The 144,179-nt window shown below is 42.1% G+C and overlaps 1 long non-coding RNA gene across 1 annotated transcript; it reads right to left on the minus strand.

Annotated features, from left to right (window-relative positions):
- Positions 1-139,402: 139,402 nt before the first annotated feature.
- LOC115207112 (uncharacterized) lies at positions 139,403-140,547 on the minus strand. Its single transcript, XR_003880915.1, has 2 exons — positions 140,324-140,547; positions 139,403-139,995 (listed from the first exon to the last, which is right to left on the minus strand). It is a non-coding gene; the product is annotated as an uncharacterized LOC115207112 (long non-coding RNA).
- Between the last annotated feature and the right edge of the window lie 3,632 nt (positions 140,548-144,179).

Here is a 144,179-nt window from a genome sequence, read left to right on the forward strand (position 1 = left end):
GCCGCAACTGAAAAGGGAAGAGAGGCTTGGGTCTGGATGGGCAACACGTAGGGGCTACACTGCGGATCAGCTGGCATTGGCCCCCACTTTGGTGACAGTGCCTCGACAATGGCCTAATCAGCAAATGACATGATGATCCAGCTTACAGTGGCAGTCTGACAAAGAGGCTGTGTTCCAGTCACTCCTACACAACACTGGGGCTCATCCTTCCCTTGCGTGTGTTTCCTTGTGTTTGTGTGTGTCCCCGTCTGTGCAAGCTTAACATTCAGCCCTAGAGTGTACATAACGCACATGCTTTTGCTCAATTTCTTGTAATTTCTCTGAATGAACTGGAGAATGCTGTTTGAATTGAAGGTAATTTACCCAAATTGTTCCTTCCTGACCACACAAACAGGCTGGGATGTTGACTTCTTTGTCAACACATCTTGGATAACGTAACTCAAGCTACTTTATCTAGGTTTTAAAAAATAACGACAATCAAGAGCTATTATTACTTTTAAGTTGTCTTTGAGTTGTCACAATTTAATGTCTTCGATGCTCAAATTCACAATAACATGAAAGAAAAAAGTTGCTGTTTTCAGGGTTTTGTGCAATTATAGTGTCCAAGTCTATGTAGCTAATTAACATCCAAGCTGAAAGCTAAGGAAGATATTTGTTGAATATGGGTGGCAGGTAGCCTAGTGGATAGAGCGTTGGGCCTGTAACCAAAAGGTTGCTGGTTTGAATCACCGAGCTGATAAGGTAATAATCTGACTTTCTGCTGCTGAACAAGGCAGTTAACCCACTGTTTCCTGGTAGGCTGTCATTATATAAAATTATAACAGTGCCTCCTTGCTGTGCTTTCCCCTAATTACAAAGCATACCATTAGTTAGAGAATTCCCATTAGCTCCCATCAGTAATCCAAATGGATGCACTAAAAGACATAGTCCATTAAACTGCAACTGCACTTCTTCTCAGTAAAATCTGGCTTGGATGTTACTGGGCAATGCGTAGGGGCTACAGTAACAGGGGCTCAGTAACATCTACTCCCCTGCCTTAGGGTACAGCCCGGAGGAGCTATAGGAGGATGTGCTCATTGTAATGGCTGGAATGGAATAAATGGAACAAAGTCCATATGTTTGGATGTTTTTGATACCATTCCAAATATTCCATTCCAGTATTCACAATGAGCCTGTCCTCCTATAGCTCCTCCCACCAGCTTCCGATGGTACTGTACAGCCTCACTGAGACCCATGAACACGCATGAAATCATATATGACGTACTGTTTTTGTCCATCAAAAGCACAACTCGAGTCAACTATTTTCAGACGAGTTGCATCCATCAAAAGGCAGACGATTTTTATTTTTTATTTTTGTCTGACAATCAATTCCATTTTCATTCATGGGGCAATGGATAATGACTACCATTGAAAGAGCATTTGCTCCATCCAAAGTTGTATGACACAAAATACCCAATGTGACCATAGCCTTTAGTGTTCAAACAAACATGGTCACCGTCTTTGTCACATCATATCGCCGCACACAGTCCATTAAACTGAAACTACGCCTCTTAGTAACTCCTACTCCCACTGCCTTACTAGTGTTCGCACAAACATAGCAGCTGACTTCATAATCGTATCATCTCAGTGAAGCTGCCTCGCCTAGAGTGGCTGCCGGAGTGGCAAACACCAATCTCACCTGTAATTAGAGGCGAGCCAAATTGCACCGGAGATTATGACTGATGCATGAAAAAGAGGTGTAGGCAAAGGTCTCCGATATGAACTATTTGACTTGGTTTGCCAGATAAGGAACATGCAATTTTCTGCCCCTGATCGAATGTTTGAGTGCTCAACTCTGTGTAAATAACCTAGAGCTGAATAGAAGCGGCTGCCCTGGAATAGCTGCAGCCAGATTCTCCTTAATGAATGTGCGGCCATGGTTCTGCCTGGTTAATTATTCAGGAATGACCGGCGACGCTAAGTCAAAAGGGTTCAGACCACAAGTGATACCAGCTGGACAATTTTGCAATTTTGCAATTATGTACGATGTGTGTGTTTTCTCTATTACAGTATGTGTCATCATTGTGTTGTGTGTATTTGAAGAGATATAGACTGTGAGAAGGAGGATGGAATGCTGAAGGTAAAGGTTCATTTTGGATGACTTTGCGGTGTTGACAGCTGCTGAAATGTTGCAGCCAAGGCTCCAGACTGTGGCTGCATCCCAAATGTCACCTGTGCTTCCCAAATGGCACTCTATTCCATATTTAGTGCCTTACTTTTCACCAGGGCGTATAAGGCTCTGGTCAAAAGTAGTGCACTAAATACCATTTGGACTCAGCCTTTGGTCTGACAGGTGAAGATGGTGTGTAGGTAGGTTAAAGGGGAGAACTCGCAGCAAAAACCGGTTACCTCCCAGGAGAAATGGACACTCTTTGGAGAGAGGTTTCTGCACAGCAGCCAAAACTGGGGGTTTAAGGGTTGATTTTGATGTGTTGTTTCTAAAGTCAAGTAAGTCATGATTTATATTTTGATTGACAGCTCATTTGAACCATACTAGTGAATAGTCACATATTGCCAAATGTGTTAATGAAGTAGGCCTAGTTGAAATGTATTAGTATGTCTTCCCCATACTATTCTGTATTGTCATTGAAAAGTCCCACATTAGGTATGCTAATGGGAGAATCCCCAGCTAACAAGGAATGTTCCCCTAACATTCCCTAAAGGTTCTCCTTTGGCTATTTGGAAAAACATATGTTAGCTGGGTCTGCTCTGACCTTTAACTCTAAAACAAAAACGACTTAGTGCATGTGATTTGTATCTGTTTAAGCCGTTCCATGGAATTTGTATTCATTTTCATCCTGACTTTGGGACTATAACAGCAACAGTAAAAGTTTTACATGACAAAAGGTCAGTATGGCTCTGTTCTTTTTTTGGGGCTCCTGTAGTTCTTATGCAGAAGGGAGAATAGGTGATGTATCACCCTCTCTAAAGGGTAAGAACAACTCTGTGATCTGAACATTAAAATGAGAACACTGGAACTTCAGATATTAGTAAAATACACACTAAAAAAAGCAGTTAGCACTTGTTTTGGTCAGTATACTACCAGTAATCGTGAGCCTCACTAAAGATTACTGCTCTCTTGCCTTTCCTGCTGAAGGTGCACCATAGAACAAGAGATCTTGTAAATCAGGTGGTGCTCAATCTCCGCTCCGTGGCAGCTAGATTCAACATTTTGCTAACAATGGGCCCGGCTAAATGGGCCTTGTCCAGTTAACATCTTCGGTCCCTTGTTTTATAGATTCTGCAATCATGTCCGTCTCCTCTAATGGCTGAGGCTTGGTAAAACATGTTGCTTTGTTGAACACAATCGAACAGGCAAGAGAACTCTAAAGACTAAATATATATATATATCCTCCATGTACAGTGCATCGCTCTGTTTCCCACAGCAAGGGGCCCGTTGCCTTCAGTCGATGAGGTTCGAGCCTTCAGTCGATGAGGTTCGAACCTTAGACATTCAGACCGTTCTCCTCAAGCAAGAAAAACAGATACCTTTCATATCACGAGATCCTAAGACACAGACCATAAAGGCTTGTCAGATGCAATTGGAACATATCTTGATGACGCTCTTTGTCTTTTACTTTGTGGCTTTGTGTGCTTAGACAGAGAAGAGAACGCGCGTCTTTTTTCTGGCTATGGCTAGGATAACAGAGTGCATTCTGCTTTATAGCAGGCTATGATTACAAGTTCTAAGCAAATCAGGCAGCTAATTTTGATATTAATTTCTCTAACTGCTGTTTCTGTTGAAACTAATGTGAAAATGGAGCAAAAAGGGAATGCACTCCTGGCTTTCCATGCGATTACGGTAATATAGAAATATAGTGCCGCGATATCTATTTATGTGTCCATGATACAATTGTGTTATGCCAAATGTTTACAGAATTTCTTCACTTCTACTATCTAACCATTGTCTTCTGTGATCTCATCTAATTTCTTAATGTAATAATATGCCACATATATAGCTCTTCAGCAAAAGAAAACCTTTTGGTCTTTTTTAAAATTAACATAATTGCTAACAAACAAAACCAAAACATTTTCACAGTGCTTGTGTTAATCTGTTACTGTCCCTCGTTGCAAATTCTCTTGTGACATGACTCATAAACGCCAATGTCATTTCCTAATTCCTTGGCCAATATCTCTGTCTGATCTGTCTTCACTTCTGCTAGGCAATTAGCATTTAGTGTTAGCACTTCAGTCTCCCCTGGTCCGTCGCCAAAACAAAGACGTTTCTGCCGAGTTGTTTTGCTGAGTTCTTTGAAGAAGGAAAGAGAGGAAGGCTCTACACCACTCTCTCACTTGAGTATCTTACCTAGTTATTTTCTGATAATCAAATTTTGCTCTTTTGTAGCTTTGGCAACTATGTGTGTGTTTTCTATACCTGTTCGCTCCTCTTCTTGTAGGCTTACAGACGCTCCTCACCCCTTGGCTGCAACCCTTCTAATTTAGTGTACCCTGTGCGCACAACTCATGTGGAATTCCGGGTCTTTGACAGAGTTTAGAACTGTCGATCTGTGGTCAAGAACGCAGAGTTCACGTCAGCCTATGCAGCCCTTCCGTCCCTTGACTTTTTGGCCCTGGCAGAGACATGGATCACCCCAGAGAACACTGCTACTCCAGCTGCTCTCTTTTTCATCTGACTACGTTTTCTCTCATAGTCCAAGAGCATCTGGTTGTCGTGGTGATGGCACAGGGCTACTCATTTCTCCAAACTGGAGATTTTCTATTTTCTCCCTCTCTCACCTGTCCATCTCCTCATTTGAATTCCATGCTGTCACTGTCACTTGTCCACTCAAGCTTAACATTATTGTCATCTATTGCCCACCAGGTGCCCTTGGAGTTCCTCAATGAGCTTGACACATTGATGAGCTCATTTCCTGAAGACAGCTCATCGCTTTTCGTACTTGGGGACTTCAACCTCCCGACATCTGCCTTCTAGTCATTTCTTTCCAACTCTCTCTTTCCCCTCCTTGCCTCTTGACCTCACCCTTTCCCAATCACCTCCAACTCACAAGGCAGGCAATTACGCTTGACCTCATCTTTACTAGAGGCTGCTCGCCTACTAATCTCACTGCAACCCCCCTTCAGGTCTCTGATCACTACTTTGTTTCCTTTTCTGTCTCCCTTTCCTCCAACCCTAGCCACTCAGCCCCTACCTAGATGGTCATGCGCCGCCACAATTTTCACTCTCTCTCTCTCCCACTACTCGCTCCTCTTCTATCCTATCATCTCTCCCTTCTGCTAAATCCTTCTCCCTTCTATCTCCTGATTTTGCCTCTTTGACCCTACTCTCCTCCCTTTCCGCATCCTATGACTCACACTGTCTCCTTTCCTCCCGGCTAGCTCGACCTTCCCCTACTGCTCCGTGGCTGAGTGACTCAATGCCAGCTTACAGAACAGGGCTGCGGGCAGCTGAGCGAAAATGGAGTAAACTAAACTTCCGGAGGACCTATAATACTTTCACTCCCTCCACTCAACCTTCTATTCCGCTGTATCCGCTTCTAAAGCCACTTTCTATCACTCTAAATTTCAAGCTTCTAACCATAGGAAACTCTTTTCCACTGTCTCCTCCCACCTTACTCCTCCCACTCCTCCGCCCTCTCTGCCGTCGACACTGTCAACCACTTTGAAAAGACGGTTGATGACATCCTCATTCACTCAGCCTTTTAAGTCCACTGGTCCCACTCACACATAACTGCCCTACGCTTTGACCTCTTTCTCCCCTCTCTCTCCAAATGAAATCCTGCGACTAGTGAGGTCTGGCTGCCCGACAACTTGCCTACCCCCATCCCCTCCACCTTTCTCCAGATCATCTTTGGAGACCTTCTCCCATTCCTCACTTCCCTCATCAACTCATCCCTGACCGCTGGCTGCGTCCCCTGACTTAAAAATGGCCCGAGTCGCTCTCCTCCTCAAACTAATACTCGACTCATCTGACATCAAAAACTACAGACCTGTATCCCTTCTTTTTTATCCCAAAACACTTGAGCGTGCTGTCTCTAATCAACGCTCTCGTTATTCTCTCTCAGAACAATCTTCTTGAACCTAACCAGTCAGGCTTCAAGATGGGTCATTCAACCGAGACTGCTCTTTTCTTTGTCACGGAGTCTCTCCACATTGCCAAAGCTGTCTCTCTCCTCTGTTTTCATCCTCCTAGATCTATCCGCTGCATTCAACACCATGAACCATCAGATACTCCACTCCACCCTCTCAGGGCTGGTCGTCTCAGGCTCTGCACACTCTTGGATTGCATCCTACCTGGCCAGCCGCTCCTACTAGGTGACGTGGAGAGGATCTGTGTCTGCACCACGTACTCCCACTACCAGTGTCCACCATTGCTCAGTGCTAGGCCATCTCCTCATCTCTCTGGTTGTGTCTACACTTGACACTTAAATATGACTTCTGCTATCAGAATACGAAGTTTGCATTGAAAAGACGGGTCTGGAAGCACAAACTCACTTTGTGGTCTGATTGTGTTCAGATCTGTCTGACCACTTCAGGAGCTGGTCAGGGATGTATTGTGTGCGGATTTCTCCTCAGTCTGGATGCAGTCAGGCTACCGAAAGCGCATACAGTGGGTGACATCATCAGCAGTCCCACACGGCTCCAGGAAACTGTTGTTTTGGGACCGAGAGGCACCTTTTCATTATAACGTTGGAGGAAATACATTATATATACAAATACGTGGACACAACTTTAAATTAGTGGATTTGGCTATTTCAGCCAGACCCGTTGCTGAAAGGTGAATAAAATTGAGTACATAGCCATGCAATCTCGATAGACAAACATTGGCATTTGAATGGCCTTAATGAAGAGGTCAGTGACCTTCAAAGTGGCACCGTCAGATGATGCCACCTTTCTAACAAGTCAGTTTGTCAAATTTCTGCTCTGCTAGAGCTGCCCCGGTCAACTGTAAGTGCTGTTATTGTGAATTATAAAATGGGTGGGTCTAATTCTGAATGCTGATTGGTTAAAACTGCATTCCAGACAGTGTCTATTCCACAAGTTACCCACGGCTAAATCTATGACATTAAAATGCCTATTTACACTGTTCTATCTGACTGTGCAATCCACAGCCCAGCCAGGAAATGTATAAACTTGATCTCCACTATAATAAGCATCTGGACATTATCTCACGTTTCCTTTAGACTAGAGATTTGTATAAACCTTTCGGTCTGTCTTTACGACATTTGCAATATTGTTTCAATATTCAAATTCAATCTACAGCTGTCCCATTGTAATGAACGTGTCGGGAGTCGGGATGAGACAGAAAGGCAGGCAGCGTTTCTCAGCCAGTCAAAATCTTGAATCAGCTGGTATCATTTTTATGGATACATACAAAAAAGATTAAACGAAACGAAGTGCAGCTAGTTTGCAGTCTTTCCAGCTTCAGTTTGAAGTTATTGTGTTAGCTGTGTTGTTGGCTAGTTCCTTTGTACAACAGTGTCCTGATGAGAGAACACATGTTCTACGTCAGGCGAAATTGCGCCTCATTAGGTCATTGTTATGGATGTATCCTAATAAATGTCACTAGAAAACAGCTTAAACAAATGTAAATGCAGCTACTTTGTTGTTATTCTGGCTGTACTGTTTGACATGACTGTAAGTTAGCCGTAGTTGGCTGGCTAGCAAGCAAGGGATAAGAATGTTGCCAACCAGTATGGCAATGGAACATTTAGAACGAATGACTGGTTCGCATACAAACAGAACAAAAAGATTGAACGACTGGGTCGCGTCTCTGGCAACCGAACCGATAGAACGAATGACCAGCCGGCTTCGGTAGCTACCCTAGATTTGTGTTGGGACTATATCTTGTGGAAGGATGAAATAGTATGAATAAATTAATAAAAATAAGGTTTTTGATGAAAATATGTCAATCATTATTTGAATATGTTGGTAACCCGTTGAATAAAAGTGATCATTTGGAGGATATATTGGCATGGTTTGCCGGCCTTCAACTTCGTCCCGGGACTAACAACATCTGTGCCAATATATACTCCAAACGCCAGCTTCTCAGGCATTATCACTTAAGTGGAAACATCTAGGAGCAACAACGGCTCAACCATGAAGGGGTAGGCCACACAAGCTCCCATAACGGGACCGCCGAGTGCTGAAGCGCGTAGCACGTAAAATTGTCTGTCCTCGTTAGCAAAACACTCACTACCGAGTTCCAAACTTGCTTCTGGAAGCAACGTCAGCACAAGAACTGCTCGTCGGGAGCTTCATGAAATGGGTTTCCATGACCGACAGCCGCACACAAGCCTAAAATCACCATGCAAAATGGCAATCATCGGCTGGAGTGGTGTAAAGTTCACTGCCATGGGACTCTGGTGCAGTGGAAACCCGTTCTCTGGAGTGATGAACCATGCTTCACCATCAGGCAGTCCGACGGACGAATCTGGGTTTGGTGGATGCTAGCAGAACGCTACCTACCCCAGTGCATAGTGCCAACTGTAAAGTTTGGTGACGAGGAATAACGGTCTGGGGCTGTTTTTCATGGTTCGGGCAAGGCCCCTTAGTTCCAGGGAAGGGAAATCTTAACGCTACAGCATACCATGACATTCTATACGATTCTGTGCTGTTTGGGGTAGGCCCTTTCCTGTTTCAGTATGACAGTGCCCCCGTGTACAAAGAAAGGTTCATACAGAAAGGGTTTGTTGAAATTGGTGTGGAAGAACTTGACTTACTTTTGGTCATGTAGTGTGTGGGGAACATGTTGCTGGCTTAGTAACTGCTAGCCAGGTAGCTAATATTTAGAATTACATAATTTTTCTGGCTAGAGTTATGCTACCTTTTTCCAATCCCTTTAGCTTTGCTTGATATCTTGCTGGCTGGCTACAGAGGTTAGCTGGCTATTTATCTACAGTAGTACTGTAAATACTATCAACAGTAGTATCTACAGTACCTACAGCTACTGCCATTAGTTGTTGTTGTGTTATTATCATATTTTGCGTATTACACCATTTGTAGAATGCATACTGGCATTTGAATATAGTGGGAGAACTGACACAATGTGGACATGGTGGACATATTTAAATGTACAGTTGAAGTCGGAAGTTTACATACACTTAGTTTGGAGTCATTAAAACTCGTTTTTCAACCACTCCACAAATTTCTTGTTGAACAAACTATAGTTTTGGCAAGTCGGTTAGGACATCTACTTTGTGCATACATTTTTCCAACAATTGTTTACAGACAGATTATTTCACGGACCATTCACTCTATCACAATTCCAGTGGGTCAGAAGTTTACATACACTAAGTTGACTGTGCTTAAACAGCTTGGAAAATTAAAGAAAATGACTTTAGAAGCTTCTGGTAGGCTAAATGTCATTATTTGAGTCAATTGGAAGTGTACCTGTGGAAGTATTTCAAGACCTACCTTCTAACTCACTGCCTTTTTGCTTGACATCATGGGAAAATCAAAAGAAATCAGCCAAGAAAACAAAAAAATGTAGACCTCCACAAGTCTGGTACATCCTTGGGAGCAATTTCCAAACGCTTGAAGGTACCACGTTCATCTGTACAAACAATAGTACACAAGTATAAACACCATGGGACCACGCAGTCGTCATACCGCTCAGGAAGGAGACGCGTTCTGTCTCCTAGAGATGAACATACTTTGGTGCGAAAAGTGAAAATCAATCCCAGAACAACAGCAAAGGACCTTGTGAAGCTGCTGGAGGAAACAGGTACAAAAGTATCTATATCCACAGTAAAACAAGTCCTATATCGACATAACTTGAAAGGCCGCTCAGCAAGGAAGAAGCCACTGCTCCAAAACCACCCTCAAAAAGCCAGACTACGGTTTGCAACTGCACATGGGGACAAAGATCGTACTTTCTGGAGAAATGTCCTCTGGTCTGATGAAACAAAAATAGAACTGTTTGGCAATAATGACCATCGTTATGTTAGGAGGAAAAAGGGGGAGGCTTTCAAGCCGAAGAACCATATCCCAACCGTGAATCACGTGGTGGCAGCATCATGTTGTGGGGGTGCTTTGCTGCAGGAGGGACTGGTGCACTTCACAAAATAGATGGCATCATGAGGTAGGACAATTATGTGGATATATTGAAGCAATATATATGCTTTGCTGCAGGAGGGACTGGTGCACTTCACAAAATAGATGGCATCATGAGGTAGGACAATTATGTGGATATATTGAAGCAACATCTCAAGACATCAGTCAGGAAGTTAAAGCTTGGTCGCAAATGGTTATTCCAAATGGACAATGACCCCAAGCATGCTTCCAAAGTTGTGGCAAAATGGCTTAAGGATAACAAAGTCAAGGTGTTGGAGTAGCCATCACAAAGCCCTGACCTCAATCCCATAGAACATTTGTGGGCAGAACTGAAAAAGTGTGTGCGAGCAAGGAGGCCTAAAAACCTGACTCAGTTACACGAGCTCTGTCAGAGGAATGGGCCAAAATTCACCCAATTTATTGTGGGACGCTTGTGGAAGGCTACCCGAAACGTTTGACCCAATGCTGCTTTGCTGCAGGAGGGACTGGTGCACTTCACAAAATAGATGGCATCATGAGGTAGGACAATTATGTGGATATATTGAAGCAACATCTCAAGACATCAGTCAGGAAGTTAAAGCTTGGTCGCAAATGGGTATTCCAAATGGACAATGACCCCAAGCATGCTTCCAAAGTTGTGGCAAAATGGCTTAAGGATAACAAAGTCAAGGTGTTGGAGTAGCCATCACAAAGCCCTGACCTCAATCCCATAGAACATTTGTGGGCAGAACTGAAAAAGTGTGTGCGAGCAAGGAGGCCTACAAACCTGACTCAGTTACACGAGCTCTGTCAGAGGAATGGGCCAAAATTCACCCAATTTATTGTGGGACGCTTGTGGAAGGCTACCCGAAACGTTTGACCCAAGTTAAACAATTTAAAGGCAATGCTACCGAATACTAATTAAGTGAATGTAAACTTATGACCCACTGGAAATGTGATGAAAGAAACAAAAGCTGAAATAAATCATTCTCTCTACTATTATTATGACATTTCACATTCTTAAAATAAAGTGGTGATCCTAACTAACCTTAGACAGGGAATTTTTATTAGGATTCAATGTCAGGAATTGTGAAAAACTGAGTTTAAATGTATTTGGCTAAGGTGTATGTAAACTTCCGTGGACAACACCCTGTCGTTCTCTACAAACATCAAAGAAGTGACTCACTCCTGCAGGTTCATGCTCTATAACATCCGTAAAGTACGACCCTATACTCTTAGAAAAAAGGTGCTATCTAGAACCTAAAAAGGTTATTTGGCTGTCCCCATAGGATAACCATTTGATAACCACCCTTTCTGGTTACAAGTAGGGCCATTTTGGGATCCATGTAGAACCCTATCCCCAGAGGGTTCTTCCTGGAACCAAAATGAGTTTTACCTGGAACCAAAAAGGGTTATCCTTTTTTATGTACCTCGCACAGGAAGCGTAGGTACTAATCATCTCCCTTCTGGACTACTGCAACTCGCTCTTGGCTGGGCTCCCCACTTGTGTCATCAAACCCCTGCAATCTTTCCAGAATGCCACAGCCCGCCTGGTTTTTATCCTTCCCAAGTTCTCCCATGTCACCCCTCTCCTCCACACACTCCACTACAACACCATGGTGCTTGCCTACAGAGCAGCAAGAGGAACTGCCCCTCCCTACCTTCAGGCTATGCTGAATCCCTACACCCCAACCCGAGCACTCTGTTCTGCCACCTCTGGTCTCTTGGTCCTCCCACCACTAGGGGAGGGCAGCTCCTGCTCAGCCCAAGCTCTTCTCTGTCCTGGCACCCCAATGGTGGAACCAGCTTCCCCCTGAAGCTAGGACAGCAGAGTCCCTGCCCATCTTCTGAAAGCACCTGAAAACCTTAACTTTTCAAAGAGTATCTTAAATAATCCCCCTCCTCACCTTGAATAATAATATAAAAAATAATTCCTGAACCAACACTTTCACTTGACCCCCCCCTTCTAGATCTGACTTTGCTGACAGCTACCTTATTGAGAAAAGGTGTACTTACTATGCCTGTGATATGTGATTGTCCCACCGAACTATCTTAAGATGAATGAACTAACTGTAAGTCACTCTGGATAAGAGTGTCTGCTAAATTACTAAAATGTAAAATGATCTGCATCCCAGTCTCAGCTCCCTTCTCCCTTTGCTGCAACAATTTAGTTTCTCTTTCTCACTCACTCAGCCCTTTACAAGGCAAAACAGAGAGCCACTTGAGAGCTTGCGCTTATCAGGTCAAATTAGAAAGAGAGTGCCACGTAATGGAGAGAAGAAGCTGGGAGAAAAGTGAGGGAGTGAGGCCATATTAGACGCCACTGGGTTTTCGGAGACATTTAGAGGCAGTGAACAAGGGTAATGATGTTGATGAAGAAGTGGCAGTCTTTTGGGGAAAGTTTACTCCGAGTGCCGAGGTATCTCGAGAACATTGACTTAATATCAGACCCTGTGACAGTGATCGAAAAGTAAGTGAAACTGAATTGGAACTCTGAGAGCAACCCGACAGGCAGTTCTCTCGGGATACCTAAAACAAACGCAGGTTAGTGTTTTTCGTCATGAATTCTGTTCTGGATGCAGCTCTGCAAAGTGCTCACTAGCTGGCACAGCCACAAAGTCATCAAAACCTAACCCTAACCTTAACCCTAACCACACTACTAACGTTAACCCTAAATGTTAACATTAAATGAAGACCTTTTCTTTAAATAATATACCCAATTTTGACTTTGCAGCTTGCCTATCTAAGGGGAAATCGCTCAGTTCTGCCTCCAGGACAAGACTCATGACAATAAATGTCAACCTACTAAAAAAGCATCTAAAAGAAAGTTGAAATATGAGTGCTAGGGGCTCTGGGCTTCCAGGCCTGTTCTTTGGGACACGTTGGCTGCATGTTTCGGGGAGGGAGTTTATTCAGATTGACCACTGGTCAATAAAACTATTTTTGCTTCAGGGCCACGGGGTCACTGCTCGAATAAGAAATCAATAACATCGATAAGAGGAGCATTAAGACTGGCAAGCAGGATTTAACAGTCTCATATTTGCCATTGTCATTCTTCCATTTCTCTCTAGCTGTTTTGTGAGGCATTTTCTATTTCTAAAGTTCCCTGGGACAATTATTCTGCAAGCATATCTCAGATACAAGACTGGCTTTCAATAGCAAACAATGGTGGATTCTCAAAGGTTATTCATTCTGGCTGTCTTTGAGAACTTGAATCATAGTTCTAATCATTCACTATTGTCAGAAATACTGGAGTTCTCAGTTTCCTAGCTTCACTGAGGAAGGGAATATTAAATATCAAATGATGTTCAAGCCCTTTCTCATTGGATATAAAAAGGTTTTGTTTTGCTCAAAAGCTGTAGCACAATGTTTTGTTTAGGTGTTGCTTTTTATATCTGTGGAATTTGTGAGACTCCAATACTCAGCAACACAGAACTGTGCTAATTTTTTCTAGCTTTTATATTCTATAAAAGCATTATCGGTCAGACACTCGTGTCGTACACAATTTGTACACAACAACTGTATTGTAAAGTAGGAAGGGGATTAGCAGGGCAGTGGTTCAAAGCCTTTGAATGACTGTTGACCTTGCTAAAAGGGTGTATTGCCAATTACTCTTTAATGCAAAATTATTTCTTTAGATTATACTGAGCTGAGGCCTCACAGACAATGTCTAAAAGGAAGGGAAGTAGACTTCCAGAGCAAGAACAAAATAAGTTGTGGCTTGTATCTTCAAAAACACTCAAACCAAAAGTCCAAAACACAGAAATGCCTTTTGTTCCGTTCCCTAGTGAAATGACAATCTGGACAGGATTTATTTTTCAGGCGACACCAACAATCAAATGAATCATCATGGGCAGAGAAAAAGCAGCAAGAGATTGACTAGTGCTAATGTCCTCTCTGTAAAAGGCTCTTGTCCTCCCTAATTTATCAAAATGACTTTTAAACACATTGAAATTCAGAGGAAGACGCTTAAATGCTGTGAGATCTAGTGGAATAAATGGTGCAATTATGCACATGTGATTTTTGAAGGATTATCTTTGCCGCTTTCCCATAAGGCAGCCTAAACTAACGTTTTAAGTGTTCTGACAATAATAGCTTTGTAAAGGCATGCCGCTGCAGAAGCCATCTTGTCTTATCGTGACAGCAGCGGAGCAGTACACAGTTAGGAACATTTCCTCTCATGATGCAAGGTTAATCTGGTGGGTATAAATGAATGTGGCACCCTATTCACACCGCAATTTAGCAATGTACACCACCATGTCTATATCCAATTTGCACAGCTGTTTAACTTTAGTGATCAAATTCAGCATTTCCAATTTGTCACAAAAACATGAAACAAAGGGGTATTTGGTTGGTTTCTGGTTTCAATTGTACTTAAAGGGATTAGGGTTTAATTGCAAAATCATGTAGCCTTGTTGATAGCTTAATTGTTGAGTACCTTTTGTGATCATACAGTACAAATCCGCAATTACCAAAGGGCTCACACAAAAGAGTTAGCCTACATTTGATTGTTCTAATTTGAAATTGCAGGAGATGCATGCTGAACTCTCTTCACCCTCCACAATCCTTTGCTTTTCTCTGTTGGCCAGTGTTTGAGAAGTCGTGGGCAGACAATTCAGAGAACTCAGTACAAACCATACTATAGGACTGGCCCAGCACCTCTACACTATTATCACATTACCATCACATATCCTGTTATTGATTTGTCCAACCTTTTTATATTCTACTTGGCCAGGGGATACATTAATAAAACATGAATTATTCAATATATGACTTCTACCATAGTTCAAGCTGAAAAAAGTGGTTATCAAAAAACATACTTCTACGCAGGTGTAACTTCCGACCCATTATAGTTATCGAAATCAATCTAGTAAAATATGTCCAACACATTTGATAGACAGTCAATTAAGTATTTTTTCTAATATCACGTTGTCTTGTATTCATCACATGAACAACTTTTTTGTCTCAAAATGGAATCTGCAGTAGGGGAACAGTGCTACTTTCTGCCCCACGGCCGTTATTATTGTTTTTGTTGATGAAGTGGAGGTGAGGAGCGTCGCCCAATGTGAGAAAAAAAATTGCAGTACATATTCTGCTGTTATACTGCACGTGCAATAATGTCTGAAGGAGAAAAACGTGTTTGTTGTTTGCAGTAACTTCTTTGATGTTGTAATATCGCAAACAGTTTCACCATTAAGAATTCCAGCTTTAAGATGTCTAAAAACAGCACAACAGAGTGTGTCTGGCACAGCAAATTGAAAGAAGAGGCACGTTGAGTCGTTGCCAGCCGGAGACACGCAACCCAGTTCTCTAATGATTCACCAAGTGAATCATTGGACTCTCAATGATGTGTCCACTGGATGTTGCCCTTTGAAAATGTTAATTACCTGGGAGACATTGTTAGCCTCTAACTTTCACACAACCTTTGCCTCTTCGTCATTTCGCATCTTTGACGCCATTTCTCCGAAAAATTGAGGTTGGATAAATGTACAGATGTCACATGTCGATAGAGCATGTAAGTGATCTGTCTAGAGCAGGGATCATCAACTAGATTCAGTAGATTTTTTTGGAGGGGCCATAACATAATTGAAAATAATTTGTAGACTGCAAATTGACTGCAAGAATTCCAAGCACATATAATACTTTACTAAGTATTGACTAAGTATGTGAAGCCTAAAATGGCGCCGGAAGAAATGGCAGCAGTTTTACGGGCGCCCAACCAATTGTGCTGCTATGTTTGTTTTTGCGTTATTTGTAACTTATTTTGTACATAATGTTTCTGCAACCATATCTTATGCCAAAAAAGAGCTTCTGGATATCAGGACAGCGATCACTCACCTCGGACTAGACAAAGATTTTTTCTTCAACATGCAGGACGCACAGGATATACTGCGAACACCCGACAAGGCCAACATCCGTTATTTGCAAGAGGAAGAGACGCAGGTACAGAGGACACAGAGTGGGGTGCCTCATAAGGATCCGCAGAAGGCGAGTGGGAAAGCTGCCGTTACCGTCAATAGTCCTCGCCAACGTGCAATCATTGGACAATAAATTAGACGAGGTACGATCATGAATATCTCAAAGGGACATCAAAAACTGTAATATCTTATGTTTCACGGAATTGTGGCTGAATGAGGTCATGGATATTCAGCTAGCGGGATACATGCTGCACCGGCAAGACAGAACAGCACACTCTGGTAAGACGAGGGGGGGGGGGGGGGTCTGTGCATATTTGTAAACAACAGCTGGTGCACGAAATCGAAGGAAGTCTCTAGATTCTGCTCGCCTGAAGTAGAGTATCTTGTGATAAAATGCAGACCACACTATTTGCCTTTTTCAGCTATACCTTTCGTGGCTGTTTATTTACCAGCACAGACAGATACTGGCACTAAGACCGCACTCAGTCAGCTGTATAAGGAAATAAGCAAACAGGAAACCGCTCACCCAGAGGCAGCGCTCCCAGTGGTCATTCTCATCAACGGGGCTGTAGCGGAGCAGGTTGAGAGCTTCAAGTTCTAGAATGGTCCAAACACACCAAGACAGTCCTGAAGAGGGCACGACAAAGCCTATTCTCCCTCAGGAAACTAAAAAGATTTGGCATGGGTCCTCAGATCCTCAAAAGGTTCTACAGCTGCACCATCAAGAGCATCCTGACTGGTTGCATCACCGCCTGGTACGGCAATTGCTCGGCCTCCAACCGCAAGGCACTACAGAGGGTAGTGCGTATGGCCCAGTACATCACTGGGGCTAAGCTGCCTGCCATCCAGGACCTCTATACCAGGCGGTGTCAGAGGAAGGCCCTAAAGATTGTCAAAGACCCCAGCCACCCCAGTCATAGACTGTTCTCTCTACTACCACATGGCAAGCGGTACCGGAGTGCCAAGTCTAGGGCAAAAAGGCTTCTTAACAGTTTTTACCCCCAAGCCATAAGACTCCTGAACAGATAATCAAATGGCTACTATTTGCATTGTGTGCCCCCCCAACCCCCTTTTACACTGCTGCTCCTCTCTGTTTATCATATATGCATAGTCACTTTAACTATACATTCATGTACATACTACCTCAATTAGAGGTCGACCGATTATGATTTTTTTCGATGCCGATACCGATTATTGGAGGACCAAAAACCCTGATGCCGATAAAAAAAAAAATATATATTTATTTATTTGTAATAATGACAATTACAACAATACTGAATGAACACTTTTATTTTAACTTAATATAATACATCAATCAAATCAATTTAGCCTGAAATAAATAATGAAACATGTTCAATTTGGTTTAAATAATGCAAAAACAAAGTGTTGGAGAAGAAAGTAAAAGTGCAATATGTGCCCTGTAAAAAAGCTAACGTTTAAGTTCCTTGCTCAGAACATATGAAAGCTGGTGGTTCCTTTTAACATGAATCTTCAATATTCCCAGGTAAGAAGTTGTCACGTCCTGACCAGCAGATGGAGCTATTGTTTTAGTGTTGGGGTCAGGACGTGGCAGTTTTTGTGTATGTGAATGTTTGATTGTTGATTTGAGACTTCCAATTGAAGGCAGGTGTGTTGAGTTGCCTTTGATTGGAAGTCCTATATAGGTGTGTGTGTTTTTCTTTGGGGTTGTGGGTGGTTGTTTTTTGCACTGCGTTTATAGCCTGCAGAACTGTCACTGTTGTCACCCTTTTGTGTTGTTAAGTGGATGCTTTACTCCTTATTTTTAATTAAAGATGATTATTCACATACCTGCTGCGCCTTGGTTCATTTCAGAAGACAGCCATTACAGAACCACCCACCAAAGGACCAAGCAGCAGAAGAGGAGGAAGCCACGGGAGAAGAAAATGGAGGAATGTACCTGGCAAGACGAGAGACAATTCTGGGAGGACAAGTTAAGGGAGCTAAGGGAACCCGAGAGGCAGCCCCAAGATTTTTTTTGGGGGGGGGCACACGGGTAGTTTGGCCAGGCCAGGGAAAAGCCGTAAGCCAGCTACCCGTGACTACAGGGAGGTGCGTATGAGGTGGAGGGCGCCATGTTACGCTGTGGTACGCACCATCTCGCCTATACGGACGCACCGCCCAGTTCGCCCAGTACCAGTGCCCCGCAGGTGCCAGGGCAAGGGGAGCATCGAGCCGGAAGGGGTGATGCCAACCCTGCACTCAAGACCGCCAGTGCGCCCTTTCGGTCCGGTGTTTCCCGCTAGACGCACTAGCATGGAGGTGCGTGTCTCCAGGCTGGCACGTCCAATACCAGCCCCACGCATCAGGAGTCTAGTGCGTCAGCCCAGCCTCGCCAGTCAACAGTCACCAGAGCTGCCCGCCAGTCAACAGTCACCAGAGCTGCCCGCCAGTCAACAGTCACCAGAGCTGCCCGCCAGTCAACAGTCACCAGACTGCCCTGAACTGCCAGAGTGGCCAGACTGCCCTGAACTGCCAGAGTGGCCAGACTGCCCTGAACTGCCAGAGTGACCAGACTGCCCTGAACTGCCAGAGTGGCCAGACTGCCCTGAACTGCCAGAGTGGCCAGACTGCCCTGAACTGCCAGAGTGGCCAGACTGCCCTGAACTGCCAGAGTGGCCAGACTGCCCTGTTCTGCCAGAGTGGCCAGACTGCCCTGTTCTGCCAGAGTGGCCAGACTGCCCTGTTCTGCCAGAGTGGCCAGACTGCCCGGTTCTGCCAGAGGTGCCCGCCTGCTCGGATCTGCCAGGGTGCCCTGCCTGCCCTCCGGCCCAGCCCGAGTGGCCCTCCTGCCCTCCGGCCCAGCCCGAGTGGCCCTCCTGCCCTCCGGCCCAGCCCGAGTGGCCCTCCTGCCCTCCGGCCCAGCCCGAGTGGCCCTCCTGCCCTCCGGCTCCGGCCCAGCCCGAGTGGCCCTCCTGCCCTCCGGCTCCGGCCCAGCCCGAGTGGCCCTCCGGTCCTCCAGCCCATCCCGAGTGGCCCTCCTGCCCTCCGGCCCAGCCCGAGTGGCCCTCCTGTCCTCCGGCCCAGCCCGAGTGGCCCTCCTGTCCTCCGGCCCAGCCCGAGTGGCCCTCCTGTCCTCCGGCCCAGCACGAGTGGTCCGTCTGCCAGGGTCAGCCCAAGTGGCCCATCTGCCCGGCGCAGCTAGCAGCGCCACCGAAGTGGGCTACGCCGAAGGTGGAGCAAGGTCCACGCCCTGCACCTGAGCCACCTCCAGGATAGGTGGGTTGGGGAGGGAGGGTGTAGCACAGTGCCGTCGGTGACGGCAGCCACCCTCCCTTCCCTCCCTTATTGTTTTAGGGTTATTGTTTATGGGTTTTGTGTTGGGGTTTTTTGTTGGTAGGTGCATTCCGGGGTCTGCCCCTTGAGGGGGGGGTACTGTCACGTCCTGACCAGCAGATGGAGCTATTGTTTTAGTGTTGGGGTCAGGACGTGGCAGTTTTTGTGTATGTGAATGTTTGATTGTTGATTTGGGACTTCCAATTGAAGGCAGGTGTGTTGCGTTGCCTTTGATTGGAAGTCCTATATAGGTGTGTGTGTTTTTCTTTGGGGTTGTGGGTGGTTGTTTTTTGCACTGCGTTTATAGCCTGCAGAACTGTCACTGTTGTCACCCTTTTGTGTTGTTAAGTGGATGCTTTACTCCTTATATTTAATTAAAGATGAGTTATTATAGGAATTATAGGACTATTTCTCTCTATACCATTTGTATTTCATATACCTTTGACTATTGGATGTTCTTATAGGCACTTTAGTATTGTCAGTGTAACAGTATAGCTTCCGTCCCTCTCCTCGCCCCTACCTGGGCTCGAACCAGGAACACATCAAAAACAGCCACCCTCGAAACATCGTTACCCATCGCTCCACAAAAGCCGCGGCCCTTGCAGAGCAAGGAAAAAAACTACTCCAAGTCTCAGAGCGAGTGACGTTTGAAACACTATTAGCGCGCACCCTGCTAACTAGCTAGCCATTTCACATCGTTTACAAAGAGCTGAAGAGCTGCTGGCAAACGCACGAAAGTGCTGTTTGAATGAATGCTTACGAGCCTGCTACTGCCTAGCGCCCGCTCAGTCAGACTGCTCTATCAAATATCAAATCATAGACTTAATTATAACATAATAACACACAGAAATACGAGCCTTAGGTCATTAATATGGTCAAATCCGGAAACTATCATTTCGAAAATAAAACGTTTATTCTTTCAGTGAAATACGGAACCGTTCCGTATTTTATCTAACCGGTGGCATACATAAGTCTAAATATTCCTGTTACATTGCACAACATTCAATGTTATGTCATAATTACGTAAAATTCTGGCAAATTAGTTCGCAACGAGCCAGGCAGCCCAAACTGTTTCATATACCCTGACTCTGCGTACAATGAACGCAAGAGAAGTGACACAATTTCCCTAGTTTAATATTGCCTGCTAATATGAATTTCTTTTAACTAAATATGCAGGTTTAAAAAAATATACTTCTGTGTATTGATTTTAAGAAAGGCATTGATGTTTATGGTTAGGTGCTTTTTTCGCAAATGCGCTTTTGTTAAATCATCCCCCGTTTGGCGAAGTAGGCGGTCTTTGTTAGGAAGAAATAGTCTTCACAGTTCGCAACGAGCCAGGCGGCCCAAACTGCTGCATATACACTGACTCTGTTGTACAGAACACAAGAGAAGTGACACAATTTCCCTAGTTAAAATAAATTAATGCTAGCAGGCAATATTAACTAAATATGCAGGTTTAAAAATATATACTTGTGTATTGATTTTAAGAAAGGCGCTATTTTTGCGAATGCGCTTGTTAAATCACCCGTTTGGCGAAGTAGGCTATGATTCAATGATAAATTAACAGGCACCGCATCGATTATATGCAACGCAGGACAAGCTAGATAAACTAGTAATATCATCAACCATGTGTAGTTAACTAGTGATTATGTTAAGATTGATTGTTTTTTATAAGATAAGTTTAATGCTAGCTAGCACCTTACCTTGGCTCCTTGCTGCACTCGCATAACAGGTAGTCAGCCTGCCACGCAGTCTCCTCGTGGAGTGCAATGTAATCGGCCATGATCGGTGTCCAAAAATGCCGATCACCGATTGTTATGAAAACTTGAAATCGGCCCTAATTAATCAGCCATTCTGATTAATCGGTCGACCTCTAAACTCAATTGGCCCGACCAACCAGTGCCCCCACACATTGGCTAACCGGGCTATCTGCAGTGTGTCCCGCCACCCACCACCCGCGAACCCCTCTTTTACGCTACTGCTAGTCTCTGTTACTCATAAATGCATCGTCACTTTAACCATATCTACATGTACATACTACCTCAATCAGCCCAACTAACCGGTGCCTGAATATAGCCTCGCTACTGTTATAGCCTCGCTACTGTTATTTTTCACTGTATTTTTACTGTTGCTTTTATTTCTATGCTTACCTATTGTTCACCTAATACCTTTTTTGCACTGTTGGTTAGAACCTATAAGTAAGCATTTCACTGTAAGGTCTACCTACACCTGTTGTATTCGGCGCACGTGACAAATGAACTTTGATTTGATTTTAAAACGTAATAATTTCAAACCTTGCTTACATTTTGTATACGACCCCGTGTCTCTCCATTGGGCGTGGGAATATTTGGGAACAAATGTCCTAAATGAAAATCAATTGGAGCTGATTTCCTTGTGATTGTAGTCTTATGTCCAACAATGAATAAAAACTAAAACAATTGATATACACTAACGTTCAAAAATGTGGGGTCACTAAAAGGTCTCAATGTCAACAGTGAAGAGGCGACTCTGGGATGCTGGCCTTCTAGGCAGAGTTCCTCTGTCCAGTGTCTGTGTTCTGCATGTACTATTTAATGAAGCTGCCAGTTGAGGACTTGTGAGGCGTCTGTTTCTCAAACTAGACACTAATGTACTTGTCTTCTTGCTCAGTTGTGCACCGGAGCCTCCCACTCCTCCTTCTATTCTGGTTAGAGCCAGTTTGCGCTGTTCTGTGAAGGGAGCAGTACACAGCGTTCTACGAGATCTTCAGTTTCTTGGAAATAGGCATAGAATAGCCTTCATTTGTCAGAACAAGAATAGACTGACTAGTTTCAGAAGAAAGTTCTTTGTTTCTAGCCATTTTGAGCCTGTAATCGAACCCACAAATGCTGCTACTCCAGATACTAAACTAGTCTAAAGAAGGCCAGTTATATTGTATATTTAATCAGCACAACAGTTTTCAGCTGTGCTAACATAATTGCAAAAGGGTTTTCTAACAATCAATTAGCATTTTAAAATTATAAACTGGATTAGCTAACACAACGTGCCAATGGAACACAGGAGTGATGGTTGCTGATAACGGGCCTCTGTACGCCTATGTAGATATTCCATAAAAAATTTGCCGTTTCCAGCTACAATAGTCATTTACAACATTAACAATGTCTACTCTGTATATTTAATCAATTTGATGTTATGTTAATGGCCAAAAAATGTGATTTTCTTTCAAAAACAAGAACATTTCTAAGTGGTCCCAAACTTTTGAACGGTAGTGTATATTTTTGTTCAGAAAATAATACCACCAGGGCCGCCAGTTGGGGAACCTTGGTCTAGAGCAGTGGTTCCCAAACTTTTTATAGTCCCGTACCCCTTCAAACATTCAACCTCCAGCTGCGTGCCCCCTTTAGCACCAGGGTCAGCGCACTCAAAGGTTGTTTTTGCCATCATTGTAAGCCTGCCACACACACACACACACACACACACACACACACACACACACACACACACACACACACACACACACACACACACACACACACACACACACTATACAATACATTTATTAAACATGAGAATGAGTGTGAAGTGACAACCCGGCTCGTGGGAAGTGACAAATAGCTCTTATAGTACCAGGGCACAAATAATAATATAATAATAATCAATATTTTTTGTCTTTACTTAGCCATCTTACATATAAAACTTTATTTGTTCATCGAAAATTGTGAATAACTCACCACAGGTTAATGAGAAGGGTGTGCTTGAAAGGATGCACATAACTCTGCAATGTTGGGTTCTATTGGAGAGAGTCTCAGTCTTAAATCATTTTCCACACACAATCTGTGCCTGTGTTTAGTTTTTAAGTTAGTGAGGGCCAAGAACCTACTCTCACATGGGTATGTGGTTGCAAAGGACATCAGTATCTTAACAGCGCGATTTGCCAAGACAGGATACTCTCAGCGCAGCCCAATCCAGAAATCTGGCAGTGGCTTCAGAGTAAATTACATTTTCACAGAACCGCTTGTTGCAATTTTGATGAAGCTCTCTTGTTCAGATATCGGTAAGTGTACTGGAGGCAGGGCATGAAATGGATAACGAATACAGTTGCTTGTGTCATTCGTTTCGGGAAAGTACCTGCGTAATTGCGCACCCAACTCACTCAGGTGCTTTGCCATATCACATTTGACATTGTCCGTAAACTTGAGTTAATTTGCACACAAAAAAATCCTACAATGATGAAAAGACCTGTGTGTTGTCCTTGTTAATGCAGACAGAGAAGAGCTCTGTCTGGGCAGTATTTCCCGGTCGGATAAAAAACGTACCCGATTTAATCTGGTTACTACTCCTGCCCAGTACCTAGAATATGGATAAAATTATTGGCTTTGGGTAGAAAACACCCTAAAGTTTCTAAAACTGTTTGAATGGTGTCTGTGAGTATAACAGAACTCATATGGCAGGAAGTGACCTGTCTGACAAGTTCTTGTTCATCTTGGCTCTTTTTATTGAAGACTGAGGATCTTTGCTGTAACGTGACACTTCCTACGGCTCCCATAGGCTCTCAGAACCCGGGAAAAAGCTGAATGATATCGAGGCAGGCCCAGGCTGAAACACACTAGCGCGTTTGGCAAGTGCTCTATCAGAGGGCCATTAGAATGAGGCTCGTGCATGAGGGGATAGCATGCTTTTACTTTCACTCTCTTTGTAATGAAAAACGATTTGCCGGTCGGAATATTATCGCTTTTTTACGAGAAAAATGGCATAAAAATTGATTTTAAACAGCGGTTGACATGCTTCGAAGTACGGTAAAAAATGTTGTCACGAAATGCGCCGTGCTCGTAACACTTATTTACCCTTTCGGATAGTGTCTTGAACGCACAAACAAAACGCCGCTATTTGGATATAACAATGGATTATTTCGGACCAAACCAACATTTGTTATTGAAGTAGAAGTCCTGGGAGTGCATTCTGACGAAGACAGCAAAGGTAATAACATTTTTCTTATCGTAAATCGGAGTTTGGTGAAGGCTAAACTTGCTGGGTGTCTAAATAGCTAGCCCTGTGATGCCGGGCTATCTACTGAGAATATTGCAAAATATTCACCGAAAAGCTATTTTAAAATCGGACATATCGAGTGCATAGAGGAGTTCTGTATCTATAATTCTTAAAATAATTGTTATGTTTTTTGTGAACGTTTATCGTGAGTAATGTAGTAAATTCACCGGAAGTTTGCGGGGGGTATGCTAGTTCTGAACGTCACATGCTAATGTAAAAAAGCTGGTTTTGATATAAATATGAACTTGATTGAACAAAACATGCATGCATTGTATAACATAATGTCCTAGGGTTGTCATCTGATGAAGATCATCAAAGGTTAGTGCTGCATTTAGCTGTGGTTTTGTTTTTTGTGACATTATATGCTAGCTTGAAAAATGGGTGTCTGATTATTTCTGGCTGGGTACTCTGCTGACATAATCTAATGTTTTGCTTTCGCTGTAAAGCCTTTTTGAAATCGGACAGTGTGGTTAGATAAAGGAGAGTCTTGTCTTTAAAATGGTGTAAAATAGTCATATTGTTGAAAAATGGAAGTTTTCGGATTTTAGAGGAGTTTGTATTTCGTGCCACGCCCATCATTGGATATTGGAGCAGGTGTTCCGCTAGCAGAACGTCTAGATGTAAGATTAATGTGATTGGAGGTTAATTATTTGTCTAGGCTACCTGTATATGACATTGTGTTGTTATTTCACTGAACACTAGATGGTTTAATTTTATTTTTGCCAGTGAAACGAGGCTACTCGGGTGAGAAAAAAACCTCACCCAAATGTATAGCCCTGTTGGAAAATATAAATGGACTGTTTGAAATTGTGAAGGATTTTTTTTTTTAATAACTCACATTAAGGAGAAAAAAGGAAAATATGTCCAAAGAAACTCAACCCTACAATTGTCTCCCCATGTCTCCACAGTCTACCGTCAACCCACGTCAGAGCGTAAGAGTCCTTTGTTACAAGAAAATAAGTTTTGATTGAAATGTAAATATGTGTTCAGCTTTTTGCTTCAGCCTATTCCGAGATAAATATATTGTGTGCCATTTGTTTGCTGCATGATTCCACAACATCTACATTTAAAAAATGTAATTCAGTGGCTAATCATTAAACCATCGCTCAAACAAGTTATGCTCTTCGCAGAAATTGATTGAGTCCTTTATGAAGCCTTGTGATGAAAGTAAGAAATGGAAGTGGTCCCCATCTCACAACTTAATCCCAGGTCCAAAAATCAGGTACATTAACATTGCTTAAATAATTGACAGCCCTGTAAAATGGAAAAGTGCTTTGGCACTTGACCTTTTCCTGAGGAAATCATCATCACCTGCATCTAAGATTTGATAAACATTATTTTTCCCAGTGAAATCTCTAGAGAATATAAATCTTAAAGTGTCTATGTGCACTAGCCACGCATGACTACCTTTTGCATAAACCACTTCACAATGTGCAAAATCTCCTCGCTCTGATCACGGCCCAATGACCGCAAAGCTGCATTACAATCTAATCACTGCCCTTCACTCCAGCCTAAATACCTTAAATGGGCCGAAAGAGAATGATCACACATACTTTTCAAACACCAATGAGATTCCACTGCAGTTTCAATTGCATTATCAATATGCCATTATATGAGAAAATGAATTTCAGGATGGCGGTATAAAAAGGCTCTAAACATGCCATCTAAGACCAAACTAAATGAAAATAAGCCACTAAGACCATCCTACTGGCAAATTCCACAGCAGCAATATTGTTTGCTGTCGGTCTCATTACTGTGGTCGGTCATTAGCAGGGGGAAAGAATACATAGAAGATGAGGAATCATCATTGTTATGACAACTTCCAGCGTAAGGTAGCGGAGTAAGGCAAGAAACCCCCAACACCCCCACCTCATCCCTCACCCCCCACCGGATCACCTGGGTCATGAGAGGGGGTCGCATCACACTTACTGGGCCCTGTTTGATTTTGGCAGATCAGGTGACAGTGTTCTCTACAAGCACAAGTTGAACCATGAATAATGGGTCTGCCAATGGCCCGGACCCCCGTGGGACCCACAGCCCTCACTGTGACTGGAATTATCAATGCCCCATTAACAGCCATTGATTCATTGCGCCGCCATCCCCAACAGGAAATGGGATTAGTTCATTAGAGGTTGGTCGCGTACAAATATAGAAACATCACTTACCAAATGTTTTTTTTATTATTTTTTTTTACGTTTCTATTCTGGGTGTTTTGGGGTGGAAAGAGATGTTTGGTAAAAGAGAATATTTAATATAAACCAGGTGGTTCAAGCCTTGAAAGCTGATTGGCTGAAAGCCGTGCTATTTCATACCGTATACCATGGGTACGACAAAAACATGACTATTTACTGGTCTAATTATGTTGGTAACCAGTTTATAATATCAATAAGGCACCTCAGGGGTTTATGGTATGGCCAATATACCACATCTAAGGGCTATATCGAGGCACTCCGCATTGTGTTGTGCGTAAGAACAGCCCTTAGCCATAGTTTATTGGCCATACACCAAACCTCCTCGGGCCTTAATGCTTAATTATAGTATAGTGGATTGCAGGCCCCAAATGCCTGCCTGCAATGTCTGTGCTGAGGTTATAAATACAGTTTTACATTGAATAACAAGACAAACCTCTTGATTTCATCTGCCTTCATAGAGTACCACAGATATGACAATTATTATTGATACATATTTAGTTTTGTAGCTTTTTTACTTTTACAAGTACCAGGCCTATGTCCTTTGAAATAATCTAGAACATATGATTGGTTTCAGGCAACATTAATTCTCTCTATCCAATTTGACAAACCACTTGATTCAACTAGTCTCTTGGTTTCACCAGTCCAAAGTGTACATGAATATATTATCTTTATTGAAGACACATTGACCTTGTTAATTGTACCTGCCCCACTCTGTTCTATGGAGTTAGGGTTGCAATATTCCTGTAACTTTTCCCAAATTCCCAGGTTTTACAGAAATCCTGGTCGGAGGATTCCTGATTTCCTGATTATTCCCTCTTGATTCCGGGAATCTTCTTATCAAATAATGTTATAAATTGTACATGTGATAAGGCCACACAGAGGGCCATTGATAATTGCAGATACCTGTGATAATCTGAAGTACCCAAAAGGACCACTAAATGTCTTGTGATAAATGACATAACATCCTTGAAAGGTAACACATTGCTGGTAGTTTACTGGTAAGCTTAGACATTTTTCAGTCATATACCCTCCCTTCACCACCCTAGTAATACCACTATGAAAGGGGGCATGAATTTACAACTAGAGCATTCAATGTGCTTGTTATCCATTATCATCACTTTTGACGTCATGGTACTTTTTCATTCTCAGAGACTGCATGTGATTATTCTGTTAAATACCGTAAATGCTCAGGTATTTATTTATTAGCTTCAGAAGGTTACCAAGTGGGCAAATATGGTACGAATGTTGTCAAACTGGTTGTAATGACATCATATTGACATCTTAGCAACCAGTTTTGCCCTGCTAGATACGAGTGACATTTTAGAAAAATTTTTAAGCTGCACAACAATAACCTGACATTAAACTGATTTAGATTTTTCTTATGATTCATCTTGCAATATATTGTGATTTTAAAACATGCTTTCAGCTGTTAAAAAAAAGGAACAGGCATCACCATTACATTATATTAAGCCTCCTGCTGTACAGTTTAATAATACAATAATAAAATCTATCTTTAAGGGTAAAGCTGCCGGGCAACATTTTACATATACAGTACCAGTCAAAAGTTTGTACACTTATTTTTACTATTTTCTACATTGTAGAATAATAGTGGAGACATCAAAACTATGAACTAACACATATGGATTCATGTAGTAACCAAAAAAAGTGTGATTCTTCAAAGTATCCACCCTTTGCCTTGATGACAGCTTTGCACACTCTTGGCATTCTCTCAACCAGCTTCATGAGGTAGTCACCTGGAATGCATTGCAATTAACAGGTGTGCCTTGTTTAAAAGTAATTTGTGGAATTTATTTCCTTCTTAATCCGTTTGAGCCAATCAGTTGTATTGTGACAAGGCAGGGGTGGTATACAGAAGATGGCCTTATTTGGTAAAAGACCAAGTCCATATTATGGCAAGAACAGCTCAAATAAGCAAAGAGAAACGACAGTCCATCATTACTTTAAGACATGAAGGTCAGTCAATCCGGAAAATTGGGATGAGTTGGACAGCAGGGTGAAGGAAAAGCACCCAACAAGTGTCAGCATATGTGGAAACTCCTTCAAGACTGTTGGAAAAGCATTCCAGGTGAAGCTGGTTGAGAGAATGCCAAGAGTGTGCAAAGCTTACATCAAGGCAAAGGGTGGCTACTTTTAAGTAGTTTTGATGTCTTCACTATTCTATAATGTAGAAAACATATTTTTTTAAAGAATAACTTGAATGAGTAGGTGTGTCCAAACTTTTGACTGGTACTGTAATTTTAGCCTAGCTCATTGGTACTCACTGAGCGGATCGAGCCCTTAATTTGCGGCTGACGGTGATTTTTCTATTTTCCATTCATAATACATAACAATGATACAATTTCAATTCCATGTGTTTAATGCAGGACAATTTCAATTCCATGTTTTAATGCAGGCCTGAATCACTTCATTGAATACATCTATTGTTCCCTGGACGGCCAATAGATGGCAGTATAGCGCAACTGTTGAACAGAAAGGCCGAAATAGAACGTTTGCCGAAATAGAATGCAACTGCACAGCTACAGCGACCGATACATATCAGTTTGATACTAGCTAATTTTGCAGTCTGGTCGACATGGATCGATTTATTGTAAAAAAGAAACATAAATCTATTGACAATGAAAATTAGGGGGGAGAGCTGGAGAACAACATGACAGCTATGAACTAACAACCACCAGAGAACCAGGAAAATCAGGAAGATGGCACCGGGGAAATGCGTAGCTAATGTGACTCCGGTGGCTAAGAGAAGGATACGGTCAATTCAAGAAGAACACAGAAAGTTCGAAGAGAAATGGACAGACAAGTATTTGTCTGTCCATGTACTGCATGATGGGACTAGCTCATTTTGTCTTATTTCCCAGAAGGCAGTCAGTTGCTTTAAGCGAGCAAATTTAGAGTGACATTTCCAGTCCCACCATGCCCACTTTGACAAAACATATCTGCCCCAAACAACCTCAGAAACAACAAAATAGGGCAACTCAAAGGACAACAACAAATGATGGACAGATCTAGCACTGTAGCAGAGAAAACGACAGAGGCAACATGAGATTGCTTGGATACTTCACATGCGGAGATTGTCAAAGAAAGTGTTTTGGCCTCAGCCAAAATATTGTATGCTGATTTCAAAAACAAGGAAGCTATTTTAAAGCAAATGAAGGGACTGCAACTCTCAGACTCGACCATAACAAGACACATAGAAGACATCGGTGAGGACATCGGTATGCTGATTTCAAAAACAAGGAAGCTATTTTAAAGCAAATGAAGGGACTGCAACTCTCAGACTCGACCATATCAAGACACATAGAAGACATCGGCGAGGACATCGGTATGTAACTGACTGCTGACATATCCGTGGCACCGTGTTTGAGTGTTGCGCTTGACGAAAGCACTGATGTAAGTGACATTGCCCAATTATGTGTTTGCGTTCGCTTCCATCAAAATGAGTCGTTCAGAGAGGAACTTTTATGTTTACTGCCCCTTCAGGGACAAAAACGAGGAGAGGGAAAGCCCTTGTTAAATTTTTTGCTGATACTAATATTGACTGGTCAAATCTGGCATCTGTGTGCACTGACGGAGCCCCAAACATGCGAGGGAAGGAGAAGGGACTCATTGGCCTGAAAGAGAGAATGTATTCCCAAATTTGTTACGTTTCATTGTATCATTCATCCGGAAGCACTTGTGGCTAAACTCAAAGACGGTGACTTACAGAATGTGATGCAGCAAGTTGAGCGCGTGGTGAACATTATTTTTGCTTGGGCACTGAATCACCGGCAATTCTGCAAGTTGCTGGAGGAATACCTGATAGAATACGGCGACTTGATATTCCACAATGAGGTGAGACGGCTGTCTCGTGGCTGAGTTTTGGAAAGATTTCTCTCTCTCCTCCCTCAAATCCGTGAATTTGTTGCAAGCAAGGGGAAAGAGGAGCCAGAGCTATATGATCCACAGTGGATATTAAAGCTGGCTTTTTTAACTGACATCACCTGGCCCACCTGAACACAGTGAATCTCCAGCTACAAGGGAAAGCTAAAACTCTGGGCAAAATGCTGCGCGTGGTCACAGCATTTCAAAATAAAATCACCATACTGTTCATACCTGACCGTTTGTTAATTTCCCAAAACTCAGTCACCACATCCAACCCAGACATACTGCAACATTTTAGCTACGATGCATTTGTGCGTGTGTTGGAACAGTTGAAGTTTGAGTCAAGATTCAAGGATATCATGGAGTACAAGGAGTTTTTCAACTTCATTAAGAACCCCTTTCATGTGCCAGTGTCATCTCTGACCCCAGTCATCACAGCCCTCTGTCCTGACCGTGCTGGAATAGAGAGTGAGATAGTGGAGCTGCAGGCAAATGACACATGGCAAGGTAAACTAAGATCAGGTGTTACCCATTTCTGGACATTTCTGACACAGTGTGGCTAAAGGTGACATCTTTTTTTGTCGGCACTTATTCATGTGAAGCTACATTTTCAACAATGAACATTGTGAAACGAAAACAGAGAAACAGACTAACCAATGCACACCTGGATTGCCTCACAAGGATAGCAATAACAGACTATACATTTAGAATGAATTCAGTCAAGGAGCAGAAGGGATACTACTGTGGTAACCCTTAATATGGGTCTTATACATGTGATGTAGCCTATTTGATGTGTATGTATATATTTGTGATGTGCTGTAAATCAAATAAATTGCATGTGATTTATTGCTCTGAATTTGCTCTCAATTGATAATTGATAATATTGAAAGAAAAAGTACAACAAATTAAAGATCTGTACGGCCCTCTGAATTATTTTTTCAACCCAAAGTTGAACACTTTTTCAACCCAAGGCCTAGCTGAACACTTCTGGTTGTTACTATGAAATACATGCATTTCAAAACAGTCATTGAAGTGAAATACATATTAATATCTTTAACAATATATTTGCAAGGGACCACAGTACAACCTCAGTTAAAATAATTAAATCAATGACAATTTTGGAAATTGCCAACAAAAATACTGCCCAGACAGCAATATAATACATTAAGGTTAGTAGAGCATCTATTCCGCTACTGACACGCTATTGAAACAAACTTTTATCTCTCATTTTCTTGATCCTGAAATTAAATGTTATATTGATTAGACTTACACTGCCTAAAAAATACTACATACCATGCACTCTCGGCTTTGGTATGGTTATTGGAGGGTAAACCTCTCCCTCCTGCTCCATCTCACTTCTCACCACCTGCCATCCCCTGCCATTTTGAAACATGACCATAAGAGACCTGAAACATCAATCGCCATTTCCGTCGCCTTTTCTGCCCTTTTCTGGGAGATTACAGCATCTATATTTCAAATTTCAAGACAGTAGATTTGAATAGGCCGTGCTGCTGTGCCGAACAGTTGGAGGCGCTTTAACCCTTTACACTCGTACCCGTATACGTACCAAAATTGGAATACAGTGGCTGTACAGTAACAGGCTAAAAATGGCATCAGAACTCAGGCTCTGCACTTCACAGCGCTGTATGGTTTTTGATTGACAGCCATTCTGAACTTGAGCTCCGCACGGAACAATAAGCTGCCCCCATCCCTCCCGCTAATTGGGCAACTTTTTTAAAATGTTGGTTGTCTGAGTGAGGGAAATGCTTAAATTAAGAGGACTCGATGTATTTTGAAAGATGAGACGTTGAGGATTATAATAAATACCACTTTGATGTCAAACAAGCAAGCCAAACACCTCTGAGTCCAAATGTGCACTTCACATTTCCATATTATAAAACTCATGTCATATACAGGGAATGGTACTGTAAATTAGAGCAAGCTAAAGTGTTATGGTGCCATGCATCTTACTGTTGTAAATTGCAATGTGTTAGTGTTATTGCATCTGTCCCTCCTCAAATACATTTATTATTGCATATGTCCCTCCTCAAATAAACATATTATTGTATTTATCCCTACTCAAATAAACTTTTTATTGCGTCTGTCCCTACTAAATATACACTACATGACCAAAAGTATGTGGACGCCTGCTTGTCAAACATCTCATTCCAAAATGATGGGCATTAATATGGAGTTGGTTCCCCTTTGCTGCTATAACAGCCTCCACTCTTCTGGGAAGGTTTTCCACTAGATGTGGAAACATTGCTGCAGGGACTTGCTTCCATTCAGCCACAATAGCATTAGTGAGATCGGGCATTGAAGTTGGGCGATTAGGCCTGGCTCGCAGTCGGCGTTCCAATTCATCCCAAACTTTACATTTTGCACTATGCTTTGGGGAAGGTAGCGTTCTCCTGGTATCCGCCAAACACAGATTCGTCCGTCGGACTGCCAGATGGTGAAGCGTGATTCATCACTCCAGAGAACGCGTTTCCACTGCTCCAGAGTCCAATGGTGGCAAGCTTTACAACACTCCAGCCGACGCTTGACATTGCAGATCGTAATCTTAGGCTTGTGTGCGGCTGCTCGGCCATGGAAACCCATTTTCTGAAGCTCCTGACGAACAGTTATTGTGCTGACGTTGCTTGCAGATACAGTTTGGAACTCGGTAGTGAGTGTTGCAACCAAGGACAGATGATTTTTATGCGCTACATGCTTTCAGCTTGTGTGGCCTACCACTTCGTGGCTGAGCCGTTATTGCTCCAAGACATTTCCACTTCACAATAACCACACTTACAGTTGACCGGGGCAGCTCTAGTAGGGCAGAAATTTCACATCCTATGACGGTGCCACGTTGTAAGTCACTGAGCTCTTCAGTAAGCCCATTCTAATGCCCAGTGATGGAAAAAGTACCCAATTGTCATACTTGAGTAAAAAGTAAAGATACCTTCATAGAAAATGACTCAAGTAAAAGTCAGAGTCACCCACAAAAATACTACTTGAGTAAAAGTTTTAAAGTATTTGGTTTTAAATATACTCAAGTATCAAAAGTAAATATAATTGCAAAAATATACTTAAGTATCAAAAGTAAAAGTGTAAATAATTTCAAATTGCTTATAATAAGATCAGACGGCACAATTTTCTTGTTGTTTTTAAATGTATTTACGGATAGCCAGGGGCACACTACAACACGCAGACATCATTTACAAGCGAAGCATTTGTGTTTAGTGAGTCCTCCAGATCAGAGGCAGTTGGGATGACCAGGGGTGTTCTCTTGATAAGTGACTGAATTGAACCACTTTCCTGTCCTGCTAAGCATTGAAAATCTTTGCTTGTTTAGAATGAATTTAGCTGATACATCCACAAGCATCCTGCACCTACAAACACTGACTATAGCCCTGACTGTTACAATGAGAACTTGGAGAGCCAAAAAGGATGGCCAAACTTGATATGGATAGTCCGGATAGTCCATCTGTAGATGCTTTACAGATGGTCATACTATCAACAAACGATTTGTTGAAAAGCAACTGCTTGCAAAGGTTACGGTTAGGGTTAGGTTTAAGTTTAGAATAAGGTTTAGGGTAAGGGTTAAGTGTTAGGTGTAGGATAAGGGTTAAGGTTAGGATTAGGGCTAGGGTTAGGGTTAGTAGATAGTTAGTCGAAATGTTACTGATATTCAAAATAAAGTGTTACCAAATGGATAGCTTCAAATACTAAACTCTAAAGAGACACAGTATCTGTCCCATCTGAAAGGGGATGTGTCGGGTAGAGGTGAAGGGTTCCATTCCGACCATGCGGCCTCTCCCTCGGGTAAACCTATGGTGAACCTGACATAAGAACAAAAGGCCAGACAGTTTAAATTTAACTGCCACGTGTCCTTATCAATACGAGCTGTTGGGACCTTGAGTATAATGATCTCTTTATTGGCGTATTACAGACCGTCTTGGGAAATAAATCAGTCGTCGTAAACAAACTGCTACTCCACTGTTACACTGCACCTTGTAAGATGAACTCCTAATTAAGCTCCAGTTCTTATCTTCACAAGTAGAATTATGTTATTTTATGTCATTGCATTGTAAAGTAGCACCACAACCAATTATGGGAAGAGGCATGAGTCTCATTTCCTTTGCTAGTTCAAGTTGTTTGAGTTGAGTGCAGTGCAAAAGGTAAAAATTAAATCAGAATATCGAGTTAGTAGGGAAACTTAAAGGCCCAGTGCAGTCTGTTTTCCTGCGTTTTGTATCATATTGTACAATAGCTGATGAAACTAACACTTGAAAAGTGTGACAAATTTAATCAGTGTTATTGATAGCTGTTGGTCTGCACAGGTTTTCGGCTTGCCTGTTGACATCACCAGGTGGTAAATAAGTTAATAGACCAATAACAAAGAGAGTTAAAAACCTCTCCGCCAATAACAGCTAATTTTCAGTTCAAGTGCCCTCCCCTTCCCAAATCAAATTTTATTGGTCACATACACGTGTTTAGCAGATGTTATTGCGGGTGTAGCGAAATGCTTGTGTTTCTAGCTCCGACAGTGCAGTAATATCTAACAAGTAATATCTAACAATTCACAACACATACCCAATACACACAAATCTAAGTAAAGGAATGGAATTAAGAATATCTAAATATATGGACGAGCAATGTCAGAGCGGCATAGACTAAGAGTAGAATAGTATAGAATACAGTATATACATATGAGATGAGTAATGCAAGATATGTAAACATTATTAAAGTGGCCAGTTTTTTGTGTCTATGTACATAGGCAGCAGCCTCTAATGTGCTAGTGATGGCTATTTAACTATCTGATGGCCTTGAGATAGAAGCTGTTTTTCAGTCTCTCGGTCCCAGCTTTGATGCACCTGTACTGACCTCGCCTTCTGGATGATAGCGGAGTGAACAGGCAGTGGCTCGGGTGGTTGCAGTCCTTGATGATCTTTGTGTTTCGTCATTGTGATTTGTCTAACCCTTTCATACCCACTCACACCACTCCGACAGTCTTAGCTGGGGGGGGGGTTCAGAATCAAGGAGACAAAAAACCCCTCAGCTGTGATTCGTCATTGTGATTTGTCTAACCCTTTTATATTCACTACAGGGTTACTTGAGGACATGACTGCACACTTCACATTACTGCACCGCAAGCATTGAGAAAGACCGAATCAAGTATAATAAAAGAATCAGTGGGTTTCCTGAAACCCCTTTTTCCCCCCTATTTTTCATAACATCTTATATTTTCCTTACCCTTATAAGGCAAATGTTACTTTTCGTGTTACCTTTAATGTTAATTCTGCTGACGAAACAGCTGTTTGCTATTACGTGTGACATCCTTCCCTCTCTGTTTAAGGTCATGGGACTTAATCACTTGAGATTAAGTCCCATACTGTGTGCATACTAGGACTCTCATGCTACATCCCAAATGGCACTCTTTTTCCTATATAGTGCACCACTTTTGACGAGAGCCCTATGGGTCCTGGTCAAAAGTAGCACACAACATAGGAAATAGGGTGCTATTTGGGACACAGCCTAGTAATGTACAACCGTCTGACTTTTCGACTTCATCATCAGTAAACTGGAACTTCATCACTAGAAACCCAAGTAGTGAAATTGGCCCAAATCAGAATTACATCACTCTCAATTGATTGAAAACTCAAAAAGAGGAGAAGAAAAGCATAAAAGAAAGGAGGACTGTCACGTCCTGACCCTAGTAAGATGTAATTTTCTATAGTAGTGTAGGGCAGGGCGTGACAGGGGGTGTTCTTGGTTAATCTATGTTTTCGTTCTAGTTTGTCTGTTTCTATGTTGGGATTGTTTGGGGTTGATCTCTAATTGGAGGTAGCTGATCCTAATTGCCTCTGATTAGAGATCATATTTAAGTAGGGGTTTTTCTCATTGTGTTTTGTGGGTTATTGTCTTTTGAGTAGTGTGTTGTCCTCTCTGCGTCACGGTTTGTTGTTGTGTATTTTCAAGATATTAATGTATTGCATTCAGTTTCACTTTTAATAAATATGTGGAACTACGAAAACGCTGCATCTTGGTCCGCTCCTTCGAACAGCCGTGACAGAATAACCCACCAACAAAGGACCAAGCAGCGTGGAATGGACCAACAGGAGAAATGGACTTGGGAGGAAATACTGGATGGAAAAGGATCATGGACGTGGGAGGAGATCCAGGCCGGAATGAATCGCCTCCCATGGGAACAGGTGGAAGCAGCGAGGGAGGTACAGCGACGAGATCAACAGGCAAGGCAACGAAGGAAGCACGAGAGGCATTCCACGAGAGGCATTCCCCCCCAAAAAAAATTGGGGATGGGGGGCACACGGGAAGTTTAGCAGAGTCAGGGTGGAGACCTGAGCCAACTCCCCGTGCTTAACGTGGGGAGCGGGTGACGAGGCAAGCACCAAGCTATGCGGTGATGCGCACTGTATCGCCAGTGAGCATTCACAGGCCGGTGTGATCTGTGCCCGTGCCCTGCATTAGTCGAGCTAGGTTGAGCATCCAGCCAGAACGGGTTATGCCAGCTCTACGCTCGAGATCTCCAGTGAGTCTCCACGGCCCAGTATATCCTGTGCCTGCCCCACGTACCCGGCCTCCAGTGCGCCTGCCCAGTCCGAGGTGTTCTGTGCCTGCTCCCCGCACTCGCCCTGAGGTGCGTGTTACTAGTCTGGCGCCTCCTATGCCAGTCCCACACATCAGGCCTCTAGTGCGCCTGCCCAGTCCGGTGAGACCAATTCCTGCTCCTCGCACTCTCCCTCCAGTGCGCATCCATAACCCGGTACAGCCAGTGCCTGCTGTGAGCACTCGGCCCTTAGTGCGTCTCCCCAGTCCGGTGAGACCGATTCCTGCTCCTAGCACTATTCCTCCAGTGCGCATCCATAACCCGGTACAGCCAGTGCCTGATGTGAGCACTCGGCCCTTAGTGCGTCTCCCCAGTCCGGTGAGACCGATTCCTGCTCCTCGCACTATTCCTCCAGTGCGCAGCCATAACCCGGTACAGTCAGTGCCTGCTGTGAGCACTCGGCCCTTAGTGCGTCTCCCCAGTCCGGTGAGACCAGTTCCAGCGCCCCGAAGGAAGCTTCTAATGATGGTCAATGGTCCGACGTCTCCAGCGATAATCCATGGCATAAAGCCTCCAGTGATGATCCATGGCCCGGAGCCTGTAGTGTTAATCCATGGCACAAAGCCTCCAGTGATGATCCATGGCCCGGAGCCCGTAGGGATGATCCAAGGCATGAAGCCTCCAGTGATGATCCATGGACCGGAGCTTGTAGGGATGATCCATGGCACAAAGCCTCCAGTGATAACCCATGGCCCGGAGCCTCCAGTAATGATCCATGGCACAAAGCCTCCAGTGATTATCCATGACGTGAAACCAGTAGTGATGACCCATGGCATGGAGCCTGCAGCGAAGGTCCCCAGTCCGGAACCTACAGAGATGCTCCTCAGGGCGGAGCCTCCAGCGACGCTCCTCAGCCCTGAGCCTCCAGCGACGCTCAGAAGCCCTGAGCCTTCAGCGACGCTCAGCAGCCCTGAGCCTTCAGCGACGCTCAGCAGCCCTGAGCCTTCAGCGACGCTCAGCAGCCCTGAGTCTTCAGCGGCGGTCTGCAGCCCAGAGCCTTCAGCGGCGGTCTGCAGCCCAGAGCCTTCAGCGGCGGTCTGCAGCCCAGAGCCTTCAGCGACGGTCTGCAGCCCAGAGCCTTCAGCGACGCTCAGCAGCCCTGAGCCTTCAGCGGCGGTCTGCAGCCCAGAGCCTTCAGCGGCGGTCTGCAGCCCAGAGCCTTCAGCGGTGGTCTGCAGCCCAGAGCCTTCAGCGGCGGTCTGCAGCCCAGTGTCTTCAGCGGTGGCCTTTAGCCCAGAGTCTTCAGCGGCGGATGGCGGTCCGAAGCCTCCGGCGATGATATATGGTCTGGTTCATCCGGACATACAGAAGCAGGGGGATCAGCGGGCGGTGGGGGTACTACTCCCGGAACCAGTGCCGCGCCATAGACATTAGTCACCCACCCTACCCTCCCTTTGTGTTTTTGTGGTTGTTTTGTTGGGGGGGGTTTACATTCGGAGTCTGCACCTTTGGGGGGGGAGACTGTCACATCCTGACCCTAGTAAGATGTCAGGGGGTGTTCTTGGTTAATCTATGTTTTCTATTTCTATGTTTTCGCTCTAGTTTGTCTATTTCTATGTTGGGATTGTTTGGGGTTGATCTCTAATTGGAGGCAGCTGATCCTCATTGCCTCTGATTAGAGATCATATTTAAGTAGGGGTTTTTCTCATTGTGGTTTGTGGGTTATTGTCTTTTGAGTAGTGTGTTGTCCTCTCTGCGTCACGGTTTTTGTTGTGTATTTTCAAGTTATTAATGTATTGCATTCAGTTTCACTTTTAATCAATATGTGGAACTACGAAAACGCTGCATCTGGGTCCGCTCCTTCGAACAGCCATGACAGACTGCGACGATTAATGTCGCTCTCTGAAAAATCCACCTGTTCTCTCTGTTCCCTCTGTTCCAATCAGAGTCGAAGCGGCTTCGAACTGGGACACTTTCAAAATCCCGGCTCAGAAGCATTGTTGTATCTCGTGGGTATTAACTTACAAAGCCCATTATGCTGCAGAAACAAAGGGAAGTGCACGCAGAATGACAGAAAACTTTGCACATCCAGGCAGAGGGCTTAATCTCCCAAAGATATGCATCATCAGTACAAATCCCAACGTGTCCCAGGATTAAATTAATGTGAGCATGCAGCTGCCACTGTCAAATGTGCCATTGTCATATCATAACTTCTTTACACATACAGGGCGGATTCAGCGGTAAACAACCACGCTGGCACACACACACAAAAAACACTGGATGCATATAAATGCATGTGCACAATAGCACAAGGGTGCTTAAGCACAAACTCAAACACACCCACATATTATCATGCATGTACAATACAAAAGCAAAAAATATTATCAACAATATCAATGATCATGCACAACCATACAATCACTTTCCAGGGTTCGAGACTAACCTTTTCCACTGGTGGCACTGGTGCTACCAAATTTTTCTGTTGATGGCACCAGCACCATTTGGTTGCAGATACAGATCATGACCTGACCTGACCTGTGTCCGTTTATAGCATCTGTTATACAATCAATTTCACTTCGTTTTTACCTAACTACATAAGAACATAATGGTAATTGTTTATTTGAATGCCAAATCTTTATTGATAAACTGGGTGAATTAAGATGTAGCCTAGGCCTATTTACAATACAGGTGTGCATGCATTGAGTTATTGAGCTTGTATCATGAAAAATATGTTTCCCTTCCATTTCCCCTCAGCAGCCTCCTGTGACCTCCACATCTGGCTTATTCATCTGCGGGATTGTCTGAGACCAGCCACCCGGACAGCTGATGAAACTGTGGGATTGTCTGAGACCAGCCACCCGGACAGCTGATGAAACTGTGGGATTGCACAACATAATATTTTCTGCACAAATTGTCGTCATCAGGGTCTTGACCTGACTGTAGTTCAGTGGGCAAATGCTCACCTTCGATGGCCACTGGCAAGCTGGAGAAGTGTGCTCTTCACGGATGAATCCCAGTTTCAACTTTACCGGGTAGATGGCAGACAGCATGCATGGCGTCGTGTGGGAAAGTGGTTTACTGACGTCAACGTTGTAAACAGAGTGCCCCATGGTGGCTTTGGGGCTATGGTATGGGCAGGCTTAAGCTACAGACAACGAACACAATTGCATTTTATCGATAGCAATTTGAATGCACAGAGATATCATGACGAGATCCTGAGGTCCATTGTAGTGCCCTTCATCTGCCACCTTCACCTCATGTTTCAGCATGATAATGCACAGACCCATGTCTCAAGGATCTGTACACAATTCCTGGAAGCTGAAAATGTCCCAGTTCTTCAATGGCCTGCATACTCACCAGACATGTCACCCATTGAACCTGTTCGGGATGTTCTGAAGAACTTTGTATGACAGCGTGTTCCAGTTCCCGCCAATATCCAGCAACTTTGCACAGCCATTGAAGAGGAGTGGGTCAACATTCCACAGGCCACAATCAACAGCCTGATCAACTCTATGCTAAGAAGATGTGTTGCGCTGCTTGAGGCAAATGGTGGTCACACCAGATACTGACTGGTTTTCTGATCAACACCCCTACTTATTGTGTGTCACACCCTGATCTGTTTCACCTGTCTTTGTGCTTGTCTCCACCCCCTCCATTATCCACAGTGTATTTATACCTGTGTTCTCTGTGTCTGTTGCCAGTTTGTTTTGTTCGTCAAGCCTACCAGCGTTTTTCCCCTTGCTCCTGTCTGTTTCTAGTTCCTGTTTACTAGTTTTCCCGGCTTTTGACCATTCTACCTGCCCTGACCCTGAGCCTGTCTGCCGTTTCTGTACCTTGTCACACCACCCTGGATTATTGACCTCTGCCTGCCCTGACCCTGAGACTGCCTGCCGTTCTGTACCTTTTGGACTCTGATCTGGATTACTGACCTCTACCTGCCCTTGACCTGTCATTTTACCTCCCCCTGTTCTAGTAATAAACTTTTGTTACTTCAACATTGTCTGCATCTGGGTCTTCCCTAAAATGTGAATGTACGAACTGGCCATGACTGACCCAGCAGACTCAGACCAACTCCACAATGCTGTCTCTCCCTGCAAGGAGCCACCATTGGAAGACACAAGGAGTTACATCAACGCTATAGATACAATATTGCGATCTCTATACATCTCTATGGGCAACGGGACAGAGAATGAGGAAGTGGATAGAATCTCGTTTATGATTATCAGTCAAATGAACGAATATATAAAATAAATATTGATTACTATGTATAGTTTTGTAAGACTATAAATGACCAACCACCCATCTTTGGAGTAGTTAGAAGGTCTATTTCCATGTTTTTGAGAGGAGCTGGCTACTGTGGAAGACTTCCAGTAATTGTGCTAAACTAACAATACGCTAACTTCAATAATCTCCTAACTGCACGCAGAGACATAAAATGGTTTCCATGAGTTTGTATGACTGTGGGTAAAATCTCAAAATCTCGCAGAATCCCTTTAAGCCATGTCAGTGTCTGGAATAATATTCACCATTCTTTCTGCCATGAGTCATTTACACTGCCATGAGTCATTTATACAAAACATGAAGAACACCTGCTCATTCCATGACAGACTGACCTGGTGAATCCAGGTGAAAGCTATGATCCCTTATTGATGTCACTTGTTAAATCCACTTCAATCAGTGTAAATGAAGGAGAGGAGACAGGTTAAAGAAGGATTTTAAAGCCTTGTGTATCAAGAATGGTACACCACCCAAAGGACATCCAGCCAACTTGGCAGAACTGTGGGAAGTATTGGAGTCAACATGGGCCAGCATCCCAGTGGAACGTTTTCAACACCTTGGAGGGGGTGCAACTCAATATTAGGAAGGTTTTCCTAATGTTTAGTATACTCAGTGTATAAGTCATATTATAAACTGGGTGGTTCCAGCCCTGAATGCTGATTGGCTGACAGCCGTGGCATATGAGAGCGTATACCATGGGTATGACAAAACATTTGTTTTTACTGCTCTAATTACTTTAGTAACCAGTTTATAATACCAATAAGGCACCTCAGGGGTTTGTGGTATATGGCCAATATACCACGACTAACGGCTGTATCCAGGCACTCCGCGATGTGTCGTGCATAAGAACAGCCCTTAGCCGTGGTATATTGGCCATATACCACACCCCCTCGGCCATACTGCTTAATTATTTTTAAAACAATATCATGATGATACCTGCATACTGTCAAATGCTATTTGCAATCAATGCACATAACCTACTCACCAGTTTTTGCAGTCAGTTGTTTCTCCCCTTATTCTCGCCTTTTAGCCTTGTAGCCACGTAGAATTGTTCAGATTAAATAAGTTCAATGTGTCATAAATAATTTTCCAAAGTCGTAACGACACAGCTGTAATGGTTAGTAATAGAGCGTATATGATATTATAAATATAGTGCCTCACATGGGACTCGTAATAAGACTAAGCAATTAGCCTAATAAGATTAAGCAATTAGCCTATTAAAATGTGTATCTGACTCCATAAAGATAATTAGCAATATGCAAGAGACTACAGTTGAACTATGTGCAATCAAGTATTATGCATTTAGCTGACTAAGATCAAGGAATGATCATGGGAAGTGAATATCAAAGCAAGTATTATTTAATAACTCTGTAAAATGAACGGGGCAATACTGATATTAACAAAGCATTTTTCTAGGCATGTAGATTCTAAGGTTAACTTACAATATAAACCATGAACAAAGAGATGCTTATTAGGCCAGAGGTCTAGAAGCCTAGGAAATGGGAATTGGTCATACTACCTTCCTCCATGAACTGGATACAGGATAAGAGAGAGAATAAAGGCATTTAATTGCATTTATAACATCTGAAAATGTACCTTTCAACCCAAGACCAACAATCATTGACCAATCAAACAATACCAAGTTTACAGTGCAACCTAACCACAAAGGCCCAATCTCCACAGGGTGTCAGAGGATTTAAATGCTTGTGAGGGGGATGAGACCAGAGTAAATAAGACATAATTCCTGAGAGGACCACAGTAATTCAGAGGTCACCCTATACAGATACAAGTAACCACAGAGATCATACATAGGTATAGTTAGTATCAGTGTTATCCTCAGTGAACAAGTTTCAGATAGATACCAAACATGGATACTATATCATATTATACAATTTATTATTATTACTCATTCAACAGTCAGTCATCTGGATACTGTAACAGAGAGAAATTTTGTCCCCTCGAAAGTGGGAGGGCTGACTAGTCCTAGGACATTGTCCATTGTCTCCTTGTGCTCCTGGACCATTTGCCATGCAACTCCAGGTGTCAGAGAGCTCATCAATTGGGGCCGAGCCTACACAGCCGGACATTTAAATTTGAGTGTGGTCTAAAGAGAATGACTGGCTTAGCTGTACAACACTACACCTAATACATACATTACCTTCAGAAAGTATTCAGACCCCTTTACTTTTTTCACATTTTGTTATGTTAAAGCTTTATTCTAAAATGTATTACATTGTTTTATTTCCTCATAATTCTACACACAATAATAAAAAAAAAAAGATTGCTAAATTATAAAAAAAAAAAAAGGAAGTATGACATTTACATAAGTATTCAGACCCTTTTCTCAGCACTTTGTTGAAGCACCTTTGCAGCGATTACAGCATTGAGTCTTCTTGGGTATGACGCTAGGCACACCTGTGTTTGGGGAGTTTTTCCCCATTCTTCACTGAAAATCCTCTCAAGGTCTGTCAGGTTGGATGGGAGCATTGCTGCACAACTATTTTCAGGTCTCTCCAGAGATGTTCGATCAGGTTCAAGTCCGGGCTCTGGCTAGGCCACTCAAGGACATTCAGAGACTTGTCCCGAAGCCACTCCTGCGTTGTCTTGGCAGTGTGCTTAGGGTAGTTGCCCTGTTGGAAGGTGGACCTTCGTCCCAGTCTGAGGTCCTGAGAGCTCTGGAGCAGGTTTTCATCAAGGATCTCTCTGTATCTTTCCCTCGATCCTGACTAGTCTCCCAGTCCCTGCTGTTGAAAAACATCCCCACAGAATGATGCTGCCACCACCATGATTCACCATAGGGATGGTGCCAGGTTTCTTTATTTTTTGCAAATGTATTAAGTTAAAAACAGAAATCAATTGTTTACATAAGTATTCAGACCCTTTGCTATGAGACTCGAAATTGAGCTCAGGTGCAGCCTGTTTCCATTGATCATCCTTGAGATGTTTCTACAACTTGATTGGAGTCCACGTGTGATAAATTCAATTGATAGGACATGATTTGGAAAGGCACACATCTGTCTATATAAGGTCCCACAGTTGACAGTGCATGTCAGAGCAAAAACCAAGCCATGAGATCGAAGGAATTGTCAGTAGAGCTCCGAGACAGGATTGTGTCAAGGCACAGATCTGCGGAAGGGTACTGAAACATTTCTGCAGCATTGAAGGTCCGCAAGAACACAGTGGACTCCATCATTCTTAAATGGAAGAAGTTTGGAATCACCAAGACTCTTCCTAGAGCTGGCCGCCCGGCCAAACTAAGCAATCAGGAGAGAACGGCCTTGGTCAGTGAGGTGACCAAGAACCCGATGGTCACTTTGACATAGCTTCCGAGCTCCTCTGTGGAGATGGGAGAACCTTCCAGAAGGACAACTACCTCTGCAGCACCTTTATCGTAGAGTGGCCAGACAGAAACAATTCCTCAGTAAAAGGCACATGACAGCCCGCTTGGAGTTTGCCATAAGGCGCCAAAAGGACTCAGACCATGAGAAACAAGATTCTCTGGTCTGATGAAAACAAGATTGAAATCTATGGCCTGAATGTCAAGCGACACGTCTGGAGGAAACCTGGCACCATCCCTACGGTGCCAAGCTTGTAGCGTCATACCCAAGAAGACTCGAGGCTGCAATGCTGCCAAAAGTGCTTCAACAAAGTACTGAGTAAAGGGCCTGAATACTTATGTAAATGTGATTTTTCAGTTTTCATTTTTTATAAATTAGCAACATTTTCAAAAAAGCAGTTTTTGCTTTATCAATATGTGGTATTGTGTGTAGATTGACGAAGGAAAAAAACGATATAATCCATTTTAGAATAAGGCTGTAATGTAACAAAATTAGGAAAAAGTCAAGGGGTCTGGATACTTTCCGAATGCACTGTATATTGGTTTGAAATATATGATCATATATTGCTTTTCTGTATGGAGTGGCTCGGGTGGCTGAGGTCCTTGACGATTTTCTTGGCCTTTCTGTGCCACATGGTACTGTAGATGTCCTGGAGGGCAGACAGTGTGCTCCCGGTGACACGTAGGGCTGGCAACACCACCCTCTGGGGAGCGCTGCGGTTGTGGACGTTGCAATTGCCGTACCAGGAGAGAGCACACATTAGAGGGAGGAGATGGAGACAGTTTGACGGATTAAGGTAGAAAACAGCTATTTAATTTGATCATAAATTTACACTACTACCATTGGGTATATTGGAAATATTGAAAAAAAAATACAATAAAATATATGTATTTTATTTTATTTATTTTTCATCCATAATCGTCGGTTACACGGTTGCAACATTTCTACATGTCGTTTTGCATTATTCAAGTGTGTTAACTTCTGTGCAGCATGAGTGATTGGGGAGCTAAAATGATGCAGCCCAGATTCCCAGTGAGTTCCTCGGGAAAGGCTAGAGCTAGCAATGAGTAAGTGGAGCAGGCATGGAGCAGGCACGGTAGACGACGCAAGACACATTTGACAGAAATGCTGAAAGTACGAACATTTTTAGTAGCGAACCGTTTTTCATGTTCTATTATCAAAAAAGTACTGAAGTTTCAGTAACATGCAACACTGAACTAATGTCACCAGCTAAAAAAAAATCACTGTCACCCTAGCGACCAATAAAAAAAATGGTGTTGCACTGTCAAGTCAAAGGGTCGCAAATTAGAATGTTTTGGTCGCAGTCTCGAACCCTGACTTTCACTACAACACACAGTTATACCCCATGATAAGTAAATTCCATCTTGGTCATGACTTAGTACAAATCACACAAATCGCAGTAATTCTATGTGTAGATGCAGACAGGAAGCAAGGAAGTGTTGTGGTGTCTCTGTTGTCGTAATGTGTGTTTTGTCCTATATTTTTTTATGTATTTTTCATTTTTAATCCCAGCCCCCGTCCCCGCAGGAGGCCTTTTACCTTTTGGTAGGCCGTCATTGTAAATAAGAATTTGTTCTTAACTGACTTGCCTAGTTAAATAAAGGTACATTTTTTTATATATATATATATATATATAAGTAAACTTCTGTTAGAATTTGGTAAATTTGTCCACACTCTCCCTCATTCCCACCTAGGGTGCGTCCCAAATTTGCAGACTATTCCCCATATTGTGCAGTACTTTCGACTAGGGCCCATATGACTCTAGTCAACACACAGTTTGGAGAGATCATCCGCAGCCCACCAGAGGCATTCCTTTTCAAAGCCATGTTGCACTGAGCAGCTTCCTAACCTTGTTCACTGTGCTACTCAGATGCTCTAGTTTACTTGCCTCCCAGAGTTCTGGGGCTGAACAGAAGCATTCTGCGCTAGGTCCCACGCAGCAGGGCCCAGTCTGATTCAGACTCTTTCTCTCCACTCTCTCCCACACCTCAGCCACAGTGGGTGGGGAGAGAAAAACACACACTCCAAGTCTCTCCCTCTGTCTCTCCCTCTGTCTCTGTCTCTCGCTCTCCAGCTCTATCTCTCACACGCACACTCACTCTCTCTTTGATTCTCTTTCTATCCTTAGCTCTCACACACACTCACTGGTTTTTCATACTAGTGCATGAACTACTGTAAATATAAAACCTGTAGCCATCTAATGTTGAGGTGATGAAATTCATGTGTTGCCCATCTTGATTAGAGACATAGCAATCTGTATTTAAATATCATTTAAATGGAAGACTCTCTTTCCCTCCTGTGGATTGGCATAACTTGTAGCACATTACAACACATACAGGGGAAATCCAATAGTCTATTACGTTTAATCAAATCTTCATTGATACTGTATGTTCCCTCGCTAAGCATATTTTGATAGGAAATTAAAAATATGAAGTTTTGCCTGAGAAATTTGTGTTATCAGGTTGTAAGACCTTGAGCTAGTACTGAATGGCTGCTGAGAGACCTACAAAAACATTGGCCGAAGTATCACAACACAAACATCATCAAAAAACTGCAACTCAATGTGCTGTGGGGCTTTCTTTTCGAATAGACTTCTGAGATTGAATGGGGGAAAGCAATGCATTTGTGTAGGGCCAGAGAAGAACTCCTCACAAATTGTGCTTTTGTCTAAACCTCCATATGTCATGACCATGACTCAATATGACACCTTAACGGTCATTAGGTAGAAAAACGATGGTTGGAGCTGGGCAGACCCTGGGCAGGGCAAATGTTGCCGGTTGTTACAGGAGACAAAAAGAACTCTCTTTCAGAGACAGAAAGAGAGGGAGACAGGGGAAAGAGAAAGTGATAGAAGGAAAGAGAGAGACAAAGAGAGTGAGAGAGTGATAGAGGTATGAGGACCACGGGGGCTGTATAAAGATCTGATATACAGTAAAGCTGCATAAAAGAGACAATTTCTAGCCTGAAAGCTGAAACATCACTGTATCTGTCGAGCTGGTCAACCGCACTGGACTTCATCATTGCCTTTATAAATAACAACATTGTACTGTGCAATCAATTGTGTAGTACTTCAGAAATCTCTCAGGAATGAGTAATAATTCTATACTATCCATTACCCGTCTGAGTGGGGGACTTTAGGTGGTGTGATCAAGTCTGTTAGTACGGCATTGATTGATTCTTGTCTGTAATCTGTGATAAAAGCCATTGATGATGTATCATGCCCTTAGAGCAAGCAGCAACGATCAGCTAGGCAAATAATACTATAGACATAGAAAGAGAAATGCATTGCCTTACTAAAGAAAGGTTCCAAGCCAAGTTAGACAAAAAAAAAACATCATGAGAGCTAGGTTCTGGTTTGTAGCGTTCTAGGCTGAGATGCTCCAAACATATCTCCTGAGAAGTTTCTATCTCCATCTTCTTCAAAACACACCATGCATCCTAGTCGTTGTCTCTCTGGTCTGTGATGAAAACTCATAAAAACGGTCATTCTAAAGAGACTTTCTGCTGTATTCGCGGCGCAAGCAGTGCTTCAGTGGTCAGGCCAGAGAGGACTGGAGTTGGAGATGGATGCAATTTGACTAGCAGCTACCCAGAAAGAGTCTACATAGGCAACCAGAGGCCAAGGCAGGCATGACTCTCGCTCCAGTGGCATAGCACAAGGCTAGCATAGGCCCAAGGCTCTGGCCTTAGTACCAGAGGAAGGTCTCAGCCTAACAACAAGCCTTCTACTTTATCTGTCCACATCTGTTTCCAGGCAAACCCCAGGCTGAATGGACTATATGACCACCTCAGAATGTGTGAATGAGTGAGTCTGTGCATACCTGGGGGTCCGATGAACCCACCACTACTGTTGAAATGGAATTTATGACCATCCCAGAATGTGCCACCAATGCAAAATGTGAAACTTTATGCAGTTTTGTACTAAGGGGCTTATGGGGGGCGAGGCTGTTCGATCTTATGAAACTATGGTACTTGATTTTCATGTGCCTGAATGCAGACATTGGGATGCAAATGAATCAATGCAATTTGCAATTGCTTTCCTAAGTAAAGCTAACAGGCCTTTGATTTATTAACGCACCCTGAAATTAGATAATCATATCAAACAGATACCACATTTTAAAACAACTATTTGCCAAATAACCAGTTTTTATGACACTTAGACACCGGAACACTTTTGTCCTAAGCATTCTTTATCATAAACAGTTGCAGATGAAAATACTAGCAAAGTGAGACAAGCAAAGTGTCAATTTTCAGTCTGCTGCTCTCTCTCTCTGACAAATGCCAAATGTCCTCCACAAAAGCTAAATTGCCCTGGAAACACCCAGCTTGGTGATAATCATAGATAATTCACACGACATCCTATTGAAACGATCAGAATAAACACAATGGCAAAATCATGTTATTTTGTTGATGCTTTCAGCATCATTCGAGCACTTCAGAGAGATTCAGGTGGGTCTTGGCAGAATGGCCTAAGTACTGCTATTACAAAGATGCAAAGTTGCCAGTTTGCGCCATTACGTTCCTACATTACAATTATGTTCTGACTATGAAAATTCAGCACATCTTACTAAACGACGGGGGCTAGCAATGTAAATTTAATATGACCATTATGTGTTTTATTTGGTTATATGTCAATAGGATAGACAACAACAACAATGTGGACGTCAAAATGTTGATTTCAAAACATACACATTTGAGGAATCACCCACAAGTTATAGAAAATCTTTGAACGTATTGGATAGATATAAACAAGCTTGTAATACTGCAGCTCCACCTTTACCTGTGATAGGCATATTGTTTTGCCTATCCAATCCTTCTAGATCAACAAGTGCCTAGGGAACTGGGGGACAACAGGGGTTTTGTTAAAAGGTTAAGGTTACAGTAAAGGTCAGGGTTATGGGATGGCATGTCAGTCATGCTCCTTTTATTACACCCCATCTGTGTCAGATTCCTCTAAACAACCCGGAAGCGAAAGCCACCATAACATCCTGGCAGATGAGCTCGGTTCCTAATGCCTCGATCACACTGATATTGTTATTGAGCATAATGGTATGCAGCATCATCTGGATATGTGTGTAACAAAAGTTTAACATTCACTTTCTGCTACCATTTCTGTCAATCCGTCTACGCCTACAGTTTGACTCATACGTCCGATAACGCACTGCAACTGCCTCTGCAACGCAATGCTGCAAGACAAACGCAGCGTTCCATTGGAAATGAATATACTTCTGGTGTACCAAAATGCAATGACACTATCAGTGTGATTGAGGCGTAAGGCTATAACCCAGAGAGCGTGAAGTATACGAGCCGACCACCCACTGGTCCCGGTCCAGAGACACTGGAGCAGGTGTGGAGCACTGAAGATGAACTAACCAATGCATGGAGCCCAGATCAACTAAACAACCTAATAGTCTCCACTCCGGGAGTCATAAAGCCTCTCTCGTTTGTAACCCGCCTGTCATCTTTACAACCCCAGCGGCTACATCAATCAGTCCCCCCCCCCCTTCCTTCCTTTCATCTCCCCCACCTCCCTAGCCCACTGGCCGAGGTTTATACCCATGATTGGTAAATGGTAATCAATGTCCCACAATGGTGGACTGCTTCATCGCAACAATTTATTCCAGGGTTGGGGGGTGTCTAGGATCGGCCAGGAGGCTGCCCCCAGAGAAGCCAGATATGCATTCAGGGGAGGTACAAAAATAACAATAAATCAATAAGGGTTTCATTTGACCCTTGAAATGTACATACTGCTTATAGCAGTCCTAGGCTATAATAGAATATAACAGTGTCAGATGTAATAGACAACATCAATTTGTCTCGACTTGGGAGCCCATTGCTCGCAAATACTGTGTCGCATTATATGCACCTTATACACCACATTATGATGTCACCTGTTTTATCCTCATACAGTCACTACTGATATTGGAAATAATCTCATTTAATATCTAGATAATACCATGACAAGTGAGCTGTATACATTCTTCCCAGTGGCAACCCGTCATTCAGGGCAGGTGAGAGCCCCATCTGTTTTGAGCCCCACCTGTTTAGCTTGTTGCCTGTTTTGCATGTTATTTTGGCATTAATACGTGTCACAGATCAGTTTTGTTAATAAAGCCTTATACAAACATGGTCTCTTTTTTGCTTAATTGAGTAAGGCAGCTCCAAAATGCAGGTGTTTCAGCCTAGCTCAGTGCTTTCTGTGGTGATGGGGCAACCAGCGGAAAATACGGCGCGCAGGGGTCGGTAATGTTCTGTAATTGGCTTAGTGTTCTGTCACTAATGGTGGCACTACATCACCGCAAAATCTACGGATAGAGCTCGAAAACCTACGGGTAGAGCCCCTTGGGTGCTGCCATAGAGTTACATTAGAAGTGCCCATCCAAGAAGGCTCAAGGTCATTGGCCACAGATAAAACGCATTCAAATCACATTATATCTACCGTATCTTTGATTGGACTGATGTCAACATCATGTCAACATCATACTTTCAAAATCTTAGCTAGCAAGCTAGCAGTTATCATGAATCTAGTCGACAATCTACTGGCAAATCCTTGTCTTACGAAGATAAACTTCAGATAAAACTTATCGGTGCTCATCGGCTATTGGACATAAACATGACACAAGTTGGAATAAAGAGATATGTATACTGTAGCTAAGAAAGTAATACTAAGTGTATGTTGTGTAGTAAGCTGTTAGTAGCCCATGTGCCTCACCCTAATAATTTGGTCCCTTTCCTCCTCATAATTTAGCCTACTGTTCTGACTTGGTGGTGCACATGTAGCCTATAGCCTGTGTCGTGTCTTTGGCTATGCCGGATTAAGTGATATGACATGCTATTCTATAAAATCTTTTCTCTGTAATTAATATTACCTGATTAAGCTAATCATGTAAATGTAATTAACTAGAAAGTCGGGGCACCACGAAATAATGTTTATAGAGCTGTTATCTTCCGAATAACTCTTAAAGACCTGGTAATCTTTTACCTCAATAGCAGTCAATATTTAATCGTCACCTTATTCAGTCTCATCTAAAAGTTGTAAATTCTTGGTTATCTTCACGAACCCTGGCTAACAAGTTGAATCAGCAATACAAGATTTGGTTTAAATATTTATTCGCTAAATAATCACAAAGAATTACATTTACACAGAATGGATCATACATTGAATACTAATTGTCATGAAGGAAAACGTCCCAAGAAATGACGGCTGGTTACACAAAGAAAGGCGGTTGGGTTTGAGTGAAAGAGCGGGAAGACTGAGTAACAGGGAGAACCTATGCTATCATAAATACAGTATCTTATGCATTCTAAATAACCGCCCATTTGAAAAAGGAAAATGCAATAAATATTTACTCTGAGCTGCGCTTCGGTAGATTGGTCGTAGATAGAAGGCCCGGTTGTCCAGCATGGATCTCTTGTCCTCTGAAGAATGTCTTGTGGTGTACTAGAGCGTGGTAGAATGTATACTCTGTCCGTCCTCTCCAAGCCCACGTTTACAGCTGCTGTTGCTAACGCAATGGCTAGGAGGTATCACTTCTTTAGTGAATAAGAGTTCAAAGTTCATACCAAGTTGCCATACTTTAAGCTCATGCTATATTCTGGCTGGTATAGTCGAAATTCATCCTTTCGGCGTATTGATCGTCATCTTCACGTTGAAATTCGATGCTAATTTCGTTAGGTTCTTGTCGTTCAACCAGAGCTCACGCTGAGGTTGGCTTAGTTCTGTTGGCGATCTTGTCCTTTTAACACAGGGAGCGCAAGTCCTCATGTCCTTGGAACAGAAAGTTACATTTTTGTAAAGGGGCATATAAAGGGTTGGGAGAGAGGGTCGTGTTTCATAGTATACAACCAATGTCTGTTCACATGGACGGGGCCACTGAGTTGAGCATAGTTCACTCATGAAAACCAATTATCTAATTTAGAAGCTAAAATTACATTTCATCTTTTCACAAATAGTTTCATATTTAAACATTTAAATTGCACAACAATTACATGTGAATCTGATAACTACAATGTGTAGACTTTCCAAGATACAGTTTATGTCGTCCTATCATCAGTTATAATGTCTCAGACAACAACGGATCTGACATCATATTCATTAAGTACCAACGCATATTTTCAACTGGTAGGATTACCAAAATATGGTTCCGTTTCCCACCTTTTGATGTTACCAGACTCTCTATGTTAACAAAGGCTTTCCAGAGTCCCTCTGTAGAGTAGAGAGAGAGAAAAGGGGAAAGGTATATATGGGGGTCATAAACCTCCCCCAACAGGCCAACGTCATGACACCTGTTTAAGAGAAATGTAATCATTGAATACTGTAGGAGCTTTCATTGTCTGCTTATAAGCCCCCTTTATTTATCCTATGGTTCAGACTTGGGGTACATGGCGAATACTGTAAGAACGGCACATGTTCTAAATTGCTGAACAAAAAGTATATTGACTACGTCCGTCCTAGCTCACTCATTAATATCTTAATCAAAATTACGGATTGACTCTTATCCGTTCGTCGTCTATGATGTGATATTTGATAGAGCAGTCTGACTGAGCGGTGGTAGGCAGCAGCAGGCTTGTAAGCATTCATTCAAACAGCACTTTCCTGCGTTTGCCAGCAGCTCTTCGCAATGCTTGAAGCACAGTGCTGTTTATGACTTCAAGCCTATCAACTCTCGAGATTAGGCTGGCAATACTATGGTGCCTATTAGAAGATCCAATAGTCAAAGGTATATGAAATACAAATGGTATAGAGAGAAAGAGTCCTATAATTCCTATAATAACTACAACCTAAAACTTCTTAACTGGGAATATTGAAGACTCATGTTAAAAGGAACCACCAGCTTTCATATGTTCTCACGTTCTTAGCAAGGAACTTAAAAGTTTGCTTTTTACATGGCACATATATTGCACTTTTACTTTTTTCTCCAACACTGTGTTTTTGCATTATTTAAACCAAATTGAACATGTTTCATTATTTATTAGAGACTAAATTGATTTTTATTTATGTATTATATTAACTTAAAATAAAAGTTCATTCAGTATTGTTGTAATTGTCATTATTACAAATGTATATATAAAAATCGGCTGATTAATTGGTATCGGCTTATTTTGGTCCTCCAATAATCGGTATCGGCGTTGAAAAATCATTATCGGTCGACCTCTAGTTTGGAGTGTTTATCCGGCTGGATTAAAAAATATATATTATTCAGACCCATTGAAATTTTCAAAATTTTGTTATGTTACAGCCTTATTCTAAAATTGATTAAATCGTTTTTTTCCCCCTCATCAATCTACACACAATATCCCATAATGACAAAGCAAAAACTGTTTATTTTTTTACATTTTTGCAGATTTTTATTTAAAAAAATGGAAATATAACATTTACATAAGTATTCAAACTGTTTACTCAGTACTTTGTTGAAGAACCTTTGCAGCGATTACAGCCTCGAGTCTTCTTGGGTATGAAGCCAAGCTTGGCACAACTGTATTTGGGGAGTTTCTCGCATTCTTCTCTGCAGATCATCTTAAGCTCTGTCAGGTTGGATGGGGAGCGTTGCTGCCCAGGTATTTACAGGTCTCTCCAGAGATGTTAGATCGGGTTCAAGTCTGGGCTCTGGCTAGGCCACTCACGGATATTCAGAGACTTGTCCCTGCGTTGTCTTGGCTGTATGCTCGTTGTCCTGTTGAAAGGTGAACCTTCACCTCATTCGGAGGTCCTGAGCGATCTGGAGCAGGTTTTCATCAAGGATCTCTCTTTACTTTGCTCCATTCATCTTTGCCTCGATCCTGACTAGTCTCGCGGTCCCTGAAAAACATCAGAGCATGAGGCTGCCACCACCATGCTTCACCATAGGGATGTTGCCAGGTTTCCTCCAGACATGATGCTTGGCATTCAGGCCAAAAAGTTTAATCGTGGTTTCGTCAGACCAGAGAATCTTGTTTCTCATGGTCGGAGAGTCTTTAGGTGCCTTTTGGCAAACTCCAAGCGGGCTGTTATGTGTCTTTTACTTAGGATTGGCTTCCGTCTGGTCACTCTACCATAAAGGCCTGATTGGTGGAGTGCTGCAGAGATGGTTGTCCTTCTGAAAGGATCTCCACAGAGGAACTCTAGATCTCTTATAGAGTTGGGTTCTTGGTCACCTCCCTGACCAAGGCCCTTCTCCCCCGATTGCTCAGTTTGGCCAGGCAGCCAGCTTTAGGAAAAGTCTTGGTGGTTCCAAACTTCTTCCATTTAAGAATGATGGAGGCCACTGTGTTCTTGGGGGCCTCCAATGCAGAAATATTTTAGTACACTTCTGTGCATCGACACAATCCTGTCTCGGCGCTCTGTGGACTGTGGACAATCACTTCGACCTCATGGCTTGGTTTTTGCTCTGATATGCACTGTCAACTGTGGGACCTTATATAGACAGGTGTGTACCTTTCCAAATCATGTCCTATCAATTGAATTACCACAGGTGGACTCCAATCAAGTTGTAGAAACATCTCAAGGATGATCAATGGAAACAGGATGCACCTAAGCTCAATTTCGAGTCTCATAGCAAAGGGTCTGAATACTTATGTAAATAATGTATCTGTTTTTTATTTTTAATACATTAGCAACATTTTCCAAAAAACTGTTTCAATTCGTCAATATGAGGTATTGCGTGTAGATTGATGATATATTTTTTCAATCTATTTAGAATAAGGCTGTAACGTAACAAAATATGGAAAAAGTCAAGGGGTCTGAATACTTTCCGAAGGCACTGTATATATGTCTCTCTCCCTTCTAAAACCAAAGTTGCGTCCCTGCTGAAACCGATTCACCACCTAGGTCAATATGGGTTCCAGGGGCAATCCCTAAGCCCTTTGAGAGTCTGCTGATTATTGTTGTGGATCAACATCTAATTGTATTCATACAGCCATTGATTGGATGGTGAGAGAAAGTTATGGCTGAGTGGTAGCCTAAAAGTGAGAACTAGCAGCCCCCAAAAGCTCTCAAGTATTCAACTCAGATACTTCTGACCGCCAGCAAGGTCAGACACTAATAACCCAATTTAAAACGTACATAGCCCCCCCCCCCCCCCCCTCACAAATCAGACTCTTATACCTCTACACTGGTCCCCCTTATTGGAAGCAGGCTGTATTTCATTGGGATAGTAAGGGCAAAGGGGCCTATTCACGATCAATGGTAAGCTGTAAAATAAATGGTTTGGTCAATGAAAGGTCAAGAACAATGCAAGATAATAAATAATTGGGCTGCACACACCAAGCAACCAATACTTGACTTGCATCGGAAATAAGAGTCTGTGAGAACTAGTTGATAGAGTTAGTTGATACATTTCGAGACAAATCAACATATACCCCAAAGAAAATGCAAAACATTGCAAATTAGGTCTGAATGACCAGCTCTGGAGTGGTTGACACAATAAATCTCCTTACAACACAGTACTTTTCTGAAGGATATGTAAGCACATTCATGGAACAATGGAATTGTGGTGTAGGCCTACAGATTATGAAAGGATTCAGGATTCAATCAATGCTTTCTTGATTGATTTCTAACTATCCAGAGTTATACAGCATATGTTAGACACACTTGGCAATAGAAAGGCAAAAATTGTATATAAAACTCATAATGTGTGACTGAGTAGGTCTATATAAAACATCCTCTGATGTATGCTACAGAAGAGTCACATGGTAAACCATGAGATATAGTCTAACTAATAATAATTGTCCGAGGTCTGGGTGAAATTTCAAACAAAGAAACGCAGATAGCAAATAACCGGAGATGTGTTGTTTTGGACATCAAATATTCCATCACATTATAACTGGAGGTATACTCATACTACTACCACTACTACTACTACTAATAATAATAATAATAATAATAATAATAATAATAATAACAATAATAATAATAATAAATTGTGAATATGCTGCTTTGATGGGTAGCCTTGATACTGTATGTGGCCATGCAACGGGTAGCCTAATGCACACATCCAATTTCCATGCACACAGGAGTCCGCGCATCAAGTGTCAACTCCACTCGTTTTCAGGATGTGAGAAATTCGCTCACAAACAATTCCAATTCAAAATCATTTCTAGACAATAACACATATGCTGTGAACTGACAGTCGCTCCATAAAGTGTGTTTAATTTCGTTCTCTCCCCTTACCTGGCGAAAATAAAGATCTGCAGTGCATATCCTATTGGGTTTGAAGTCGACAGGCTATCAATCTATACAATAATGTAATCGCATAGGCTACCGTAGGACTACTATGGAGTAGTGATTTTGTCTCAATGCACTAGCTCATTTCCCAAAGTAAAGTGCCATTTTAACTATTTTTTTATTTGACTTATCCCCGAAATCCATGCGCAATCATAGAGCTCGAGAACAAATAGCCTATACATATTGCGCAACACATTATGCTTTTTTATTTAAGCATATACATATTTGAGAATATCTTCAGACATAATTCTGTCTTAAACAAGCAGCGAACAAGTTCACTGTAACCGATGATTTAGATAATGGAGACAGAACATTATGCACGGTCAATATTTCACTTGAGATATCTATCCGCCTTCATCAGTGTAGCAAATAGCAACAAGTTCAACCTTTGATTTAACTGCATCGTTAATAGCGCATAACTAATGAGAGGATATCCATGATAACTGGCAAGGCGTTCTCTGGTCGGTCGACATAGGAAAGTCTCCAGTTTAGAATTTTAGTTCCCCTCTTTTCCCTTGACTACCGACATTGAGGAAGGAAAAGAGCTCCTACTGAAGTTGCTCTTACAGCCGGTTTATAAATCTCCAAAATAAATGCAAAAGTAGACCAAACATTATGTTCCTACCTTTTTACGTGGGAAAATGTCGAAGCAGACTCGGGTAGCAAGTTGGGAGAGACTGTTCCTCTTTATCCGACTTGTGTTTTTCGAAAGTATATGATCCCCTATGAGCAGCAGTCCTAGCAGCAGCAGCGCGGACAGTCTGAAGCGCTCTCTTCTCTGCTACCACGTTGGTATCTAAGTGCCCTTTTCGAGAGAACAGAAAAAAAGCCTCTTGCGGTGATGGAGAGAACTTGCAAATAAAAGTGAGAGAGAGGGAGAGAGAGAGTGTTGAAAGAGAAATGTTGAGAATAAGCCTTGCCGCATCATATAAACCATTGATTCTTGTTTAAAAAAAAATACCCCCTCCCCCTCCAGCATATCAAATCATGTAGCGGATTGGTGTAACGGACGTAGTTCGATGAAACAACGATTTATTTATGATGAGTAACCTCTTCCCCGGGCTTTGATTGCCCACAGTGCATATAAACCTAGAACACCAAAGACAAAAAAGTAACGTATTTGTCATTATTTGATCTTACGGAATAACACAACTGAGAGGCATGGCTCGAAACCAGACACGTGTGGTGTGCTAGAAAAACACTCCCAAATTGGAGAGGCTAAATGAAAGTTAGCTATCTAGAAATTATCTTTCAGTTAATGTAAGAGACAGCCCTGCTGGCTATACAAGTTCAAATCGGTGGTAAATGTGTGTTGCACTTATGGGGAAAACTAATTTATATAATACATGACAGTATGGACTCAAGCAGCTAGCTACATTTTACATTAAATAAACCCATACAGGAGGAACATAAACAGAGTTATGGATAACAATAAGGGGAAGTTTTTGTCAGAGATGATTGACGGGAGATTGAGCCAATGACTATCTGGACTTTCTCCCAAATTTCTATTGGCTTTGGTACTTTCTCCTGACCTTTCTATGAGATTAACAAAAGCCATTTTGGGAGGAAGTGTCTTGTGCATGAGATTACATGATGAGTGACATTGCCTGTGACCTAAAGACTTGTATTAGATTCCTGTTCTAAGGCCAAGGCATTAGCTCAACACGGTCACACATGCTAAAGGTACATCTGCAAAGAGGGATGCAGTAAGGAGCAACTCAAACATTGTTCCTGATATATATAGTCACACAAAGGTCAACTGTAAAAGCAGCAGAGACAATGGAGAGACCCTTGCAAGAATACTATCTTACAATAAAATAAGTCAAAATCATCAAATCAAATTGTATTTGTCAGATGCACCGAATAGAACAGGTGTAGACTACGGTGAAATGCTTATTTACAGTACAAGTCCTTTCCCAATAATGCAGAGTTAAAAAGTAAGAAAAGATGAGCAAACAAAAAATATATACTTTTAAAAAAAGGATGTATTCACAAAAGAATGTCTTTACAAAATCCCTGTTTATTTCAACAATATTGTCAACATATTTTGTTTTTCCAAGAAATTAAATACATGTGAATGATCCATAGATGACTAAGATTTCCTGTTATCCAAAAGTAAAGGTACCTTTTTTTACTGTAGTACTACTGCCACCTCTCTTGCTATTACTAGATTTTTTAAATATTCTGTTATTAGAAACGCGGACTAAGAAAATGTCTATTGAATATTCCATTATTCTCAGTGAGGTGTTGAAACAGTGCAGTGACGTGCGGTGAGGTCTGAGGCCAGGTAGGCACTTTCTATTGAGCCCCCATCCCCCCCAATCGGCTGTTTACCAGTTTCGCTTTCTGCCAGGCCCAGTTCATTGCATTTCTGCTCGATTTGCTCATAAAAACTATCAGTCTTGTCACTGCCGTTCTAGTGCTTTTCTGTGTCACTGACAGAAGTCCATATCCATAGTCCATATCCATATAGCGTGTAAGTTTCATTGAAAATTCCATCATAGGCCATGGGCAAAAAGTAAACACGCGGTCTCTAAATGGCTTGGTAACTGTTCATTTTTTTCAGCAAAGGCATGTAATAGTTTCTCATAGATACCCCTGGGCCTGTTTGACGATCTGGCACTCATCGTTGCCATGAAATGCCAACTCCTGTTTACCTAGGTAGCATGATGTAGCAAAACTGAGCAAGGTTTTTCAAAATGTCATTATTCTCTTTTACCTTTGCATTGTGCTTACATACTGATGTTCAATCTCCATTGTTCATTCAATGGCAGATCTATCCCGTGAGCTGCCAAATTACTTAAGAGCCATCTGGCTTTGGATGTGAGACACAGATTTCTAACGCTTGTTGAGTGCTATAGGCAATTTGCTCAAGTCGCAGTAACCAGCTCTTGTCCACACGCTGTCGCTGGTGGAGAACAGCAGGCAGGGAAAGCAGGAGAGTTGGCTGCCAGCAGCGCAGCCACAGAGACAGTCTTTGTTGATACCACTCAGATTGAAATTAGTATGTTATTTTTTGCCCCTTCCTTTGATGTACAGTTGAAGTCGGAAGTTTACATACACCTTTTCACAATTCCTGACATTTAATCCTAGTAAAAATTCCCTCTCTTAGGTCAGTTAGGATCACCACTTTATTTTAAGAATGTGAAATGTCAGAATAATAGTAGAGAGAATGATTTATTTCAGCTTTTATTTCTTTCATCACATTCCCAGTGGCTCAGAAGTTAACATTCACTCAATTAGTATTTGGTAGCATTGTCTTTAAATTGTTTAACTTGGGTCAAACATTTCAGGTAGCCTTCCACAAGCTTCCCACAATAAGTTGGGTGAATTTTGGCCCATTCCTCCTGACAGAGCTGGTATAACTGAGTCAGGGTTGTAGGCCTCCTTGCACACACATGCTTTTTCAGTTCTGCCCACAAATGTTCTATGGGATTGAGGTCAGGGCTTTGTGATGGCCACTCCAATACCTTGACTTCGCTGTCCTTAAGCCATTTTACCACAACTTTGGAAGTATGTTTGGGGTCATTGTCCATTTGGAATACCCATTTGCAACGAAGCTTTAACTTCCTGACTGATGTCTTGAGATGTTGCTTCAATATATCCACATCATTTTCCTTCGTCATGACGCCATCTATTTTGTGAAGTGCATCAGTCCCTCCTGCAGCAAAGCACCCCCACAACATGATGCTGCCACCCCTGTGCTTCACGGGTAGGGATGGTGCTCTTCGGCTTGCAAGCATCCCCCTTTTTCCTCCAAACATAATAATGGTCATTATGGCCAAACAGTTCTATTTTTGTTTCATCAGACCAGAGGACATTTCTCCCAAAAGTACTATCTTTGTCCCCATGTGCAGTTGCAAACCGTAGTCTGGCTTTTTTATGGCGGTTTTTGGAGAGGTGGCTTCTTCCTTGCTGAGCGGCCTTTCAGGTTATGTCAATATAGGACTCGTTTTACTGTGGATATAGATACTTTTGTACCGGTGCCTGTTTCCTCCAGCATCTTCATAAGGTCCTTTGCTGTTGTTCTGGGATTGATTTGTACTTTTCGCACCAAAGTACATTCATCTCTAGGAGACAGAACGTGCCTCCTTCCTGAGCGGTAAGATGGCTGTGTGGTCCCATGGTGTTTATACTTGCGTACTATTGTTTGTACAGATGAACGTGGTACCTTCAGGCGTTTGGACATTGCTCCCAAGGAAGAACCAGACTTGTGGAGGTCTACAGTTTCTGAGGTCTTGGCTGATTCCTTTTGATTTTCCAATGATGTCAAGCAAAGAGGCACTAAGTTTGAAGGTAGGCCTTGAAATACATCCACAGGTACACCTCCAATTGACTCAAATTATATCAATTAGCCTATCAGTAGCTTCTAAAGACATGACATCATTTTCGGGAATTTTCCAAGCTGATTAAAGGTACAGTCAACTTAGTGTATGTAAACTTCTGACCCACTGGAATTGTGATACAGTGAATTATACGTGAAATAATCTGTCTGTAAAAAATTGTTGGAAAAATTACTTGTGTCATGCACAAAGTAGATGTCGTAATCGACTTGGCAAAACTATAGTTTGTTAACAATAAATTTGTGGAGTGGTTGAAACACTTAGGTTGGAGTCATTAAAACTAGTTTATGTAAACTTCCGACTTCAACTATAGGTCCCTAAGATCAGGTGTTGGTCTTCCATCCCTTATCCGCTAGAAAATCCAACTGTTTCAGATACAATATGTTAGCGATCCTGATCAGCTTACTTTAGCTAGCAGTAAAATTAATGTTACCGCCAAAAGGCGCATTTTGTACCAGATTATGTAATAGTTCAGAGATAATTTTATCATGCAGAAAAAAACACAATTATTATTGTATTTTCTTTTCATTTATTTTCACAGGGTAGGCACTGTGTACACTGCTTACCCTGACCGCACGTCACTGAATCAGTGGCAGTGCAAATCCCTCATGCTTGTACAGGGAACCAGACAGGAGCAACATACATTCCCTGGCTATAAAAGACAAACAACAAGGGGATCAATAATGGCTAGAGACAGAACAGAAGCAGATGGGGTAAAAGGACTTTAACAGGGCACTGTAATCCAATGATGTCCAACCCACTGATGGCTATACCTCATAATACTGTATGCCTGTGGTCAGATGGATATTGAGGCTAAGTGGGAGTATATATTCAAGCAGGGTCTATAATACGAGACCTAGCGAGCACTATAGTTACTGTTGTAGACTACGTTGAAGATTTCATGTGTAGAGGATGCATTGCTACTGCCTTGCTGTACTGTCTATACTGAAGTACTGTCACATGTACTGCCTGTACCACAGTAGGTTGCTGAGGGGAGGAGGGCTCATAATATTGGCTGGAATGGAGTAAATGGAATCGTATCAAACACTTGGAAACCATGTGTTTGATGTGTTTGATGTGTTCAATACCATTCCATTCATTCCGTTCCAGACTTTACTAAGAGCCCATCCTCCCCAATGAATGTACCACCAGCCGCCTGTGGCCTATACTGTACCTAAGTACTCTCACCCCAATTTCAGAAATGCCTTGGTTAGTGGTATTGATGGTGCTTCTTGAGTACATTGTGTTATGGTGCAGAAGGTTGTGAGTTGGCGTCCCGGTTGGTGAAGACTTTCCACTTCATCCCACATATGCAGGTGTCACGGCTTGCCCTCCTGGATGGAGATCAAAGGTGCCGGCTAAGCAAAGGTTTCAAGACTCCCCCCCCCCCCTCCTGGGGGAGTTGGTCAGTTTTATGATGGTTGTAAATACCTTGCAGGAACTGTCTTTCCCTGGCCAGACAGTATTGAGTGGAAAGAACCCTTTTGTTACAAGGATATTCTTCCCGCCAAATCTACAACATCCAAAAGTGGATAATGAAACAATATTCCGAACACAAAGAATGTGGGAAATGGGAGGGAGGGACTTGTCAGATAATTTATTGTTTGGTGATATCATTAAAGATGGAAACATTGTAACTTTAAGAGTTTTCCTAATGTATATGTCAGAGTTACATCTACATGTTGTAAAAGTTATATGATTATATATTACCTCCTCCGCAGGTAATATTACATCTCTTTACATTACAACGGTTTGATTTGTTTGATCTGAGCAATTCTTTAGCTAGCTACTTAGCTGTCTTTGTATCAAAGATAATTGTGTAGTTTAGAGTAATTATCGAGGTTAGCTAGCCAGCTATTTTCATCCGCCGCGCCGCACCACCGTTCTCCTACTTAGTCAACAACTGCTAGCTAGCTAGTCAACTTCTACCGACTAGCAGCACTGTAGAAACTAATAATACATTACAACGGAACGATTTGATTAGTGTAGTGTTAGCTAGCTACATAGTTGTCTTTGCTGTCTTTGTATCTAAGATAATTGTGCAGTTTAGAGTAATTATCGAGGTTAGCTAGCCAGCTATTTTCGTCGCTGTGCCGCGCCACCGTTCTCCTACCTAGTCAACAACTGCTAGCTAGCTAGTCAACTTCTACCGACTAGCAGCACTGTAGAAACTAAAACATTACAACGGAACGATTTGATTAGTGTAGTGTTAGCTAGCTACATAGTTGTCTTTGCTGTCTTTGTATCTAAGATAATTGTGTAGTTTAGACTAATTATCGAGGTTAGCTAGCCAGCTATTTTCGTCCGCCGCGCCGCGCCACCGTTCTCCTACTTAGTCAACAACTGCTAGCTAGCTAGTCAACTTCTACCGACTAGCAGCACTGTAGAAACTAATAATACATTACAACGGAACGATTTGATTAGTGTAGTGTTAGCTAGCTACATAGTTGTCTTTGCTGTCTTTGTATCTAAGATAATTGTGTAGTTTAGAGTAATTATCGAGGTTAGCTAGCCAGCTATTTTCGTCGCCGCGCCGCGCCACCGTTCTCCTACCTAGCCAACAACTGCTAGCTAGCTAGTCAACTTCTACCGACTAGCAGCACTGTAGAAACTAATAATACACTACAACGGAACGATTTGATTAGTGTAGTGTTAGCTAGCTACATAGTTGTCTTTGTATCTAAGATAATTGTGTAGTTTAGAGTAATTATCGAGGTTACCTAGCCAGCTACACTTTCAAACAAAGTCAACAACGCAGCCACTGCTAGCTAGCCTACTTCACCAGCCAGCAGTACGTATATCATTTTAATCATTTTAATCAATAAGATTTTTGCAACGTAAGCTTAACCTGTTAGGGCTAGGGAGCAGTATTTACACGGCCGGATAAAAAACGTACCCGATTTAATCTGGTTACTACTCCTGCCCAGTAACTAGAATATGCATATAATTATTGGCTTTGGATAGAAAACACCCTAAAGTTTCTAAAATTGTTTGAATGGTGTCTGTGAGTATAACAGAACTCATACCTGAGAAGGTTTCATGCAGGAAGTGGCCTGTCTGACAAGGAGTCGTTCTTCTTGTCTCTGTTTATTGAAGAGTGGGGATCTTAGCTGTAACGTGACACTTCCTACGGCTTCCATAGGCTCTCAGAGCCCGGGAAAAAGTTGAACGATGACGAGGCAGCCTCTGGCTGAAACACATTATCGCCTTTGCCAAGTGGCCGATAAGAGGACAAAGGAATTAGCCGCGTGCCCGATTCGACCCTGTGCTGTATTTTCTTTCGGCTGTTTACCTAATTGCAGATTCCCGGTCGGAATATTATCGCTTTTTTACGAGAAAAATGGCATAAAAATTGATTTTAAACAGCGGTTGACATGCTTCGAAGTATGGTAATGAAATATTTAGAAATCTTTTGTCACGAAATGCGCCGTGCGCGTGACCGTTATTTACCATTGGGATAGTTTCTTGAACGCACGAACAAAACGCCGCTGATGGAACATAACTATGGATTATTTTGGACCAAACCTACATTTGTTATTGAAGTAGAAGTCCTGGGAGTGCATTCTGACGAAGAACAGGAAAGGTAATCAAACTTTTCTAATAGTAAATCTGACTTTGGTGAAGACTAAACTTGGTGGGTGTCAAAATAGCTAGCCCTGTGATGCCGGGCTATCTACTTAGAATATTGCAAAATGTGCTTTCACCGAAAAGCTATTTTAAAATCGGACATATCGAGTGCATAGAGGAGTTCTGTATCTATAATTCTTAAAATAATTGTTATGCTTTTTGTGAACGTTTATCGTGAGTAATTTAGTAAATTGTTAGTAAATTCATCGGAAGTTTGCGGGGGGTATGCTAGTTCTGAACGTCACATGCTAATGTAAAAAGCTGGTTTTTGCTATAAATATGAACTTGATTGAACAAAACATGCATGTATTGTATCACATAATGTCCTAGGTGTGTCATCTGATGAAGATCATCAAAGGTTAGTGCTGCATTTAGCTGTCTTCTGGGTTTTTGTGACATTATATGCTAGCTTGAAAAATGGGTGTCTGATTATTTCTGGCTGGGTAATCTGCTGACATAATCTAATGTTTTGCTTTCGTTGTAAAGCCTTTTTGAAATCGGACAGTGTGGTTAGATTAACGAGAGTCTTGTCTTTAAATAGCTGTAAAATAGTCATATGTTTGAGAAATTGAAGTAATAGCATTTCTAAGGGATTTGAAAATCGCGCCACAGGATTCAACTGGCTGTTACGTAGGTGGGACGATTTGGTGCCACCTGCCGTAGAGAGGTTAACTTTCTGAACATTCGAGACGTGTAGTCTACTTGTCATTCCAATCTCCTTTGCATTAGCGTAGCCTCTTCTGTAGCCTGTCAACTATGTGTCTGTCTATTCCTGTTCTCTCCTCTCTGCACAGGCCATACAAACGCTTCACACCGCATGGCCGCTGCCACTCTAACCTGGTGGTCCCAGCGCGCACGACCCACGTGGAGTTCCAGGTCTCCGGCAGCCTCTGGAACTGCCGATCTGCGGCCAACAAGGCAGAGTTCATCTCAGCCTATGCTTCCCTCCAGTCCCTCGACTTCTTGGCACTGACGGAAACATGGATTACCACAGATAACACTGCTACTCCTACTGCTCTCTCCTCGTCTGCCCACGTGTTCTCGCACACCCCGAGAGCTTCTGGTCAGCGGGGTGGTGGCACTGGGATCCTCATCTCTCCCAAGTGGACATTCTCTCTTTCTCCCCTGACCCATCTGTCTATCGCCTCCTTTGAATTCCATGCTGTCACAGTTACCAGCCCTTTCAAGCTTAACATCCTTATCATTTATCGCCCTCCAGGTTCCCTTGGAGAGTTCATCAATGAGCTTGACGCCTTGATAAGTTCCTTTCCTGAGGATGGCTCACCTCTCACAGTTCTGGGTGACTTTAACCTCCCCACGTCTACCTTTGACTCATTCCTCTCTGCCTCCTTCTTTCCACTCCTCTCCTCTTTTGACCTCACCCTCTCACCTTCCCCCCCTACTCACAAGGCAGGCAATACGCTTGACCTCATCTTTACTAGATGCTGTTCTTCCACTAATCTCATTGCAACTCCCCTCCAAATCTCCGACCACTACCTTGTATCCTTTTCCCTCTCGCTCTCATCCAACACTTCTCACTCTGCCCCTACTCGGATGGTATTGCGCCGTCCCAACCTTCGCTCTCTCTCTCCCGCTACTCTCTCCTCTTCCATCCTATCATCTCTTCCCTCTGCTCAAACCTTCTCCAACCTATCTCCTGATTCTGCCTCCTCAACCCTCCTCTCCTCCCTTTCTGCATCCTTTGATTTTCTCTGGTGCCTATCCTCCAGGCCGGCTCGGTCCTCCCCTCCTGCTCCGTGGCTCGACGACTCACTGCGAGCTCACAGAACAGGGCTCCGGGCAGCCGAGCGGAAATGGAGGAAAACTCGCCTCCCTGCGGACCTGGCATCCTTTCACTCCCTCCTCTCTACATTCTCCTCTTCTGTCTCTGCTGCTAAAGCCACTTTCTACCACTCTAAATTCCAAGCATCTGCCTCTAACCCTAGGAAGCTCTTTGCTACCTTCTCCTCCCTCCTGAATCCTCCTCCCCCTCCCCCCCTCCTCCCTCTCTGCGGATGACTTCGTCAACCATTTTGAAAAGAAGGTTGACGATATCCGATCCTCGTTTGCTAAGTCAAACGACACCGCTGGTCCTGCTCACACTGCCCTACCCTGTGCTTTGACCTCTTTCTCCCCTCTCTCTCCAGATGAAATCTCGCGTCTTGTGACGGCCGGCCGCCCAACAACCTGCCCACTTGACCCTATCCCCTCCTCTCTTCTCCAGACCATTTCCGAAGACCTTCTCCCCTACCTCACCTCGCTCATCAACTCATCCTTGACCGCTGGCTACGTCCCTTCCGTCTTCAAGAGAGCGAGAGTTGCACCCCTTCTGAAAAAACCTACACTCGATCCCTCCCATGTCAACAACTACAGACCAGTATCCCTTCTTTCTTTTCTCTCCAAAACTCTTGAACGTGCCGTCCTTGGCCAGCTCTCCTGCTATCTCTCTCAGAATGACCTTCTTGATCCTAATCAGTCAGGTTTCAAGACTGGGCATTCAACTGAGACTGCTCTTCTCTGTGTCACGGAGGCAATACGCACTGCTAAAGCTAACTCTCTCTCCTCTGCTCTCATCCTTCTAGACCTATCTGCTGCCTTTGAAACTGTGAACCATCAGATCCTCCTCTCCACCCTCTCCGAGTTGGGCATCTCCGGCGCGGCCCACGCTTGGATTGCGTCCTACCTGACAGGTCGCTCCTACCAGGTGGCGTGGCGAGAATCTGTCTCCGCACCACGTGCTCTCACCACTGGTGTCCCCCAGGGCTCTGTTCTAGGCCCTCTCCTATACACCAAGTCACTTGGCTCTGTCATATCCTCACATGGTCTCTCCTGTCATTGCTATGCAGATGACACACGATTAATCTTCTCCTTTCCCCCTTCTGATAACCAGGTGGCAAATCGCATCTCTGCATGTCTGGCAGACATATCAGTGTGGATGACGGATCACCACCTCAAGCTGAACCTCGGCAAGACGGAGCTGCTCTTCCTCCCGGGGAAGGACTGCCCGTTCCATGATCTCGCCATCACGGTTGACAACTCCATTGTGTCCTCCTCCCAGAGTGCTAAGAACCTTGGCGTGATCCTGGACAACACCCTTTCGTTCTCAACTAACATCAAGGCGGTGACCCGTTCCTGTAGGTTCATGCTCTACAACATTCGCAGAGTACAACCCTGCCTCACACAGGAAGCGGCGCAGGTCCTAATCCAGGCACTTGTCATCTCCCGTCTGGATTACTGCAACTCACTGTTGGCTGGGCTCCCTGCCTGTGCCATTAAACCCCTACAACTCATCCAGAACGCCGCAGCCCGTCTGGTGTTCAACCTTCCCAAGTTCTCTGACGTCACCCCGCTCCTCCGCTCTCTCCACTGGCTTCCAGTTGAAGCTCGCATCCACTACAAGACCATGGTGCTTGCCTACGGAGTTGTGAGGGGAATGGCACCTCCGTACCTTCAGGCTCTGATCAGGCCCTACACCCAAACAAGGGCACTGCGTTCATCCACCTCTGGTCTGCTCGTCTCCCTACCTCTGAGGAAGTACATTTCCCGCTCAGCCCAGTCAAAACTGTTCGCTGCTCTGGCACCCCAATGGTGGAACAAACTCCCTCACGACGCCAGGACAGCGGAGTCAATCACCACCTTCCGGAGACACCTGAAACCCCACCTCTTTAAGGAATACCTAGGATAGGATAAAGTAATCCTTCTACCCCCCCCCTTAAAAGATTTAGATGCACTATTGTAAAGTGGTTGTTCCACTGGATATCATAAGGTGAATGCACCAATTTATAAGTCGCTCTGGATAAGAGCATCTGCTAAATGACTTAAATGTAAATGTAAAATGAAATGTGATTTTAGACTTCTAAATGAGATAATTGTTTTTCATGTAGAGTTTTACCCAGTCAGTAACCACGCCCACGTGAGTACAGAAATTATGCCAAAAGGATGGAACGCCCTTTTCCCGAGAGTGCTTATAAAAGGACAATTAACGAAATTGACATTAGACAAGAAAATGTGGAGCAGTGGCACCACGTTAAAAATTCAATGCTACACATTGAAAATAGGGACCAAAACATGCCGGGTTGCTACTGGTGTGTAGAATGGTTCTAGCTGTACCCTGAATAATCAACCATTGAGACCAGCCAATGTACAGCACGAGGTGAATGTGACAAATGGTTTAAAAACTACAAGACCAGAACATGGTAAGACCCTCAGACTCTTGACGAGTGAAGGCCAAGACTATAATGTAGTCTAGGAAACTCGACTGAAGATGAGAGACAAAGAACAATTTCATTTCACCACCATAGATACCTCTAAAGAATCTATTCTAACAAGCTTCTCTGAACACTGCGTGGAGGACCCGTTCTAACAGACACTCTGAGACCAAGAAGCTACGACTACAAAGGACATGGTGACGTCTTGTGGACAACCAGAGACTTACACAACCAGAGACTTCTGTCAAACTGACTCTCCATAGATGGACCGGTCAATTTCAACAGAGAGAGACGACAAAGACATGCAAGCGTAAATATATATACATTGCAATTCTTTTTGAATGAGCGGTCATTTATGTGCAAATTATTCACATTCCCATGAGCACAGTTTTCCAACTGTATGTATGATAAGTTGACTCTCTCTGTCTCTCCTTCTCCTTACATGCCCCTCCCTTTTCATTTTGTACCAAGCCGTCATATCGGGTTAGTCTACTAGGGACTTTTCATTGCATTATGTTAGTAATCAACATATAATCTATCCTGTGTGTGTGTGTGTTTATGTAATTCTGTGTGATTATTTAATTAGTAAATAAAAAATTAAGCCAATTTGTGTATCGCTGAATCATCATGCAGACTAGGGTTCGTGCAGATTTGAAGTCAACAATGTTCAGAATGAGACTGATATGATGTAATAATAATTAATGGATGACTAATATGATAACGATATATTCTGATATTCTTGAGTTAATTCGGGAAACGGTAACTCATTAAACAAACTTTTTTGGTGGTGCCCCAAGATTTCAAATTACTTAATTGTTACATAATTAAACACAGTTCATTGATTTGATAAAATAATCGTCATCGCATTAAAATAGTCACAACACAGGGTAGGGGCAGGTTGAACAAAGAACCCATTCTTTTCCACATTGCCTTGAGATAATATCCTCTCATTTTGGAAAGAAGAATGCAAAACCCCAATAAAGAATCTTTGCAATTTATTGGCTGTTCTGATTCTTTTTATAACGCTGTTCGTTATGTCCACTGTATGTTTGTGTGTATGTGTGTGTGTAGGCTATATTTGCCCGTGCATGTGTTTGTCATATCAAATCAAATGTTATTGGTCACATACTGTACACATGGTTAGCAGATGTTATTATTGCGAGTGCAGCGAAATGCTTGTGCTTCTAGCTCCGACAGTGGAGAAATATCTAACAAGTAATATTTAACAATTCCACAACAAATACCTAATAAACACAAATCTGAGTAAAGGAATGGAATATTAATATAACATTATAAATATATGGATTTTTTATTTATTTATTTTATTTATTTCACCTTTATTTAACCAGGTAGGCAAGTTGAGAACAAGTTCTCATTTACAATTGCGACCTGACCAAGATAAAGCAAAGCAGTTTGACACATATAACAACACAGAGTTACACATGGAGTAAAACAAACATACAGTCAATAATATAGTAGAAAAATAAGTCTATATACAATGTGAGCAAATGAGGTGAGATAAGGGAGGTAAATGCAAAAAAGGCCATGGTGGCGAGGTAAATACAATATAACAAGTTGAACACTGAAATGGTAGATTTGCAGTGGAAGAAAGTGCAAAGTAGAAATAGAAATAATGGGGTGCAAAGGAGCAAAATAAATAAATACAGTAGGGGAAGTGTTGTTTGGGCTAAATTATAGATGGGCTATGTACAGGTGCAGTAATCTGTGAGCTGCTCTGACAGCTGGTGCTTAAAGCTAGTGAGGGAGATAAGTGTTTCCAGTTTTAGAGATTTTTGTAGTTCGTTCCAGTCAACGGCAGCAGAGAACTGGAAGGAGAGGCGGCTGAAGGAGGAATTGGCTTTGGGGGTGACCAGAGAGATATACCTGCTGGAGCGCGTGCTACAGGTGGGTGCTGCTATGGTGACCAGCGAGCTGAGATAAGGGGGAACTTTACCTAGCAGGGTCTTGTAGATGACCTGGAGCCAGTGCGTTTGGCGATGAGTATGAAGCGAGGGCCAGCCAACGAGAGCGTACAGGTCGCAGCGTTGGGTAGTATATGGGGCTTTGGTGACAAAACAGATGGCACTGTGATAGACTGCATCCAATTTACTGAGTAGAGTATTGGAGGCTATTTTGTAAATGACATCGCCGAAGTCAAGGATCGGTAGGGTGGTCAATTTTACGAGGATATGTATGGCAGCATGAGTGAAAGATGCTTTGTTGCGAAATAGGAAGCCAATTCTAGATTTAACTTTGGATTGGAGATGTTTGATGTGACATCGGGTGCTGTAGGTGTCCTGGAGGGCAGTCATGGGTGAACAGGGGGTACAGGAGGGGGCTGAGCAACAGTGTTGAGGATCAGCGAAGTGGAGATGTTGTTGCACATCAATGCAAATCAATTTATAACATTTTTGACATGCGTTTTTCTGGATTTTTTTGTTGTTATTCTGTCTCTCACTGTTCAAATAAACCTACCATTAAAATGATAGACTGATCATTTCTTTGTCAGTGGGAAAACGTACAAAATCAGCAGGGGATCAAATACTTTTTTCCCTCACTGTAAAGGCCTCCTGGTCACAAAGCATAAGAAAACATTGCCGTTGGGGCTGCTGTTTGCAGCACCGGTCCTCTGAAACCAATAACAAGCAGTAAACAAAGTGTATTGCTGTACTATATAATGAGGATTTCCTTTATTGTAGTTTTTGCGAAACTTTTGTTCAGTTGAAAGGTTCTCGGGACATATTGAATGAGATTACTTCAACTAGAAAAGCACACCATTGCTTTATGACAGAAAGCCAACAAAATGGAAATGTTATAGAGGTTTCTGTGTGGGTTATTTAGCTCTTTTTTTTTCATCTCATTTTCTTTTCTCCACATTTTCCTTACAGCCTATTGTAATTAAGCTTTGAGCTCAGAAAAATGCTTCAAAGATTTAATAATGTGTTTATTTAGTGGCAAGCAACCTACGCTGTAAACAATGTCAGCACAAGTTCATCTTTTTTGTTATACTTCTGCAATTTTATTGCCTCAGTGAATTACTGCCACCTGCCTTTATTTAACTAGGCGAGTCAGTTAAGAACAAATTGTTATTTACAATGATGGGAGTTAACTGCCTTATTCAGGGGCAGAACAACAGACTTTTACCTTGTCAGCTCAGGGATTTGATCTAGCAACCTTACAGTTACTGGCCCAATGCTCTAACCACTAGTCTACCTGCTGCCCCGATTTAGGAGAATTTGCTTTTCTATTATACATTTTAATGTCATAAATGTCACATGGAAAATATTCACACCCCTTAATTTTTTTCACATTTTGTTGTCTTAAAATGGATTCAATTGTGATTGTGTCACTGATCTACACACAATACCCCATAATGTCAAAGTGGAATTATGTTTTTGGACATTTTTACAAATGAATAAGAAATGAAAAGCTGAAATGTTTGAGTCAATATGTATTCAACCCTTTTGTTATGGAAAGCCTAAATAAGTTAAAGAGTAAACATGTGCTTAACAAGTCACATAAGTTGCAATAATAGTATATGACATGATTTTTAAATGACTACCCCATCTCTGTGCCCCACACATGCAGATAATTGTAAGTTCTCTCAGTCAAACAGTGAATTTCAAGCACAGATTCACCCAAAGTCAAGGGAGGTGTTCCAATGGTAGGGAAAGAAGGGCAACTACTTGTAGATGGGAGAAAAAAATACATTGAATATCCATTTGAGCATGGACAGTTATTAATTACACTTAGGATGGTGTATCAATACACCCAGTCACTACATAAATACAGGCGTCCTTCCTAAGAGGAAGGAAACCTCTCAGGGATTTCCAGCCATGTCACCAGTGATACAAGTCAGTATTCGACATCCATTTCTGAGGACGTCGGGAGATGACGTGGAAACCTGCCACTAGGGGCAAACGTGAGTGTTACCTTCAAGTAGGTTTCAGTTGTGGACGGGATGGCGGATGGGTGTAAGCATCTGCCTCTGATACAAAATAGTGTAAGTTTGAAACCAGCCATAGAAAGTTGATTTTGAGTTTTGTTTTAAGCCTGTCCCGAACCTTAACCCTAACTTTAATCCTTCGGAATTAATGCCTAAACGTAACCTTAAACACTTCTAAATTAGACTTTTGAGAAACGTGAATGAACATCAAATTTTGATGTGAGACAGAGCTAGTTGGGGATTTCACCAAGAGGCCAATGATGATTTAAAAAAAGTTAGAGTTTGATGGCTGTAATAGAAGATAACTGAGGAAGGGTCAACAACATTGTATTTACACCACACCACAATACTACAACACTACCATACATGACATACACATTCCAAAACATGCATCCTGTTTGCAATAAGGCACTAAAATAATACTGCAGAAAATGTGGCAAAGAAATTAACTTTTTGTCCTAAACACAAAGCTTTTTATGTTTGTGACAAATCCAACAACACATCACTGAGTACCACACTTCATATTTTCAAGCATGGTGGTGGCTGCATCTTGTTATGGGTATACTTGTCATCGGCAAGGACTAGGGTGTTTTATTAGGACAAAAATACATAGAATAGAGCTAAGCACAGGAAAAATACTGGGGGAAAACTTCAGTAAGCTTTCCAACAGACACTAGGAGACAAATTCACCTTTCATCAAAACAATTACCGAAAACCATCAGGTACCAAGATAGACCCAAGTGCAGACTGAGTGAAGTAACAATGTTCATTGTAACAGGGGCAGGCAAACAAGAGGTCAAGGCAGGCAGGGGTCGATAATCCAGAGTCGAGGCCAAGGTACAGGAAGGTAGGCAGGCTCAGGTCAGGCAGAGGTCGGTAATCCAGAGGTGGAGCGAAGGTACAGGACGGCAGGCAGGCTCAGGCAGAGTGGTCAGGCGGGCGGGTACAGGGTCAGGACAGGCACGGGTCAAAAACCAGGAGGACTAGAAAAAGAGAAACTGGAAAAAGCAGGAGCTGAGACACAAAACTTTGGTAGGCTTGAACGAACAAAATGAACTGACAACAGACAGACAGAAAACACAGGTATAAATACACAGGGGATAATGGGGAAGATGGGCGACACCTGGGGGGAGGTGGAGACAATCACAAAGACAAGTGAAACAGATCAGGGCGTGACAAAAACATGGCCAAATATACACTGGAGTTGATTACCAAGACGAAATTGAACGTTCCTGAGTGGCCTAGTTACAGTTTTGACTTAAATTGGCTTGAAAATCTATTGCAAGACTTGAAAATGGCTGTCTAGCAATGATCAACAACCAACTTGACAGAGCTTGAAAAATAATGGGCAAATATTGTACAATCCAGGTGTGCTTAGCTGTTAGAGACTTACCCAGAAATAATCACATCTGTAATCGCTGCCAAAGGTGATTTTAACATGTATTGACTCAGGGGGTTGAATACTTATGTACTCAAGATATATTTGTGTTTTATTTTCCATTCATAAAAAAAAAATGGAATTGTTTTCTCCACATTAGAGTATTTTGTGTAGATCGTTGACAAAAAAATACAATTAAATCCATTTTAATCCCACTTTGCAACACAACAAAATGTGGAAAAAGGTAAGGGGTGTGAATACTTTCTGAAGGCAGTGTAGTCTGTTGGCATATAATGTTTTCTTGTTTATATGTTCACCTGTCCGGGGACTCCAGATGAAAATGAGCTGGTAGCTAAATCTGGTACAAAGCATAATTTATCAAGTGTACTGAGTCTTATGCTTTTGTTGTACATTGTCACTGTTCAAATCAACGTAATTAAAAAAAAAACATATCAGAATCAGATGGAGAGAAAATAGCTTCACACTGCTTTCATTACGCAAAGACTACAATCTACCCAAAAATTATTTAAGCGATTAAATATGTAGTACCTGCACCACATAACAAAATGCTTTTGTCTTTTATTAGAAGAATATGTAAAATCTCCCCACACAAGTCAGTGGTCCTCTGTTGCGCTTTGGTAGAGCATGGTGCTTACAATGCCAATATAGTAGACTCAATTCCCAGGACTGCGCGTATGTAAAATTTATGCATGCATGAATGTAAGTCACTTTGGATAAAAGCATCTGCTAAGTGGCATATATAATGAGGTTGAAACCACAATTTAATAAAAAATGGCCAATAGCTCCTAAGATATCCCAATTTGAGGGCAGAAAATCATTTTTTACCAAAATTCAGATCAGACAAAACATGAATGAAAAGAGGATGACACTATCCCAATAGTTCCACGGGCTACACGCACAGTTATCTACACATTGACAGACATCTGAAGTATCATCCTGTATCAGCCCTATCTCAGTGCACATCTTCCCTGTGAGTAGAACACATCAGATATCCCTTCTATCTGGTAAACTTCCCCACAGCTAAACCACCGTCTATTCCGAGATGGGCTAGCAGTTCTAAAATGCCGCCTTGATAATCTCCACTGATTTGATCTTATCAGCCCTGAGGCAGTGGGATCCTTTCAAAGGGTTCCTTTGAGCTACAGTATATCGGAGGATTCTCTTCTGTTCTGTAGCTACAGCCCTTCAAAGCCATCATTTACCTAAACACTGAAATGTTGAAACCTCAAAACGTCCACACCAGAGTTGAGGTTTTGAGTATAGAAAATGCCACACAAGTACTAAGTATGAACATTTTCCTGTGCAGACCCTCAATTTTGCTATTTACCTAAACACTGAAATGTTGAAACTTGAGGAAAATTGAGAAAAGAAAATGCCACACAAGTGCAAAGCATGAAAGTGTGCCTGGTTTTTTCTGATCTATATTATATGGTTGTAACATTTAGGGAAAGCAATGATTCTGACTCCCCACTTGGCACAAACTGGTTGAATCAACGTTGTTTCAACGTAATTCATCAACATATTGTGATGTGGAATCTACAAGGAAAATACATTGGATTTGAAAAAGTCATCAACATAAACTGTTGTTTGAGAGTGAAATTTCAACCACAGGATTGTGTCTTCATGGTAAACACATTTCAACAGACAAATCTTGTTTAATAAAATATGTTGAATTTGTACCTTTTAAAACCACATCAGATCTTCAACGTAATATCCACTATCAGGAGAGAAAAAAACAACATGCTGGGCAGCACCTCTTACTGGAGAATTGATCTATACAGCTACCCTTTGGTCTTCCATCCAAGGTTTTAACCAAGCCTAGCATTGCTTTCCTATTCTATTTGTCACTGACTATTACCAATGTGCTATTGGGAGAATGATTGTTGAGTGATCTCCACTTAAAACACTAAATAGATTCACTGTTGCCATCGAAATCATCCCAAAGGGTAGGTTTAATTAACAGATAAAATGAAATGTGACCATACTTTAACACTCATATATCATTCATTATATTATTTAGGTCTATTTACAGTGCCTTCGGAAAGTATTAAGACCCCTTTACTTATTCTAAAATTGATTAAAAAAAATGTTCCTCAACAATCTACACACAATACCCCATAATGACAAACCAAAAACAGGTTTTTATAAATTTAAGCTCATTTATAAAATAAAACCCCCCGGAAATATAACATTTACATAAGTATTTACACCCTTTACTCAATACTTTGTTAAAGCAACTTTGGCAGTGATTACAGCCTTGAGTCTTCTTGGGTATGACGCTACAAGCTTAGCACAGCTGTATTTGGGGAGTTTCTCCTATTCTTCTCTGCAGATTCTCTCAAGCTCTGTTGTCACAGGTCTGTGAAGATCTTCACAACTGCTGTAATAATCTGTGCAGAATCTCGAACGGCATTGATCACTTGCACCATGTACTTTTAAATGTAATGTCAACTGCAATCCAGGTAATTTGGTTCTGCTATTAGATGAAGCACAGTGATAACACATTAATCTATCGTTTAAATAAACAAAATATCTGACATTGTATTCCTATTCTAATTTTGATGTGTTTTTAAATGGTTGAAAGCACAGTTAGACATTTGGGTGACAACTAAACAAAAAATCTGCCATTGTTTTTCCACTGAAATCTGGTTTTGCTTTTAGATGGTTGAGAGCATAGTGATAACACATTGGAAATTCAACTAACTTTTGGATGTCTTTTGAGTGGGTGAATATAGGTTGTAATCTCATTGATCAACATCTTAACCAAATAGTACCCAATTATCCACATTGAAATGTTGTGCTGTGCCCAGAGGGACAGTTCCAAATGATCCAGGAGTATAAAAATAGACGTATTTAACACATTCATCTGTCTTTACTCCCTGTGAGACATTATAGAGGGGGGTTCCCTTTATTTTTTTAAAAGTGTTTCTTTTAGTCACATAATATAACCAGGCCGCTGCATTATATGGATTTGTCCCGGAACATGGGAGCAATTTATTGCATCCCAGTGTCTATTTGGGAAGAAATGTAGAAAAAGGTATGAATCTAGCATCATTTCGTACTCACAACAGGGTTCTACAAAGAAGGAATGCGAAGAAAACAGTATGGGCCCTCGCCCTGCTCTTAACATAGTTACATTACATTGTTTCTGTTGTTCTTTATGAGCATGAGGATATAGAAATGAGTAAATTGCATGCCACAGCACAACCCTTTTCACTTATTGATGCTGACATGTTGCCACTGACAAAAGTCAGGAAATGACTATTTAAATGGGTTTACATAATGTAATGAATGAATGACGTGGGTTGTCATTGTTTTGTCAGTTTTTATGACTGTAGGGTCATGGTACTCATGAAGCTTGTACATTGTTGATGCCCAATGTCAAATTACAATGTGGAGAAAGTGTGTAGGAGGCGCTAGTCAAGGGCTGGTAAGCACATTCCATCGAGGAGATGCCACAAAATAAGCCCCAAAGTGTTATCAGCTATTAAGGAAATGGGTTTGTGGCTTTGGAGGGATGGGAAAAGAGTAAAAGCAATCAAGGCTTTAAATAAAAGGCATATTGAAAGTGTTTCATATGAGGGCAAAGTCATCTCCTGTAGCTACCGTTGATGCCAATTCGTGAATAATTACTCTAGTGCTCAATGGCATTGCTCTCCCATGGCAACAGCCTGTTTATCTGCTAATGCAACACCCCCCCACCCCCCCACCCCGCCACCTACTCCCAAGCAACTTCTCACCTAGTAAGCCACGGGCCCATGGGCCATGGTTGAAAGGAGAATTGTGTAAATAGTGTTACTGTGAAATAAAAGGTTACAGTTGCTTTTAAATGGCTGTTAATTTAATGTGTTACAAAGTTACAAAGGTCATGGAGACCATAATGTCCATAACACAGGCATACCAACTTAACAGTGTCGGTTTCGGGTGTTTATGGCATTTCTCCATAGACTTCCATCAATTTCTGCCCATCAACTATTGAGGGGGCCCGAGACTCTCAGGAGCGTCCACTGTGGTGAATTGCAAAGTGTGGAGGGCTAAGATTACAGCAATGGAGAAGTTTGATTTGACACAAGGTCACAGGGAGCACTGATTGACGAGTCTGATTACTGACATTGCCACACAGGGCCAGGCTTTGGCAGAAGCTCCCAGTGCCGGGCGTTTCAACCGACAATCACTCATTCACAACATCGCCGCCACTCGACAAACTGACACAAGCAGACATCCTGATAGATCGACTGGGCCGAGAGATGGAGAGATTTAAAAAAAATGTATGGTACCTCGTACTGAATAAACAGCAGCCAGGAGGAGATTCCCAAGGGGGCTATATGTATGCGGCAAAGGGGAAACATAATGGCTTGTGTACTGTGTGTGTTTTGGAATGTTTAGAGGATGGATTTGGGATGTATGTGCTTTCTATAGCACATATTGACCTGAATTCTACAGAGGTGATGTATAGGCTAGGCTGACAGTATACATCATTTAGGTCCCCAAGGATTATTAAAGTAAAGCACTAAGGGTGAAAAAGGCATGCATTTTTCTATGATCCAAAGCAGCATTTTTACAGAAGGTCAGCCAATCAAATTCATTTTCAAGAAAAGTTCATGTTAAATACTGCAATCAGAAGGACAGATGTCGTACATCTAATCTCATTGAGATGGTCACTACATGGCACTGGACAGCGACGCACATGCCTAAGAGCATAATAAAGAAAGTCATTATACAAATCAGTTTCTATGCATTTCATGCCTTCAGAGCAATTATAATTCAATGATATGTGCAATGGGAAAGGATGGCGTGGCAATTTTCACACTCCACTTGGATCAAGTCATGCTTCAATATTACATGACAATTACAGTTAGAGCCCACTCCTGTTGGCGCCAATTCATATACAGTGGTGGTTCATCCTGCTAGCCCTTTAAGGCAGTGAATACTGTAGCAGTAAGCCTTTCCTTATATTCAATACCCTTCTCTTGGAAATATAAATGTTGAGTGGGGATGAGAGTATTATTATAAGACGGAGGTTTAAGTTGACTGTGAGACATTTAAACTTTCTTAAACAGATAGTAGTAGTTAATTTCTGCAATGGAATGTGTGATGTGTTATTATTTCAAACCCTTGTCTACCTGGTCAGGGTGTGCCTCCCAAATGGAACTCTATTCCATATTCAGTGCTTTGGAAAGTATTCAGACCCCTTTATTTTTTCCACAATTTGTTAGGTTACAGCCTTACTCTAAAACTGAATTGTTTTCCCCCCCTTGTCAATCTACACAAAATACCCCATAATGACAAAGCAAAAACTGTTTCAGAAATTTTAACAAATGTAAATAATAAAAAAACAAAATAGAAATATCACATTTACATTAGTATTCAAACCCTTGACTCAGTACTTTGTTGAAGCACCTTTGGTAGCGATTACAACCTTGAGTATGACGCTACAAGCTTGGCACACTTGTATTTGGGAGTTTCCACCATTCATCTCTGCAGATCCTCTCAAGCTCTGTCAGGTTGGATGGGGAGCGTTGCTGCACAGCTATTTACAGGTCTCTCCAGAGATGTTCGATTGGGTTTAAGTCCAGGCTCTGGCTGGGCCACTCAAGAACATTCAGAGACTTGTCCTGAAGCCACTCCTACGTTGTTTTGGCTGTGTGCTTAGGATCGTTGTCCTGTTGAAAGGTGAACCTTCGCCCCCAGTCTGAGGTCCTGAGCGCTCTGGAGCAGGTTTTCATCAAGGATCTCTCTGTACTTTGCTCCATTCATCTTTGCCTCAAATCTGACTAGCCTCCCAGTCCCTGCCGCTGAAAAACATCCCCACAGCATGATGCTGCCACCACATGCTTCACCGTAGGGATGTTGCCAGGTTTCCTCCAGATGTAACGCTTGGCATACAGGCAAAAGAGTTCAATCTTGGTCTCATCAGACCAGAGAATCTTGTTTCTCATGGTCGGAGAGTCTTTAGGTGCCTTTTGGCAAACTCCAAGCGGGCTGTCATGTTCCTTTTAGTGAGGACTGGCTTCCGTCTGGCCAGTCTACCATAAAGGCCTGATTGGTGGAGTGCTGCAGAGATGGTTGTCCTTAGGGAAGGTTTTCCCATCTCCACAGAGGAACTCTAGAGCTCTGTCAGAGTGACCATCGGGTTCTTGGTCACCTCCCTGACAATTCCATCGACCTCATGGCTCGGTTTTTGCTCTGACATGCATTGTCAACTGTGGGACCTTACATAGACAGGTGTGTGCCTTTCCAAATCATGTCCAATCAATTTAATTTACCACAGGTGGACTTCAATCAAGTTGTAGAAACATCTCAAGGATGATGAATGGAAACAGGATGCACCTGAGCTCAATTTCGAGTCTCATAGCAAAGGGTCTGAATACTTATGCATTTAAAGTATTTCATGTAAAAAAACAAAAAACAAAACAGTTTTCACTTTGTCATTATGGGGTATTGTGTTGATATTTTTATTTATTTAATACATTTTAGAATAAGGCTGTAACATAACAAAATGTGGAAAAAGTCAAAAGGTCTGAATACTTTCCGAAGGCACCGTAGCGCACGACTTTTGACCATAGTCCTATGGTCAAAGTAGTGCGCTATATAGGGAATATGGTGTAATTTGGAACAGAGCCTTGTTTGAGAGTATATTCTTTTGTACAGTAACCTTGAGCAGAGTTGCACGAGATAGGAGAGGGGGTGTGCAAAATTGTAAGGGTCTGGGTGACCTCTGCAGCGTAACTACCTTATGTGCTGGCAAGAACAGACTCAAAGAACGTCAGGGCAAAGAGATATTCATTGTCACCACCACACAAACGCACCCCAGTTTACTTGGTATATATATTATGATGGGTGTGTGGTGTCTACGAGAAAGGAGATACATTGCAGTGGAATCAAACATACAAATCATCGATAAACACAATAGCTTATTCAAGGCAGCTACATAAATGCACACTATTGCAAAACATGTTAAAGGCCCAGTGCAGTCAAAATTCTGTTTTCTTGTGTTTTGTAACATTGCACACAGTGGTGACCCGTCATTTCTGTTAATTCCTGTTTTGAGCCCTATCTGTATAGCAAAATAAAATAAAAAAATAAGGCCTGTTTTGCATTTTATTCTGGCATTAATTCGTGTCACATAGCAGTTTGCAAACAATACTTTAAAAAAAAATCCTTCAATGAATAAAGCCATATACAAACATGTTCTCTTTCTTGAGTAATGCAGCTCCAAAATGTAGGTGTTCCAGCTTAGCTCAGTGCTTTCTGTGGTGGTGGGGCAGTCAGCAGAAAATACAGAGCGTAGGCATTGATCATCTTTTCTAGTTGCGCTGTGATTTGCTCAGTGTTCTGTCACTCATGGGGACACTACATCACCACATAATCTACAGGGAGAGCTAGGCAGTTCAAGCCCCCTTGGGAAGTGCCATAGATTTACAGCAGTGCCCGTCCAAGTAAACTCAAGGTCATTGGCCACCGATAAAATGACGTCAAATCACATTATATCTACCGTAGCTTTGATTGGACTGATCATATCAACATAATACCTTCAAAATCTTAGCTAGCAAGAATCATGTCAACTATCTACTGGCAAAATTTGAAATAAAACGTATCGGTGCTCAAGTCGGTAATCGCAAATTCAACAGCGAGTGGTTTGGAAGGAATCAGTGGCTAACTGCAAGCGTCGTAAATCAATCACCATTATTATTCCCCTGCCTGCTATTCGGTGGAGATGGTGTGTGGTCCATGTCCGGGTTCAAGGAATCTGTCTGAAAGGGTCTCTTTTTCAAGCTTAAAATGATAAACATTTGCACGCAACACCACAGGCCAGAAAAGGTTGAATACATTAGCCATGCTGTCAATCCAGCATGACTTCATCCAGAGAATGCCAGACTTTGATGACAAAGTTTGATGACAAAGTTTTCCCACAAGAAGGACAGCTGTACCACCTTCCTGTTCAAGTGAGCACAGCACAACAACAGTGAGTCACAAAATGTGTCTGGCATGCTGCTGCATAAATGATGTATGCCAGGGAGATATGTATACTGTAGCTAACAAAGTAATACTAAGTGTTTGTTGTGTAGTAAGCTGTTAGTGGCCCATGTGTCTCACCCTAAGAATGTAGTCCCTCTCCCCCTCAGAACCTCAGAAGCCTACTCTTCTGACTTGGTGGTGCACGTGTAGCCTATAGTCTGTTTTACAGAAATGTCATCATTGAATATTGTAAGAGCTTTCATTGTCTGCTTATATGCCCCTGTTATTTCTCCTATGGTATTGACTTACAGGGAGAATACTGTAAGAATGGCCCTTGTTCTTGTTCTGAATTCTGTTGCTGTCCATTTCAAAAGTGCTGAACAAATCGGCATATCGACTACATCCGTCTTAGCTCGCTCAAATGTCTTAATCAAAATTACTGCTTGCCTTATCCGCTCATCGTTCCCTTTTTGTACATCTCCCATTGTTATACAGTGCCTTCGGAAAGTATTCAGACCCCTTGACTTTTTCCAAATTTTTTTACGTTATACCCTTATTCTAAAATGGATTAAATACAAAACAATCCTTAGCACTCTACACACAATACCCCATAATTGTCACACCCTGATTTGTTTCACCTGTCTTTGTGCTTGTCTCTACCCCCTCCAGGTGTCGCCCATTTTCCTCATTAGCCCCAGTGTATTTATACCTGTGTTCTCTGTTTGTCTGTTGCCAGTTCGTTTTGTCTTGTCAGGTCTTACCAGCATGTTTTCCTGTCTCCCTGCTTTCTCAAGTTCTGTTTCCTAGTTTCCACGGTTCTGACCATTCTGCCTGCCCTGACCCCGAGCCTGCCTGCTGTTCTGTACCTGCCTGACTCTGACCCGTTTACAACCTCTGCATGTCCTGACCCCAAGCCTGCCTGTTGTTCTGTATCTTATTAGCTCCTCCCTGGATTACGGACATCTGCCTGCCTTTGACCTGTCTTTAGCCTGCCCCCTGTTTAGGTCAATAAACATCTGACCCTAGCTGTCTGCATCTGGGTCTTATCCTGAATTATGATAATAAAGGCAAAGCATAAACTGTTTTTTAGAAATCTTTGCAAAAGTATAAACATTTAAAACAGAAATACCTTATTTACATAAGTATTCAGACCCTTTTCTATGAGACTAGAACGTGAGCTCAGGTGCATCCTTTTTCCATTGTTCATGTTTCCACAACTTGATTGGAGTCCACCTGTAGTAAATTCAATTGATTGGACATGATTCAGAAAGGCACACACCTGTCAATATAAGGTCCCACAGTTGACAGTGCATGTCAGAGCATAAACCAACAACGGAATTGTCTGTAGAGCTCCGAGACAGAATTGTGTCAAGGCACAAATCTGGGGAAGGATTCAAAAAAATGTATTTTGCATTGAAGGTTCCCAATAACACAGTGGCCTCCATCATTCTTAAGTGGAAGTTTGGAACCACCAAGATTTTTCCTAGAGCTGGCCTTGGTTAAAGAGGTGACCAAGAACCCGATGGTCACTCTGACAGAGCTCTAGAGTTCCTCTGTGCAGATGGGAGAACCTTCCAGAAGGACAAACATCTCTGCAGCACTCCACCAATCAAGCCTTTATGGTAGAGTGGCCAGACGGAAGCAACTCCACAGTAAAAGGCACATTCCAGCCACTTGGCACCTGAAGACTCTTTGACCATGAGAAAGAAGATTCTCTGGTCTGATGAAAACAAGATTGAACTCTTTGGCCTGAATGCCAAGTGCCATGTCTGGAGGAAACCTGGCACCATCCCTACGGTGAAGTATGGTGGAGGCAGCATCGTGCTGTGGGGATGTTATTCAGTGGCAGGGACTGGAGACGAGTCAGGATCAAAGCAAAGATGAACGGAGCAAAGTACAGAGAGATCCTTGACATAGCCCTGCTCCAGAGCGCTCAGGACATCAGACTGGGGCGAAGGTTCACCTTCCAACAGGACAACAATCCTAAGCACACAGCCAAGACAACGTAGGAGTGACTTCTGGACAAATGAGATTTTCACTGAACAAGGGGTTAGGTTGAGATCACCACATTATCTAGGCCTATGTAAGTACTATTCATTTTTGGAAATAGTTTGAAGTGAATATCCACTTTTGCGTATACGTACCAAGATCTCTCCACAACTTTGTGGAAGACTGCAATGGAGGCACCATTGTGTGCTTTTGAAAATGTATGAATGTTTCAGTGAATAACCTTTTTCCAACATGTCTCTCTATACCTGCTCTGTGTCATCAGCCTCTCTCTTCTCTGCCTCCTTCCTCGTAGCGCTGAATTTTGAAGATACATTTTATCTCTTTACACATCATCTCAATGCTTGATCACTCCTCGTCTTTGTAGTGTAGAACACTGGCAGAAAGGAACATTTATCTTTATCAAACACATAAATGGTTTACACAATATGAAAAAGCCTTTGACATCCTCAGGGTGCGAAAAAAGTTTAAGAGAGGATACTAAGAAATGGCACCCTATCCCTATATAGTGCACTCCATTTGACCAGAGCCATATGCTACCTAGTCAAAAGTAGTATAATAAGTAGGGAGCCATTTAGGACACAGACTATGTATTGACTCTGAGCGAACACACACACACATATCAACACGCGCAGTACAAGACTAGAGACTCGGTTTGTTTTACTTTAACAACAAGCTACCTAGTTAGCTAATAAAAGTTTACAATAGTTTTCCTATTCATATCTGGATCCTGGGACAGAGTTAGCGTTAATACTGAGACCACTGATATATGTCCCGGGATCCTTGCTCAAACAAGGTGGTACTACATTGGCAAAGCAGCTAACCTAGCTTATAGCTAGGCAACCTGGTCTACTATTGCCAGATACTAAGCACACTAAACAGTTAGCCCTTGTGGTTAGGGCCACAATTCTATTTGTCTCAGTTTTAGGACTATCAATATCCAGAGTTTTCTACTACCAGCATCTCTCATTTCACAGAGTGAATTTTATTTTATATTTATTTAACTAGGCAAGTCAGTTAAGAAATAATTATTATTTACAATGACAGCCTAGTAACAGTGCATAAACCAATGCATAAACCAATGCCTTGTTCAGGGGCAGAATGACAGAATTTGACCTTGTCAGCTCAGGGATTCGATCGAGCAACCTTTTAGTTACTGGCCCAACGGTCTAACCACTACCCTACCTGCCACCCCAAATAGCAGGCTTGTCCTACTATTAGTACGATCATGCCTCTGAAAAAAGACGAGGATCACATCTCTGCTGGGCAGGTACGTGAACTCTTGGAGAAGCAGAACATTTTCTATAAGGAAATGATACTTCAGCAGGAAAATAACTTTAAAAGCTTCATACAAATGATCATGGAGTCTACCAACAAACGGCTGGACAACCTGACTAAAGACAATAAAACAAGCCTTCAGTTCACACAGAAGGATGTGGATGTGTTGAAGACCACACAGGATACACTTTCCAGAAACTGTTCCTCTATGCGGAATGAAATCACCACAGTAAGGGAGGGCCTCCAGAACATGTCTGGGAAGGCTGATTACCTTGATAGACAATCGAGGAGAAATAAATATTGTAATAGATGGTATCCAGGAGAGCCAATGTGAGACATGGGCTGAATCAGAGGACAAAGTTTGAAAGCTGTTATCTGAGGAGCTACAATTGGATCAAAAGGTTGGGCTGGAACATGCTCACCAGTCTGGGAAACCAGGGGGCACTGGTGGTGCCAATGGTGGTGCCAATTAAACCAGACCCAGGTCAATTGTAGTGAAATTCCTCAGGTTCAAGGATAAGCTTGCAGTCCTTAAAAAGCCAAACGCCTTAAATGGTCCTTCATCTTCATCAATGAGGATTTCTCAGATGCAGTCCGTCAAAGAAGAAAGGTACAAATACCAGTTATGAAGGCTGCAAGAGAACGAGGTGACATAGCATATCTGAGTTATGGCAAACTGATTGTTCACCCTCCCTCCCAAGGAGTTTGGAGCGACAGACACACGTAATTTGCGAAATGTTGGATGAGGTGTCTGATGAAAATAGGGAAGTATATTTTTGGGGAGGTATGAATATAGATTTTTTTAACACCAACTGTCCAATGAGAAATAAACTTATTTCTGTTGCCAAAGTATGTAACCTGACCCAAGTTATGACATTACCAACCAGAACGTTCACTTATAGGTCCGGTATCACAACATCAACTTGTATCGATCACATTTTTAAACAAAACTACTAGGCATCATGTTGGACTCAGCTTTATCATGGTCAGAACACATAGATAATATTGTTATTAAGATGGGTAAGGGAATTGCTGTTACAAGAAAATGTTCAGAGTATGTAACATCTAGCACTCTGCATCAGGTGATTCAATCCCTGGTCCTATCACACTTAGAGTACTGTCCAGTTATATGGTCATCTGCAGCAAAGAAATATATAAAAAGCTCAAAATCACTCAAAACAGGGCTGCCAGATTAGCTCTTCATTGCTCTATCTGTATGAATATTATCCAAATGCATCAGACTCTCTCAAGACTTCATATTGAAAACAAATTACATTCCAGTCTTCTGATTTTCATTAGGAATGTTATATATATTTTTTAAAACAGTATTTTTCAAGCCAGTTAGTAGATACTAGCAACACACATAACCACCAAACCAGACAGGCAAATTCAGGGCAGCTAAGACAACCCAAGCCAAGGACAAATCGCCTTAAATCTACAGTTTTATATAGAACCATAGCTGAATGGAACTCTTTGCCAATCCATATTTCTCAGGCAAAAAGTAAATCCACCTTCAAGAAAAAAATGTAATAATATCTAATGTGATAGACCATATGACTGGACAGGAAATAGAAAGCATCAACTGAATGTTAAATGTGTTTCCTGTCAGGTATTTTAATTGTCTGTTTTGTCTACTTGTTGAATGTTTGTGAAGTCTTGATTTGTGGTTGTTTGCAATGTCTTGTTAATTGTTGTTGTACCCCAGGAAGATTAGCTAGTGTTACGGCGTTAGCTAATGGGGATCCTAATAAAAAATTACAAAAATACAAGTATAGTCAGGGAGTTTGTCCCTCATCATGCGTACAGAAACTAATAGGTATTAAGTGTATTCATTGATTTACACATTTGTATGTGTTTTCCCCATATTGGCAATCAGAAAACAATGCCTTGAAAGTGAAAAAAATTGTACATTACTTTCACGAGATAAACAATGACAACAACAACAGCAATCAAACAGCTTCATTTTTTTGCACATGTAAAAATGACTTGCGCAAGTTAATGAAAATTCAGCTGCATATTTGTCCTCAACAGTTATTCATTCTCCTTAGCCAGAGTCATATTTTTTAAGAAAATTAATTCTGATGACTGATTTGCTTTTGTAATAGCCTAATAGTAGGCCACTGGCCTGCTCCTTCAACTTTAACTGATAGAGATAAGAAAATATCGATTGAGAGACCTACATTGCGCCACGATTTAATACATTTAATAGATTTTGTTTCATTTTTCAATTTCTGCAGCTGTCTTTGATAAGAAAAAGAATAATAGGAAAATATGGAAGACGGGATTCACAATGACTGAATATTTTTATTTGAGCCCTGAAGCACAAGTCATAATCGAATGGTCCCAAGTAGTTGAGTAGACCAAACAAAGTAAATGATGGCGGAACTTAATAACTTCTTAGGGCTAGGCCCCTTTTTTCTCAATTTCCGCCTGAATGACATGCCCAAAGTAAACTGCCTGTTTTTCAGGCCCTGAAGCCAGGATATGCATATAATTGGTACCATTGGAAAGAAAACACTTTGAAGTTTGTAGAAATGTTAAAATAATGTAGGAGAATATAACATAATAGATATGGTAGGCTAAATAGCAGCAATATCGCTTATACCCTATTCTGAAGAAGAAGAATCTAATGCCTTGGTAGAAATGTGATGTCCATTTGTCTCAAACAGAATTGGCAGCTTACTCTATTTTACTCAGTATCTGAGACAGGGAGAGAGGGAGCCATTCAAAACAAGTCTTCTCTAGTTTATCATTCACACTCAACCACCCACTCAAGGCTGAATCCATACACAGCCACAGAAGATGTTACATGGCATATGGGCATTTCCATCGAAAAGGACGCATGAGCACCAACATGTGACGTTCATAGGACCATATCAAATTGTGTGTCAAATAAAAGCTAAGAGTCTATATTTTGGAGAAATGAAGGCATAGATACATTTTATCATTTTCCCCTCATAAAAACTAAGATGGATAAACAGATGGAAAAGGGGTCTTAAAAAACATCTACCAGAAATAGTCTTAAAAGGTATAAGAAATATATCAAAACACAATAATGTTGACGTAAAGACCCATGCCAACTAATATCAACAAATATATTTTGTTTTTGAAAAATTGTTTAACTTCTGTAAGTTGAAGAAATGTTGTCTTGTGCCTTCTGAATCCGTTACCAAAAACCCACATATCTTTAAGATATTTTCCACATTTCTCTCCTTCATGAGGAGAGAGGATAATGAAAGTTCACGGAAGTAACAAGTAATGGTAGACCCAGTAATTAGTTATAATGATTTTACTGATATCAATTTTGATAATGAATTAGTAACAGAATTTCCCAAAAAACAGTAATGGAATTACTGCAACTGAATTTGCTACAATGAGAAATCATAATAGTCACAAACCACAGTTGGATCCCCTTCTACTATCCTCCCTTCCACTGGCATACTTATTTTCAGCTCATAACAGTTTTCTTTGTATTTCTGTTGGTGGTCAAACCAAGAGTATTATAATTGTCTGAGTCTGTACAACGCCTGTCTCTGCCTCTCTCTTTCACTCTCCAGTTAATGTCACCTCTCCCAGCTCTTACTGACACCTACCCATGAGCCCGCTCTCTTTCCATTTACTGTTACCAGCATCCTCAACCACTGAGCATCGATCGTCTCCGGACGTCCATGGATGTTGAAAAGTAGTTGAAATTTGGTCACCCTGGCCTTTTTTAATTATATTTTATTTAACCTTTAACAAGGCAAGTCAGTTAAGAACAAATACTTATTTTACTATGACGGCCTACCCCGGCCAAACCCTCCCCTAACCCGGACGACGCTGGGCCAATTGTGCGCCGCCCTATGGGACTCCCGATCATGGCCGATTGTGATACAGCCCGGGATCAAACCAGGGTCTGTAGTGACCCCTCTAGCACTGAGATGCAGTGCCTTAGACTACTGCGCCACTCGGGAGCCTTGATGTTAACGTTCACAGACGGACCGGACTGGGCCAAATCTGAACCCATCATAGATGCATGTTTCACAAGTTTGGATAGCACAGTACAGTAAAGTACAGTACAGTGAGTAGAGCACAGTAGAGTACAGTCCAATACAATACAGCAGTACAATACAGTACAGTAAAGAAAAGTATAGTATTGTACAGTAGAGTAGAGTATATTGTACTCTACTGAACTATACTGCACTTTACTGTACTGAACTCTATTCTACTGTACTCTACTGCACTCTTCTGAACTCTACTCTACTTTGCTCTGCTGTTATGTACTGCATTGTAATCTACTGTGGTGAGCTGTGATGTCCAAACTTGTAAAACATGAGGATAATTACATTTATATGTTTAGTACAGATCAGAGACCCATGATGTAATTCCGTTACCGAGTGCAAATCCACTTCACTTACTGTAGTTCAATAAACAACATTTATTTTTTTCAAACTCAAGGTGCTATGTCATAGCTGACACTCCATTCTTTCTGAAGACATCTTTGAATCTTAACTCAGGGCAGATATTAAACTGAGTTTTTGGAAAACATGGTAGCATAAAAACCTGAGGGAGATTTTACAGTAATTCCATTACCAAAGTTTGCACAGTTCTTCCACTAAATTAATTTTTGTGAAATATTCAGTGGAAATTGTTAAAAGTAGTCATTCTGCATAGATTTGTATGGTTTGTTAAAGTTTCAATGGTTTTTGTTTGGCATACAGTGCCTTCGGAAAGTATTCAGACACCTTTACTTTTTCCACATTTTGTTACGTTACAGCCTTATTCTAAAAATGATTAAATTGTTGATTCAATTGATTCAATCTACACACAGTACCCCATAATGGCAAACCAAAAACAGGTTTTTAGAAATGTTTGCTAATTTATTGAAAATAAAAAACTGATATTACATTTATGCAAGTATTCAGACCCTTTACTCAGTACTTTGTTGAAGCACCTTTGGCACCGAGCACAACATGGAGTCTTCTTGGATATGACGCTACAAGCTTGGCACACCAGTATTTGGGGAGTTTCTCCCATTCTTCTCTGCAGATCTTCTCAAGCTCTGTCAGGTTGGATGGGGAGCGTTGCTACAGAGCTATTTACAGGTCTCTCCAGAGATGTTCGATCGTGTTCAAGTCCAGGCTCTAGCTGGGCCACTCAAGGACATTCAGAGACTTGTCCTGAAGCAATGTTGTCTTGGCTGTATGCTTAGGGTTGTTGTCCTGTTGGAAAGTGAACCTCGCCACAGTGTGAGGTCCTGAGCACTCTGGAGCAGGTTTTCATCAAGGATCTCTCTGTACTTTGCTCCGTTCACCTTTACCTCGATCCTGACTAGTCTCCCAGTCCCTGCCGCTGAAAAACATCCCCACAGCATGATGCTGCCACCACCATGATGCTGCCACCACCATGCTTCACCGCAGGGATGGTGCCAGATTTCCTCCATACGTGACACTTGGCATTCAGGCCAAAGATTTCAATCTTGGTTTCATCAGACCAGAGAATCTTGTTTCTCATGGCCCGACAGTCTTTAGGTGCCTTTTGGCAAACTCCAAGTGGGCTGTCATGTGCCTTTTACTGAGGAGTGGCTTCCGTCTGGCTACTCTACCGTAATGAGCAGATTGGTGGAGTGCTGCAGAGATGGTTGTCCTTCTGGAAGGTTCTCCCATTTCCATAGACAAACTCTAGAGCTCTGTCAGAGTGATCATCGGGTTCTTGGTCACCTCCCTGACCAAGGCCCTTCTCCCTCGATTGCTCAGTTTGGCCAGGTGGCCCGCTCTAGGAAGAGTCTTGGTGGTTCCCAACTTCTTCCATTTAAGAATGATGGAGGCCACTGTGTTCTTGGGGACCTTCAATGCTGCAGACATTTTTTGATACCCTTCCCCAGATCTTGTACAATCCAAGATGGCGTAGCAGTTCAGACGTCCTGTCGTGTCCCGTATATATATATATATATTTACATATTTTTTTTCTTCACTTATCTTTTTACATTTTTTTTTTATTCTAAATACTCAACCTCAAAGCACTCTCCTGCAACCCGCCTCATCAATTAAAAAAAAAAGAAAGTATTATTTACCTCATCTGAATTCCACGACAGAAGCTAGCCAGAGGTTAGCCATTTTCACTGGCTAACGTTGAAGTTCAGCTAGCTACGGTTAGCTGTCCTCAGCTATCCATTAGCTCGAAAAGCTATCGCCAGTTTTTGTACAGCGCAACTCAGACCAGAGCATATCGGACCTATTCTCTCTCCTTTCCTCGATTTCTACCGCAGGCTCTGGACATTTACACCTGGATCTTGCAGCTAACTAGCTGCTACCTGAGTGACTATTGGCAACGTCGGTCACGGAATTAACACACACTATTACGGAGCTAGCTAGCTAGCCAGCTGAAGAGTTCCGTCAGCCACTCGTGGGCTATTCCTGAGCTAGCCAGCTGAAGTGTCTCCTGGGCTACAACTCACCTATCCTGACCCGTTTTACTGCCGATGCGGAGCCCCATTGGGTCTTCACGACTGGATCACCGACGTTATCTGCCGAGGGAGTTGTCCAACTGGCCCCTCCGTCGCGACGTAACCTGATCGCCCATCTGCGGCCAGCTAATCGTTAGCTGTCTTTTCGGCTGCGATCTGAATAGGTCTGTCGGACACTTTTCTTGGGCCACTATAACTAACTATTTTGCCAACTTGGACAGGTCCCCCCTTCCACACGGAACCCCACTAACCCACAGACGGAAACGCACGAGGCGGCTAAAAACAGACCTCCCTCCCATCTTCCACCAGCTTGCTACCTATGGCCCGGCTAGCTGTCTGAATCTCACTGGACCCTCTGATCACTCGGCTAAGCATGCCTCTCCTTAATGTCAATATGCCTTGTCCATTGCTGTTCTGGTTAGTGTTTATTGGCTTATTTCACTGTAGAGCCTCTAGCCCTGCTCATTATACCTTATCCAACCTCTCAGTTCCTCCACCCACACATGCTATGACATCTTCTGGTTTCAATGATGTTTCTAGAGACAATATCTCTCTCATAATCACTAAATGCCTAGGTTTACCTCCTCTGTACTCACATCCCACCATACCTTTATCTGTACATTATACCTTGAAGCTATTTTATCGCCCCCAGATACCTGCTCCTTTTTCTCTCTATTCTGGACGTCACAGACGACCAATTCTTATAGCTTTTAGCCGTACCCTCATACTTATTCTTCTCTGCTCCGCTGGGGATGTAGAGGTGAATCCAGGCCCTGCAGTGCCTGGCTCCACACCTACTCCCCAGGCGCTCTCTTTTGATGACTTCTGTAACCGTAATAGCCTTGGTTTCATGTTTCATGCATGTTAACATTAAAAGCCTCCTCCCTAAGTTTGTTTTATTCACTGCTTTAGCACACTCTGCCAACCCGGATGTCCTAGCTGTGTCTGAATCTTGGCTTAGGAAGTCCACCAAAAACTGTGAAATCTTCATCCCTAACTACAACGTTTTCAGACAAGATAGAACGACCAAAGGGGGCGGTGTTGCAATCTACTGCAGAGATAGCTTGCAGAGTTCTGTCCTGCTATCCAGGTCTGTACCCAAACAATTTGAACTTCTACTTTTAAAAATCCACCTCTCCAAAAACAAGTCTCTCACCGTTGCCGCCTGCTATAGACCCCCCTCGGCCCCTAGCTGTGCTCTGGACACCATATGTGAACTGATTGCCCCCCATCTATCTTCAGAGCTCGTGCTACTAGGCTACCTAAACTGGGACATGCTTAACACCCCAGCCATTCTACAATCCAAGCTTGATGCCCTCAATCTCACACAAATTATTAATGAACCCACCAGGTACAACCCCAAAGCCGCAAATACTGGCACCCTCATAGATATCATCCTAACCAATGTGCCCTCTAATTACACCTCTGCTGTTTTCAACCAAGATCTCAGCGATCACTGCCTCATTGCCTGCACCCGTAATGGGTCAGCGGTCAAACGACCTCCACTCATCACTGTCAAACGCTCCCAGAAACATTTCAACGAGCAAGCCTTTCTAATCGACCTGGCCCTGGTATCCTGGAAGGATATTGACCTCATCCCGTCAGTAGAGGATGCCTGGTTATTTAAAAAAAATGCCTTCCTCTCCATCTTAAATAAGCATGCCCCTTTCAAGAAATTTAGAACCAGGAACAGATATAGCCCTTGGTTCTCCCCAGACCTGACTGCCCTTAACCAACACAAAAATATCCTGTGGCGTTCTGCATTAGCATCGAACTGCCCCCGCGATATGCAACTTTTTAGGGAAGTTAGAAACCAATACACACAGGCAGTTAGAAACGCCAAGGCTAGCTTTTTCAAACAGAAATTTGCTTCGTGCAACTCCAACTCTAAAAAGTTCTGGGACATTGTAAAGTCCATGGAGAATAAGAACACCTCCTCCCAACTGCCCACTGCACTGAGGATAGGAAACTCTGTCACCACCGATAAGCCCACTATAATTGAGAATTTCAATAAGCATTTTTCTACGGCTGGCCATGCTTTCCACCTAACTACCCCTACTGCATTCAACAGCACTGCACCCCCCACAGCTACTCGCCCAAGCCTCCCCCATTTCTCCTTCTCCCAAATCCATTCAGCTGATGTTCTGAAAGAGCTGCAAAATCTGGACCCCTACAAATCAGCTGGGCTTGACAATCTGGACCCTTTCTTTCTAAAATTATCTGCCGAAATTATTGCAACCCCTATTACTAGCCTGTTCAACCTCTCTTTCGTGTCGTCTGAGATTCCCATAGATTGGAAAGCAGCTGCTGTCATCCCCCTCTTCAAAGGAGGTGACACTCTTGACCCAAATTGCTACAGACCTATATCCATCCTACCCTGCGTTTCTAAGGTCTTCGAAAGCCAAGTCAACAAACAGATTACCGACTATTTCGAATCCCACCGCACCCTCTCCGCTATGCAATCTGGTTTCAGAGCTGGTCATGGGTGCACCTCAGCCACGCTCAAGGTCCTAAACGACATCGTAACCGCCATCGATAAGAAACAATACTGTGCTGCCGTATTCATTGACCTGGCCAAAGCTTTTGACTCTGTTAATCACCACATCCTCATCGGCAGACTTAGTAGCCTTGGTTTCTCAAACGATTGCGTCGCCTGGTTCACCAACTACTTCTCTGACAGAGTTCAGTGTGTCAAATCGGAGGGCCTACTGTCTGGACCTCTGGCAGTCTCTATGGGGGTACCACAGGGTTCAATTCTTGGGCCAACTCTTTTCTCTGTATACATAAATGATGTCGCTCTTGCTGCTGGTGAATCTCTGATCCACCTCTACGCAGACGACACCATTCTGTATACTTCTGGCCCTTCTTTGGACACTGTGTTAACAACCCTCCAGACGAGCTTCAATGCCATTCAACTCTCCTTCCGTGGTCTCCAACTGCTCCTAAACACAAGTAAAACTAAATGCATGCTCTTCAACCGATCGCTGCCTGCACCTGCCCGCCCATCCAGCATAACTTCTCTGGACGGTTCTAACTTAGAATTTGTGGACAACTACAAATACCTAGGTGTCTGGTTAGACTGTAAACTCTCCTTCCAGACTCACATCAATCATCTCCAATCCAAAGTGAAATCTAGAATTGGCTTCCTATTTCGCAACAAAGCATCCTTCTCTCATGCTGCCAAACATACCCTCGTAAAACTGACCATCCTACCAATCCTCGACTTCGGCGATGTCATTTACAAAATAGCCTCCAATACCCTACTCAACAAGCTGGATGCAGTCCATCACAGTGCCATCCGTTTTGTCACCAAAGCCCCATATACAACCCACCACTGCGACCTGTATGCTCTCGTTGGCTGGCCTTCACTTCATAATCGTCGCCAAACACATTGGCTCCAGGTCATCTACAAGACCCTGCTAGGTAAAGTCCCCCCTTATCTCCGCTCACTGGTCACCATAGCAGCACCCACCTGTAGCACGCGCTCCAGCAGGTATATCTCTCTGGTCACCCCTAAAGCCAACTCCTCCTTTGGTCGTCTCTCCTTCCAGTTCTCAGCTGCCAATGACTGGAACGAACTACAAAAATCTCTAAAACTGGAAACACTTATCTCCCTCACTAGCTTTAAGCACCAGCTGTCAGAGCAGCTCACAGATCTCTGCACCTGTACATAGCCCATCTTTAATTTAGCCCAAACTACTACCTCTTCCCCTACTGTATTTATTTATTTATTTTATTTGTTTTGCTCCTTTGCACCATATTATTTATATTTTAACTTTTAACTTTCTTCAAACTACAAATCTACCATTCCAGTGTTTTTCTTGCCATACTTTATTTACTTTGCCACCATGGCATTTTTTTGCCTTTACCTCCCTTATCTCACATCATTTGCTCACATTGTATATAGTCTTATTTTTTTCTACTGCATCATTGATTGTATGTTGTTTTACTCCATGTGTAACTCTGTGTTTTTGTATGTTGTCGAACTGCTTTGCTTTATCTTGGCCAAGTCGCAATTGTAAATGAGAACTTGTTCTCAACTTGCCTACCTGGTTAAATAAAGGTGAAATAAATAAAATAAAAAAATCTGTCCCTCGACACAATCCTGTCTCGGAGCTCTTGGTACTATTCCTTCAACCTCATGGCTTGGTTTTTGCTCTAATATGCAATGTCAACGGTGGGATCTTATATAGACAGGTGTGTGCCTTTACAAATCATGTCCAATCATTTGAATTTACCACAGGTGGACTCCAATCAAGTTGAGATGTTTTTACAAGGATGATCAATGGAAACAAGATGCACATGAGCTCAATTTCGAGTCTCATAGCAATGGATCTGAATACTTATAAGGTATTTATGTTTTTTATGTTTAATTCATTTGCAACATTTTCTCTTTGTCATTATGGGGTATTGTGTGTAGATTGCTGAGGAATGTTTTTTATTTAATCCATTTCAGAATAAGGTTGTAACGTAACAAAACATGGAAAAAGTCAAGGGGTTTGAATACTTTCCGAAGGAATGTACATTTCAAAGTGAAAAAAACTGAATCAAAGCGTAATTCCGCTATCATGGAATTGCCCATATATTGTCATTGGCTCTATTTCAGTGTTTCACTATTGTCCTGTGAGCCATGTGCTATCATTCAAAAGAAAGACTGAAGAGAAGCCAACCTGACTCATTCAATACAAGCGAATGGACATAGGCTGTATATTTCCATGAGAAAGTAAAACAATTATAATAATAGCAATGTAGAATTCAATACTATTCACACATACAGATCAAATAGAGCACAGGCACATCCGTAGCCAAACACTCCAGAATTAGATTCCATCTCCAATGCCCCTTGCCAGAGCATATACAACAGGTTATCTCGAATTGGAAAATAATTCATATTTGGATATGATCCTTCTGCAGAATTTGCCCTGTAACCCCCCACTCCATCTCAACAGATATATTGGATATGTCCCAAATGGCACCCTTTTCTCTATATAGTGCACTAAACATACTGCAGTATAAAGGAAATAAGGTGCCATTTGGGACACACTGAGGTGCTCAGCTCTTTTGACAAGACGTAAGGGCAATTCTGGGATGTTTTCCAGATATTTTATGTTTAAAAAGAAAAAGAGAAAAGTAAATCTTGTCTGCTGTAGAGACAGTGTATTTTTCACCTTGGCCCTACCCTTCACCTTGATTGTGTGCATAAAATTAATTAAGCTCTTTCGCATTTTTCCTGATTTTGAGTTTTATATCTGAAATGTATTGATACGGGATTTAGTCAATCTTTTAAAATAGGCATGTATAGGATGGCTTTGTTAGGTTCAATTCTGCCTTCTTGAGACCTGACTGTGATATACACAACATTAGTTCAAGTTACTGTAGTAGGCTACCTTAACCACCATGTAAAGCACTGAACAGTTCTCTGGCTACCTTTATATGTCACAAACATGAACATCACATCAAAAAAATCTATGATCAGCTTTATTCACCTGCTAGATGTTCCTAGCACCCAGCAGTACTTTGTATTTTCATGGTTGCCAAATTTGGAGCCGTCAAGAAATCTCAAGCCTTCTCAGCTGACATTTCCATTTAATACACATAAGGCGTTTACAGTGAAAAGCCGTCCCAATAGCGCTACTGTAAGTATCAGGAAAACAGATTACAACTCTGTTCATATTTAAAGTGTTTATGTTATTCCCCATCCTACCCACACTCTTAGAAAAAAGGTTTCTTCGGCTGTCCCCATAAGATAATCCTTTTTGGGTCCAGGCAGAACCCTTTTGGGTTCCATGTACAACCCTCTGTAGAAAGGGCTCTATATGGAACACAAAAGGGTTCAACCTGGATTCGAAAAAGGTTCCTCAAATGGTTCTCCTATGGGGACAGCCGAAGAACCCTTTTAGATTCTAGATAGCCCGTTTTGTTCTAAGAGTGCACCAGTCCCCTATCTCTACCAAGCCACTGACACTATCAGGGCGACGCAGTGTGTGTTTATTCCCAGCTCCCTCTCTCTTTTACCCGCATTGCTGCTCCTATATTTAAGACAGAGATCATTTCAAACTTCTGTCTTTGAATTAATTGCTTTTATCATTTGAATTAGGAATTCAGTAGCATTCACCAGACATCGGAGAGGGGCACTGTACGGAGATGGTGACTGCAGTTTGTGACTGTGTTCTTATTTGTATGCAGAGAGTACTGCCATATGAAAGTTTCCAGTATCTTGTGTCCATAAAAGCCTGAGCCAGCCCTGTGGGTGACCATTAATGAGAATCTATGCACTGGGTCATATTAAATGTTAATGGAACCTGCCTGCCTGGCTGCCTGACTGAAACGAGCCCTACCAATCATCCATACAGGAATATAAAATTGCCTGGAATAGTTGCCAATACTGATACCGTTAGATATAGATTCACATATACAGCATAATTATCAAACTACTGGATCTGAATGATCCTGTATGAGGAGAAACTATTTTGGTAGCACTTTATTTTACAATACAGAAAATGACAAATATTTACTTGAAAGTACATGGTAAAATCGTAAGAGTTATGACCTGTGAATTACTTGTTTGTTGCTTTGGGATTCATTAAAGAAACATTTGCTACCAGGTAGTTACCAATTGTGCAGAGTTCTTTGAAGTAAGTACCAGAAAGTACCAATTGATACTATGTACATTCCTAGTAAAATCTAGTGGAACACGACGTTTAATAAAGCGAGCTGCTGAGAATTTTTGGTCTGTGCTGAATAATTTTTTTGGCCCGCGCTACAGACGGCTATATCGGTCCACTAGTACAGGAATAGTAAAGGCTCAGTGCACTACTTTTGTGCAACAATTTTTTTCTTCCCTACTTCCAGTGGCAATGGTCTGTGGTCATTGTATAATGTCTCATTACAGAATGGTAATGAGGAGCGTGATAATGTAACATGTAACTTTGTACTGTTATATGAAATTAACTGTAGGGACTATCCTGAACATTTGTAGGAACTATTATAACAAAGTGGTAGCCTATTTTAACTCATGTACTTCCCTTCATAGATCTTCAACATTGATGAAAAAGACATCCAACGATGTCTTTGTATATAATGCACACTACAGACCTGTGGAATATTGCAAATAAATTGTATGCCAGCTTTCTTTAGATGTAAGAAAAATAATTCTTATGAAAAGTGATATACAGGGAGACTGCATGTGGGCTGCATTTACATTTGTGCTATTAGCATGGGTGTGGGGTCAATTTACCTATTCATTGTATCAGCATGTAGTCTCAATGTAATTTGGCATGTCATTAGAATAGGAATGAAGGAAAAATGTGGTGAGTTATTGCTTGGCAACATAGTATTATAATGGGTACGAAGACAGAAATGAAAATCCACTACAGTGAAAATGGAAATATGAATATCAAAGCGGAAGCAAACTTACTTTTTTTTCTACTGCATTGCATGTTTAGACCGCTGGACTAGCACCTGGATAAAGGTTACAAGTGAAAATACAGACAAGAAATTATTGGATTGAAAGAAGTGAAAGTATCTAACATAATTGATTCATATTAAACCACATTTCTGTCCTGAGCCTCTATGGTATAAGTAAATTCAGAATGAGAGGTGTCCATCTTGGCCAACCGTCAAACTGTGGCAAAACTAGCCATGAACAAGCTGACAAATGCAGTACTCAGGGGTGTATTCATTAGTGCACTGCATAACAAAACTTTTTTCAATTAACATTTCTTCTCGGAAGTTCAGGTTAGTCCCTAACCATTTCAGCCTGTTCGCTTCCGTTTGGTTCCTAGTGAATACACACCTGGTTGTACCTCACAAGGTTTAGTAACATTTCTGTGTATCTCTCCTTTATGCGAGAACTTGAGAGATGGAATATGAGTGAGTGGGTTTCTGCGGAAAGTTGCTGACATCACATAATCTATAAGAGGCTCTGGTCATCACGCCTCTTCTCCTATTCTTCCCGTGCACGCGTCAGACTTTATGATGCATGTCCCGTGTCAGGCTGTAAACATGACCTATTAGCTTTGATAAATGGTCAGAGGGCAGTTTGTCTCCCCTCCGCTAGTTGCTGTGCGTTCATGCATGAGAGAGAGAGAGATAGGGTCATCTTAAGGGGCTCTAATACCCCAATAATCACATATTTTGATAAAGTAGGCTTCTCAACATCAATTTGATGTTTCAGTCAACTCAACCTTTTCAATTACACATAACTGCATCAAAACATGTAGAGAAAACTTCCAAAGATGTATCCTTCACATGCACATAACCATTCTTCCTTTATGATTGTGGATTCAACTCTATAATGCTGATTGGACTTTCTTTGCATCTTCTGAGTATTCCTTTGGCCATGGTCAGCGAACAGGTTGCTGGATTTCTTTATTGCCTCCTCCATCTCGTACAAGGTCTGCTTTCATGTTCGGATTAGATGGCAACCTATGGGACACGGGGGCCCATCAGGGGTGCATGCTTAGGTCCCTCCTGCTTAGTCCCCTCCTGTAGTCCCTGTTCACCCACGATTGTGTGGCCATGCACAATTCCAAAACCAACTGATCACCGACAATGATGAGACAGCTTATAAGGGAGGTGGTCGAAGACCTGGCAGTGTGGTGTCAGAACAACAACCTCTCCCTCAACGTCAGCAAGACAAAGGAGCTGATCGTGGACTACAGAAAACAGAGGGCCAAGCATTCCCCCATTCACATCAACATGGCTGTAGTGGAACAGGTCGAGAGCTCCAAGTTCCTTGGTGTCCACATCACTAAGGATCTATCATGGTCCAGCTGTATCCGTAACCATTGGATGCAGTGATCACAATATAGTGGCTGTATCCAGGAAGCCAAAGTTCCAAAAGCTGGACAAAAATAGTATGTAAGAGATCATACACACGATTTTGCTCTGATTCTTAGAGTATGTGGATGATGTAAAAAATATTTGTTGGTCTGATGTGATTAATAAGGGGCATCCAGATGGTGCACTTGATGCATTTATGAAATTGCTTCTTCCAATGATTGATTAACATTTACCTGTTTATAAACTGACTGTTAGAACTGTTAAGGCTCCATGGATTGATGAGGAATTGAAAAACTGTATGGTTGAAAGAAATGGGGCAAAATGAGTGGATAATAAGTCTGGCGGCACATCTGACTGGCTGACTTACAGACAATTTTGAAATTATGTGACTAAACTCAACAAAAAGAAGAAGAAACTGTATCATGAAGCCAAGATCAATGATATAAAGAATTATGGAAAAAAACTTGGGAGTACTTTAAATGAAATTATGGACAGAAAGACAAATTCAACTCCATCTTTCATCGAATCAGATGGCTTATTCATCACAAAACCATTTGATGTTGCCAATTATTTTAATGATTACTTAATTGGCAAAGTGGGCAAATTTAGGCAGGAAATGCCAACAACGAACAGTGAGCTATCATTCTCATGCATAAAGTTAGTGTAGGATAGGTAGAAACATGACTGGCATTGACAATTTGAATGGAACACTGCTGAGGATGGTAGCTGACTATCGCCACTCCAATCTGTCATATCTTTAATCTGAGCCAAGAGGAAAGTCTTTCTCCTCAGGCCTGGAGGGAAGCCAAAGTCCTTCCGCTACCCAAGAGTGATAAAGTGGCCTTTACTGGTTCTAACAGCAGACCTATCAGCTTGCTACCAGCTCTTCGCAAACTATTGGGAAAAAATGTGTTTGACCAAATACAATGCACTGACACAAATGACTGATGATTGGTTGAAAGAAATTGATAATAAGATTATTGTGGGAGCTGTACTGTTAGATTTAAGTACAGGATTTTATATTATTGACCATAACCTGTTGTTGAGATAACATGGCTTATGGCTTTTCAACCTCTGCTATATATCTATCTAATGGTACTTTTCATTAATGTAAGATTCTCTAATGTAAAACATTTAAAGTGCGGTGTACCGCAAGGCAGATCTCTAGGCCCTCTACTCTTTTCTATTTTTACCAATGACCTGCCACTGGCATAAAACAAAGCATGTGTGTCAATGTATGCTGGTGTATGCTGGTGATTCAACCATATACAGTGGGGCAAAAAAGTATTTAGTCAGCCACCAATTGTGCAAGTTCATCATAGGTACACTTCAACTATGACAGACAAAATAAGGAAAAAAAATCCAGAAAATCACATTGTAGGATTTTTTATGAATTTAATTGCAAATTATGGTGGAAAATAAGTATTTGGTCAATAACAAAAGTTTATCTCAATACTTTGTTATATACCCTTTGTTGGTAATGACACAGGTCAAACGTTTTCTGTAAGTCTTCACAAGGTTTTCACACAATGTTGCTGGTATTTTGGCCCATTCCTCCATGCAGATCTCCTCTAGAGCAGTGATGTTTTGGGGCTGTCGCTGGGCAACACGGACTTTCAACTCCCTCCAAAGATTTTCTATGGGGTTGAGATCTGGAGACTGGCTAGGCCACTCTAGGACCTTGAAATGCTTCTTACGAAGCCACTCCTTAGTTGCCCGGGCGGTGTGTTTGGGATCATTGTCATGCTGAAAGACCCAGCCACGTTTCATCTTCAATGCCCTTGCTGATGGAAGGAGGTTTTCACTCAAAATCTCACGATACATGGCCCCATTCATTCTTTCCTTTACACGGATCAGTTGTCCTGGGCCCTTTGCAGAAAAACAGCCCCAAAGCATGATGTTTCCACCCCCATGCTTCACAGTAGGTATGGTGTTCTTTGGATGCAACTCAGCATTCTTTGTCCTCCAAACACGACGAGTTGAATTTTTACCAAAAAGTTATATTTTGGTTTCATCTGACCATATGACATTCTCCCAATCCTCTTCTGGATCATCCAAATGCTCTCTAGCAAACTTCAGACGGGCCTGGACATGTACTGGCTTAAGCAGGTGGACACGTCTGGCACTGCAGGATTTGAGTCCCTGGCGGCGTAGTGTGTTACTGATGGTAGGCTTTGTTACTTTGGTCCCAGCTCTCTGCAGGTCATTCACTAGGTCCCCCTGTGTGGTTCTGGGATTTTTGCTCACCGTTCTTGTGATAATTTTGACCCCAAGGGGTGAGATCTTGTGTGGAGCCCCAGATCGAGGGTGATTATCAGTGGTCTTGTATGTCTTCCATTTCCTAATAATTGCTCCCACAGTTGATTTCTTCAAACCAAGCTGCTTACCTATTGCAGATTCAGTCTTCCCAGCCTTGTGCAGGTCTACAATTTTGTTTCTGGAGTCCTTTGACAGCTCTTTGGTCTTGGCCATAGTGAAGTTTGGAGTGTGACTGTTTGAGGTTGTGGACAGGTGTCCTTTATACTGATAACAAGTTCAAACAGGTGCCATTAATACAGGTAATGAGTGGAGGACAGAGGAGCCTATTAAAGAAGAAGTTACAGGTCTGTGAGAGCCAGAAATCTTGCTTGTTTGTAGGTGACCAAATACTTATTTTCCCCCATAATTTGCAAATAAATTCATAAAAAATCCTACAATGTGATTTTCTGGATTTTTTTTCTCATTTTGTCTGTCATAGTTGACGTGTACCTATGATGAAAATTACAGGCCTCTCTCGTCTTTTTAAGTGGGAGAACTTGCACAATTGGTGGCTGACAAAATACTTTTTTGCCCCACTGTACAGTGGCTTGCGAAAGTATTTAACCCCTTGGTATTTTTCCTATTTTGTTGCCTTACAACCTGGAATTAAAATAGATTTGTTGGGGGGTTGCATCATTTGATTTACACAATGCCTACCACTTTGAAAATGCAAAATATACAAGAAATAAGACAAAAAAACAGAAACCTTGAGTGTGCATAACTATTCACCCCCCCAAAGTCAATACTTTGTAGAGCCACCTTTTTTGCAGCAATTACAGCTGCAAGTCTCTTGGGGTATGTCTCTATAAGCTTGGCATATCTAGCCACTGGGATTGTTGCCCATTCTTCAAGGCAAAACTGCTCCAGCTCCTTGAAGTTGGATGGGTTCCGCTGGTGTACAGCAATCTTTAAGTCATACCACAGATTCTAAATTGGATTGAGGTCTGGGCTTTGACTAGTCCATTCCAAGACATTTAAATGTTTCCCCTTAAAACACTCAAGTGTTGCTTTAGCAGTATTCTTAGGGTCATTGTCCGGATGGAAGGTGAACCTCCATCCCAGTCTCAAATCTCTGGAAGACTGAAACAGGTTTCCCACAAGAATATACCTGTATTTGGTTCCATCCATCATTCCTTCAATTCTGACCAGTTTCCCAGTCCCTGCCGATGAAAAACATCCCCACAGCATGATGCTGCCACCACCATGCTTCACATTGGGGATGTTGTTCTCGGGGTGATGAGAGGTGTTGAATTTGTGCCAGACATAACGTTTTCCTTGATGGACAAAAAGCTACATTTTAGTCTCATCTGACCAGAGTACCTTCTTCCATATGTTTGGGGAGTCTCCCACATGCCTTTTGGCAAACACAAAACGTGATTGCTTCTTTTTTTCTTTAAGCAATGGCTTTTTTTCTGGCCACTCTTCCGTTAAGCCCAGCTCTGTGGAGTGTATGGCTTAAAGTGGTCCTATGGACAGATACTCCAATCTCCACTGTGGAGCTTTGCAGCTCCTTCAGGGTTATCTTTGGTCTCTTTGTTGCCTCTCTGATTAATGCCCTCCATGCCTGGTCAGTGAGTTTTGGTTGGTGGCCCTCTCTTGGCAGGTTTGTTGTGGTGTCATATTCTTTCAATTTTTTAATAATGGACTTAATGGTGCTCTGTGGGATGTTCAAAGTATCAGATATTTTTTTATAACTCAACCCTCATCTGTACTTCTCCACAACTTTGTCCCTGACCTGTTTGGAGAGCTCCTTAGTCTTCATTGTGCCACTTGCTTGGTGGTGCCCCTTGCTTAGCGGTGGTACAGACTCTGGGGTCTTTCAGAACAGGTGTATATACAGTTGAAGTCGGCAGTTTACATACACCTTAGCCAAATACAATTAAACTCAGGTTTTCACAATTCCTGACATTTAATCCTAGTATAAATACCCTGTTTTAGGTCAGTTAGGATCACCACTTTATTTTAAGAATGTGAAATGTCAGAATAATAGTAGAGAGAATGATTTATTTCAGCTTTTATTTCTTTCATCACATTCCCATGGGTCAGAAGTTTACATACACTCAATTAGTATTTGGGAGCATTGCCTTTAAATTGTTTAACTTGGGTCAAGCGTTTCGGGTAGCCTTCCACAAGCTTCCCACAATAAGTTGGGTGAATTTTGGCCCGTTCCTCCTCACAGAGCTGGTGTAACTGAGTCAGGTTTGTAGGCCTCCTTGCTCGCACACGCTTTCCAGTTCTGCCCACAAATTTTCTGCCCATAAGCCATTTTGCCACAACTTTGGAAATATGCTTGGGGCCATTGTCCATTTGGAAGACCCATTTGTGACCAAGCTTTTACTTCCTGACTGATGTCTTGAGTTGTTGCTTCAATATATTCACATAAGTGTCCATCCTCATGATGCTATCTATTTTTTGAAGTGCACCGGTCCTTCCTGCAGCAAAGAACCCCCACAACATGATGCTGCGACCCTTGTGCTTCAAGGTTGGGATGGTGTTCTTCCGTTTGCAACCCTCCCCCTTTTTCCTCCAAACATAACGATGGTCATTATGGCCAAACAGTTCTATTTTTGTTTCATCAGACCAGAGGACATTTCTCCAAAAAGTAAGATATTTTTCCCCATGTGCAGTTGCAAACCGTATTCTGGCTTTTTTATGGCGGTTTTGTAGCAGTGGCTTCTTCCTTGCTGAGCGGCCTTTCAGGTTATGTCGATATAGGACTCGTTTTACTGTGGATATAGATACTTTTGTACCTGTTTCCTCCAGAATCTTCACAAAGTCCTTTGCTATTGCTCTGGGATTGATTTGCACTTTTCGCACCAAAGTACGTTCATCTCTTGGAGACAGAACGCATTACCTTCCTGAGCGGTTTGAAAGCTGCGTGGTCCCATGGTGTTTGTACTTGCATACTATTGTTTGTACAGATGAATGTGGTACCTTCAGGCGTTTGGATGAACCAGACTTGTGGAGGTCAACAATTCTTTTTCTGAAGTCTTGGCTGATTTCTTTTGATTTTCCCATGACGTCATTGAAAGAGGCATTGATTTTGAAGGTAGGCCTTGAAATAAATCCACAGGTGTCAATTAGCCTATCAGAAGCTCCTAAAGCCATGACATAATTTTCTGGAATTTTCCAAGCTCTTTAAAGGCACAGTCAACTTAGTGTATGTAAACTTCAGACCCCCTGGAATTGTGATACAGTGAATTATAATTGAAATAATCTGTCTGTAAACAATTGTTTGAAAAATGACTTGTATCATGCACAAAGTAGATGTCCTAACCGACTTGCCAAAACTATAGTTTGTTAACAAGAAATTTGTGGAGTGGTTGAAAAACTAGTTTTAATGACTCCAACCTAAGTGTATGTAAACTTCCGACTTCAACTGTATGTAAACTTCTGACTTCAAATGTATACTGAGATCATGACACTTAGATTGCACACAGGTGGACTTTATTTAACTAATTATGTGACTTCTGAAGGTAATTGGTTTTACCAGATCTTATTTAGGGGCTTCATAGCGAAGGTGGTGAATACATATGCACACACAACTTTTCAGTTTTCTATTTTTTTTAATTTTCTTTTAAACAAGTTCTTTTTTTCATTTCACTACACCAATTTGGAATATTTGGTGTATGTCCATTACATGAAATCCAAATAAATATAAATTTACATTACAGGAGTTACAGTCTGCTTTGGAATTGGTGGCCAGTAATAAACTGGTCCTGAACATCTCTAAAACTAATAGCATTGTATTTGGTTCAAATAATTCCGTAATTGTAGACCTCAGCTGAATCTGGTAATGAGTGGTGTGACTGTTGAACAAGTTGAGGAGACAATTTTTATTTTATTTTTTTAATTTTTAATTTCACCTTTATTTAACAAGGTAGGCCAGTTGAGAACAATTTCTCATTTACAACTGTCACCTGGCCAAGATAAAGCAAAGCAGTGTGGAACAAACAACACAGAGTTACACATGGGATAAACAAATATACAGTCAATAACACAATAGAAAAATCTATATACAGTGTGTGCAATTGTAGTAAGATTTGGGAGGTAAGGCAATAAATAGGCCATAGTGGCAAAAAAATTACAATTTAGCAATTAACCTGTTAGGGTATAGGGGGCAGTATTGAGACTTTTTGAAAAAAGATGTGCCCATTTTTAAATGCCTCCTACACCTACCCAGTAACTACAATATGCATATACTTATTATATATGGATAGAAAACACCCTAAAGTTTCAAAAACTGTTTGAATGGTGTCTGTGAGTATAACAGAACTCATTTGGCAGGCAAAACCCTGAGACAGATTCTGACAGGAAGTGGATACCTGATGTGTTGAATTGACTTTGAGCCTATGCCATTGAAAAACAAAGGGGGTGAGGTAAATTCTGGCACTTCCTATTGCTTCCACAAGATGTCCCCAGCCTTTACAAAGTGTTTTGAGTGTTCTACAGTGAGATCTGACCGAATAAGAGCCATGGAACGTGATGGTCCATCATTCACCCTGGCGCGCGATTTGATGGTGGGTACTCTCATTCCGAAACGTTTTAAAAGAAAACCCAATGGTCCGCCTTGAATTTTATTCATGTTCTGGTTAAAAAAGGCCCTAATGATTTATGCGATACAACGTTTGACATGTTTGAACGAACGGAAATATATTTTTTCCGTTCTTGAAGTGAAGTGAAGTCCGGCTGGCTTAGATCATGCGCTACAACACGGAGGTTTTTCGACATAAATGATGAGCTTTTTTGAACAAAACTACATTCGTTATGGACCTGGGACTCTTTGGAAGTGACATCTGATGAAGAGAATCAAAGGTAATGGATTATTTATATAGTATTTTCGATTTTAGATTCCTCCAACATGGCGGTTAGTCTGTATCGCTATGCGTATTTTTCTGGCGCAGTGCTCAGATTATTGCAAAGTGTGATTTCCCAGTAAGGTTAATTTAAAATCTGACAAGTCCATTGCGTTCAAGAGATGTAAATCTATAATTCTTTGAATGACAATATAATATTTTAGCAATGTTTTCTAATATTAATTAATTATTTTGTCGTCATGACTTGACTGCCGGTATTGGAGGGAAACGATTTCCTGAACATCAACGCCATAGTAAAACACTGTTTTTAGATATAAATATGAACTTGATAGAACTAAAAATGCATGCATTGTCTAACAAAATGTCCTAGGAGTGTCATCTGATGGAGATTGTAAAAGGTTAGTGCATAATTTTAGCTGATTGTATGGTTTTGGTAAAGCCTGTCTTTGAATCGACAATGCATTGCACACCGCTATTGTCAATGTACTCTCCTAACATAACCTAACTTTATGCTTTCCCCGTAAAACCTTTTTGAAATCGGTAAACGTGGTTAGATTAAGAAGATGTTTATCTTTCAAAGGCTGTAAGTTAGTTGTATGTTTGAGAAATTTGAATTTGTACATTTATTTGGTTTCAAATTTGCCGCTCTTGAAATGCACCTGCTGTTGATAGGGTGCGCCACAGGTGGCACGCTAACGTCCCAGGTAGCCTCAAGAAGTTAAACACTGAACTGATAGATGGGCAGAAGATGAATGTGCAAGTAGAGATACTGGGATGCAAAGGAGCAAAAAAATAAATAACAATATGGGGATGAGGTAGTTGGGTGGGCTATTAACAGATGGGCTGTGTACAGGTGCAATGATCGTTAAGCTGCTTTGACAGCTGATGCTTAAAGTTAGTGATGGAGATATAAGACTCCAGCTTCAGTGATTTTTGCAATTTGTTCCAGTTATTGGCATCAGAGAACTGGAAGGAAAGGCGGCCAAAGTAAGAGTTGGCTTTGGGGATGACCAGTGAAATATACCTGCTGCGGGCAGCGATTGTTTGAAGAGCATGCATTTTGTTTTACTTGCATTTAAGAGCAGTTTGAGGCCATGGAAGGAGTGTTGTATGGCATTGAAGCTCGTCTAGACGTTTGTTAACACAGTGTCCAAAGAAGGGCCAGAAGTATACAGAATAGTGTCGTCTGCGTAGAGGTGGATCAGAGAATCACCAGCAGCAAGTGCGACATCATTCATGTATACAGAGAAAAGAGTCGGCCCGAGCATTGAACCCTGTGGCACCCCCATAGAGACTGCCCGAGGTCCGGACAAGAGGTCCTCCGATTTGACACACTGAACTCTATCTGAGAAGTAGTTGGTGAACCAGGTGAGGCAGTCATTTGAGAAATCAAGGCCGTTGAGTCTGCCGATAAGAATGCGGTGATTGACAGAGTTGAAAGCCTTGGCCAGGTCGATGAAGACGGCTGCACAGAATTGGCTTTTATCGATGGCAGTTATGATATCGTTTAGGACCTTGAACGTGGCTGAGGTGCACCCATGACCCGCTCGGAAACCAGATTGCATAGCGGAGAAGGTACGGTGGGATTCGAAATGGTCGGTTATCTGTTTTCTTGAGGCTACCTGGGACGTTAGCGTGCCACCTGTGGCGCACCCTATCAACAGCAGGTGCATTTCAAGAGCGGCAAATTTGAAACCAAATAAATGTACAAATTCAAATTTCTCAAACATACAACTAACTTACAGCCTTTGAAAGATAAACATCTTCTTAATCTAACCACGTTTACCGATTTCAAAAAGGTTTTACGGGGAAAGCATAAAGTTAGGTTATGTTAGGAGAGTACATTGACAATAGCTGTGTGCAATGCATTGTCGATTCAAAGACATGCGTCACCAAAACCATACAATCAGCTAAAATTATGCACTAACCTTTTACAATCTCCATCAGATGACACTCCTAGGACATTTTGTTAGACAATGCATGCATTTTTAGTTCTATCAAGTTCATATTTATATCTAAAAACAGTGTTTTACTATGGCGTTGATGTTCAGGAAATCGTTTCCCTCCAATACCGGCAGTCAAGTCATGACGACAAAATAATTAATTAATATTAGAAAACATTGCTAAAATATTATATTGTCATTCAAAGAATTATAGATTTACATCTCTTGAACGCAATGGACTTGTCAGATTTTAAATTAACCTTACTGGGAAATCACACTTTGCAATAATCTGAGCACTGCGCCAGAAAAATACGCATCGCGATACAGACTAACCGCCATGTTGGAGGAATCTAAAATCGAAAATACTATATAAATAATCCATTACCTTTGATTCTCTTCATCAGATGTCACTTCCAAAGAGTCCCAGGTCCATAACGAATGTAGTTTTGTTCAAAAAAGCTCATCATTTATGTCGAAAAACCTCCGTGTTGTAGCGCATGATCTAAGCCAGCCGGACTTCACTTCACTTCAAGAACGGAAAAAATATATTTCCGTTCGTTCAAACATGTCAAACGTTGTATCGCATAAATCATTAGGGCCTTTTTTAACCAGAACATGAATAAAATTCAAGGCGGACCATTGGGTTTTCTTTTAAAACGTTTCGGAATGAGAGTACCCACCATCAAATCGCGCGCCAGGGTGAATGATGGACCATCACGTTCCATGGCTCTTATTCGGTCAGATCTCACTGTAGAACACTCAAAACACTTTGTAAAGGCTGGGGACATCTTGTGGAAGCAATAGGAAGTGCCAGAATATAATTCACCCCTTTGTTTTTCAATGGCATAGGCTCAAAGTCAATTCAACACATCAGGTATCCACTTCCTGTCAGAATCTGTCTCAGGGTTTTGCCTGCCAAATGAGTTCTGTTATACTCACAGACACCATTCAAACAGTTTTTGAAACTTTAGGGTGTTTTCTATCCATATATAATAAGTATATGCATATTGTAGTTACTGGGTAGGTGTAGGAGGCATTTAAAAATGGGCACATCTTTTTTCAAAAAAGTCTCAATACTGCCCCCTATACCCTAACAGGTTAACTTTGCTTTCAAAGATTTTAGAAAGGCAGGGTAGGATAGATATAGATCTGTAACAGTTTGGGTCAAGAGTTTCTCCCCCTTTGAAGAGGGGGATGACCACGGCAGCTTTCCAATCTTTATAGATCTCAGACAATACAGAAGAGAGGTTGAACAGGCTAGTAATAGGGGTTGCAACAATTGCAGAGGATAATTTTAGAAAGAGAGAGTCCAGATTGTTTGGCCCAGCTGATTTGTAGGGGTACAGATTTTGCATCTCTTTCAGAACATCAGCTATCTGGATTTGGGTGAAAGAGAAATGGGGGAGGCTTGGGCAAGTTGCTGTGGGGGGTACAGAGCTGTTGACCAGGGTAGGGGTAGCCAGGTGGAAAGCATGGCCAGCCGTAGAAAAATGCTTATTGAAATTCTCTATTATCGTAGATTTAATTACTTGATGTTACCTTAGATTGTAATCTGTCATTGTCAAAACATATAGATGCAATGGTTGTAAAGATGGGGAAAGGTCTGTCTGTAATAAAGAGATGATCTGCTTTTTTGACACCACACTCCACAAAGCAAGTCCTGCAGGCTCTAGTTTTGTCTTATCTTGATTATTGTCCAGTCATATGGTCAAGTACAGCAAAGAAAGGCCTTGTTAAACTGCAGCCCACCCAGAACAGAGTGGCATGTCTTGCTCTTCATTGTAATCAGAAGGCTAATATTAATACTATGCATGCCAGTCTTTTTTGGCTGAGAGTTGAGGAAAGACTGACTGCGTCACTTCTTGTTTTATAAGGAACATTAATGTGTTGGAAATTGCAAACTGTTTGCATAGTCAACTTACACACAGCACTGACACACACACACTTACCCCACCAGACATGCCACCAGGGGTCTTTTCACAATCCCCAGGTCCAGCTAAGTAAGTGAAACTGAAAGTTTCTCTTTCTCTCTATTTCTCTCTTGCTTCTCCTTCATTTTGGAAGAAAAGAATTTGTTCAAAACTGTTCAGCTATTGTCTTTCAACTACTCACCACATGTTATGCACTGCAATGCTAGCTAGCTGTAGCTTATGCTTTCAGTACTGGATTAATTCTCTGATCCTTTGACAGTGGTGTAAAGTACTGAAGTAAAAATACTTTAAAGTACTACTTAAGTTGTTTTTTTTGGGGTATCTGTACTTTACTTTACTATTTATATATTTGACAAGTTTTTACGTTTACTTCACTACATTCCTTAAGAAAATATTGTACTTTTTACTCCATACATTTACCTAGACATCCAAAAGTACTCACTTGAATGCTTACCAGGACAGGAAAATAGTCAAATTCATGCACTTATCATCCAAACATCCCTGGTCATCCGTACTGCCTCTGATCTGGTGGACTCAATAAACACACATGCTTCGTTTGTAAATGATGTCTGAATGTTGGATTGTGCCCCTGGCTTTCTGTAAATAAAAAATAAGAAAATGTGCCATCTGGTTTGCTTAATATAAGGAATTTTAAATAATTTATACTTTTACTTTTACTTTTGATACTTAAGTACATTTGAGCAATTACATTTACTTCTGATACTTATGTATATTTTAAACCAAATCCTTTTAGATTTTTACTCAAGTAGAATTTCACTGGGTGACTTTGACTTGAGTCATTTTCTATTAAGGTATCTTTACTTGTACTCAAGTATGACAGACGATACTTTTTCCACCACTGTCCTTTGATTGGGTGAACAACATGTCAGTTCATGTTGCAAGAGCTCCGGAAGTTGTCATAATTACTGTGTAAGTCTATGGAAGGTGGTGAGATCCATGAGCCTCCTAGGGTTTGTATTGAAGTCAATGTACCCAGAGGAGGACGGAAGCCTACACCATGTTGCTACCCTACAGAATGGTGTTGCGGCTACTGTAGACATCCTATGCAAAATAGTGTGTTTCAATCAATTATTTGGTGACGTGATTATATTTTGTATAGTTTTATCTAAAAAGGATAACTTTTTTAATGTTTTACCATTTTTATTTTTAGGACATTTACTGAGGAGGATGGTCCTTTTACGAAGCATGTGATGAATAACATAATATTTTTATTAGATTAGCAAAGAGAGACGGAGGTTTGAGGTTTTGATCCCTGAGTCACTCCTCAGAAACAGCGAGGAGATTTGTCAAAGCTTACTTTCTGGAATTCCTGGGGATAATTGTCCTTTGAGTAGGTGGAGGGTTACAGAGCTAACCCAGAGGCAACTGTGTTTGCAAGGTAATTTGGGTGCTTCTACAGTATGTACTGTAGGTATTTTTGTATGTCAACCCAAGCCATAGAAGAGGGTCAACATTCTATCATTCAGCAGGTACTGCTAAGGCAGCCGTGATAGCACCAATGGCTAAAACCTACAATTTAGCGAGGCTGTGGCAGGGATTCATACACTGTATGATCATCCAGGAAGTGTCCCTCTATGAGGAGTAAAAGTGAGCTTGCAGGAGATGTTTTTGATGGCACATTCAATATCCTGTCTTCCTTTTGGTCGGGGATGCTCCATTCAAAATACCACATAACGTGATTATTTTACTTACATTGGCTTTAGTCACTGTACTAAATGCGGGATTCATTCTGAAAGTGGAAATCATTGAGAAAATATGACTAATATGACATTGTCGACAAGCACACTGCACTTGACTTATAAAAGTAATTTTGTCTTGAGCCATCATCTGCAGTGTTTACCGTTAATGCGATCTTTGCGAACATTAAATAAATTACCTTTAAAAGGCTGCTTTTCTACAGTGCAGTGCACTTGGGAACAATGTGGTTTCGAATGAATCCTGGCCTAAGAAAATTTGACTCATATTTTTTTCCAGGCTTTATTGACAAATACAGGTTAGAAATGTAGATGCAGAGACCGTAAGAGGGATAAAGGTCAGAAAGTCATAGGAGAAATGAAGCAGGGAATTGAAACACTATACATATAGGGATTATGTGGTCCAGAGGTAGCCGATCTACCACTAGACCAGCCACAGGAACAGTTAAAATTTGACTCATAATATCAACTGATGTCACTCTGCAACTCCCATATCAAGAAAGAGGACAGAAAAGGGCAAGGGTAAAAAGCACTATAAGGTCTTAAAGAACATTACCACCCATAGCTGTCCAAAGCCCATGCAGATGCACAGAGAGTGACATTTGTCTGCTGTTTAGCATCTGGGAGATTCTCTTAGAACATCTGTGGGAGATGGGAACAGATCTTAGTAGTGTGTGTGTGTGTGTGTGTGTGTGTGTGTGTGTGTGTGTGTGTGTGTGTGTGTGTGTGTGTGTGTGTGTGTGTGTGTGTGTCTGGGGGTGAGAGGAGAGAAAAACACACATTTTACTTGTAACAGATGGACAAATAAATGCAATTGTAGTGTAGATGAGATGTGTGCAACAATACATACAAATTGGTTTTGCTTTTGTACTTTACAGTCAAAGCACAGAAGAAACAAGAGAGCAAGAGGAAAAAGACCAGATTTAGACATAACAAACAATTATGACAATTAACAACCAAGGCATCCATGTTCACTTTCAATGCTAATATACATTTCTAATCTCAATCACTTTCTGACTTCTGGATGCTTGGAGACCATAAGTGAAGATAATCTAAAATATTTAGGCTCATTCAAAGAGAGTGGGAGACAGACAGAGAGAGACAGACAGATCAGTAAATAATATGAAGTCTGTTTGAAAGGCCCCTCCTCCTCTCTGTCTCACCTCTCTACATCTCTCTGTCTTTGTCTCTCTTTCTCTCTCTCGCTACCGCTCTCTAATTCTCTAGTCTCTATTCATCTCTATATCTCTCTCTGCCCCCGCCCTCTCACCCCCATTTCTCTCTGTCTCTACTTCTCTCCTCTCCCTCTGGTTTCTCTCTGTCTCTCTCTGTCTCACCCACACACTCTCCCTCCCTCTCCCTAACTCCCCTCTCTCTCCTTCTCTCTCTCTCCATCCCTCCCTTCCTCTCTCCTTCTCTCTCTCTCTCTCTCTCTCTCTCTCTCTCTCTCTCTCTCACACACTCACACTCACACTCACACACACACACACCTTTCTAACCCGCTCTCTCTCACTCCCTACCCCCTTATCTCCCTTTTTCTCAGGTCTCTCTCTCGGCCTAACAAACAAACTTATCCTGATAAATAATTCACAGCCACAGTGGACAGCCACAGGCTACCGAATCAGTCAGCCGTTCCGAGGTGGCTACTCAATTAATGCGTTTAAATATATTTTATACTCATGCTCACCCTTGGATAGAAATGTCAATAATTCCAGAGGCTCGCCTGCGGTTCCAGTGGCTGAACGGAACTGCAAGTAATGTCACGAGTCAGGTGGAACGATGGAAAGTAAGTGGAAGGGCTTTGACCATTTGATTAGGCATTTTAAATAGGTTCTAAATTATGTACTCTAGTGTGACCTATGTATTTAAAGACTAATATAACCTATGTATTTATATAATCAATACCGTAAAAGTGTGTGGAAAACTCTAAAGCACTTACATGAATGCAAAAGTGCAGTGGAATCTGTTTCAAATCAAATCAAATTGTATTTGTCACATCAGGTGTAGTAGACCTTACTGTGAAATGATTACTTACAAGCCCTTAAAACCAACAATGCATTTTAAAGAAAACTAAAGTAAAAAAAATAAAGTAACATAATAAAATAACAATAATGAGGCTATAGTTTTTTATTTAAATCTTTAAATACTCGGCAAGTCAGTTAAGAAGAAATTCTTATTTACAATAATGGCCTAGGAACATTGGATTAACTGCCTTGTTTTGGGGCAGAACAACAGTTATTTACCTCGTCAGCTAGGGGATTCAATCTTGCAACCTTTCGGTTACTGGCCCAACGCTCTAACCACTAGGCTACCTGCCTCCCCAATATACAGGGGGTACCGGTACCGAGTCAATGTGAGGGGGTACAGGTTAGTCAAGGGAGTTTGTACATGTAGGTAGGGGTAAAGTAACAATGCGTAGAAAATAAACAGCGAGTAGCATCAGTGTAAAAACAAAGGGGTTGGGGGGGTCAATTCAAATGGTCCGGGTGGCCATTTGATTAATTGTTCAGCAGTCTAATGACTTGGGGGTAGAAGCTGTTAAGGTGCCTTCTTCACCTAGACTTGGTGCTCCGGTATTGCTTGCCGTGCGGTAGCAGAGAGAACAGTCTATGACTTGGATGACTGAAGTCTATGACAATATTTTGGGCCTTCCTCTGACACCACTTAGTATATACGTCCTGGATGGCAGGAAGCTTAGCACCAGTAAAATACTGGGCTGTAGGCACTAACCTCTGTTCGGTCTCAACATAGACTTTGATCTGAAGCCATTCTTGTGATTATTGTGATTTTGCCATTGTAATTGTTTGTTAGATACTTTTTAGACTACAAATGCTATGATCATATGTTATCCATTTGTTTGTCTTTTTGTATGTTCCTTGTATACCATTTTTTTAATATTTCAGTTAACCAATGATATTAGGCCATACTTAGCCATGATTACAAACACCTGTGTGTCTCTTGACACTATATAAATGACTCATCTCTCAGTGTTTGTGATGATACCCTGATGAAGACAGCTTAGCTGTCGAAACGTTGGTTATTAAAAAAATTTTTTGCATCTGAGCTCTTAGAGTGTGCGGCTTTCCTTTATTCTCTACTAACCTCTGTTGTACCTTACGTTCGGATGCAGAGCAGTTGCCATACCAGGCGGTGATGCAACCAGTCAGGATACTCTCGATGGTGCAGCTGTAGAACTTTTTGAGGATCTGGGGACCCATGCCAAATCTTTTCAATCTCCTGAGGGGGATAAGGCATTTTCCTGCCCTCTTCACAACTTTCTTGGTGTGTTTGAACCATGATAGTTTGTTGATGATGTGGACACCAAGGAACTTGAAACTCTCGACCCGCTCCACTACAGCCCTGACAATGTGAATGGGGGCGTGTTCAGCCCCGCTTTTCCTGTGTTCCACGATCATCTCCTTTGTCTTGCTCACGTTGAGGGAGAGGTTGTTGTCCTGGCACCGCGCTGCCAGGTCTCTGACCTCCCCTCTATAGGCTGTTTCATTGTTGTCGGTGATGAGGCCTACCACCATTGTGTTGTCAGCAAACAATGTGCTTGAGCACGCAATCATGGGTGACCAGGGAAAACAGGAGGGGACTAAGCACACACCCCTGAGGGGCCCCCGTGTTGAGGATCAGTGTGGCAGATGTGTTGTTGCCTACCCTTACCACCTGGGGGCGGCCCGTCAAGTCCAGGATCCAGTTGCAAAGGGAGATGTTTAGTCCCAGGTGGGACTAAGTGATAAGCTTTGTGAGCACTATGGTGTTGAAAGCTGAGCTGTAGTCAATGAACAGCATTCTCACATACAGTGGTTGCTCAACTAAAAGTTTTGTGATTATGCTGCGGGACTTAGAGGAAATGTGTGGTTTAGTACGGTACCCTGCATCACTACTTCATTGCCCCAGACCAGCGCAAGGGGGAGTTAGAGCACTGATTATGCTTTTGGGTCCTAAGGTGCTACTGTGTCTCTAACTGACAATGAATGGGCAACATAAACCAAATAGAAACTGATAATTGTGCACACCTTCAAAATTGAATTAAAATGAACTGAATGATGAGGATGAAGAAGGTTATTGAATTTAGAACAATAGTGTAAGAATTGCTATCACTTTGTCACTTATTTTTTTGTTACTACTCATCAGTATTACTTACTAAAACGGTGGTTACACTAAGGTTTTTATTCTAAGAGAAACTTAGACTACAATTAGGGTGTGGAAATGTTAGGATTATTTTGCTCTTAAAGTAGTACTGTAGTCTACTCCCGACCGATCACGTTGTACAGTGCCATTATGGGCTATTAGCAGGACAATAGACTCTTGCCAAGAAGGAGGGTAAGGGGAGAATTGTATCTTCAAATGTATTTCTTAGTTAGGTTGGCTGTATCACAATCGGCCGTGATTGGTTGGAATTTCAGTTTAATCCACCAGAAAAGACAGAACAAATAATACAACAAATATTGTGGTTAAACTCAAATATACTAATTAATAAATAAAAAAAACGTTAACATGTGGAAGGGGGACCTTTAACATGTGGAAGGGGGAAAAGTATTATTATTATTATTATTATTATTATTATTAACACTGTTTTTCACAGGCTGTGAATTCTGCAAACAACGTTTCTAGGATGGGCTGTTAGCAGGACAATATATATTGGTCACGGCGCAGTGGTCTAAGGCACTGCATCTCAGTGCAAGAGGTATCACTACAGTCCCTGGTTTGAATCCAGGCTGTATCACATTTGACCGTGATTGGGAGTCCCATAGAGTGGCGCACAATTATTATTCATTCATTTAGAATGATATAAAAGCCCCTTAGATATTCTCACAGATCAGATTTGCAGAACGAAAATTGCCCTGAGTTGACATGAGTTTCACTAGTGTTGAGTAATGTGTTGTTAAAAGTGGTGTAAGTTTTATTTATTAAAAAATAATATTGAAGTTAGAAGCAATAGGATTTGAAGCAGTAGCCTACCTGCTGTGGTCAACTATTTCTGCACTGTTTTGCGCTGCTTAGAGACAAGCATGGGGACTGGTCTTGATAAGTCAATGAGATTTTTATTTTCACTGAATCTCCATTTGGGTATTGGTTAGACTACAATTAGGGTGTGGAAATGTTATGCTCTTAGTACTGTAGCCTACTCCCGACCGTCACATTGTACAACGCCATATTTTCCATTCTATCCTAACGGAAACCCTGAGGGTTTAATTTTTCTTGGAATAGAAACACCCACATTATTAGTCAAAATAATGAATCTAAATTTCTTCAAATCAATCCCAAATACTATGTTCATACAATGTTTTAAAAAATTCTATAGTACAGCCAATATTGAAGGCTATCAAATGCTTCTCAAAGATGTCCTCTGGTGGTCAAAGTAGCACAAACTAGCATTAATGGTAACAATGACTGACAATTAAATTATGTGCCATAGAATTCTGCAGCAGCCCACAAGGTGTGCTGCAGTATGACGCAACTTTTAAAGGAAGAACCACTGTAGGTGTACCTTTTGTCCAGCTGGGAAGGGGCAGTGTGGAGTGGATTGAGATTGCGTCATCTGTGGATCTGGGGCGGTATACGAATTGGAGTGGGTCTCGGGTTGATGGTGTTGATGTGAACCATGACCAGCCTTTCAAATCATTTCATGGCTACAGATGTGAGTGCTACAGGGCGATAGTTATTTAGACAGTCTTGCTCACATCGGCTACGGAGAGCGTGATCACACAGCCTTCCCGGAACAGCTGGTGCTCTCATGCATGCTTCAGTGTTGCTTTCGTCGAAGCGAACATAAAAGGCATTTAGCCTGTCTGGTAGGCTCGTGTCACTGGGCAGCTCACGGCTGGATTTCCCTTTGTAGTCCGTAATAGTTTGCAAGCCCTGACACATACGACGAGTGTCAAAGCCGGAGTTGTAGGATTCGATCTTAGTCTTGTAGTATTGATGCTTTGCCTGTTTGATGGTTCATCTGAGGGCATAGTGGGATTTCTTATTAATGTACGGATTTGTGTCCCACTCCTTTAAAGCGACAGCTCTAGCCTTTAGCTCGGTGCAGATGTTGCCTGTAATCCATGGCTTCTGTTTGGGGTCACTATGGGGAGGACGTTGTTGGTGCACTTCAAATCAAATTTTATTGGTCACATACACATATTTAGCAGACGTTATTGTGGGTGTAGCAAAATGCTTGTGTTCCTAGCTCCAACAGTGCATTACTACTTAACAATTCACAAAAATACACAAATCTAATAGTAAAATAATGGAATTATTGAAATATATAAATATTAGGAAGATCAATGTCGGAATGGTATTGACTAAATACAGTACAATAGAATACAGTATATAAATATGAGATGAGTAGAGCAGTATGTAAACATTATTAAAGTGGCCAGTGATTAGGGCAGCAGCCTCTAAGGTGCAGGGTTGAGTAGCCAGGTGGTAGCTGGCTATTGATGGCTATTTAACAGTCTGATGGCCTTGAGATAGAACCTGTTTTTCAGTCTCTCGGTCCCCAGCTTTGATAAACCTTTACTGACCTCGCCTTCTGGATGATAGCGGGGTGAACAGTCCGTGGCTCAGGTGGTTGATGTCATTGATGATCGTTTTGGCCTTCCTGTAACATCGGGTGCTGTAGGTTCTGGAGAGCCCTACGTTTGCGGGCGGTGCTGTTGCCGTACCAGGCGGTGATACAGCCCGACAGGATGCTCTCAATTGTGCATCTGTAAAAGTTTCTGAGGGTCTTAGGGGCCAAGCCAAATTTATTCAGCCTCCTGAGGTTGAGGAGGTGCTGTTGCGCCTTCTTCACCACACTGTCTGTGTAGGTGGACTATTTCAGATTGTCAGTGATGTGTACGCCGAGGATCTTTCCACCTTCTCCACTGCGGTCCCATCGATGTGGATAGGGGCGTGCTCCCTCTGCTATTTCTTGAAGTCCACGATCAGCTCCTTAATTTTGTTGATGTTGAGAAAGAGGTTATTTTCCTGGCCCCACTCGGCCGGGGCCCTCACCTCCTCCCTGTAGGCTGCCTCATCGTTGTTGATAATCAGGCCTACTACTGTTGTGTCGTCTGCAAACCTTATGATTGAGTTGGAGGTGTGCGTGGCCACGCAGTCATGGGTGAACAGGGAGTACAGGAGCGGGCTGAGCACGCACCCTTGTTTGTCCCCTGTGTTGATGAAGCCGGTGACTGAGGTGGTATACTCCTCAATGCCATTGTTTTGCTAGTCTGTGCTAGCAAAACAGTCCTGTCGCATAAATGTTATTTTTTAAATTGAACCTTTATTTAACTAGGCAAGTCAGTTAACAAATTCTTATTTACAATGACGGACTACACCGGCCAAACCAGGATGACGCTGGGCCAATTGAGAGCTGCCCTATGGGACTCCCAATCATGCCAGTTGTGATACTGTCACACCAGCATTCACTCCCCCTGCTGTCCAGCGCAGGCTTTTGGCTTCGCCGGCCTTCTAGCTGCTGCCGAACCTACTGCTGGCAAATGCCCTTCACTCCCCGGATTTGTCTCGTCATCATTACACACACCTGGTTCCAATCCCCACTCTATCACTGTATATGTACTCCCTCTGTCATTTGTCTTTGTCAGTCATTGTAAATGTTACTTGTTTTCCTGAGAGGAATCTCTCCTACCATTTCCTGAGTAATTTTTATTTTGCACTCTTGGATTCGCCTTGTGCTTTTTTGCTTATGAAGATATATTTTGAGCACAACAGTGTTTGGGTTTTGTCCCGCTTTGATCTATGGTGCTTAAATACATTCAGTGGTTATAAACCTGCGACTGCCTCCTGCCTACTCCTCGCTACACCAGGGACAGATACACCATTTTCTTGTTTGCTTATGGCCTTATACAGCTCATTGAGTGCGGTCTTAGTGCCAGCGTTGGTTTGTGGTGGTAAATAGATGGCTATGAAAAATATAGATGGAAACTCTCTTGGTAGATAGTGTGGTCTACAGCTTATCATGAGGAACTCTACCTCAGGTGAACAATACCTCTAGATTACCTTAATATTAGACATTGCACACCAGCTGTTATTGACAAATAGACACACACCCCCACCCCTTGTCTTACCGGACATAGCTGTTCTGTCTTGCCGATGCACAGAAAATCCAGCCAACTGTATATTATCCGTATCGTCGTTCAGCCATGACTTGGTGAAACATAAGATATTACAGTTTTTAATGTCCCGTTGGTAAGATAGTTGCGAACGGAGCTCATCCAGTTTATTCTCCAGTGATTGCACGTTGGCTAATAGAACGGATGGTAGAGGCGGGTTACCCACTCGCCCACAAATTCTCACAAGGTACCCTGATCTCCGCCCCCTGTATTTCATTATTTTCTTCATGCGAATGACGGGGTTTGGGCCTTGTCTGGGAGCAACATTATATCCTTTGTGTCCGACTCATTAAAGAAAAATCTTTGTCCAGTTCGAGGTGAGTAATCGCTCTTCTGATATCCAGAAGCTCTTTTCGGTCATAAGACACCATAGCATCAACATTATGTACAAAATAATTTACAAACAATGCGAAAAAACACAAAATCCTCATCTAGTTGTGTGATACATGTTCATCATGTGTGCTAGATTCTCTCAAAATCTGTGTTCATATCGCAGTGAGGTAATAAAGTGAAATGCATGTTTATGATATTACAACTGAAACACTAGAGACACCAACTGTGAAACTCTGACCTTTGAAATACAGAAAGCATTCTGTATTTACTAGAAATATTCTGTATGTTACAGGATGATATAAATATTTCCTTTGATATTTTCAAGACAAGCCTTCGTTGTATACAAAGGCTTAAAAAATGACATTGCTATTTATGGGGACAATTTTTCTGCCAATTTCAATGAGACATAGAGCTGTAACTAGGTGCCCACAGGCCCGCTATCTCAAGGTCGTCACCAAGCCATATCCAAGCGGGGGGAGGGAGCCATTTCTCATACATTGCAAAAAATTATAAATTGTCTTTCAGTAATCCAAATAGAAATGAGAAATGAGTGAGGAGAGTAGCTAGTTTTAGCCGGAGTTGTAATCTACAGTGTTGCTCTCTAAACACTCTCTCCCTCTAATCTGACAACTTCATAATTGCCTTCCATAAAAAAGTCTGAGTCCTGGAAATTACCGTTTTTCTCCCTTGCTTCTGTACAATTAAAGGCAAAAAAAGAAAGAGACAGCAGTCGTTCACTGAGTCATTGTGCTAATGATCGTAATTATTTTCTATTATTTTAATGCTCTAATTGAAGGGAGGGAGGCAGCCCTGAAGCCCACTGACAGATCATTTTGAAAAGGAAGAAGTTGGCTGGTTCGTTTTCTGCTCTACGTAGCTCCGTGCTTTAATTAACTGTGGCACAGGGTCTTTGGTCTTCAGCATTGCTCAGCGGCCCAGTTCTCCCTAACCTTGCCTTTCTCTGAGGCAGATTGGTCTGGCTTCATCCTGCCATACACTGTCTGCATCCCAAATGGCACCTTATTCCCTATATAGTACACTACTTTTGACCACTGTCTCCATCCAGTAAGGCTCCAGATATGTCTAATAACTTGGGCTGGTGGCATATAGCAAAGTCAGAACTCATTAGCACGAGGGAAGAGTTTAAACTAATACCACTATTTTAGGAGAGGCAGGATGTCCGTTGAAGTGAGATATACACTCAGTTGGCAGTTTATTAAGTACACCACCCAGTTCACAAAATGTTTTGCTCCTACAGATAGTGAGTCACATGGCCGTGGCTTGCTATATAAAGCAGGCAGACAGGCATCAAGGTATTCAGTTACTGTTCGATTGAACGTTAGAATAGGCAAAACAAGTGACCTAAACCACTTTGAGCATAGACGTGGGCTTTTCACTACCAACAGTCTCTAGGGTTTATCAAGAATGGTGTGACAAACAGAAAACATCCAGTCAGCAGCAGTCCTGTGGGTGAAAACAGCTCAATTAGACGTCGAAGGAGAATGGCAAGAATCTTGCAAGCTAACAGGTGGGCCACAAACAGGCAAATAATGGCGCAGTACAACAGTGGTGTGCAGAACAGCATCTCGGAACACACAAATCGTCGGTCCTTGTCACAGATTGGGTATTGCAGCAGTCAGCCATTCTGGGTTCCACTCCTATCAGCTAAAAACAAGAAGAAGCGGCTCCAATGGGCACGCGATAACCAACCCTGTACAATTGAGGAGTGGAAAAACATTTCCTGGTCCGATGAACCCCGGATCCTGTTGCTTTATGCTGATGGTGGAGTCAGAACTTGGTATATGCTTGCCTACGGAGCTGTGAGGGGAACGGCACCTCCATACCTTCAGGCTCTGATCAGGCCCTACACCCAAACAAGGGCACTGCGTTCATCCACCTCTGGCCTGCTGGCCCCCCTACCTCTGAGGAAGCACGGTTCCCGCTCAGCCCAGTCCAAACTGTTCGCTGCTCTGGCACCCCAATGGTGGAACAAGCTCCCTCACGACGCCAGGACAGCGGAGTCAATCACCACCTTCCGGAGACACCTGAAACCCCACCTTTTTAAGGAATACCTGGGATAGGATAAAGTAATCCTTCTAACCCCCCCCTTAAAAGATTTAGATGCACTATTGTAAAGTGGTTGTTCCACTGGATATCATAAGGTGAATGCACCAATTTGTAAGTCGCTCTGGATAAGAGCGTCTGCTAAATGACTTAAATGTAAATGTAAATATAATATGCAGCATGAGTCCATGGCCCCATCCTGGCTGGTGTCAACAGTACAGGCTAGTGGCGGTGGTGCAATGGTGTGGGGAATGTTTTCCTGCCACACGTTAGATCCCTTGATACCAATTGGGCAATGTTTCCATGCAACAAAGAATTCAGGCTGTTCTAGAGGCAAAGAAGGGTCCGTCCCAGTACTAGATGGGTGTACCTAATAAAATGGCCAAAGAATGGATGTTTCTGGATGTTTCCTGAATTATGACGTTATAATTTATGTTTTAGCTCCATTTCAAAGGAGATGACTACATTTAGCAAGACGGGTAAACTATTCACTTGTTGGTTACATTTGTAGTTGTACAACTACTGCTGTAGGTGGAAGTAAGACATTATAAACACACTTTGTTCTTCCTTTGCCAGTATTACACCGGAATGTCACTCAAGCATGCCCTGCTGAGTTTCTATAGTGCCAATTCATATCTACAAATAGCTAAAAACGACATTACCCAGAAGCAGTTAGGGGACATTCATGCAATACTCCTCTCCAAAGTGTAGGGTTCTTGACAGTTGGTATCTGGAGCACTCACTCCAGTATTGTAATTCAACCTGCCACAGGAAATATCTAAATTATTTTTATGATGTCTTTTGGTAATCCGGAGGGAAAAAACACAATGTTTATCTCTGCCCATTCCCAGCTTGGTGATGAAATTGCGAGTGGATCACGAACAGAGTGGGGTGCTCAACACTTCCTCATTCAAACAAATGACTCACAACATATAAAATCTAAAGGTATGTTTTGTGTTAGAGCTAATATGATTGTGTAGCAATTTGTTTTTATTTAAGAGTTTCAGGGACAAGGCATTTAAGCCCTGAACAGCGCCTGACAGGCAGCCCTGTCTCCTAGTCTGCGTGCCACCCCAAAGACCGGAGCCAAACGCATGGAAGGAACAACAAGCCACCGAGCCACATTCAAACAAAGCCAGAAAGCTGAAGCCTAGAGGAAAAAAGATAATATAGCTAGCATCTTTCAAAAATAAGTCAACTTTATTCTGATCTATCACTGATATTATATAAGACTGATTAGTTGTAGATGAGCATCTTTTTTGTGTTTGTTAGCTGGCTTGACAGCGGGGCGCTTAGCAAGCTCACTAGTTAGCTAGGTGGTCTTGTTAACTAGCTAGCAAGCTAACTAGTTATATATGCTGGTTGTTAGCTTGCATAATTGATATGTGTATAATTATAAGGGACACCATGCTTTATGGATAATATTATAGAACTCCATTCCTGACAGACTGAGCAGATTAGTTTTCAGCCTCAGAGCTTGATCAGATTCAATAGCAGCCTCAGAGGCTCGTAAGTCAAGATGCTGAGTCAAGGCTGTTTCATGAGTAAAGCTCCTTACAGGCATATTGGCAGTCAAGTGCCTTATAGGCTGATGCATATGATCCAGTGGGTGAGCTCATAAATCAGGATGCTGCCATTCATGGTTCCATGTTAACTCAATTAACCCCTTCCCTCCTCTCAGCCAGCTCCCTGTGCCACTCCAGACAATCCAGGTCTCTAGGCAGCATGCATGTAGTGGCCAGCGACAGAGAACCAGTGTTCTGTGAGCCCAGTTGCGGCCATAGAGACACAGCCAACAACACAGTCAGCACAGGCAATCTGCTCAACCTAAACATGCCGCAGGCCCCTCAGAAGACAAGCCCACCTAGCCCCTCCTCAACCTCTTTCTCTGGGCTCAACCTCAAGGGGTCTGCCTGAGTTTTTGAAATCACATAAGCAAACACCTATATCTGTGTGTACTGATGCTAGAATTCTAACACTTTCAAGTTCCATTCAACACTCAAACACTCTCTCCAGCTCTTTACACTCCCTAAGGCTCTTTGCATGTTCTATTGGAATGGGTGATTCAGGAGTGTGACTGGCTACAGCTTCTCTCGACTTTGTCTCCGTGCTTTCAGACACCGACAACCCTTTTCTATTTCTTTCCCCCTTTTTTCTTTTTCTTTTCCCTCCTAACAGACGCACAGTGTCAAAAGGATGGAACATTCTGTTCTTTACAATCAATGTGCTTTACATGACTATGATACAGTATCTATTTCCCTTCTCTTTCATTGTATGTCTCACTGATCTGTTCTATGCTTTTGCTGTGTGCGAGATTTGTCTCTAGTCAACTTTTTCTCTTAGTTGCCCACATGTCCTTTATTAAGATTAGAATGGACAGACTGCATGCATAGTAAACTCTTGCATAATGTGTCATTCTTAATCCCTCTTTAGGGTCTTTCATAAAAATAAGACAATTTAGTATTATTAATTTTGCTGTGTATGGCCTGTATGTCCCATTTATGATGGGACATATGATTAAGATGTAAACTATGTTTGGTTAGTTTGCAATTCATTTGCCAACCCTTTGTATCAGAAGGCACTTCTTTTTTTATATTTCATTGTTTATATCATGGAACAAAAGTATAACATAAAGAGTGTGTCTTAAAATGGCACTAGATTCCCTGAATAGTGCACTACTAGTCCTGGCCATGGGTAGTGCCATTTCAGAAAAACATACTCATTGCCTGCTTGTTTACCAGTAGAAGGATGCCATAGCAACCCAGACTGATCCTGAACCGTAAGACTAGCATGTCAATCTGCTTGTTGATGAAGGCCCATCAGAGCTAGGCACCGCTCAGATGTCTTAACCTTTGTATGATATTGTACAGTTCATGTCCAGTTGTTTGGGAGTTGAGGTGTTTTGTAGATGAAATCATTTGTGAAAAGCCTAGCTCAAGTTAGCCCTCTAGAACAAGCACAAAGTCTACTGTAGGGGGTATGCTATTTTGATAACATCTTTCAGAATGTTGCAGATATAAATGGAATGCATGGAACTTCGATGTAACCCTCTTGAATAATACAGTTGAAGTCGGAAGTTTACAAACACTGAGGTTGGAGTCATTAAAAGTCGTTTTTCAACCACTCTACAAATGTCGTGTTAACAAACTATAGTTTTGGCAAGTCGGTTAGGACATCTACTTTGTGCATGACACAAGTAATTTATCCAACAATTGTTTACAGACAGATTATTTCACTTAAAATTCACATCATAATTCCAGTGGGTCAGAAGTTTACATACACTAAGTTGACTGTGCCTTTAAACAGCTTGGAAAATTCCAGAAAATGATGTCATGGCTTTAGAAGCTTCTGACAGGCTAATTGACATAATTTGAGTCAACTGGAGGTGTAGCTGTGGATGTATTTCAAGGCCTACCTTCAAACTCAGTGCCTCTTTGCTTGACATCATGGGACAATCAAAAGAAATCAGCCAAGACCTCAGAAAACAAATTGTAGACCTCCACAAGTCTGGTTCATCCTTGTGAGCAATTTCCAAACACCTGAAGGTACCATGTTCATCTGTACAAACAATAGTACGCAAGTATAAACACCATGGGACCACGCAGCCGTCATACCGCTCAAGAAGGAGACACGTTCTGTCTCCTAGAGATGAACGTACTTTGAAGATGATGGAGGAAACAGGTACAAAAGTATCTATATCCACAGTAAAATGAGTCCTATATCGACATAACCTGAAAGGCCGCTCAGCAAGGAAGAAGCCACTGCTCCAAAACCGCCATAAAAAAAGCCAGTCTATGGTTTGCAACTGCACATGTCACAACTTCCGCCGAAGTCGGCTCCGTCTTCTTGTTCGGGCGGCGTTCGGCGGTCGACGTCACCGACTTTCTAGCCATCGCCGCTCCATTTTTCATTTATCCATTTGTTTTGTCTTGTTCCCTGCACACCTGGTTTTCATTCCCCAATCACACTACATGTATTTATTCCTCTGTTCCCCCTCATGTCTTTATGTAAATTGTTTGTGTGTTACGTGTTTTTGAATGCACAAGGCGTGCGTGCGTTTTTTCCGTGTTATTTCACAAAGCCTGTTTGTATTGTTATACATTTGATGTTTTGTGACTGTTTTGCACGCTTTACACTTTGCCTTGTTGGCTTGAGGTTTTTGACGCAGCTGCGTCCGTCTATATCTCTCTCCTGACGAAATAAAGTGTGCGCCTGTTCACATTTCACTGCTCTCCTGCACCTGACTTCACCACAAGTACGCACATGACTGACAACATGGAGACAAAGATTGTACTTTTTGGAGAAATGTCCTCTGATCGTTGAAACAAAAATATAACTGTTTGGCCATAATGACCATTGTTATGTTTGGAGGAAAAAGGGGGATGCTTGCAAGCCGAAGAACACCATCCAAACCCGTGAAGCATGGGGGTGGCAGCATCATGTTGTGGGGGTGCTTTGCTGCAGGAGGGCCTGGTTCACTTCACAAAATAGATGGCATCATGAGGGCCTCACATGTGTCGTAGGGTGTAGACCAAAACGCAGCGGGAAAATGTATACTCATCTTCTTTTTATTTGTGAAGAAGGAAAAACACAAACAACGTATACAAAAAACAAACGAACTAGACAGTCTCATCAGGCATACAGCAAAACACACTCCTAAATATAGGACCTTCAATCAGAGGCAACGATAGACAGCTGCCTCCAACTGAAGGCCCCAACACCAATTAGCAACACATAGAAATACAAACGACTAGACAGAACATAGAAATAAACTAACATAGAACAATAACCAAAAACCCCGGAATACATAAATCTAACACCCCTCTACATACACAACCACCCCAAACCACATAAAACAAATACCCCCTGCCACGTCCTGACCAAACTATAAGAACAAATAACCCCTTTACTGGTCAGGACGTGACAGTACCCCCTCCCCCAAAGGTGCATACCCCGGATGCACCTGAAAACAAAAATACCCCCCCAAAAAAACTAAACTAAAGGGAGGGAAGGGAGGGTGGCTGCCGTCACCGACGGCTCCCGTGCTACACCCCCCCTCCCCAAATCTCCTACAGTGGAGGTGGCTTAGGCTCAGGCCTTAGTCCCCTACCTGAACAATCCACCCCCACTGAATACCTCTGCCTGAGGCCATTCACTCTAGACCCTGGACTGGACTCTGGGAGCTCTGGACTGTAGGGCGACTCTGGGAGCTCCGGACGGTGGGACGACTCTGGGAGCTCCGGACTGTGGGACGATTCTGGGAGCTCCGAACTGTGGGACGACTCTGGGAGCTCCGGACTGTGGGCCGTCTCTCTTGGTTCCGGAATGTGGGCCGTCTCTCTTGGTTCCGGACTGTGGGCCGTCTCTCTTGGTTCCGGACAGTGGGCCGTCTCTCTTGGTTCCAGACAGTGGGCCATCTCTCTTGGTTCCGGACAGTGGGCCGTCTCTCTTGGTTCCGGACAGTGGGCCGTCTCTCTTGGTTCCGGACAGCGGGCCGTCTCTCTTGGTTCCGGACAGTGGGCCGTCTCTCTTGGTTCCGGACAGTCTGGACGAGGCACTGTTGCCGGACACTCTGGACGAGGCACTGTTGCCGGACACTCTGGACGAGGCACTGTTGCCGGACACTCTGGACGAGGCACTGTTGCCGCAAGTTCTGGGCGAGGCACTGTTGCCGGAAGTTCTGGACGAGGCACTGTTGCCGGAAGTTCTGGACGAGGCACTGTTGCCGGAAGTTTTGGACGAGGCACTGTTGCCGGAAGTTCTGGACGAGGCACTGTTGCCGGAAGTTCTGGACGAGGCACTGTTGCCGGAAGTTCTGGACGAGGCACTGTTGCCGGACACTCTGGACGAGGCACTGTTGTCGGAAGCTCGGGACTGGGCTGACGCACTGGAAGCCTGATGCGTGGGGCTGGTAGTGGAGGTACCAGACTGGGGACAAGCACCTCAGGGCTAGTGCGGGGAGCAGGAACAGGACGAGTTGGACTGGGCTGACGCACTGGAAGCCTGGTGCGTGGTGCTGGTTCTGGATGTGCCAGACTGGAAACACGCACCTTAGGGCTAGTGCGAGGAGCAGGAACAGGACGAGTTGGACTGGGCTGACGCACTGGAAGCCTGGTGCGTGGTGCTGGTACTGGATGTGCCAGACTGAAGACACGCACCTCAGGGCTAGTGCAAGGAGCAGGATACACTGGACCGTAGAGGCGCACTGGCGGTCTCGAGCGCAGGACTGGCACCGCCCGTACTGGCTGGGTGCCCAATTCCCCCTGGCAAAGGCGGGGCGCTGGCACTGCGCACACCGGCCTAAAGATACTTGGCCTCGCCACAGTACGCATTAACCCGAAGCACGGGACCTGTCCAGTCAAAGGTTGCTTAACAAAAGCACGGGGATTTGGCTTGGGGCTTAATCCTCGCCCAGCCAAACTACCCGTGTGCCCCCCCCCCAAAAAAATGATTGGGGCTGCCTCTCCGGTTTGAACGCCAACCGTGTTCCCCTGTAACATTCCCGGTCCTCTTTCACCTTCCTCCATGGGCCCACTCCGGCTTTAATCTCCTCCCAGGTCCATGACTCCCGACAGTCCATCTGTTGCTGCTCCCTCCGCCGCTGCTTGGTCCATGTTTGGTGGGAGATTCTGTCACAGGTGTCGTAGGGTGTAGACCAAAACGCAGCGGGAAAATGTATACTCATCTTCTTTTTATTTGTGAAGAAGGAAAAACACAAACAACATATACAAAAAACAAACGAACTAGACAGTCTCGTCAGGCATACAGCAAAACAAGAAACAATCTCACACAAACCCCAAAACAAACACACTCCTAAATATAGGACCTTCAATCAGAGGCAACGATAGACAGCTTCCTCCAACTGAAGGCCCCAACACAAATTAGCAACACATAGAAATACAAACGACTAGACAGAACATAGAAATAAACTAACATAGAACAATAACCAAAAACCCCGGAATACATAAATCTAACACCCCTCTACATACACAACCACCCCGAACCACATAAAACAAATACCCCCTGCCACGTCCTGACCAAACTATAAGAACAAATAACCCCTTTACTGGTCAGGACGTGACAGAGAGAGGAAAACTATGTGGCTATATACCAACCACTGCTCACGATTTTCCAAGCTTTGTTATTTTAATCTTGTACACTTAATTGTGCTAAATTAGAGCAACTGAGAACAGGAGCTGGATAGTGGTTGCTGATCACAGAAGAGTACATGTTTCATGTTCTTAGGCTGTGTTTACACAGGCAGTCAGAGTCTAGGTGATGTGGGTAAGGCGGAGTCAGGAGCAGGACACAGAGATGAGTACTAATAGTAACTTTACTCAAAATCAATCTTCCAACAAGGAGAATGAAAATCCAGAATCACATAAATGAGACAACTGACAACAATAAACACGCACAAAACCATGATGGCTCCAGAGGGTTAAATAGGGAAATAATTACAACGTAATGGGAACCAGGTGTGAACAATACAGACAAAACAAATGGAAAAAGAAAAGTAGATCGGTGGAGGCTAGAAAGCCGGTGAAGTCGACCGCCGAACGCCGCCCGAACAAGGAGAGGCACCAACTTCGGCGGAAGTCATGACACAGGCAGCCCAAAATATTTTTTGCCCAATTATTGGCAAAAGATCTGATCTGATTGGTCAAAAAACCAATTTGGGCAAAAGATCAGAATGATGCTGCCTGTGTAAACACAGACCTGGTGTGTGATGTGGTGAGTGATCTGAATGTTCGGAGTCTGCAGCTGTACATCTATGAAGTCACCACTGAGGGACATAATGTAGAACACCCCTTACTAACTGGTAAGACTTAAGTGTGTAAAGGACAAAACAGTAGACCACCTGCTGGGTGTCGGAGAACAGTGGCAGTCAACGTGTAGAATCATTGGGAAATTACCAGAAAATTACTGCCAATATTCTGTTGTCTGATGCTTCGCAACTGCCGATGTTAGTTGGTCTGTCAATTTCTTAATAGGGAACAAAGGAAGATGAGACAAGCCATCAACTTCAACAATGCATTTAATGTCACAGGACTAACTCAACATTGCTTCCACAGTGCATCTATCAGAACACAAGCTGGGAGAAGAAATAACAACAAAATGTACGCAAGAAAAGTGTGTTGGAATAGCAACAAAGAAAACAACAGTACTTAAATAAGAGTTAAAGTGCAACCCATTTCACCAGGAGGCAAACGGGGAAACTTTTGTGGTCTTTATAAGAGAACTCTTCTCCCCACAGCTAAGGCAGGGAAGTCCTCAGGGTGGTCTGGGTTTGGGGCTACAACATACAGTGCTTTCAGAAAGTATTCACACCCCTTGACTTATTCCACATTTTGTTGTGTTACTGCCTGAATTCAAAATGGATTACCATTATTTTTTCTCACGCATCCATACACAATACCCCATAATGACAAAGTGAAAACATGTTGCACACTTTTTGAAAATGAAATACCGAAATATTCTATTTAAATAAGTATTCACACCCCTGAGGCAATACACATTACAATCACCATTGGCAGTGATTACAGCTGTGTCTTTCTGGGTAAGTCTCTAAGAGTTTTGCACACCTGTATTGTAAAATATTTGCACATGAATCTTTTTACAATTCTTAAAGCTCCATTTTCAAGACTTGCCATAGATTTTCATGATGATTTAACCCTTTTGGGCTCCTGAGTGGCGCAGCGGTCTAAGATACTGCATCTCAGTGCTAGAGGTGTCACTACAGACCCTGATTCGATTCCAGGCTGTATCACAAACGGACGTGATTGGGAGTCCCATAGGGCGGCGCACAATTGGCCCAGTGTCGTCCGAGTTAGGGTTTGGCTCAGGGAGGCCATCATTGTAAATAAGAATTTTCTCTTAACTGACTTGCCTATTTAAATCTTTTTTTTTTAAGCGCATCCTGGCGGCCATGTTGGAAGACCACCACATGAATTCTTCGAACATTAACAGCCGAGGGCTACACCAAATGGCATGATAACAGTGCCTAAAACTAGTTGATACATCTCATCGGTCATTATCTGTGGAGTATTTGGCTGCTCTTACGTGGCAGGAAAGACAATGAAGAACTGTCAGAAAAAAGAAAAAAAACTTTTGCCCGTCAAGACCTGAACCCAGAAAGCTGTCAATACAGGGTTTGCTACGATCATCTAATCACTGGTAAGTCAAGTCTGATCGATTTCGAGTTTAGTTTAGCTGTTATGCTAACCAGGTGTTAATAACAACACTGTTGCACCTTTATAACAAAGGATTGCATGCCTCTATCATCACATTTGCAGACTAATGTAAGCCTACTATTCCTAATGTGATGAGTAGATTGGATAGTGATCATTTAGGCTATTAATAAGCGCGTAGTGGCATAGGCTTATAGGCTATATCAGAGACGTTTCTTTCCTTTGCATGTAAAAAATGTGGCCTGTAATAAACATTTCATGCAATTCTACTACACTTTATATGACTGTAGACATTAGCATAATCTTTTTTAATACGATGGTAGCCTAGGCCTACTCTACTGACACTGACAACATATCACTAAAAACGACCTCGTCTAGAATGCAACCATGTAATCTAGGCCGGAAAGGGGTCCTGGCTAAAAGGGATCCAGCTTTTGTCAAATTAACGTAAAAAGTTATTTTTGTACATTTTAGCTAACCCTAGCCCTTTTCCTAACCTTAACCTAATTCTCCTAACCTGCTGCGTAAATTCTCCTAATCTGCTGCGAAATGTCAAATAGTATGTTAATTCGACAAAAGCTGGACCCCTTTTAGCCATGAGCATGAAAAGGGGAGATGCAAATTGTATGATATGATGTCCATATACCCTGGAGGACATTATTGTCCAAAAAACTCTGGTGGTTATTATATTATTTATTTTACCTTTATTTAACCTGCAAGTCAGTTAAGAAGAAATTCCTATTTACAATGACGGTGTCACACCCTGACCTGAGAGAGACGGTTTATTTCTCTATTTTGTTAGGTCAGGGTGTGGTGTGGGCATTCTATGTCATTATATTTCTATGTTTTGGCCAGGTATGGTTTCCAATCAGAGGCAGCTGTCTATCGTTGTCTCTGATTGGGAACCATATTTAGGCAGCCTTTTCCCACCTGTGTTTGTGGGTAGTTGTTTTCTGTTTTGTGTTTCTGTACCTGACAGAACTGTGCGCTTTCGTTTCCCTTTGTTATTTTTGTTCGATTTAAATAAATAATCATGAACACGTGCCACGCTGCATCTTGGTCACTTCTCTACATCGATCGTTACAGACGGCCTATCAATGACAGCCTAATGACCTGGGAACAGTGGGTTAACTGCCTTGTTCAGGGGCAGAACAACAGATTTTTACCTTGTCAGCTCAGGGATTCGATCCAGCAACCTTTCGGTTACTGGCCCAACGAGCTAACCACTAGGCTACCTCCCGCCCCAATATATTCATATAATGACCCAATGATAATTTGTTGAGAACTTTATTCATAAGAGAAGGGAAAATATATGGACATAGGACAAAGGCCTCAATGGGATAGGACGACCTGCAATGTTGACTATTGGCTGTTCACATGTGCTCCTAAATAAAAAAATGTAGGAGCACACAAATGTAGGAATACAGTGAAAAATGTTCAAGTAACACAGAGTTTATTAAAACTTCTTCAGGCTAGGGTCTATTTTTCTCCATTTCCGCCTGAATGACGTGCCCAAAGTAAACTGCCTGTTGCTCAGGCCCTGAAGCCAGGATATGCATATAATTGGTACCATTGAAAGACTCTGAAGTTTGTAGAAATGTAAAAATAATGTAGGAGACTATAACACAATAGATATGGTAGGAGAAAATCCAAAGAAAAACCAACCAGAATTCTTTTTTTTGTTTGAGAGCCCATCCTCTTCCAATAGAAAGTATAGGGAAAAAATAAATCTAGCTCCCAGTATGCAATTCCTATGGCTTCCACTGGATGTCAGTTGTCTTTGTTCAAGGTTTCAGGCTTGTTTCTTCCCAAACGAGGAAGAATTATGAGTTTTAGTACTGGGACGCAGACTTGGAAATCAGTCTATGCACGCGCGACGAAGAGGACGGGCACCTGCTAATATCGTTTTCCTATTGAACATACTTATTTCCATATGAAATATTATAGTTTAATTACATTTTAGGGTATCTGAGGATGAAATAGAAACGTATTTTGACTTGTTTTAACAAAGTTTAGTGGTAGCTTTTTGGATTCCTTTCTCTGCAAGTTGAACGAGTGGATTACTCAAATCAATGGCGCCAACCAAACAGACTTTTAGGGAAATAAAGGAGGATTTTATCTAACAAAAGACACTACATGTTGTAGCTGGGACCCTTTGGATGACAAATCAGAGGAAGATTTTCAAATGTAAGTGAATATTTAATCGCTATTTGTGAATTTATGAAACCTGTGCTGGTGGAAAAATATTTTGATGTGGTGCACATTCCTCAAACAATAGCATGGCATGCTTTCGCTGTAAAGCCTACTGTAAATCGAACAGTGCAGTTAGATAAACAAAAAATTAAGTTTTTAACCGATATAAGACACTTAAGTACATAAATGTTTAATATCCATAATTTTTATGATTATTTATTTGAATTGCCCGCCCTTCAGATTCACTGGAAGTTGTCCCGCTAGCGGGACACCTAGCCTTAAGAAGATTTTAACAAACAATTTATTACATACATATTTATACTGCCTGTGTGTGCGTGTACTAAGGGACACACATCTGTGCAATAGCACATACCACCAAAATCACACATTGACCCATGCCTACTAAACACAAAGGATATCAGTTGTCAGATGCTTTTGTATGTTGGCTGTCTGGCACGCTTAGAGGTCAGCCAGCGGTCCACGGCAGGAGTGGGATCGAATTCCTCTGCAGACGGCTCCTCCAGGCTGATCCTCATCAGGTCTTCAGTGGTGGAAAACCCAAGGCAGCTTCTTGTCGAATTCTTAATCTGGTTCTGCTCAGAGAAGCCTTGCTCACACTGGGTGGCTGAAATGGGCAGCATAAACTGCACCAACTCCAGTATGTTCAATTTCCTTTAAACTCTTACCATTAACTTATGAAAACCAAACATAACCACTCAGGACCACTCAGGACTGTTAGCCTACCTTGTAATTGTGCCTGTTGGGGTCCTTTGTCAACATGGTCTCCCACAGGTTACTGTAGGACTTGTCCTTGAAATTGTGGCTGACCAGGATTTTCAGCCCCTGCTACTCATCCTGGATTGCAGCCATGTTGGACCCTGATCTGCAGGATTGAACAGAGCAAGTGAGCAAACATAACATTGTCTCATATGGCAATGCAGTGTCAAATAAATTCTTACCTCTCTAAAGGCTCCTTGAAATGCCTCATTAGGTCTACCACACCATCATCGCCAAAGGTGAGAAGCCTGGCCGGGTCTTGTGGCCATGTGTCAGGGTTTAGCACTCTGAAAGACTCCACTGGGGTCTGGACACCCTCATCCTTCAGCAAACCACCAAACCAGGCTTTGAGATCATCCACGCCGATGTTGATGGCGGCCTCCATGTGCTACTTCAGCTGAGGATTGGTGAGGTCCGAGAAGCCTTTCAGATTCCCCTTCAGTGTTATTCCCTTCAAAAGAAATAACACACACACAGAGAGAGACACACACACACCAACACACAATGAAATGTCTGGCCATTTGTCTGTCTCCCATAAAAAAAATTAAAGACTTCTCCACTGCATTCGTTGCCAAATCATTCTATTGGGCAACAAATACATTGATTCTCACACTGAGAATCTGTCTTAATCATCGATTTTAATCATCGATTTCTCTTACATCCTAACAAGCTCTCATCCTAACACACCTGGAATCTCCTCTCATCACCCTGCTGCTGAGCATGGTCTGGATCTTCTCCAGCATGCCTCCTGCCTTTGCCCTAAGCTTTAGTGCTTCCAGTCTGGTCACTGTCTTCCTCAACTCTGACATGGCTTGGGGGAGGATCAGGTCATTCCTTTGCAGGGTGAGGCTAAGTGAGGATAGCTCCTCAAACATGTCTGAGAGAAAATGACAGAATACACAAAAGAGTGCATTCTCCATTTCCCGCTGTATCTGTTAAGTAGTGAGTAAATAAACACTAACCTGTCAATTACTTGATTCTGAAAGTTAATTTGAGTCTTGAACCTAATTTTTAAAACTAGTGTGGTATTACATTTCCTGTGTAAAACTGACCTTTGCCCGCCCTTGAACTACCGCTGTTGTTGATGCTACGGCCAGGTGCTCCATGTGCTGCAGTCAACGGAGTACTGGCCTTCGTCAGTGGCAGGGTCCTTGTCTTGTTCATGCCGCAGGAAAACTTTGAGGGCTCTGTGGACATGGGGGATCCAGCAAGTTCCCTTGATGCTAGACGGTGTGCAAATATCCACACCAAGCTATTGCCCGAGAACATAGAGCTCTTGTTTGGATTTTCCGCTGAAGTGATACTGTCACGACTTCGGCCGAAGTTGGTCCTTCTCCATGTTCGGGCGACGTTTGGCGGTCGACGTCACCGGTCTTCTAGCCATCCACCTTTCATTTTCCATTTGTTTTGTCTTGTTTTCCCACACACCTGGTATTCATTCCCTCATTACATGTTGTGTATTTAAGCCTGTTCCCCCCCATGTCTGTGTGTGTGTAATTGTTTATTGTTGAGGTTGGCACGCTTCCGGCTGGTTTGCGCCGGGTTTATTTTATTACCCGTGCTTTGTGGCAACCTGTACTTTGTACTTGTGTTTTTGTACTTTGTGCTGCCTCACTGGTTCGTTGGGCATTTGTTTTGTGACGCTGTTGCGTTCTGTGCAAATGATTGCCTTAGTAAAGTGCTTTGTCCACTCATCTCTGCTCTCCTGCGCCTGACTTCGATGCACCAGATACACTCACCTCTTGACAGATACGTCGTCCATATCAGATTCAGAAGATCGTACACGACAGACACCTTTGGCTCTTTCTTCTGAATGATCAGTATTGCCAGCTCTATCCTGTGAAAGTCAGAACAGAATCTTCCAAATAACTTATAACCTATACCGATACTTTATCCAGTGTTGTTCACCTTTCTCTAACTATGACTGGACTGCGTCATCACAGAAAGCTCTACTGTGGTTGGTGCATGCCGCTTGTGGAATGTGGGACTTGTAGTTTTTTAACAATTAGCACCGGGGGAAAAACAGATTACGGTAGGTTGTAATCTTTACTCACACACTGTGCTCATAAATTATTTTTGTGGTTCGCACATATCTATTTGTAGGGGCAAATGTGAGCGAAATACTTGCACTGTAGAGCCCTGTAAGTGCCCTGATGGTATAGGTGACCTGAAGAATTGATATTATAACATCAGGAGTGATTTTCATTTATTTATGTACTACTGTAGGTTCACCAGGCGACCTCTTATCATCTTCCCACTATGAAGATGAGCAATGCTGAAGCAGCATCAGTTTCTACTTCTACTTTGTTCTTTTCTAGATATGAAAGCAGACATCCCTCACTTATATGAGATGGGTGTCATATGCTATGCTTTGGACTATCTGAATGATTCTGCTGTGCCATTTGAGTAGAGATAACCTTACATTCTCGTCATGAAAAAAGTTCCTCCTTAAACCATAAAATATATAAAATGTCATTTGAAAAGTGTAAAAGATGATTGTTTATGATAAACATACAGTACTTTAATAATAGGCTATATGTCATGTCTGCTTTGCCATGCCCATTGCATAAAAAGTATTACAGCCCAACTATTTACAATTTAAACACATTTAGAATAGACAACATAATTGTTATGGTAGTCTTAGGCAAAGCATCTTCATTATCACAATAGCACCTCCAAGTGAAACTAAGAGCTTCTGGGAGAAAAGTATCTGGCATTGAACTTGGTGGTAGTAGCTGTGTGTATATTTTCCCAGGGTTGGATTTGCACTAAACAATTTCAAATCAGCACAAGGCATGTACAAAATCCAGTATATGCATTGTGTACTGGTATTGTTTTTAAATTGAGAACAATATGTAAACAATGTGTGAGTTAAGGTATTCTCTGCTTCAGATGCACAATGTCAAGGGTTGCATTGCAAATGCCCATAAGGCTAATGCCATCATACTGTAGGCCAGTGGTTCCCAAATCCAGTCCTCGAGTACCCCCAACAGTACAGTTTATTGTAGCCCCAGACAAAGAAGACTGATTCAAGTTGTCAACTAATCATCAGGCCCTCTGAGTTGAATCAGACATGTTTTCCGGGGCTACAACAAACATGTGTGGAGTTGGGGAACCACTGCTGTAGGCCTATGGCTGCATTGGCATTGCATGCCATTATCAACTGCAACATGGGTTCACATGGCTGATATTCTGAACAAATGGTGCCAATCAAATAAAACTAACTGGAAAGCTTATGACTGAACAAAAAGGTAATATTCATTTGAGAATACAAAACAGAAACAGATACATTTGAGAGATTCCCTTACCCTCTTTATTGCAGGATTGTGATCTGTGATTAATCAACATCGACAGTAGTTAATCTTGAATAATAGTTAAGCTAACAATTAAAACAAGTTTAAACACAACTTCGAAGAATCAACACTATTTCATATAATTTGTGTACAAGTAAGCTAACTCATACAGTATGTCAAGGTTAGACATTTTAGTAACAAGTAGGCTATTATTACTAAAGCATAATTTCAGGTGAACAAAAAAAAGTAAATACCATAGGTGGCCAACCTCCCTCCACTGATCCCTGAACTACGGGGGAGCAGACATCTGTTCCAGCCCAGCAAATAGCACACTTGATTATTAACTAATTAGGTTTGATACATGGAATCAGGTCTGTTAGTGCTGGGCTGGAACAGAAGCCTGCACACCCAGCAGAGTTGGCCTGCTCCAGTTGTAATAGGTTTATACATTGTGCGTGATTTTTAAACTGTATTTTGTTTCACAAAATGTGCTAACATAGGTACACATATCCATGGCATACATTATGGGTGTACCCTTATTCTCTTGGGACATTCATTGTGACCTCTTCATCTGCAGACAGGATTTTACAGCTATCTGAGGACAGAAAACATCACAAAAGAAACAGGCTGCATTATATTAAAATTAGACAGTACTGCATATTATGTTGCTATATCTCGCTGACCTCAGTTTTAATCGCTAGGGACTGTAACTGGAGAATATTTTCATAATGTCCTCCCACAAAGGTATTCAGAGTAGCCTACTCTCCCTTCTGACAGCCGTTAGCTAATCCTTTCATCCTTTTATCCTTTCATAACATTACATTAGCAGCTTATTTGAGTTAGCTTGCACACTAAGTTTCTGTAGCAAGCTAGCTAGATAATAATACATCGTTTTTGATCATTTTCTAAATATATTTCCTTACTTGAATAGGTTCTCCCACTGCCTCCGTTTTCTGGGTCCTTAGAAAAACGAAATAGCAAAACGCAGCCAGCCATGTGGATGATTGGAGGTATCCGACATACTGACTCTGGTCTTCCAACATGCTGCCTGGTGCGGTTGCTCGGTGATGTGTGATGCAACCGCAAGTCCTCTATTCAGTACACAAAGTGAATTTCTTAGACACATTTTTGGCTATTTTACTTTATTGCCCTATTGTAAACAGGAAGCATGTTTTGGAATATTTATTCCTCCTGTTTAAAATGTAATTTAGGTTAGTATTGTGGAGTAACTACAAGGTTGAATCTGTGTTTGAAATTCACAGCTTGACTGAGGGACCTTACAGATAATTGTATGTGTGGGGTACAGAGATGAGGTAGTCATTCAAAAATCATGTTAAACACTATTATTGCACAACATGCAACGTATTATGTGGCTTGTTAAGCACATGTTTACTCCTGAACGTATTTAGGCTTGCCATAACAAAAGGGTTGAGTACTTATTGACTCAAGACATTTCAGCTTTTCATTTTTAATTAATTTGTCCAAAAAAAACCAACTTAATTCCACTTTCACATTATGAGGTATTGTGTGTAGGCCAGTGACACAACATCTCCATTTAATCCATTTTAAATTCAGGATGTAACACAACAAAATGTGGAAAAAGTCAAGGGGTGTGAATACTTTCTGAAGGCACAGTAAGCATGGAGAGAAGCACAACAAGACATATGAACATAAGTGATGTTAGGTTGGAGGGAGGTTTCTTCACCTCACAAAATGGTCAGATTTTTTATGGTTGTCTTGTCATTGTCGGTATTGTCATCTATATTTATTTTAATAAAAATGTATTAAAAAAGGTTAAAACCCGTTGCCAGCCATGTTCACTTAAAAATAAAACTACTATGTTCTGTATAAAACAAATATAAAAACCCTCTGACTTTAATATACATAGTTGGTTTCCAGTATATTGTCTAAAGGAGAAGATACCTACCCTCTGAGTCTTCTCTGCTCTCTCAGGGTGACTGAGAGAGCAGACTGGGGCGCTGCAGGCTGCCAAAGTTGAACTGCAGACGGGAAGTGGCATTCCTCTTCCACTTCCTCCACACACTCCGCCTTCATGTTCTAGTGGATGAAATGCCAAATATGAACAAGATTAGAAACACATCAACTTTAACTGGAATTGTTTATACATTTATGGGTCTAGTTGAAGGTCAAGCTCCGCAGCACTAATCTGAAATGGTCACTCGCCTCAGTGCGTTTGGACTTGTGTATGACCGTGGCCTTGGAGGGCACATTGCTGTCCGGCTTATGGAAGTTAAACTCCGCCTTGGGGCGACTCAGCTCCTGCAGAGCCTTCCATTTGTCCAGAGACATCTCCATGACAATGTGGATAGTCAATTTCCACCTCCACATCTGATGGTCTGTGAAGAATGGGAGGGATATACTGTATAATACACACAACCACTACTAAAAATATAATTATAAACCGGGTGTTTCGAGCACTGAATTTGGATTGGCTGAAAGCCATGGTAAATCAGACCATATACCACTGGTATGACAAAACATGTATTTTTACTCTTTGAATTACGTTGGTAACTAATTTATAATAGAAATGAGGCACCTTGGGGGTTTGTGGTATGGTATGGCCAATATACCATGACTAAGGGCTGTATCCAGGCACTGCATTACGTCATGCATAAGAGCAGCCCTTAGCAGTGGTATATTGGCCATATACAACTTCCCCTCTGGCCTTATTGCTTAAGTATACACCTGTTGCACTGTGCATCTTCCCAGTATCAATCAATGTTATTACCCCCTAAAGTTGTAGTGTGTGAGCATGTTGTTCTCAGTCCCCCCCCCCATATTTATCTCCTGTGTATGTGTGTGTGTGTGTGTGGTGACTCATTGATTCTCCACCTCCATCTCCACTGGCTGTTGGCTGCCCTCAGGTGGGATGACTCCTGCATCATCTCCAGCCCTACATCACTACAGAGGAGACAGTAACCATGCTAAACCATCCATCACATCAATAGGATGTATAATGCAAAATAATCAAAAACATATGTTTACTTTTGTAACTTATCTCCATGTGGTACTAAACTCACTCATTATACACATATCACTTATGCAAGCTAACAACCCGTATAGATAACTAGCTAGCTAGCTCACAAGACTAGCTAGCCACGTGAGCTTGCTAAGCAGCCCTGCTAGCAATCTAGCTAACAAACACAAAAACATTGCTCATCTACAACAAATCAGTCTGATATAATATCAGTGATATATGAGTATAAAAGTGCCTTAATTTTGAAAGATGCTAGCTATATAACTTTTTTCCTCTAGGCTTTAGCTTTCTTGCTGTTTGAATATGGCTCATTGTTCCTTGCGATTGGTTATTGTCTTGGGGGCGGCATGCGGCTGTAAAAAATAAAAGCATACCCTCCCCTCATTTAATTAACAAAAACATTATGATTATGATTATAATTATGACCACTTATTACAATAACTGTAGCGACCTTATGTTTACAAACGTGGATACCAGCATTACCACTTCAGCATGCGTTTGTGGCACAGTCGATGCCACACAGGGCTACAGGCCAGAAGGTTGAGGGTTCGCCGACCACCACGGACAAATTCACTCTCCCTGCCTGTTTCATTACACTATGATCAGAGCCGACTGCAGACAATGATCATCTAGGGGGAAATCTGATTTTCAAAATGTTGATGCTATATTTATAATTATATAAAATAGATGCAAATACTTTTCAACCAACAGGTTTCTGTGCCAATGCACCACACAACCAATAAGCAAAGCATAACTGCATACCGATTACTGACATTAGGTGCTTCAACATCGCGGTTTATGTTTTCAACACCACAATTAAATAGACTGTGTAAACCTCTAAAAACAGAAAATGCATCCCTCCCTACCTTGTACCCAGGATCGAAGGCTTGGCTTGACAGTCTCCGAATGGCATTACACTTTTTGGTGTTTTGTAACAGTCTCTTTCCAGTCTATGTCATGGAAAGAGCAGGTGTTCTTAATGTGTTGTATTCTCAGTGTACATGGCCACAATGTTATAAGACGACTTGGTACAATGATGATTGTCAACAGACAGCGCTTCTCAGTATCAGAAGTAAAATTACAGCCAGACTGGCCTGCTACTGTGCCTTTCTAAAGCTTATAAACTATTGAGAGTAGACCCACAACTGATCCAAATCTAATGAAATATTCAAATCCCAGGTCTGTTGCGCCGTTATTCAAATGACATTTTCACTGCAGTTTACAGCCTATAGTAGAATTTTGTACTCACTTGGAAACAATAATGCAACTACTCATTGAATTGTGGTGTTGTATGCTTGTCTAGGGAGGATCATTGCATTGTCCCTAAACAAGATCAATATGGGAGCTTTTTGAGCTTCGTGTCTCATGTCTTCACTGTTCTTTCATGCGCAATGACGCACCTGGCCTCTCCACTGCCTATCAGCTATTCCTCTTTGTTCTTGTGGATTTATATTGAAAATTGGTGCAGCTTTGAATGATTTTATGTGTGGTCTAATTGCTTGTTAGCCAATTGCAGATCTGGACAAACGATCCACCTACCACTATTCTTACTATGAATGGTGGATAGAGGGCAGGATAGACACTTAGACTGGTATAGTATATTGACCTGTCGTATAGTAATCGTGCGGAAAAGCATAGTGCATAAGGGAAGTACCAAAACATCTTGATAGGTAAGGCGCACAAAAGCTCAAAATCCACACCAAAGCCAAAGTTTGACAACCCTCCCCTATTTTGGGGGATTTTCAAACTGTCTCTAATGCAAAGCATTCAGAGACCAACAC

Source organism: Salmo trutta, chromosome 14 (genome assembly GCF_901001165.1).
Source record: "Salmo trutta chromosome 14, fSalTru1.1, whole genome shotgun sequence".
In the NCBI taxonomy this organism is placed as follows: Eukaryota; Metazoa; Chordata; class Actinopteri; order Salmoniformes; family Salmonidae; genus Salmo; species Salmo trutta.